The 134,871-nt window shown below is 42.1% G+C and overlaps 2 pseudogenes; one reads left to right on the forward strand and one right to left on the reverse strand.

Annotated features, from left to right (window-relative positions):
* The first annotated feature begins 53,469 nt into the window (after window positions 1-53,469).
* Window positions 53,470-56,265, forward strand: LOC147904344 (putative LRR receptor-like serine/threonine-protein kinase RKF3 pseudogene; annotated as a pseudogene).
* A 19,043-nt stretch (window positions 56,266-75,308) lies between these two features.
* LOC147904345 (uncharacterized) lies at window positions 75,309-115,820 on the reverse strand (annotated as a pseudogene).
* Between the last annotated feature and the right edge of the window lie 19,051 nt (window positions 115,821-134,871).

Consider the following 134,871-nt stretch of genomic DNA (forward strand, 5'->3'; position numbering starts at 1 on the left):
CTAAGGCTAACAAGCGAAAAAACAGAGATCTACGTTCAAATCACATGAATCATTTTCTTCTCTTCTCTCTCTAGCCTTAGCAAACCCCAATTCCCTAGATAGATCTAGATGCCACATGTCATCCATATAGGGCCTTCCTAATGCAACATTTCACCCCTCTCTTGGGATGCATTTAATTCCTTGCCCCTAGGCACAATCTTAGCACTAGGCCCTTGGTCTCAGATCTATCTAGTCTGGTGCTATCAGCCCTCACCTAGGACCTTGACATTAAATCCCTCCCGATCATTTACATGAAGCGCAAACACATATATTACAGAGATAGATCCTATAAGGGAAATGTACTGATTCTTCCGAGGTCATGCTACCTCGGCTAGAGCGTAACAAGTCTTAGGAGAACAAACGGACTGCATTGGAAGTAGTCGCAAAGCCTTTTTGTGAGATTTGCTTTTCCAAAATATCTCCATAGCCTGGGACATATAGGAAGCCAAATGCTTAAAAGACCAGGGAAGAAGAGGCAGATAAAATTGCACATATGCCATGATGATAGACTGTACTATCCGAAGTCAAACGTGTAGAGGCCAAGTGGACAAATGCCAGTATTCCAGCTTCTTGTTTATCTTTTGAAGCACCCATTTGAGCTGTTGTTGAGGGGTGATATTCCAGCCAATGGGATACCCTAAATGCCTCACAATAGTATGGGAAGAGATAATGTGGCCTGGCCAGAGAAGTGCATGCCAATCAGCTTCTTTCAATGCTAGAAGATTTGATTTCTGAAAGTTAATATGCAGTCCAGCAGCTATGCCAAAATCATTCAGAGTATGCATCAAATGAGAGAGATCATTTTGAGAATTCCTGGGCATAAAATATGAATCATCAGCATATGCCTGTGCAAGAAACTGCTGTGCCCCTGGAATTTGCAAGCCATGAAGCTGCCCTGTATCTGCAAGATGGTCCATATGCAACAATAACGGATGAGTAGCAATGGCATAGAGTAATGAACTAAGAGGGCAACCCTGTCTCATCGAGCGGGTCATAGTCCATGTTCTTGACAACCCACCACCAAGCAAACACTGCGCGGTGGCATGAGAATAGAACCAGTAAATAATATGGACTAGCCGAGGGCCAAATCCCAATTTATGCATAGTCTGAGAAATAAAATCCCAATGGACAGTATCAAATGCTTTCACAATGTCCACTTGCAGAATGAGAACATCTTGCTTGGAATATTTGGCATACTCAATTGCAAGCAAAGCATTGGAGATGTTGTCAGTAATCTGTCTTCTGGGAACAAACCCATATTGCCTGGGATGAAGTCCTGCTTGCAAGATAAATCGGACCCTGAGGACAATCATTTTGGCAATGAGTTTGTAAATGACTGGCATAAGAGATATGGGCCGCCAATCAGCCATTGTCTCACACAACCTTTTTTTGGGGATCAATTTGACAAGGCCATGTTTCCAAGAAGGAAGAGATTGTTCTGCCCAAGCATGATTGATCATAAGAAGCAGAGTGTTTTTGAGTTCGCCCCAAAATGCACGGAAAAATTCAACAGTCAATCCATCCCAACCAGGAGAGCTGCCTCTACGTAAATGACTCAAAGCATCATCCAGTTCATTAAGCATAAAGGGCTGTTCCTATGCATGAGCCTGTTCCAGAGACAATATAGGCTGAACATGCATAAGAAATTGAGACCTAGCTGCATTCACTTGCATTGAATGATCAGGCTGAGGAGAAAAGAGATGCTGGAAATGACTAGAGCATTGCGATTCCAATTCTGATTTGGAGGTGGTCCAGGTGCCATCATCTTGCTTGATCCTGCAAATATCCTCCTTTCTCCTATCCGCATGCAGGCTTTTAAAGAAGGCTTTGGAGGAACAACCCTTATCCAAAAGGGATTTCATGCGAGCTCGGATTTGCCACTTCTTTAATTTGCGAAGATCATTTTGATGAATGAGATGAACCGCATAAGCACAAGAATCCTGTTCAGAGGAGGTAAGCTGCCTATAAGGGCTGATTATATCCATTTGTTGCTTGTGAGATTGAGCCCATTTCAGCTTAATCCTGAGGTTTCCCATGTAACTCCGTCCATAATCTTGAATAACAGCCTGCAAACGATGGGCAAGACTGATCCAAGCGAAATCCATGTCCTCCTGAGCATGTAAGAGGAGGGGACGGACAGCCACTCTCACCATGTTCTGAAATTGTTGATGAAGCAAATAAGCACTATTGACATGGAGTAAGCGACGACCAAAAAAAGGCATATCATCTGTCAAATGTGCTATAGATAATGTCAAACATATTGGAAAGTGATCAGATAGCAAGAGGGAATGATCAACCCATAGTGCACATGTGAAACTAGCATACTGCTGAGCATGCAGCAAATACCATCTGTCAAGTCAAGCCCAGTAATGAGTAAAGGCATTGTGACAGTATGTATAGCCCATATCTCTGTCCCTTGTTGAGAGCCATAAATCTTCTGCATGCAAGAAAGAAAGCATATCCTCCCAATGTCGAAGCTCAGTGGGGATCATGTGAGAATGATGAGTGGTGTTGTCTTGGATGGCAGGTGAATTATTAAAATCTCCACACAAAAAGGCATTAGACAGCCATGGATATTGTTTGAGGGAGGCCCACATTTGAGCTCTTGTCGCAGAAGTTTGAGAGGCATAAACAGATGCTATTTCATAAAGATCAGCATGATAGATGCATCTGATCACCATCCAGCGACCCTGGGGGTCATTGTAAGCAACCGTGGGCTGCATATCATGTTTCACCAGCATGCATACCCCCGAAAAGGACATTGTACCAGCATAAAATATGTCATAACCAGCAAAGTGGCCTTGTTGGCCAGCCAAGAAGTGTTGGTTGTGTTCCTGTAAAGAAATTACATTGGGGTGCATTCTATGTACATAATGCCAAAAAAGTCTCCACTTATTGACATTACAAAGACCTTGAACATTGTATGTAATACAAGTGATTGAAGTAGACATAGGAGATATGTACAGCCAAACCAAAAAGCATAGTAAAAGTATAAGTTGTCAGGCCTCAACCATGACATCGAGGTCCACCTGGCCTCCTGGATCATTGGCTCTATTATCCTCATCATTGTCACATACAGGGATGCCCTTCTTGAGCACATCAACCCACAGTTGAGAAGTGAGGCTATCAGCATGGGTAGAGGCCTGACCAGGGGTGGAAGTAGAGGCATCCCAATGGCGAGATTGTAACGGTCGTGGCTTGAGCGCAAATACCTTTTTGGGTTGCTGCCAGGCACCTTGGGGAGAGGCAGGAGATTCTGAAATTTTACCCTTTCCTTTATCCTTTTGCTTGGCTGAAATCTGAACCACATTTTCTTTGGGAGGGACAGATTTAGATGCCGCATCACCCAACTTGCTAGGCATAGCTTTAGGCCCCGGACCATAAGTTGGAGGGGAAGTATTTTCTGGAGCAATAGCTGTAGGTGGGAGCTGATGCAGGACTGCAGGGCACTGTGAGGCTAGGTGGCCAAACTTATGACATGTGAAGCAAGCACCCGCAAATACTCCCCATTTCAAATCAAAATATTTTTCTCCCAAGGGAACATCCTCCACCTCTACCGCAATGGAAGGAGGGGTTGGGTGATCTGTATCCCAAAGAACACAAAACCGATTTCGATTACCCGAAGGACGGGGTGGGCATACAACTTGCCCCAAAGTAGCTGCCAGGCTTGGTAACTTAGCCCTCATATAATCCGGAAAGTCCACTACCTCAACCCATACAGGGCAATGATGTCGAATGAGACCATGATAATCCTTATTTGGCGACCATGGCATGACATGCACAAACACACACACACACACACACACACACACACACACACACACACACAGCTTAACACACACACACACACACACACACACACACACACACACACACAGAGCTTAAACTTTATTCTTCCACAAGATGGGGGCAAAACAGGCTCAAAGGTGAGCACAAATAGACATCTAGCAAAAGGGGCTGGGAACAAACATTGCTGGAACTCTCCTGCTACAAACACTTCACTAGTGCGCTGCCTACTGTTGAGGCTTCAGTTCAAGTGAATGAAATGTGTGGAGGCTAGGGGTTTTTATATAGGCTGCCCCAAATAGCCAACTGGTCCTACTGCTGCACCGACTACCCTGCAGATCCCCACTGACTAGACCTGTTGCAAAACCGACCTGCTGTACCTTGGTTTAACTCAGGGTTTGGTCAAAAATGTGGGTGCCTGTTGTCCAAGCTATAAATAGGCCCTAGCAAGCCATCTACCAGGCTGTTTGTGCAGCCATCTACCACGTGACCTGTGTCCTATCTCAGTGCGGCAGATTTAGGGTGATCCATCCTTGCAGCCAGCCATCCGTGCTGATGTCGGCATGTCGGTGTCTTCCAGATTACCTCATCACATGCTGCAATGCAAGCAACTTTGTACTCCACCTCTATAGAAGAAAGAGTGATTGTTGGTTGTCTCTTACCTAGCCATGAAATGACCTCTGAAGCAAGAATAAAGCTATAGCTAGTAGTCAAATGCCAAGTGTCCCAATCACCTGCCAATCTGAGTCACAAAAACCACCCAACTCTATATCCGTGCTGTATGCGATACTGTATGTGCTAAGGGTACCTTAGCTTTCGTAATCTTGCCTTTCAGTGATTCTCTTTGGGTTTCGAAGAAAGTTGACAGATCACACCAACAAAATAAGAAATGTTTGGCTTGGTTTTGGTCAGATAGAGCAAACTGCCTACCGACCTCCAATACCTGTTGGCATCAACCAGTTGAGATGTATCTTGAGCACTTACCCACCTCCATTGGTGTCACTGCCTCCTTGCAGTCCTCCATCTAGAACCACTTCAGTATCTGACAATAATACTTCTCTTGAGAGATGAAGATGGTGCGTTCTTTCTACTCGACTTCTATCCTGAGAAGTAATGAAGAGGACCGAGATCCGTCATCTCCTTCATCAAAAGCTTCTTGACATGTGAGATCCTCTCCTCATGATCACATGTAATTACTAAGTCATCTACATACAAGATTACTACTATTCTTATTTCCCCCTTTGGGAAGAGATTCAGGTTAGCATCCGATTACTTTGATTCAACCTGATTACGGTGAAGAACTCATTTGATGACTTCGATTCCAACAAAGGGTACGCATGGCGAAAGACTGATATAATAGCCTAGGAGCTCACACAGTGTGTGTGGGAGTGGAATCACAAACTTCTTAAACTTATGTGCATCACATAGATGTGCAGACTTATCAATAGACAATGGACCAGCCAGATATAGAAGCTACCAAAATAATATATATTTCCGTCCAAAGCTATGGATACAATACAAAAGAGAGAGATCCAAAGTCCCACCAGAGCGTGGTCTTTTGATCTTACCACAAGATACTTCTACTATCTGCCGGATATCTCTAGACTTGAGCCTGCGTGCTCCACCTCGAGCATATGTAGACTCTTCGTCCTGATCCTTTCCACCTTGCTGTCCGGAAGCCAGCCTAGGTGGGCAGCACCTTGCTGAGCTAGGTCTGCAGCTCTACAGCCCACTTGTCTTCTCCTGGATGGAGGCCCACAAGTGGCTGGTCTGTTGCTCCTGCTGCTCCCTGAAGTGCTGTTTATAGGCCCCAAGGGCTGGAAAACCTACCAACCCAGCAGCCTTAAATGGCTGACTGCTGGTCGGTTCAATTCCCCTCCCTGGCCGACTGGTTGGGCCCCTTCTAGGGCTCCATATCTAGGGCCTTTGGCCCTCATTTCATTGCAGGGGCCTAGCCCCTATGCAGGCCTGCCTGGCCGACCTGGTGGGGCTATAAATATGCCCCCAGAGCCAGTCCCTTGCAGCCCTCATTGCTGCTGCTCCTGGCCACCTGGGTGCCCACTCTCCAGCCCTAATCCAGGGCCTCCAAACAGGCCCAAAACCTGCTCCACATCTGCGCTTATCCATCCTGCACATCCCGCCACGTGGCAGCCCTGTTTCTCTTAGGCAATCAGGTCCTCTCTCCATGTGGACAGTCTCTGGATCTCCTTCTGCCAGATCTGCCCTCCAGGAAGCCCTTCCATTGCCATGTATCTCTTCGTATGTGCTGCCCACGTGACAACCATCATGCTGTCCATGTGGCAGCCCCTTTGTGTCCGAGATTTGAAGAAGCACCCACACTTTTCCTTTTGCCTTCGAAGAAGGCCCATTCCTTCCAATCTCACATTACCGAGACTTATGAAGAGCAGATTCTCTCCACAGCATGCTATAAAGGTTCAAATGAAGAACATCAAGTACATACCAGATCATTGTACTGCTTGTGTGCTTGCTCTGAAAGCAAACCATCACCTCATCGAGGCACATACTAATAACCTGTGTAATCCTATACTATCCCCTTCTGAATTACAGCACTATCTGAACATGAAACCCTAGGGCACTCCATGGAATCCATGACAAAATATGAAGAGGGGAGATGAGGAGAGAGGGCACAGCTAGAGAGCACACCACAAATGACTAACTGTACACTAGATTTAGTTGAAAAATGTAGAATATATACAAACCCATTTAGGGTTAGGGCTTCTAACCCTTTCCTTTTTAGCACTCTAAATGTGTTAGTGCTATGCACATGTAATCACATGATATTGAGCTGATCTCTCAACACCTTCCCTCAAGATCAACATCATGAAGTAGGCCTTCCCTCAAGATCAACATCATGAAGTAGGCCTTCCCTCAAGATGAGCTGCGTGTAGTATGTGTCATTGACTGTAGGCTTTTTTGAATCTTTTGTAAGTTTCAAACTCTGTTCCATGGGAGTGGCTGCAATCTTATAATCTGCCATATGAAACTTCTTCAGGAGACTGTCAATATATTTGAGCTGACTCATAAAGGTGCTGTCTGAATCTCTCTAGAACTCAATACCAAGACAATAGTGCATAAGTCCAAGATCTTTCATGTCGAACTCTGCAGATAAGTCTTGTAATAGTGCATAAGTCCAAGATCTTTCATGTCGAACTCTGCAGATAAGTCTTGTTTTAGCTTTTTGATGAAGCTATCCTTGCTTTTGGTCACAATTAGATCATTTACGTACAAAAGTGCAATAGTAATGTCTTCCCCTTGAACTTTGCAGTAGAGAGTATGATCTGCATCAAATTTCATGTATCCCAGATGAGCAAAATACTTGTCGATTCTACTGTACCAACTTCTGGGTACTTGCTTTAAGCCGTAGAGACTTTTCTTGAGATGGCAAACCTGATTCTCTTTTCCTAGTTCAACATAAGCTATTGGTTGTTGCATGTAGACTTCCTCATTTAGGTAACCATTGAGAAATGCATTCTTGACATCGAGCTAATACACATTTCATCTGCTGAGTGTCGCTAGTGATATCAAGAATCGTATGGAATCCATCTTTGCTACTGGAGCATAAGTCTCATCATAATCTTAACCATATTGTTGTGCAAATCCTTCTGCAACTAGTTTGGCTTTGTATCTTTCAATGCTTTCATTTGGATTGTACTTCACTTTGTATACCCATTTGTTTGCTATGGCCTTCTTTTCTGGTGGAAGGTCGCATAATTCCCAAGTGTTGTTATTGTACAAAGCATCCATTTCTTCGTTTACAGCAGTTTTCCATTCTAGTTTGTCAACTGCGTCTTCGAAGTACAGCCATGATGGTAGTCGTAAGAGCATAGTTAGTGGTTTCAACCTGAATTGCTTTGTCTTTCTGAGCATATGTTAATCTGATTGGAGGTCTGCTTTCCCTAGTAGATCGTCTGAGTTGTGGTGGTTCTTCTCGGGGTGCTTTTGGCAATTCTTGCTCTTCTTCATCAATCTTTTCTGTAGATGACTGTGTAATTGGTACATCTATCTCCTGTGTATTTGAGGTTTTCCATTCTGACTCCTCATTAAAGATTACATCTCTGGAGATATGACTTTTCAGTTGATGGAATTATACAACTTGTATGATTTGTTGTCTTCACTGTAGCCAACCATGATGCATTTGCATGACTTCGCATCCAATTTTTTGCGACGATCGTCATGTATGTGGGCATATGCTATGCAACCAAATATGCGAAGATGCCCAATGCGTGGCTTGTGTCCAGTGAATGCTTCATAAGGTGTCATACCTTCAATTGGTTCGGTCGGAAGCCGATTAAGCAAGTAGTTTGTAGTGGCTATTGCTTCTGCCCAATACTAATTTGGAAGATGCTTCTCACTGAGCATTGCTCTAGCACTGTCTACTAAAGTACCATTCTTCCTTTCAGCTCTTGCATTATGTTGAGGAGTATCTGCACAAGTGAATTGTCTTCGAATGCTGTGACTTCTGCAAAAGTTTATAAATGCTGAAGACATGTATTTACCTCCTCTATCTAATCTCATGAATTTGATCTTTCTGCCTGTCTGGTTTTCTACCATGACTTTGAATTCTTGAAATCTGAAAAACACTTTAGATTTCTCTTTCAGAAAGTAGACCCAACAATATATGCTGTAGTTGTCGATGAAAGTAAAGTAGTAAAGTGAACCATTGATGCTGTAGGTCTGGGCATAACCCCATATATTTGTATGAATCAAATCAAGAATACCTTGTGCTCGAGAGGTACTTCTGCCGAAATTGGCTCGCTTTTGTTTACCGAAGCAGCATGCTTTGCAAACTTCTCCAAGAAACTAGAGTTTTGGGATTCCAATTGCCATATTCTGATTTTTGAGCTCTATCAAGCTTTTGAAATTGACATGTCCATATCTCTTGTGCCATTGTTATATGAGATAATGTACCACTGTTGATGTACTGTGACGCCAAAAATTGATATTTTTTATTTGGCATTGGTATTGTTTTTCTCTATGTTTGATAAGAGTTTGAGTATCAAGTGATAGCCTAGCGAGTCTCACTTATTTCTATTTTCTAAGATATTATATGGGATTGAGAAGATGAGTGAAATGGATCATTATAAATACCATGTATATGAATGATAAATACCTTGGTATGGGGTGAGAGTTATTTGTGTATGGAATATTATGGGGTTTTTAGAAAATAGGAAGAGTGAGCCATATAAAAAGGTGGGCTCATGTCCATGTGTTCCAATAATATAAGAGAGATCACATGCCAAGTGTGTGGAAGGCATGTGAAGGAGTGTGGAGTCAAGAGGAATCCTTCTAGAATTCCTATGTAGAATAAGAAGGATGTGGACATATTAAAAAGAGATATGGACTCCATGTGGGGAGACTCTTGACTTTCTCAATATTTTAAGAGTCTTGAGCATCTTTTGATGGGACACATGGCAAGAGTAGCCAAAAAGGACATGGATGGTGACATACGGGCTTATGTGATTGATGGGAAAGGAATCTACAGGTAGCAATTGTAAATGGGTGAAGGAGGGTGACAAAATCTCTATAAAAGGAGCCTTCCTCTCCCTTGTTCATCATCTCTTCCACCATTAGGTCTCATGTTGCTGTAGCTCTAGTCTCCTTAAGCCTCTTCCACGAGTCTTCTCTCCCTCTTGTAGATATTCTCTTATGTAGACTCTTGAGTCCATCTCTCTCTAGTTCTTTCTCTCTCTATGAGTAGACTTGGAGCTTCCGCTCCCTCTTGTATGTATGAAACCTCTTCTTCTCCCTTGTGTTTGTAGTATTTTGAGTTGCATTGGAGTGGAGCCTCACTCTATTGACAATGAAGATCACTTCGTATTCCCTCTCTTGAGTCTCTCTTCTCTTTTCTTTCTTTCAAAGCCTTAAACGTTCTTTCTATTCGGCTGCTCATTGCACACACATGGTCCATCTATTTCTCGAGCCACTAAGGGAGTTACTTACCCTCTTTTAGGCGACATCTATGAGTGGTGGATCGTTGATGAAGGTGGAGTCTTGAGGGAGCATCTTGCTCAGGCGAAATTAGCATGGGTGGAGGACAGTTTTTATGACAATTTGACCCCCTGTTAGTGTTTTGCTCATAACTTTCTGCTCGGTAGTCCGATTTTGATGAAACTTATATCAACGCGAAGCTCTCTTCAAGGATCATGTCTCTATATGATTACATTTTGAATCAGATACTACAGCAAAAAGTTATGAGTCTCTGTGTCTGACAGTCTGTTTTCATGATAGTTTTTACCCCTGTCTAGTAAACTGTCTATAACTTTCTGGCCGCTGCTTTGTTTCTTATGAAATGTATATCAGCCCATCTCCAGGCGTATCTCTATATGTGTTCCAATCTTTGATATTATGTCTCTATTAACAGTTATAGGCCTCTGTGTCTAATGACAGTTTGCAGAGTGTTTTAAGCTAATTGTATAAGTATGTATAAAGGAGGTGCAATGTTTCCTTGGAACCTACCCATCCGATCCAATCAGCCTCTTCAAACTTCTCGATATATATTAGTTCATGTCATGTTGAGCTGCAAGATCTTCTTTCACCAACGTATCGCTCATCTCTTTGCACAGACCAGCTTGCTGAGATTATGGCCTTTGCTGATTCTTTCCTTCTCCCTATGCTTGACTATAACATCACTTGGGATGTTATCATCTTCATTCTCATCTAAGGGAGGAAAGTATGGTGTGGTATCTTGGCATAAAAGCTTCTTTTTAATGTCTCTTTCTCAGTGATAAATATCTTTGTCATTCAATTCAAAAGTAGTAGGAAGTGAAGAGGTGCGTGAAGTTTATTACCCCCAACTTCATGTCACATCTTTTGGTGGAGATGCCGGATACGTTTGGTATTGGATTCATCCCACCTTACTAAACGGTCTCGGGTCTACTTGATTGCATGTTATGCCTAGTATAGGATGTGTTTTCTGATGTGATAAAGAAGATGCCTGGAAGAACTCCGTTAGAAGAGATTGCAGCCGTTTAAGAGAACTAGAAGATTGTGAAGGTGATGCTCAAGCTATTCGCACGGTCATCATGATCATATTCTTTATGGTTGCACTCTTGAATATGTTGGTGAATCGACAATGCCGGCAGCAAGCACAATGATAGATTGGGGATTGTTTGATGTACTGATGCTTTGAACTTCTTTTGCTATGAAAATGATGAAGAGTACAATATCTTGAAGCTATCATGTGCACTTTCAATTGTGACAAGGGTAATTCATAAATGCATGTATACACAATATTTTCATGGTGCTGGTTGGTCACTTATTTTTTAAGATTTTGTTAAGGATCACATTGTGGAGGGTTTTCAACAAGTGGTTATGCATAATAAGTTGGTCTTGGTATACTAAGGCTCTGTGGGATCTTGTTTGGGATATTATTTGGATCTTAGTGTTTCCTTTTTGTATTTCATCATGGTGAAGATTTCAGTGTTTCGAGGGACCTAAGGGAAAGACCCGGAGTCTTATCTTCGGGATTGTGTTCGAGGATGCCGGCTTTCTGGATGGTCCATGAAGGATCAGGCAGAGATTTTGCCTGATTTTCTTAAAGGTGTAGCCTTAAGTTGGCATGAGGCCTTGTGGGACTCTACTAAGGAGGACTGGGACCAAGTGGTGGCTGCAATGAAGCAGAGATTTGGGACAGTGGAGTCGTCAAATGCTTTGATGTTGCAGCTCGACCGATTCTATCAAGGAGAGGGTGAGATGGTCTCTACGTTGGCAATCTGATATGAAACTTTATGGACAAAGTATGAAAGAGCAGCTTTGCGAGCTATGGCATCTGCATCATCGGCCCCTCAAAGTCTCGTAGGGATGGAGCACTTAAACATGAGCAAATTTGTTATGGCTTTGGAGCCTCGTCTTCACTCAAAAGTAATGAGTAAAGATCCAATAACATACGTGGAAGCACTTTGCATTGCAACCAAGAAAGAAGCTTCTCTAAAGATAGAATCCTCTTTTGTATCTTTAACAGCTTCATTCAAAGGTGGAGGTAATGGGCACTCCTCAGGTACCAAAGTCCTCTGAGTTAGATCATAATACCTCCTAATTGATGGCAGAGTTTGCTGATTTGAAATTGTATTTGGTTAATGCACGACAACCTAGAGCACCAAAGAGTGAAATGGCTGCAAAGTGACTCAAAATGTTATCTTAAGGTCGCCCATCTACTCCTAAGAGGGCTCGAGCAATGGTGCAGCAGGTAGGGAGTATTCTGTAACAGAAAAATGACAAAAAAATGCGCTATTTGGGGAATGGCGACCAGCAGCGACATCTTTTCCTTCAATTCCTTGCAGGTGAAGGTTCACCCATTCGAGAGGTATCTCCAGCAGGAAGGGCTTGGAGAATGGGAGAGAAACGAGGGAGAACAAGCTCTAGAAAGATTTGGGAAGAAAGGGAAGAAATGGTGAAGATGAAGAAGAAGAAGATGGAGAAGAAGAAGATGATGTGGCACAAATGGGCTCAAGGAGGATCAAAGGGCTCTGATACCATGTTGGGGAACTAAAGGGAAAGCATGAAGTGAACACAAAATAAGAATGCTTGCTTTTAGAATGAAGAAAGGTGAGGTTCTTATGTAGGCACCTATTACATGATCATTGACATCACTGATGACCTCTGAGCTCTACAATCATCTCCTCAATCTACTCCTAGATTCTCTCAATCATCCTATGTGGCATCTACCACCACCTAACAGTGCTTATGGGCACCTAACTGTGCCTCTAGCACACACACATAGAAACCAAGGTGTGCCTGGGGCATACACCTTGAGATATCCCATCAAAAGGATGTCTAAATCCTAGCAAGTGTCATTTGGCTCAAACAAAAGTAGTCTTGTTAGGGCATATTGTGTCTGAAAAAGGCCTGCAAATGGATCCTGACAAGATTCAAGTAATCATGGCATTGCCAAGTCCTGAGAGTGTCACTGGTATTCGCAAAATTCTAGGAAAAAGCAAGTATTATCAACGCTTTTGTGATGATTTCACAGAGATAGTGCATCCCATGAACTTGTTGACAAGAAAAGGAGTTTCTTTCCAATGGGGTGTGAAGCAACAAGAGTCTTTTTAGTAACTTAAGGAGGCCATGAGTCCAATATTGAAGCCCCCTAATTGGTCTCAGGACTTTTATGTAAATCCAAGTGTATCTTTGCATTCAATTAGTGCTGTACTGCTACAAAAAGGAGCGACAGGTAGAATGCAACCCATCTATTATGCTAGCCGATAGCTTACAGAGGTGGAAACAAAGTATGAGGAAATGGAGCCGCAAGCTCTCTCTTTGGTGTTTTCAGTCAGAAAGTTTCGCTCCTATTTATTACCTCGACTATTTTTCTTCCTTACCTCTCAGTCTATATTAGCAGATCTAGTTTGAAAGCCTAATCCTAGGGGAAGATTTGCAAAATGGTTGTCAGAGCTTCAAGAGTTCTCTTTCTCTTTTGTCACCGAAAATACCACTAGGTCCACTATGGTAGATTTGCTAAAAGGACGGTAGGATCTAGGAGAAGAAAAGAAATATAAGGAGAACATTAAAGATGAAAGGGATACACCACCAATAGCTTTTGTCTTGTATTTTGATAGGGCTTTTAGTCCTTCATGCCAACAAGGAGCCGAGGGGATGGTCTTGATGAATTCTGAAGGTTAAGAAGTATGGGCTAGAGGACAAGAGCTTCCAGATATCACAACTAACAATGCAGCTGAGTATAATGCTTTGATTCTTGGTTTGGAGGGTTGTCTTCAAAGTCAAGTTAAAGAATTGGAAGTAAGAGGAGATTCTCAGCTTACTATAAAGCAAATGCAAGGGCATTACAAGACAAGTAAGAGGAGATTCTCAGCTTACTATAAAGCAAATGCAAGGGCATTACAAGACAAGAAGTCCTCATTTGAAGGAGCTTAGTCAAAAGGCTATGTCACTATGTAGTCAGTTTGATTTTTCAAGTTTGTTCACATAAACAGAAAAGAAAATCAAAGGGCAGATGAGTTAGCTACTCAAGCCATTGTAGTATAAGACCGGGGGGTGGTTTCTTTAGTAGACACTGGATGGCCAAAACTACAAGATGTTTAGCAATATGTGAAAGAAGGCATGTTTCCTCGAGGGTTAACTCCACAACAGAAGTAAAGATTGGTAAGGAAGGCTTGTCCCTATACTATTGTTGATGACATTCTTTATAAATTGGAAAAAGATAAGGTGCTTCGTCGGGTGGTCCATCCCATAGAGACTATGAGAATCCTAGAAATGTGTCATGAATGCTCCGGTCATTTTGCTTCAGCGAACATAGCTAGGAGAATTTTTAATGCAGGTTACTTTTGGCCACGCCTCCATAAGTATGTATATGAATGGTGTCGAAGTTGTAAAGTATGCCAAAAGTTTGAAAGGCGACAGTTGATTCTTGGGCCCTTGAAGCCTATTCCAGCATATGGACCATTTGAGAGGTGGGAATTGGACTTTGTGGGACCACTCCCTCGCTCATATAAGGGCAAGCATTATTTATTGGTGGCCATAGATTATGCAACTCGATGGGCAGAGACCAAGGCCACAATCAATAGTAAGGCAAGCACAGTTGCAAAATTTCTCTTTGATCAAATTTGTTCACGCTTTAGTTGTCCTTTGGAAATTCTCACTGATGGAGGAACCTCTTTTAGAAATGAACTAATTGAAGATATGGTGCATAAGCTAAAGATAAATCATAGCATGTCCACACCATACTATCCCCAATGTAATGGCTTGGCTGAGAAAACAAATAGATTATTGTGCAATTCAATGGGAAAGCTTGTAGACACCAAGAAAAGGCATTGGGATAGGCACTTGGCAAAATTTTTATCGGCTTACAGAACCACACACAAGCTAGCTATTGGGTTTACACCATTCCAACTAGTGTATGGGATAGAAGCTATTTTGCCCATTGAATTGGAGATACATACTCTTTGCATTGATGTTGCAAGAAAAGAAGGATAGGAGGATGCCTATGCTCAACACTTAGTGCAACTAGAATCCTTGGATGAATGCAAATTACAGGCCTCTCAAAACTTGGAAGCTTCTCAAAAAACGCTCAAGGCCCGTTTGGACATCAAATTACGCAACAAGAAAGATATTGTAGAAGGAGATTTGCTCATGGGATTTGATAGCCGTTTGGACAAGCGGCTAGACAAACAGTTTATCGGCCAATGGGAGGGACCATATCGACTCAAGAAGAAGTTCACCAATGGAACCTATCAGCTGAAGGATGTTGACAGCATGGTGATACCCGGACGCACCAATGAGTATCGCCTTAAATTATTCTATGCTCGACCATCTTGAGGCCAACAGACCCTCTCTGTCACTAGAGAGGATCTGCTAGGGGGAGAAAGATGTGATGCCAAAAATTGATATTTTTTATTTGGCATTAGTATTAATTTTCTCTATGTTTGATAATAGTTTGAGTATCAAGTGATAGCCTAGCGGCTCTCACTTATTTCTATTTTCTAAGATATTGTATAGGATTGAGAAAATGAGTGGAATGGATCATTGTAAATACCATGTGTATGAATGATAAATACCTTGGTATGGGATAAGAGTTACTTGTGTATGGGATATTATGGGATTTTTAGAAAATAGGAAGAGTGAGTCATATAAAGAGGTGGGCTCATGTCCATGTATTCCAATACTATAAGAGAGATCACATGCCAAGCGTGTGGAAGGCATGTAGAGGAGTGTGGAGTTAAGAAGAATCCTTCTAGAATTCCTATGTGGAATAAGGAGGATGTGGACATATGAAAAAGAAAGGGTTCCTATGGACTCCATGTGGGGAGACTCTTGACTTTCCCAATATTTTAAGAGTCTTGAGCATCTTTTGATGGGACACATGGCAAGAATAGCCAAAAAGGACATGGATGGTGACATACGGGCTTATGTGATTGATGGGGAAAGGAATCTACAGGCAGCAATTGTAAATGGGTGAAGGAGGGTAATAAAATCTCTATAAAAGGAGCCCTCCTCTCCCTTTTTCATCATCTCTTCCAGCATTAGGCCTCATGTTGCTGTAGCTCTAGTCTCCTCAAGCCTCTTCCATGAGCCTTCTCTCCTTCTTGTAGATATTCTCTTATGTAGACTCTTGAGTCCACCTCTGTCTAGTTCATTCTCTCTCTATGAGTAGACTTGGAGCTTTCACTCCCTCTTGTACATATGAAACCTCTTCTTCTCCCTTGTGTTTGTAGTATTTTGAGTTGCATTGGAGTGGAGTCTCACTTTTTAGACAATGAAGTCACTTCGTATTCCCTCTTTTGAGTCTCTCTTCCTTTTTCTTTCTTTCAAAGCCTTAAAAGTTCTTTCTATTCAGCCGCTCATTGCACACACATGGTCAATCCATTTCCCGAGCCACTAAGGGAGTTATTTACCCTCTTCTAGACAAAATCTATGAGTGGTGGATTGTTGATGAAGGTGGAGTCTTGAGGGAGCATCCTACTCAGGCGAAATTAGCATGGGTGGAGGACAGTTTTTATGACAGTTTGACCCCATGTTAGTGTTTTGCTCATAACTTTTTGCTCGGTAGTCCGATTTTAATGAAACGTATATAATGCTAAGCTCTCTTCAAGGCACATATCTGTATTGATTAGATCTTAAATGAGATACCACAACAAAAAGTTATGAGTCTCTGTGTCTGACAGTCTATTTTCATGACAGTTTTTACCACTGTCTAGTAAACTACCCATAACTTTCTGGCCGCTTCTTTGTTTCTTACGAAATGTATATCAGCGCGAAGCCCATCTCTAGGCACATTTTGAATCTTTGATATCATGTCTCTATTGAAAGTTATAGGCCTCTGTGTCTAATGACAATTTGTAGTGTTTTGAGCTAATTGTAAAGGTATCTATGAAGGAGGTGCAATGTTTGCTCGAGACCTACCCATCTGACCTAATCAACCCCTTCAAACTCCTCGATATATATCAATTCATCTCATATTGAGTGGCAAGATCTTCTTTCAACAACGTATCACTCTTCTCTTTGGCACAGACCGGCTTGCTAAGATTATGGCCTCTGCTGATCCTTTCCTTCTCCCTATGCTTGAGTACAACATCACTTGGGATGTTACCATCTTCATTTTGATCTAAGAGAGGAAAGTATGGTGTGGTATCTTGGCATAAAAGCTTCTTTTTAATGTCCCTTTCTTAGTGATAAATATCTTTGTCACTCAGTTCAAAAGCAGTAGGAAGTGAAGAGGTGCGTGAAGTTTATTACCCCCAACTTCATGTCATAATACCATGACAAAATATGAAGAGGGGAGAGGAAAAGAGTGGATATGAGGAGAGAGGGCACAACTAGAGAGCACACCACAAATGACTAATTGTACACTAGATTTAGTTAAAAAATATAGAATATATACAAACCCATTTAGGGTTAGGGTTAGGGCATCTAACCCTTTCCTTTTTAGCACTCTATATGTGTTAGTGCTATGCACACGTAATCACATGATGTTGAGCTGATCTCTCAACAATCCACCCTTGTGTTAGTATCAACAGCCACGTACTTGTTGGAAGCTTCCAACCACTTTACATTGTCCTTCACCTTCACGAAGGTTTCTGACTCCTCGTCGACCCACATCTCAATGTTAGACATCTTCACTGTGGCTTCTAGCTCGGCAAATCTAACCTCAGTAACACATGGAGATGTTACCAAGAACAGTTCTTCGATTATCATATTAGCTTTAGATTTTGTGACACCCTCTAAATCTGAGTCGGACTCTTTGTTTTTTCGATCCGCCTTCTTTTTGCAATCCTTTGCAAAATGGTGTGGCATGTCACAATAGAAGCACGTCTTCTGCTTCCTTTTTTGGAAAGTGTCCTTGTCATCAGAGTCATCCTTCTTGGACTTGAATCGTTAGGCTTGCCCTTCCCTTTGCCAATGTAATCCTTTGCCAGCAACGCTTTTTGTTATTGTTATAGAGCTTCCCTTAGGTTATTCTTGGAGCAGTAATGGACCCAACTCCTCAAAAGTTAGAGGTTTGGTCCTCTATCATACTGTCACAGTCGTAATGAAGCTTTTGAAACTCCAAGGTAGCCTCCTCAGTACCATTAAGGCTAACTGGCACGAGTCCACCTTCTGACCAATAGATGCTAGTTGATTACTTACCACCTTGACTTTCGTCAGGTGTTCATGAACCGAATCTCCTTCATCCATATCCAAGTCTCGTACAAAACCTTCAGAATGGCCCACGCCTCTACGTGTGCCATGCCTTGTGTGGGTATTGAGATATCGAGCTCCACTCGTGATATGCTAGGGTGACCGTTGTGCATTTATGTCACCGACTTGTTAGCTGCAGATGCAGTTGGTACACCGCCCACGAATAATAGCTGGATGACACCTATCCTTATGTACTCTAGTTTGTGGCTCAGTTAGTATGCCACCTTTTTAAAACTCTTTTGGTTTGAGACCCACATATAGGGTTATCCTATTTCTTTGTACTTGAGTTCTTTTTGGCTTTCACAACTAAGAAGAGGAAAACTATTTCAGCCTCCACCTTTGTGTGTATTCCCCCATTGTGTATGTGAGAAAGCCGCAAGTGAGACTCCTTCCCTCTCTCCCACTATCTTCATATGGTATCAGAGTCTGGTTCATGGTAAGGAACTCAAGAAAGCAAACCAAGTTCGCGGTGTCCTGGTAAGAGGACTAGTGTTGCTTTCCTTTTTCGAGTTTGGGAGCAAATCTCTGCAGGTAGCACAGCCAGAAAGTGCAAGAGTGCATTGTCTCAGATGAGACGCCCTTTGCAGTGTGGCAAGAGGGCAGTATATGCTGCGGGAAAAGGGCAAAGCCCTAGGTGACTTTATTTTTCTGAATCGAGGCCATTTTGGGGCCCGTTCTGAAGGCAGAAGTTCTTTGTAGGCACTCAAAAAAAGGCCTTGTTTTTGCTGTGCAACCACTGCTCTGCAGGTCGGTGAAAAGTTGCCATAGAAATAGCATCGTATGCCTGTGCGTAGAGATACTGGGAGTTACAGAATCATCCTCTTTGCCTGTTGATGCAAAATCGTCACTAGGCAGTGACTGTGTGGTCAAATACCCCTTTCGTCAGTTTTGCAGATCTGCCCGTGTGAGGCAAAAGCTGTGTTTTTGGTAGTGACAGAATATTTTGCAGTGTTCTGTAATGGTGTCTAATTCTCTTTCACAGATTGTCACTGAAAAGCTTGACAAGAACAACTTCCAGGCATGGAAGTTTAGAATGACGAATTTCCTTATGGGAAAAGGCTATTGGGAGTTCATTACAGGAAATGAAGAAGAACCAGTTCTTCCTAATGTTCCCAATCAACAGGAAATGCAGGAATTTAAAGGATGGCATGAGAGCGAGAAAAGTTATGTACTAGCTGTCTATTAGTATTTCGGATTCTATGATTGTGCATATTCAGGATGCAAGTACGCCAAAGGAGGCATGGGATACTTTGGTAAAAATGTACAGCACAAATATGCAAGCCAGGAAAATGCAGCTCAAGCAGGAGTTGCACAATGTGCAGAGAGAAAATATGAGCATCAATGACTACCTCATGAAGGTGAAGAAAATTGCAGATGCACTTGCTTCCATTGGGTCGCCAGTGGAAGATGATGATCTAGTTTCTGTGACCTTGAATGGTCTAGGAAAGGATTATGCATAGTTCCGGACATCCATTGCCGTCCGTGAAAAATTTCTTGATTTTGAGGAGTTGTTTGCTCTTCTAATTTCTAAAGAGCAGAGAAATGGTGGTGCATCTTCTTCAAGAGAAACTTCAAAAGAAACTGTCTTCTACTCAAATGCTGGAAGAGGTAGAGGCAGAGGTAGAGGAGGCCGATCTGGAGGCTATGGTAGAAATCAGAATATGCAGCAAACTCAAGAAAACTAGTCCTTTGGAGGAGGATGTGGTAACTCTAGAGGCAAGGGGAGCCAAAGAGGTCGTGGTGGATGGCAGAAAGGCCAAAATGCAAACAGCAATGTTGAATGCTACTATTGTGGTAAAATGGGTCATATGGCTAAAGACTGCTACAAAAAGAAGAATGACATTATGAATGAAAAATGGCAGCAAGGCAATTATGCATCCTCTAGTAGACAAGGTGATGACAGAAATGAGCATTTGTTTATAGTGCAGTACATGACCAATTCTGTGACAAGTGCAGAAGAAAGTAATGATGTGTGGTATATTGACTCAGGTGCGTCAAACCACATGATAGGTCATGCAGAATGGATGTAGGATGTAAGGAAAATGGAAAGACCAGGATTTATGGAGACTGGTGATGATATTGCATATCCTATTGTGCAGATTGGTAAAATTCCTTTGTCTATGCAGGATGGGAAAAAGAAATACATGTCTGATGTATTTCATGTCCCAAACATCACCAAGAACCTGGTTTCTGTTGGTCAAATGGTTGAGCAGGGCTTGCAAGTTAGATTTAATCCTCATGGATGCTTGGTTGAGGATATGAAAAATAACGGTCGCTTGATAGTAAAAGGAAAGAAGAAGGGCAGGATGTTTACATTGGATGCGGACATGCCTGAATTGAGTGCAGCAATGTTTGCACATGGGACCGGTGTAGTTGTAAATATTGATATCTGGCATAAACGCATTGGTCATGTTAATGTACAGTGACTTAAATCAATGCAGGCCCAAAATATTATTGTAGGATTGCCTAAATTCAAGGTTGCAGAAATGCATAAGGTATGTGAAGCCTGTCAATTTGGAAAACAGGCAAGGAAACCATTTCCTAGGCATGTTCAAGAGAGTAAGAAGCCATTGGAATTAATCCACTCTGATGTGTGGACTACTAAAGCTGCATCTATTGGAGGTTGTCATTATTTTGTCACTTTTATTGATGACTACAGCAGAAAAGTTTGGGTGTATTTTATGAAAAAGAAAAGTGAAGTGTTTGGGCACTTCAAAGCTTTTAAAGCTATGGTTGAAAAAGAAACAGGCCTACAAATAAAATGCCTAAGGTTAGATGGAGGGGGAGAGTACCTCTCAAATGAGTTTGCAAGGTTCCTGCAGGAGCATGGCATAAAGCAGCAATATTCATGCAGTCATACCCCACAGCAAAATGGGCTTGCAGAAAGGAAAAACAAGCATATTGGAGAGGTATCTCGGGCCATGCTAAATGAAAAAGACCTACCAGATTAATATTGGGCTGAAGCAGTTGCTACTGCAGTTTACATGATGAATAGGACTCCCACTGCAGCAATACATGGCATGACGCCAGAGGAAATGTATACTAGTAGGAAACCAGATATTTCTCATTTGAAAATTTTTGGTTGCATTGCCTATGTTCATATGCCAGATGAGTTGAGGTCCAAGTTGGATCCAAAAGCTGAGAAGTGCATCTTTATTGGTTATTCTCTGCAGCAGAAAGGGTATAGATGCTATAACCCTTCTACTCGTAAGTTTATAGTGAGCAAAGATGTTGTTTTTGATGAGATGAGCAGCTGGTATAAACCAGTAAATGTGATTGATGATGTAGATGCAAAAAATGGTAATGCTACACAGAATTCACAGCAGCAATCACAAAATATTAGTGGACCTACAGTGTCCTCTAGCAGTGGTTCACATACTTTGCCATGGACAGGCTGATTGAGATTAGGAGAATCTCCTCAAAGCAATGCAAATAGTGGTACGCAGTTATCACGAAAAGGAAAAGAGAAGGTAGATCAGCCCATGTTTGATGTGAATGTAGGTCACTCTTATGTGGATGGTGAATCCAGTGGCTCAGAACAGAGCATTGATGATGAGTTGGGTATTCCTTCTATTGTTACACCTGGAGTAAGGAAGACTAGGGATGTTTTGAGAGCACATGAAGTGAGCCTATTTTGCGCAGGTCTACCAGAGCTAGATATCCTGTGGATAGGCTAAAATATGATGGATTTACAACCATTTACTATGCCTATATGGTCAAAGTGATACAGGAACCAGAACCCACTTCTTTTGAGCAAGCCATGGGAAAAGAAAAATGGGAGAAAGCCATGGATGAAGAAATGGATGCCTTGGAAGCAAATGCTATATGGGAATTGGTGCCTTTGCCTAAAGACAAGAATGCAATTGGCTGTAAGTGGGTTTATAAGGTGAAGCACAATGCAGATGGTTCTATGAACAGATACAAGGCAAGATTAGTTGTCAAGGGGTATGCACAGACATATGGCATTGATTATGAGGAAACATTCAGTCCGGTTGCAAGGATGGCAACCGTAAGAGCAGTCATTGCTATGGCTGCATCAAAGGGATGGTCTTTACATCAGATGGATGTAAAGAATGCCTTCTTGCATGGTGATTTGCAAGAAGAGGTCTTTATGGAGCAACCACTAGGTTATGTTCATGCTGTTCATCTTGAGTTTGTCTGTAGGTTGAAGAAAGCCTTGTATGGCTTAAAGCAAGCACCTAGAGCATGGTCTGACAAGATAGGACATCATCTTGTCACTATTGGCTTTCAGATTTCCAAGGCAGATTTCTCACTTTATGTGAGAAAAACAGAGAAAGGTATTATGTTGCTTGTCATTTATGTTGATGATTTGATCATCACAGGTGATAGTGATGAAGATATCCTTCATGTGAAAATGCTATTTAAGTAGAAGTTTGAGATGAAGGATTTGGGAGAGCTGCGCTATTTCTTGGGCATTGAGGTGATTAGATCACCAAGTGGGATACAGCTCTTGTAGAGGCAGTATGGATTGGACATGCTATCCAAATATGGGATGACAAGCTGTAAGCCTATTTCAGTTCCTTTGGAGCAGAATGTGAAGCTGAGCGCAGATGCAGGTGAGCTTCTGGAAGACCCTACTATGTACAGACGCATAGTAGGAAGTTTGATTTATATGACTATTACCAGGCCAAATTTGAGCTATGCTATCGCAGGCTCCAAGGAAACCGCATTTGGATGCGGCTAGATGCATACTCAGGTATGTGAAGTCCACATTGCACTATGGACTATTTTATGAGGCTGGGGTTCAGAGACAGTTGCATGGATACACTGATGCTGATTGGGCTAGTAGTATTTCTGATAGACGATCTACCAGTGGATATGTGTTCTCTTTTGGGAGTGCTGCAGTCACTTGGAGCAGCAAGAAACAACCTACAGCTGCCTTGTCGAGCACAGAGGCTGAGTACAGGGGTGCAGCAATGGCTGCATGTGAGGTAGCTTGGTTGCATAAGCTACTCTATGATATGCATCAGTCTACAAATGGGCCAGTTATCATTTATTGTGACAACATGAGCAGTATATACTTGGCAAATAACCCAGTCTATCATGCTAGAACAAAGCACATTGAGGTGCATTATCACTATGTGCGGGAGAAGGTTTTACTAGCTCTTATTCATCTAGTTTCTGTCAGCACAGAGGATCAGGTAGCTGACATATTCACGAAGGCATTGGGCATAGAGAAGCTGCGCAAGTTCAGAGACCTGCTTGGTGTACAGGAATTGGGATTGAGCTCGAGGGGGAGTGTTGAGATATCGAGCTCCACTTGTGATATGCCAGGGTGACCATTGTGCATTTATGTCACCGACTTATTAGCTGCAGATGCGGTTGGTACACCGCCCATGAATAATAGCTGGATGATAGCTATCCTTATGTACTCTAGTTTGTGGCTCAGTTAGTATGCCACCTTAGTTAGCATAGTTTGGTTTGAGACCCACATATAGGGTTCTCCTATTTCTTTGTACTTGAGTTTTTTTTGGCTTTCACAGCTAAGAAGAGGAAAACTATTTTCAGCCTCCACCTTTGTGTGTATTCCCTCATTGTGTATGTGAGAAGATCGCAAGTGAGACTCCTTCCCTCTCTCCCTCTATCTTCACAGTGGGTGACACCCTTTGTTTTTGGTTATGCAATGTGTTTGTCTAACATTGCTCTTTTGCTAGTTGTCCTTAGGTTGTGATCTATGATAGTTTATCTACAATAGTAGTTTATCTTTGTGAACGATTTCTTCTTCATCTCCCCTGTTTTTTATCAAGAGGGGGATTGTTGGCAGTGTGAACTCTATAGGTGAGTATGCATGGTATCTTGGTTGTGAAGACTTAAAAATCATTGTACTCTGATTGGCTCATGTAATTTGGTGAAGGTCTATTGGTCACTTAACATGGTGATGGTCTCATGGAAGTGGGAGAATTTGTATGGATTCCATGAGGCAAAATAGCTCCCAGCATGGCTTCTACATAGCTTTGGGCAACAACTCAATCCTTCTTTTTGTCCATGTTTGCTTTGATGAGAGTCGTATACAATTTGTCCTGCTCATGGTAGCACAATGTTAAGAATTTGTTCTTGTGTCTTGTTTGTAGGGGTCCATAGTTTAGAGCAAGGTCTTGTAGCATCATGTTAAGAGTCATATACAATCTGTCCTACTCATGGTAGCACAATGTTAAGAAGTTGTTCATGCATCTTGTTTGTAGGGGTCCATATTTAGAGCAAGGTCTTGTAGTCGAAACAAAGCTTGTTAGCATGAGCTGCAATCCAGAGAGTCCATGTTTGTCTCAATATTTCCTTAGTCTCAAAGAAATACATGTTGAATTGAAAGAGTTATGTGAAGATGATTATAGTAGAATTTTCATGATGATTTATGTAAGATTGCAATTCGGGATGAGATTGGGGTTATTTTAGAGGAACTCATCTTCTTCTTTATCATCCAACCAATCGATCATGTTGACGCCCTCAGCACGGCTTGTTGTGTTTAACAAGAATTTTGGGCCCCAATTGTAGGCAATTGCTAAAGGCCAAAACCACTTTAAGCTGGGGCCTCATTTATGTACGCAAAAAATGTTAGACACTTAATAAAGTGATGTTTCCCTTCATGCCCTCCACAACATACTTTAATTTTGGTGGCCCCATAAGTGCTTTCTCATAATTACTAGAAGGCTCAGGAGTGTGAGCATCACCTGACCATGCATAGCTCGGCCTTGGAGGACATAAGTTAGGGAAGAGTGACCAAGCTAATTGTAGAGCTTGGCCTTGGAGGATATAAGTTAGGGAAGAGTGACCAAGCTAATTGTAGAGCTTGACATGCTCTGCATTGCATTCGCTACCTTGATAGAGACTCATGAGAAACTATAGGCAGACGATGATGTAGTTCAAAATGGAGATTCTCATAAAGATGGTGTATACACACAACTTTTTGTTTCAAAATAGGGTCAAAATACACCATTTAAGTAAATCAAATTCATACTTAGGAAGGATGAAATATATATATATGTAGTTTGTGTTAAACCATACACCATTTAAATTTATTATTTATGTTGAATTTCTTACTCTTTGTTTTTTATTTATGATATTTCTAAATAACGCTTGTACAAGAGGATTTTTCCATATAGTATTTTGTATTTTTAACATCATCTTAAATGGACTCATTGGTCCCTTTTCAATCATTTTGACTACAAATATGGCCACATTCAAGATTTCTAGTAAAAGTTATGAGAAAGAGAAGGAAGGTAGACCTCCAATTTATTGTGTGCGCAATAGGTGGGCATCCCCCCCACCTGTTGCACACGCAATATGTGGAGGGGCTGGTTTAAGGTTTGGAGGGTGGAGTAAGGCACCTATTGCATATTGGGGGGGACTAATAGTAGGGGGGAGTGAATTAAGCATGGCAATAGAGGGGTGGGCAGGGGGTGAGAGAGGGCCAAATGGTGGGTACAAGGTGGGAGCTAGGCGAGGAAGGGGTGGGAGAGGGGGGCCCAGGTGCAGGGCGAGGGTGAGGGGACAAGGAGGTATTGCAAGCATAACACCTCCTGTGGGGGCTTTAGGGGGTATGGATGGGAGACAGAGGCCTACTGAGGTGGAAGTGGGTATGGGTAGAGTGACGAGGTTGAGGGTGGATGGAGGGGGATGTGGCCATAGGAGGGAAGGCATCGGGCGAGGTGGTTGAATATGGGAAAGGGGGATCAAGGGGTGGGAGAGGGGGTGGGAGAAGGGGGGAAAGGGTGGACTTATAGGTAGGGTAAGGGGGGAGGGGTGGGAGGGGGGAGGAGGGTGGAGGCAGAGGAGGGGGAGGGGAGTAGGCGAGGGGGAGGGGTAGGGTGGGAGAGGGGAGGGGCGAGTGAAGGCGAAGTGTGAGGGGGCAAGGAGGTGTTGCGAGCCTCCCCAATGGAGGTTTAGGAGTGAGGGATGGGAGGGGAAGAGGTGGGAGAGGGGACATCGATGAACGAGGAGTATGAGGGGGCAGTGTTGCAAGCCTCCCCATGGAGGGGGGTTAGGAGGGAAGGATGGGAGAGAGGAGTTGACTGAGGGGTAGGAGGGAAAGGGGGCCAAGGGAGGGGGAAGGAAGGGGGGATATACTTCTACGTGTTGGCTCATGTGAGTGTCGGAGGCAGCAGGTGTACTCCATGATAACAATAATATGATCCCTATCTGCACGAGGAAAAAAGATGGATTTGAGAATTACAGAGCCAAAAAACTTATGGAATGGTATGTTAATAATACACGGCTTACTCTCACACACTGGAGTATGCACATGGCATAAGAAGCTATATGTGTACTCTCCATTTTTCCTTAGAGGAAAATGTCCCAGCCCATATGTTTTCCATACCCCCAAAAGCACACAGACATGGCAATGTAGTGTTGGGTACCTTTGCAGACCATTATTTTGAAATTCAATTCTTGAAGCAAGAGGAGCCATCTGGTTATTCTTCATGTTGTACACATATGGTTCACAAGATAAAGCAATGCTTGATGGTCGATGTATAAGACAAAATCATTTGCCAATACATAGTGTCAAATTTTCTTAAGAATATACACCGTTGCTAGGGCTTCTCTTTCTGTGGTGGTATAGTTGATCTCTGCATCATTGAGTTGTCGAATAGAAAAGTAGAATGGGTATTCTTTCTTATGTTCACCAGGTTGGCAAAGCACACTCCCAATTGCATACTTGGAGCCATCAGTATGGACATGAAAATCAATATTCCAATTCAGGATGGGTGCAGGTGGGAAGGGGGGGCAATGGGAAAATGAAAGGGGAGCCAAGTGAGGGGGGAGGGGGTGGGGTCTGGGTGAGGCAGAGTGTATGTCTCAACGGTGATACACGTGTTGTGGGGATGTTGAAGAGATGCCAATGTTCTTGAAATGATTGCAAGTCGGGGCACCATGACATTTTTTGGCGAGGAGGAAGGAGGAGCAGGCAGAGCCTCGTCATCTACAATTGGCATGGGTTTTGGCTTTGTTGTGTCTATTGGCATTGTCTCTTCGGCCACCTAGAAAAATTTGGCTTCTTTGAGTAGCGTGTTGAATGCCTCGTCAAGAAGGTCGACCGGAGTTGTAGAGGAGATGGACGGGAAGGTCTCGAGCTATGTGGTGGTGGTGTTAGAGGCATTGGAAGAATGCTCATGCAACGTTGTCTGAGGGAGGGGAGGTTGGGTGGTGTGCTAGGTGGGTTGGGCGGGATCTAGAGGAGGTGGTGGTGCTACATGTATTGTTTCAAAATTGCTCACCAAGGACTCGAGTGAGTCTTGGAGATCTTGTTGCGCCTGATTAAAGAGGATTATTATGCCGAGAAGGCTATAAGTATTGGACTAGAATGCCACAAGATGCCCTTGAGATTGGATTGCAGATGCTCCGCTGTAGGTCTACATCCAATCAATGTCTGCTCACAAACTTTTGGGGGTGCAGACCCATTGGGTGAGTTCCTTGGGCTTTGCGATTTGCAACACTTCATCGTCCATTGTATAATTAGTGGACTCCGTGATGATGATGTAGCACCGGGCTTGGAAATTTAGAAAGATAGGATGGGCGGCTAGAGTTTGGAGGTCTAAGGGGTTGAGGAGAGAGAGCCAAGTGGGTTGGAGATCTAAAGAAAAATACGGCATGGCTAGGATAGGAAAACAGTCAATGGTCGAGGTTATGATCGACGGAGGATTGTATGGAGGGCATTAGGAGGGAGTGGAGCTATGAGGTCTAGGTGGAAGATGAGATTTTATCCACGGAGTGCATCAAAGTGCATCTGTAGTGTTGGGGGATGGTGTGTGGTGCGATTGTGTAAGTGCCGAGCTGTGCGGAGACCTCCCTGTACATCCTACACTCTCTTGTTACTCCCGGTCTTCCAAGCTTGAGTTTTATGATTGACTTGGGGCACACTGTCATTCGTTCTCTTCTTGAAGGGACACTATTAGTGCCCATTCTTGTGCCATGAGATCCTATAGGGATTGGATCTAGCACTCCTAGATCTCCTATGTCCTGGCGTGTTGTGCCTCTACTTGTGCCCTTTGCTCCAATGTTGTTCAGAAGGCCAGACTCTGCCTTGTCGGCCTGGTCCATGAGAGTTTGGGCTAGGGGTTCGCTTGTGGTGCACTCATCCTTGAGCCTTGTCAGTGCTAGCTCTCGAGCTCTTCAACTTTTGTGCGGTACACCTCTACTCTACCTATGGCCGCTTGGCCTATAGCTTGTGTAGCAACCATGAGTGTGTGGCTATCGTGTGTGGAGAGCTGTGCCTGGAGGAGATTTGTTGAGAGCTATGAGTCCTGTTCTTGCCTCCTTTGAAAAATTGTTTGTGCAACCTGTGGAAGCTGTGCCATGGCTTTGAATAGGTTTTGTTCCATCAAGTCTGCACGCAAAAGCTGCTCAGCTGGCATGTGGCTATAGCCACCAGGTGCAGGATACCTGGGGCATGCTAAAAAATTGCAATGCCTCTACTAGGCTTGCTCATGGAGAGGAGGAGGTGCTGGTGACTTGCGGCATGGCTTTGCTCTTGGGTGGAGGCCAATGGTGACCATTTTGTCACAGACTAGCAAGAGCCATGCAATGGCTAATGCAAGTAAAGCACATGGACCACCATCAGTCCATCGTGCCCAATATCTTGCTGCAGTTGGTGGATCCCCAGGTTACAAATTGGGCAAACTATTTCTACAGCTAGATGAGAGACGAACTCAAAATGCACAGAGAAGTCATCGGCAACCCAATGCTCTATATGCCGATTCTATACTACCTACTATAGTAGCATTCACTATGGGTTGGCCAAAAAGTCCGCCATGAGATAGGCTCAGACACAGACAGAAGAAGTAGAGGTCAAGCCCAAGCGAGCAAGGACAGCAGAGCCCAATGCCACTCCTGCCAGCTGCCTTGTGCATCCAGACCCAAGCTAGTTGCTCGCTCAATACGAGGACTGCCAGATGCAAGAATTCATGAGCCGACAACTACGACTCCAGCAACAAGTGGATCCTTAGGACAAGGGCAAAAGGGTTTATAGCCGGAGCCCATAGTAATCGAGGACCTCCCTTCCACCTCTATCTTGTGAATGGTGACGATGAAGTGGATTTGATTTTTGCTATTCTGTCGGTTGTAGTGGCAAACTGTGTTGAGGGCCTCTAGCTTCTTCCTCATTGCGTACTTTTCGTCGATGACCGGTAGATCGAAGGCGGTGCATAAGGTGGTAGGTGTGAGGAGTGCATGTTGCATCTCGCAGGATGCCCCCATTGGTGTTGCTGTTGTACACCTGGAAGAACTCTCCTAAGAGTTTCATGTCCAAGCGGCACGGAAGGCGTTTTGCCACTCTATTGAGGCCTGCAATTCTTAGTGCATCTTGCACCTCTGGCTCCTGAAGTGCCGCATAGGCTTCCATGGTGTGGTAATGGAGGGTCTAGTCATTGTGACCCTCATAGGCAAAGCACGAGTGAATGGCGCATGCATCTAATTCCTAGACCCAAGCTTCTCTGAGCGATGAGTGCATTTGGGAAAACATGACCTTGTATTCACCTTCTGTTGGGGCCGGGGTGCACTTTCTTGATTTCAAGGGGGGCATGTCTGCAATAGCTATCGCACCCTCCTCGATGGTTTGTCTCTTGGACACTTCCTCCTCCCCTTGCAAATCTTTGATGGGAAATTCGAAGGGCATGTAGATTGTTGCCAAAGGCATGCTTTGAGAATCGGAGGGGCCAGTGGCTTGTGGAATAGGGTGCAGGTGGAGTCCTAGTTCCGTTTTGAATTTGAAAAATTCGTTTTCGTGATCCATAGGGAAGAGTAAGGGTAACTGAGTAACGAGGGAATTGGTAGTGGAAGAGGAAGAGTGGGAGGACATAAATAGAGTGTTGAGATATCGAGCTCCACTCGCGATATGCCAGGGTGACTGTTGTGCATTTATGTCACCGACTTGTTAGCTGGAGATGCGGTTGGTACACCGCCCACGAATTAATAGCTGGATGACAGCTATCCTTATCTACACTAGTTTGTGGCTCAGTTAGTATGCCACCTTAGTTAGTTGAGTTTGGTTTGAGACCCACATATAGGTTTCTTCTATTTCTTTGTACTAGAGTTCTTTTGGCTTTCACAACTAAGAAGAGGAAAACTGTTTTCAGCCTCCACCTATGTGTGTATTCCCCCATTGTGCATGTGAGAAAGCTGCAAGTGAGACTCCTTCCCTCTCTCCCACAATCTTCACATGGTATCAGAGTCTGGTTCATGGTAAGGAACTCAAGAAAGCAAACCAAGTTCGCGGTGTCCTGGTAAGAGGACCAGTGTTGCTTTCCTATTTCGAGTTTGGGAGCAAATCTCTGCAGGTAGCACAGCCAGAAGTGCAGGAGTGCACTGTTTCAGATTGAGACGCCCTTCACGGTGTGGCGAAAGCGCAGTATATGCTGCGGGGCCCGTTTTGAAGGCGGAAGTTCTTCTCAGGCACTCAGAAAAAGGCCCTGTTTTTTGCTGTGCGACCACTGCGCGGCTAGTCCGTGGAAAGGTGCCGCAGAAATTGCATCGTATGCCTATGTGCATAGATATTGGGAGTTGCAGATTCATGCCTGTTGCCTGTTGATGCAAAATCGTCACTAGGAAGTGACTGTGTGGTGAAATACCACTTTCGTCAGTTTTGCAGATCTGCCCGTGTGAGGCAAAAGCTGTGTTTTTTGCAGTGACAGAACATTTTGCAGTGTTCTGTAATGGCATCTGATCCTCTTTCACAGATTTTCACTGAAAAGCTTGACAAGAACAACTTCCAGGCATGGAAGTTTAGAATGACGAATTTCTTGATGGGAAAAGGCTATTGGGAATTCATTATAGGAAATAAAGAAGAACCTGTTCTTCCTAATGTTCCCAGTCAACAGGAAATGCAGGCATTTAAAGGATGGCATGAGAGAGCCAGGAAAGTTATGTACTGGCTATCTATCAGTATTTCGGACTCCATGATTGTGCATACTCAGGATGCAAATACGCCAAAGGAGGCATGGGATACTTTGGCAAAAATGTATAGCACAAATACGCAAGCCAGGAAAATGCAACTCAAACAGGAGTTGCACAATGTGCAGAGAGAAAATTTGAGCATAAATGACTACCACATGAAAGTGAAGAAAATTGCAGATGCACTTGCTTCCATTGGTTCGCCAGTGGATGATGACGATTTGGTCTCTGTGACCTTGAATGGTCTAGGAAAGGATTATGCACAGTGAAAAATTTCCTGATTTTGAGGAGTTGATTGCTCTTCTAATTTCCAAAGAGCAGAGAAATGGTGGTGCATCTTCTTCAGCAGGAACTTCAAAAGAAACTGTCTTCTACTCAAATGCTGGCAAAGGTAGAGACAGAGGTAGAGGAGGCCGATCCTGCAGGTCGTGGTAGAAATCAGAATATGCAGCAAACGCAAGAAAACCAGTCCTATGCAGGAGGACATGGTAACTCTAGAGGCAGGGGGAGCCAAAGAGGCCGTGGTGGATGGCAGAGAGGCCAAAATGCAAACAGCAATGTTGAATGCTACTATTGTGGCAAAATGGGTCATATGGCTAAGGATTGCTATAAAAAGCAGAATGACATTATGAATGGAAAATTGCAGCAAGGCAATTATGCATCTTCTAGCAGGCAGGGTGATGACAGAAATGAGCATCTATTTATGGTGCAGCATATGACCAATTCTGTGACAAGTGCAGAAGACCAAAATGATGTGTGGTATGTTGACTCAGGTGCGTCAAACCACATGACAGGTCATGCAGAATGGATGCAAGATGCAAGGAAAATGGAAAAGCCAGGATTTGTGGAGACTGGTGATGATACTGCACATCCTATTGTGCAGCTTGGCAAAATTCCTTTGTCTATGCAGGATGGGAAAAAGAAATACTTGTTTGATGTATTTCATGTCCCGAACATCACCAAGAACCTGGTTTCTGTTGGTCAGATGGTTGAGCAGGGCTTGCAGGTCAGATTTAATCCTCATGGATGCTTTGTTGAGGTTATGAAAAATAATGGTCGCTTGATAGCAAAAGGAAAGAAGAAGGGCAGGATGTTTACGTTGGATGCAGACATGCCTGAATTGAGTGCAACAATGTTTGCACATGGGACCGGTGTAGTTGCAGATATTGATATCTGGCACAAACGCATTGGTCATGTAAATATACAGTGACTTAAATCAATACAAGCCCAAAATATTGTTGCAGGATTGCCTAAATTCAAGGTTGCAGAAATGCACAAGGTTTGTGAAGCCTGTCAATTTGGGAAACAGGCAAGGAAACCTTTTCCTAAGCATGTTCAAGAGAGTAAAAAACCATTGGAATTAATCCACTCTGATGTGTGGACTACAAAAGCTGCATCTATTGGAGGCTGTCACTATTTTGTCACATTTATTGATGACTTCAGCAGAAAACTGTGGGTGTATTTTATGAAAAAGAAAAGTGAAGTGTTTGGGCACTTCAAAGCTTTCAAAGCTATGGTTGGAAAAGAAATAGGCCTGCAAATAAAATGCCTAAGGTCAGATGGAGGGAGAGAGTACCTCTCAAATGAGTTTGCAAGGTTCTTGCAGGACCATGGTATAAAGCAGCAATATTCATGCAGTCATACCCCACAGCAAAATGGAATTGCAGAAAGAAAAAACAGGCATATTGGAGAGGTATCTCGGGCTAAGCTAAATGAAAAAGAAATGAACAGGACTCCCACTGCAGCAATACATGGCATGACGCCAAAGGAGATGTATACTGGTAGGAAACCATATATTTCTCATTTGAAGATTTTTGGTTGCATTGCCTATGTCCATGTGCCAGATGAGTTGAGGTCCAAGTTGGATCCAAAAGCTGAGAAGTGCGTCTTTATTGGTTATTCTCTGCAGCAAAAAGGGTATAGATGCTATAACCCTTCTACACGTAAGTTCACAGTGAGAAGAGATGTTGTTTTTGATGAGATGAGCAGCTGGTATAAACCAGCAAATGTGATGATTGATGTAGATGCACAAAATGGTAATGCTGCACAGAATGCACAGCAGCAATCACAAAATATCAGTGGGCCTGGAGTGTCCTCTACCAGTGGTTCACATACTTCACCATGGACAGGCAGATTGAGATCAGGAGAATCCCCTCAAAGCAATGCAGAGAGTGGTACGCATGTATCACGAAAAGGAAAAGAGAAGGTAGATCAGCCCATGTTTGATGTGAATGCAGGTCACTCTTGTGTGGATGGTGAATCTAGTGGCTCAGAACAGAGCATTGATGATGAGTTGGGTATTCCTTCTGTTGTTACACCTAGAGTAAGGAAGACCAGGGATGTTTTGAGAGCACCTGGAAGTGAGCCTATTTTGCGCAGGTCTACCAGGGTCAGGTATCCTGTGGATAGGCTGAAATATGATGGATTTACAGCCATTCACTATGCCTATATGGTCAAAGTGATACAGGAACCAGAACCCACTTCTTTTGAGCAAGCCATGGGAAATGAAAAATGGGAGAAAGCCATGGATGAAGAAATGGATGCCTTGGATGCAAATGCTACATGGGAATTGGTGCCTTTGCCTAAAGGCAAGAATGCAATTGGTTGTAAGTGGGTTTATAAGATCAAGCACAATGCAGATGGTTCTATGAATAGATACAAGGCAAGATTAGTTGTCAAGGGGTATGCACAGACATATGGCATTGATTATGAAGAAACTTTCAGCCCGGTTGCAAGGATGGCAACCGTAAGAGTAGCCATTGCTATGGCTGCATCAAAGGGATGGTCTTTACATCAGATGAATGTAAAGAATGCCTTCTTGCATGGTGATTTGCAAGAAGAGGTCTTTATGGAGCAGCCAGCAGGTTATGTTCATGCTATTCATCCTGAGTTTGTTTGTAGGTTGAAGAAAGCCTTGTATGGCTTGAAGCAAGCACCTAGAGCATGGTCTGACAAGATAGGACATCATCTTGTCACTATTGGCTTTTAGATTTCCAAGGCAGATTTCTCACTTTATGTGAGAAAAACATAGAAAGGTATTATGTTGCTTGTCATTTATGTTGATAGTTTGATCATCACAGGTGATAGTGATGAAGATATCATTCATGTGAAAATGCTATTTAAGTAGAAGTTTGAGATGAAGGATTTGGGAGAGCTGCGCTATTTCTTGGGCATTGAGGTGATTAGATCACCAACTGGGATACAGCTCTTGCAGAGGCAGTATGGATTGGACATGCTGTCCAAATATGGGATGACAAGCTGTAAGCCTATTTCAGTTCCTTTGGAGCAGAATGTGAAGTTGAGCGCAGATGCAGGTGAGCTTCTGGAAGACCCTACTATGTACAGACGCATAGTAGGAAGTTTGATTTATATGACTATTATCAGGCCAAATTTGAGCTATGCTATTGGATTGGTAAGTCAGTTTATGCAGGCTCCAAGGAAACCGCATTTTGATGCGGCTAGACGCATACTCAGGTATGTGAAGTCCACATTGCACTATGGACTATTTTATGAGGCTGGGGTTCAAAGACAATTGCATGGATACACTGATGCTGATTGGGCTAGTAGTATTTCTGATAGACGATCTACCAGTGGATATGTGTTCTCTTTTGGGAGTGCTGCAGTCACTTGGAGCAGCAAGAAACAACCTACAGCTACCTTGTCGAGCACAGAGGCTGAGTACAGGGGTGCAACAATGGCTGCATGTGAGGTAGCTTGGTTGCATAAGCTACTCTATGATATGCATCAGTCTACAGATGGGCCAGTTATCATTTATTGTGAGAACATGAGCAGTATATACTTGGCAAATAACCCAGTCTATCATGCTAGAACAAAGCACATTGAGGTGCATTATCACTATGTGCGAGAGAAGGTTTTACTAGCTCTTATTGATCTAGTTTATGTCAGCACAGAGGATCAGGTAGCTGACATATTCACGAAAGCATTGGGCGTAGAGAAGCTGCACAAGTTCAGAGACCTGCTTGGTGTGCAGGATTTGGAATTGAGCTCGAGGGGGAGTGTTGAGATATCGAGCTCCACTCGCGATATGCCAGGGTGACTGTTGTGCATTTATGTCACCGACTTGTTAGCTGGAGATGCGGTTGGTACACCGCCCACGAATAATAGCTGGATGATAGCTATCCTTATCTACACTAGTTCGTGGCTCAGTTAGTATGCCACCTTAGTTAGTTGAGTTTGGTTTGAGACCCACATATAGGGTTCTTCTATTTCTTTGTACTAGAGTTCTTTTGGCTTTCACAACTTAGAAGAGGAAAACTGTTTTCAGCCTCCACCTGTGTGTGTATTCCCCCATTGTGCATGTGAGAAAGCCGCAAGTGAGACTCCTTCCCTCTCTCCCACAATCTTCACATAGAGTATGTTGGATGGTAGTGGAAGAGGGCAGGGGGTTGTGAGAATTCTGAGGAAATTTTGCAAGAGTCTGAGGGAAACTGCTATGATGATGACCTGATGGGATAGGGTCTATTATATAGATTTTGTATCCCCATAGTCAACGGGATTTTCAGACGGCGACAATCGATGAGATTCTTCGATGGCCGATGATCGGTGTGATATGAGGACGATGGCGACGGTCGGGTGAGATGCCTACCATATTGACTCACCTAGACCTAGACTCAATGATTATGAGGAATGCATTGTGGGCAGACGCCATGCTGCCGCATAGCATGTTAAAAGCCACGTAGAGTAAGTGTCCAGCTTGTGTTTTACCTTGGATGCCAGAGGCACATTTGTGTTGTGACTAGTTGTCATGAAATGGTCCGTTGTTGTGGGGGGAGTGGGTTCTTGTGTAACTGCCCTTGGCACAAACCCTTGCTTTCGTGAGTAGGATGATACCATCAGAGATGGTACATTTGCAATTAACCTCGAGGGTTTGCCTTCGGATTTGGAGGGAGGTTCTTGTGTAACACCCCGTAGTGTAGGGGTCGGTTCTTGGGCTGCTCCCTTGCTACCTTTGGTGACCTTCGTGTTGAGTTGGACTATTCATGGTAATAGAGCGTGTTTAGGACTTTGGGGCTAGTTTTTTGCATTTGGTTCGTCAGTAGGTTCTTGTGGTTCTGCATCTCAGGTCCACACAGGTTCTTGTGTTGCTACCTTTGGAACCTTTGCGGTTTGTACATTCATCTTTGGCACCCAGGCAACCTTCTTGCCTTGGTCCCCCAAGTGCTTGGTGGGGACATAGCGGTTGGGAGGATGTTGCAGTGGAGGAGGTGGATTGGAGCTTGGAGTTCGAAGCATGGGATGGCAGCATGTTCTTCTTTTGAGCATGGATGCCTTTGGGAGAGATGTCTTTGGAGGAATTAGGGTCTTGTGTGTTGCTTGGACCCTCTCTGGATGTTGGCTCTGGTTGAAGTAGCATTTTGAGCACAGAGGATAGCCGCTTGTACTTGATGTTCCCGACTAATTGGAGGATGGCAATGGTGGCAAAATGGGCAATGGCATCGGGTTGCCACTGCGGCTGGCCTTCTTCTCCCTTCGAGATTGGACTCTTGTCAGGGGGTTGGAGTTGGATGGGGCTTTCGGTCCGCCTTCTTGTGTAACTTTGTTGTCGTGGGCTGATGAGGGTTGACCTGAAGGAGCAGGACTTGGTCCACAAAAGTGGGACTATCACCGTTCTACCACCATTTGTGAGCAAATCGGTTTGGCTGTGCTAGTCCATTTGATAGTTCAAGGCGTAGCGCCAAGTTCTTCCCAATATGATCTGTTTGTCAGTTGCTTCTATGGGGAGAACATAAAAGCATATTTCTATTGCCTGTACTTAAATTCACAAAACCCAAGGTTTGTATGAGTTGGCCATTGATAGCTCTTACTGAAGTGACGGTGAGGGTAGGGGTACCTGTAGTTTTTCCCATACCTCTCGGGAGAAGAAGTTGTGGCTTGCTCTCAGATCCATGAGTGCCCTGATGTGCATGCATGGGACTTGCATTTGAACAAGCAACCTAGATGGTTCTACTATTAGCTCATCTGTTAGTTCCATCCGTTTAGTCGTTGCCTTAAGTAGTGTCATTTGCTTATGCTGTTTGAGTTTAGCGTTATGGGCTCTGGCTTTCTTCGATGGCCTGGCGTTTCATCCTGGCTACCTCAGCCTTGAGTTTTTTTTCCTTATGGATGGCTTGAAGGGTAGACAATGTGAGTGGTCCATAGTATCTTTTTAATTTGCTCCCATTAAGGTAGCCATCCATTTCTCTCCCATCAAGGGTGGCTATTCGGGACACCCTTGTGGAGTGCACATGGTAGGGACCCATACCTTAGTACTTGAGCTTGCGCTTGGTATTGCGGACATTGTAGAGGAGTGCTAAATCCCCCTCTGCCAGGTCTTTGTTCTTGAGGTTGCGATCGAACCACTTTTGCATCGAGACTTTTCTACCCAGAGAGAGTAGGATGCACACAACCTTGTCTCTTCTAACCTTTCAAGGTCAACTACTCATTCTACTAATGCATTCTCTATAAGTCTTTTCTTGATGGTAAGGCAGAGACTAGGCACTACATATTCCATTGGCATCATCGCCTCCACCTTGAAGGCTAGGCTAAAGGGTTATAGTGCATGGCCACTTTGTAGGACGTTCTATAGGCCCATAATGCTGCTATGAGCTTATGCTCCTAGTCGGTACAACTGGCATCTACTACACAAAATATGATCTTACAGCAAGTTTTATTGAAGCTCTCAGCTAAGCCATTTTCCCTAGGGTAATACGGCGTTGACTTCCTATGTATGATCATAAACTCACTAGTCAAGATTGCTATTGCTTCATTGGGAAAATGAGTTCCTAGATCACTGACTAACTCCAAGGGACATCCAAACTGTGTGATGACTTGTTCAGATAAGAATTTGGTGGTGGATCTCACGTTTGTCTTCATGGTGGCTCTCCCTTCTACCCACTTGGTGAAGTAATCGGTGGCCAAGATGACGTATTTGGCCCTAGTTCCCTTAGCTATTGAGCTTATGGGTCCAATAAAATCTATGCCCCATTTCTTGAAGGGTTGATCGATCAAGATTCCAATCAAGGGCATCATGTCCACATTGTGTGGGATTTGGATACACTGGCAAGGGTTGCACTACTTGATGAATTTGGCCGCATCTCCAAAGAGAGTTGGCCACTAAAGGCCAGCTTGGAGCACCTTACGTGCTGTAACATCAGTGGAAAAATGACCTCCTGTGATTACCAAGTGGGCTTCCTCAAGCACATCGATGTATTCATGCTTGCACACACATCTTTGCAGGATGCCATCCTTGCCCTTGTGGTATAGTTGGCCTACTATTAACTAGTATGGCATTGCATCCTTAATGAGTTTGAGGGCTCTATCCTTCTTAAGGGCCTAGCCAAGGGGTAGGATGTTGGCCAAGTAGTGACCGATCTTGATAGGCCATTCAAAGACAATGTCAAGGAAGAAGAGAGAAGCGTCAGGGAGGTCATCTTCGACTCCCATTGGGGCTTCACGGTTTGGGATTCTCAACAGGTGGTCGGCCAAGACATGGGTTTTCCCTTTACATACACCGACTGTGAAGTGGAACTCCAAGAGGATTAGCATCCACCAGGTGATGCGTCTAGTCATGCAGGGCTTGTTGACCAAGTATAACAATGCTTGGTGGTCCACGAAGAAGACAAACTTGTTAGCTAACAAGTTGTACTTCAACTTCTTGACTGCATAGACCATGGCCAGACCTTCCCTCTTGATTGTGTAGTTAATTGTGTAGTTAACCTCAGTCTCATTTAGTTGGCAGCTCGCAAAGTATACCGGGTAGTCCAGGTAATGCTCCCCTGGTTGGGCTAACACACACCTGATAGAAAAAAAGTTGGAGGCATCGATATGGACATGGAATAGTATATTCCAATCGGGTGATCTTAGCATTGGTACAGTGGCTAGAGCTAGTTTGAGGGTTTCAAAACATTTTTGGCATTCCTCGGTCCACTCAAAGGATACTAGTAGTTCGTATAAGGGGCAGGCTATGTTCGTGTAGAACAAGATGAACCTCCTATAATAGCCCGTGTGACTAGTAAATCGTTGGACTCCCTTGGCGTTGGCATGGAATCCTCTTTTCGAATCTGGTATAAGTGTACATTCCATAGCATGTTTCCATCTAATTAAAATTGAGTCATAAGAGATGAGGCTTTCGAGTGAAGTCCATGACTACAAACCTAATAGGGTACGTGAATTCGAATACCTTAATGTTTATGCTAGTAAGCACTCCCAAGGGCTCTACACTTTTGCCATCGGCTAACTTTACTACCAAATGGCTTTTCTTGAGTGCGGACTTTCCCCACTTTTCCTAGCGTTCCTTGGTACAGACACTTTTACTCCCGATCCCCCATCCAGGATGGCATCAACCTTTTGGTGTTAATAGATTATGGGAATAGTGCCATTCGTGTCACAAAGTACTGGCCTAGCTTGTTGATGGGAACCTTGAGTAGGTTCTACCCCTTTTTCAGCGATGATTGGTTGGGCTTAGGGCTTGCAGGGCCCAAGGGTAAGACTGGTCTATTCATCCAATTGGATAGATCGCACCACAGGATGGGATTTCCTCTTAGCAGGGAGGCGATCGGCATTTTTAACTCTATTGATAGGAAGGCAACCAACCCAGCACTATTGTAGGGTTCTTGTGAAGACTCTCCTTCCATGGATAATAGGTCCTCGAAACCATAAAGGTCTCCTTCCTCCCATAGGTTTTGTAGCACTGGGTCTTTTTGGAACATTTTTTGCATCAAATCTGGAGCTTCTAAGTGATCAAAGCTGAAATGTTCCTCTTCCTCCACCTTTTCTGGCACCTTGAGTGATTTCACCCCTTGGTGGCCCATTAGGTGAGTTGGATGGATAGTATCCAACCCTCTATGGTATTTGAGTCGATGCTTGAACTTCTCTTGTTGGCAGTCCCGTACCAAGTTCTTAGCATCTATTACATATTGCTTTTCTAGGACCGGGTCAGGATAGGTCTCCTTATAGGAGGGCGAGGGCTAGGCCTTGGGCTAGCACTGGCTTTTTTACTTATGGACTAAGAGGTACCTCAGGGTCACCCTGGGTGGATGCACATTTAGAAGCAAAGGAGGTGGCGAGAGTGGTTGTCTCCTCATCAGAACCATCCTGGATAAGCACCTGGTCAGACCCATCACCTACCCGTATGGCCTTCTTGGACTGGGGGTCAGGGATGTTGAGGGATCTCAGGGCCATGTAGTAGGGACCCTTTATCTTCCCTTGCCAGTTTCCTCATTTCCTTGCCTAATGCCTTGGCGTGCATCCTAGTGATGACTTTTAAGGGCACTGCAGCCACCTAACCTTGTTCAATATGCTAAGCAGATTAAGGTTGGTGCTCTTTGGTGGGATGATCGGGGTTGTCGGTCTTCTCACAGGAATAGATGCTTGATCCCACACCCCACACACAAGGGTGTGGGGTTGGTCATGGGTGGAGTGGTGGGGCTATGATCCCTATAGGGACAGTCCTTCAAGAAATGTGGCCCCTGGCACTTGAAGCAGGACACCAAAGGGTTTGAAGTACCTTGGTAGGAGATTCACTTGCTCTATGGGGGCCCTGGCAGGTGTAACATTGGAGCGGGGACCTTCAAGCAATTGAGTTTAGGTCTCTCACCCTTGAGTTCAAGGGAGCAGTTTGGAACACAGGGACCTGCTAATCCTCTGGCTCCTCCCAGTCATTGGGCACTTCCTCTACCAACACTTGATTGATCAGAGCTATACGAGGTAGTGGAGGTTGAGGGCATGGTGGTAACGGAGCTAGCTGAGCTCTGTATTGGCTTGAACTGGCCAAAGGACCACCTTACAGAGGGCTAGGCAAAGCCATTAGGGCTAATGGGGATCTCATTTGATACATGAGTTGGGAAGGGACCTCAAAAATTGACAATGGGAGGTATCGTGGTTTCCCCACCTATGGCAGGTGCGAAGTAGAGTGCCAGCCTTGCCCTCAGGCACAGACACTCATTGGAGGGATGGTTGCCATTGCATACCCCACACCAAATGTTGTCTCTAAAAGCTTCGCAAATTTGCTCAAATCGCTCCACGTGGGAGACTAGGTCTCCTTCTCCAAGGTATTTGGTCATTAACTTGGAGATAGCTATGGGTCGGCTCCTCGAGGGATTTGCAACCCCTGAGGGAAACACTGGGGTGGGTGGAGGTGGTGTGGCCCCCCTTCCTAGGGCATTCGCCAAGATGTGCATTGCCTCATCAGTTAACACTAGTTGAGCAGCTGGTGGGGGTAGTGTCGCTGTGGGCATAACGGGACATAGGGTTGGTGGCTAGCCCTAGTGGTGGTATCCACGTAGTTGCCAGTACTGGCATTGGAATGGATGTGCCAAGGCCTACATTCATTAGTGCAATAGGTATGGATGGAAATAGATGTACTCCTGGAGGAGGTGGAACCTGGGGCATGGGAAGGTTCCATGCAATGGGCGATAAGGTGGAAAATGTGGAGCCCCATAGTTGACGAAAGTTGGTGGCACATGGGCTGTTGGGGGTTCATAAGGCACCCCTCCTTGGAAGCCTCTTGCATCCCCTCGAGTGGCATCTTGCCCTTGGAACTCCCTCATCCATGGATCTTCATCATCCATGCGTTCCCATTATGGAGGTCTTGCAAAGGAGGAGCGTCCTAGGTCTGTGAAGGTGATTTTTGTCTCGGACTGTGGTTCAAGAGCTAGATGTTGCTGCCCTTCCCTTCCTATAGACATGCCGGCAAAGGGATTCTCCCTGTCTACTGACTCTATTTGGCCTAAACATCTGTACATGTTGGAGAATGTACCTCTTAGCCTGGATGCAACTAAAGGTGCGGGAGAGTTGGGAGAGGCTACACTAGTGAATGGGACTTCAGAAGCCCTTGGGCCCAAGGGGTCTTGCATTACCTCGTCCAAGCTCTCCATCTCGTCGGAGCTAGATAGATCTTCCTATCGGGGGCCTATTACCAAGTGGAGGCTAGGAATCGAGCTTTCAGATCCCCATCTAGGGTGAAAGGTGGGCTGAGCGTAGCTCAAAGCACTATCTTCCGATACAAGATCCTTGGACAAAATTCTCCTGGACCTCAAGTGCATGTATGAGACTTCTAACTAGACACACTTAGGTTGAACTGTATTTCTAGAATTTTTATATTTTGGACTACCCCATAGTTATCCCAATGGTCATAGGGATGGCTCTATGGCGATGGGCGTAGGGATCGATTATCGCACTAGGCAGTGGGATACCAGTAGAGCGATGGGTAGAGCGATGGAATGTGAGAGGACTGAAGGGCCACAGATTTACCTCAGATGCAGATGGTCGTAGATTGGGAGTTCGTAGATTGCAATTACTTAGGGACTCCCTTCAGTTTATTTCCTCAGGGTCCCCTTCAGACATTGTGCTTATCGAAGAGAATAAGCTCTCCCAGGACAGGATTGATAGATGCATATCCTTACTCAGAGGACAGAGCCAGACATATTGGAGCCCAGCGGATGGCATGAGGGGAGGAGTTTGCATTTCAGTTTCAGCCAGGTGGGCCTCAGAGATCACCCAAGAGGGTACACTAGTGGAGAGCAGGGCATGTTATGTTATTCTTCAGATTGAGAGCACAGCAGTTGGTGTTCTCAATGTGTATGCTCCCATGGCTCCAGCCCACAGACGTGCTTTTTGGAGATAGCTCAGAGAGTCCCTTCCTCAGGCAGACACCTAGATTGTTGGAGGAGATTTCAACATGGTTGAATTCTCTGAAGACAAGTCGGGCCAGACAGAGGGTGGCCTTTCTGATAGGGAGAGAGTGGAGTGGGATAGTTTTGTTTTGCATGCTGGACTTCACGATGCAGCTCGATTGGACGACTTTCGTCACTTGGCTGATAGTCTTCAATTCTCTTGATCCGGGGTTTTCCATGGCTCTCTTTCTTTGGTCAGACTTGATAGGTTTTATATTGGCCAATGGGGCCAGGCTAGAGGAGGACCGCCTGGGTTATGTTTTATCTAACCATGCTCCAGTCCTATTGAAGATTCTTCCTACCTCTTGATTGGAGAGCACAGGGTCTGTGAGAGTTCCCGACTTTGTTTTTCAGGACACAGAGTTCATGGAACAGTTGAGAGAGGCTTGGTTGTCAGAGGACACTCCTGTGGATCAGGGCTGGTTGATGTGGGTAGAGGGGGCTTTGGCTAGAGTCAGCATGGCCTGCCAATTGAGGGCAAAAGAGGAGAAGGAAAAGCTTAGAATCAGAGATCGGAACGCAAGAGCGGAGGTATCCAGACTTCAGAGATTGATTTAGAGTTTTCCTCATTCTCTTTTCATCAGAGGGCAGCTTTCAGAGGCTCAGGAGAGACTAGAGGAGATTCAGGGCAGGAGGGCCTTACTCCCAGTAGACTTTCTGGATCCAGAAGGGGGATAGATGCTCTGGAGAGTTCTTCAGGGCAGTGGGTCAAAGATACTCTTCAGACAGCCTTCGTAGACTTGTGGATGAGGCTGGGTCTCTTCAGACAGACCCTCACCATCTTGTTGAGATCACTTCCGATTTCTATTCCACTCTTTACATTGCCGATCCAGTCACCAAGGGGATGATCAGAGCCAGAGAGGAGATTTGGAGTCATGTCCCCTAGATGGTCTCACACAGGATGAGTCATGTTTTGGATAGCCCACTATCACTCCTGGAGATTACAAATGCATTACATGAGCTGCCCAGAGACAGATGCCCAGGGGAGGACGGTTTGTCGCCACTTCTTTTCAGAGATCTTTGGGATACGATTGGGCCTCATCTATTCTCTTCCTTTTCAGAGGCTCTCGATACAGGATCTTTAGGCGAGACATTATGCACAGGTATGATTTGTCTCATCTCGAAAGGGGGAGACAAGACAGTCCTATGCAATTGGAGACCCATTACACTTCTAGGGATAGCCTACAAGATCCTAGCGAAGACCTTGGCTCTTCGCTTAAAGCCTATGCTGCCAGATATCATTAGAGCTACTCAGATAGGATTTGTCCAAGATCGGAGTATCTTGGATAACATCACTTTTTGGGAGGCCACTCACTGGGCGCTGGAGAGTCAGCAAGAGATTGCAGTTTTTCTTCTCGATTTTGAGAAGGCTTATGACAGGGTGGACTGGGGTTTCTTGGAGGGCACTATGAGGAGGCTAGGCTTCAGTGATAGATGGATTTCATGGGTCTCCTCACTTTACTCTCACTCTTCTAGCAGGATGGTGGTCTGCAGAGGTAGAGGACCGGCTTTTCAGCTATCCAGATCGGTACGACAGGGATGCCTGCTTGCACCTTACCTTTTCCTTTTCGTAGTGGAGGCTATGGGATACTTTATGCAGGCTACTAGTCATGGCACTTTGGGCCTTCATCTGCCTATCCGGCAGGAGCAGGAGCTTCTGGACACTGAGTTTGCTGATGACACGTAACTGACAGTCAGAGGAGATGCATATAGTCTCGCTACTGCTACGGATTAAATTGACAAGTTCTACCTAGCCTCAGGGGGACTCGTCAATTGGAACAAATCAAAAGGCATCTCAACAGGATACCCTAGCATGTGGAGGAGACAGAGGCTTTGTATGGATACCCAGAGGCACCTCCACGAGATATCTAGGCTTCCAGGTTGGCATTGAGGTGTCCCCAATGCAACAGTTTGCCCCAGTTCTTGAGAGTATCCGGAGAAAGCTAGCCTACTGGAGTATGACTAGACTTTCTTTGGCCGGAAGAGCACTGGTACTACTCAACCAGGTTCTACTAGCGACTATGTGGTACATTGCGTCATGTTGGTGCTTTCATGCTGACTCGATCCGTCAGGTGAGGAGATTGCTTCGAAACTTTCTGTGGAGTGGTGGTGATGGTTCTGAGGACACTAGGGCCAGAGTTTCATGGGATACTATCACTTTACCCTCCTCACAGGGAGGACTTGGGGTTCTTGATCCGCAGATGCAGAGCAGAGCAGAGCCCTTTTAGTCAAACTTCTTGTTAGAGGTTTGACTCCAGGAGATTAGCCATGGAAGCAGTTCCTACTGCATGGGATTCACCAGTGCACCCCCAGAGTAGTAGGCCAGTGGGCAGGTAGAGTCAGTTGGATCTTCCTAACGGACCAGCATTCTCAGCCTTCCTCACCACTTGTGAAAAGGCTTATTCAGGTCTGGGATCATTTTTGACAGCACTCATTAGAGCAGTTCCCTCCTCCAGAGAGGAAATTGCCCGACAGCCACTTTACCATAACCCCCTGGTTCGGTATTAGGGATCTTCCCCTGGTACAAAACTTAGGACTTCCTTGGCCCGATGGCATGCTCAGGGGGTTCAAACAGTAGGAGATTGGTTTAGGGGAGGTGTGGAGATGTCAGAGGAGGTAGACACGGGCCACTTAGACAGATTGCTGCCACCAGATTACTGATCATGAGAGCTATTCCTCAGTAGTGGAGGGATATACTTACAGATCCAGCCTATGTTCACCCCATCTCCACTTGGTTAGGTTGTTTTAGTGAGGCTGGGCTATGCATTGGAGTTCGTTTAGGACCGGCACTGTTTATTTATTTTGAGACGAACTCCTCTCACAGATTGTATCCCACTCAGCCCCTAGATCAACCCCTAGATCAACAGGAGCTCCTTTGGCAGAGAGTCAGGGTCATTGGTTGCCTGGGTAAGGAATGGTGGGCCACAGATCCTTCCAGGTTGACCATTGCAGAGGATACTAGATGGAGACTTTGGATTTTTCAGGGTCGACCTCTTGCGGAGCTTGACTGGAACCCAGGTGAGTGGGCATGGCCTGCTCCCGGTGGTAGGCGATCGTCCTCTTTCCTTTTTCCAGTACTCGACGAGGGCAGGTTATAGGCTTCAGCAGAGAGACTCTCATCACCTACCATCTACCTCCCAACATTGGCACGCACAGGGACTTACTGCAGAGCTCTTGCTGAGCTACTGGACTCACTTTTGGGGCATCAGTAGAGCCAAGAAAGTCTCCTATTTTCTTTGGCTCACTATACATAGGGGCATACCTGTGGGCACTTGGCTTCAGCAGATGGGTAGACCCTCCTTGTGTATGCATTGTCAGCTTGCTGAGGAATCTAGCAAGCATTGTTTATGGAGCTGCCCCAGCTCTAGAGTGGTCTGGACAGGTATCTTCAGGTTATTCTCACATGTTACATCCGAGTCCTTTCTGATGACATGGGGTGGTACTCTTTGGGGGAGAGGATCTGGAGCCTTTACTCTCTTTGAGTTAGAGCCAGGAGACCACGGTTTCTTCATGCAGCATCGCCAGAGATGGGGTCCCACAGAGCCCAGCATCATGGAGCCGCAGGATTTGCTTTTGGTACCTGTACTAGCTCAAGATTCCCTGCCTACTTCAGCTGCAGGGTCAGCCTAGGAGGTGATTTCTAGCATTACCCTATGGTGGATATGGTGTTCGCGATGTTCTTTTGTCCTTGGGGGCCATTTGTGCACAAAGGCTAACACTCTCGCTTCCATTTGGGCGGATATTATCTTCACTCTCAGGAGTCAGTGAGAGCAGTGTACATACACCTCTTTGGCAGCTCGTGGGAGACTTATATCCTTCATGAGGACATGGGACTACTCATTATTTTTTCGTTTGACCCCTTTTGGGATGTCGTGGCATTTTAGACCACCACCATGGCTTTTTTACCACATTGTTGAGGCTAGGGATAGAGTACTTTCTCTCCCACCTGTTGTATGATTCGTTTTGAATGGAATATATCACTCTTTTATTTAAATTATGTATAGAAAACTAACTACAAATTTAGTGAATGATGCAAATAACAAATAGTTTTGTGTCACTTTTGGTGAATTATAAATTATATTATTAATTAAAGTGCATGCATAAAAGAATACACATTTAAGAAGAATGAGGTTCATATTAGGCATGGATATGGGAGGAGCCCTATGGCTCAAAATTATTGATAGAGTTGAAACCATAAAATAACAATTTCCATGTCATCCATGGATATTGCTTAACTATGACTAATTGATATTCTTTAAGACTACATATTCTTGGCACAAGATTATCTCTCATATCTAACTACTATAGAATGGTATAGGGTCTAATAATAGATAATAGATACTCTTGCTATTTTAGTTAACAAAACTATCTTAGGATGAGGAAGATGTTTAATTTGTCTTCATGATTCTGAATATCTTTATACTCATTCAAAGCATTTTCACCATTTCATTTTATGCTTGCCTCATTCACAAGTTAATCTCCTTATGTTATGCTTGGCTGGTCTCATAAGTTAATTCATTGTATGGACCTTTATCTAACTCTCTTCAAGAAGATATCTTTAGTTCTTTAAAATTCATCTTGAATTTTAGAATCCTTAACATTCTACTCATATATATATATAATAATCATGGGCATGGCAAAGTTATTAATATATGAAAAGTGTGAAGAATTCCCATTGCCAAGTTCATTTTTATTTACTTTATTATTATTATTATTTTTTAATAAACAAGCCCACTTGCATTAAAGGGCAGGTCAGACCCAAAGATGACCCAAGATACAAAACTTGGCCTAAAAAATGGGACAGATCCCTAGGCCTACGCTAAGAGCAGATGATGATCATTCTTTCTTTTCTAACATCAGAATCCTTTGGCAACATCTGGCAAAGGAGAGCTCACTACATGGTCATGAGACGCCAAGATCTTAGAGATATCTAAGATACAAAATCTGAGATGCCCAACGAGAGTATCATTTCTATACCCAACCTTCACCTTGGGGCCAAAGACTTGCTGATTCCTAAGATACCAGATGGCAAACAATGCTACAGAATGCAAGTAAGGCCAGCAAGACTGAACAATGGATGACAACTTGGTAGCATCCCCTAATAACCCCATCCTCTAGCTAGAACCCAACTAGAATTTAGACATCAGCCCACTCCTCCTAACAGCAACCTCTATTTTAGACCAAACACTGCGAACCACCTGACACTGCCAAAGAAGATGTACTACAAATTCAGTACACTTGTTACACAGTGGCCAGACAGGATTTACAGCAAAAATCTTGGCAAGCTTTGCCCGAACTCAAAGCCATTGGTAAAGCAATTTCCGTGCCAAGAAATTTAGCTTTCCCAAATGACATCCCACCCAAATTTCTTTCAACCTTTTTTACCACCACCTCGATGAGTGCCACAGTCCCCACCTTCTGTTGAGCTTCTAGAATAATGACGGGGGATTGTAGAGATTCCTATATAATACTGGGATAATACTTTTGCAAGTATTTTTTCCAAACATGTTTTTTTCAAAAACCATTGTGACAGCCTCTGAGTCTTGCAAAGCCAATCCTCTAGAAGATTGCGATGAAGTATTATAAAAAGAAAAACTGACTCCTGAACTAACAGTGAATACACACATCATATGTCTCCAATTGACATCTAAACTCTTGTGGTGGGCACCCAAATCTGAGACCAATATCTTAGACCTTTTTTATAGATACTGTGTGCCTTTGAGATATCAAGTCTTGCCAATGATTGACCATTCACTCTAATAGAATTACTCCACCAAATTGATTCACTTAAGCTTGCATCTCCTCTCAAGCCCCCCTTACCTTTCCAAGCCAACTTAGTAACACAATGTTTCCATAACACCACAAGCCCTTGCATCAAATCTAAACCTGAGACTCTCAGAGGAAACTCTGAAAAAATCCTTTCATACCAAGGCAGCTCATTCCACTTGCCAACTTTCACGCCTTTTCCATGTTCAATGAACCTGCGAGCCAACACAGCCCATGGGGTACTATTGAAAAAGAGATAAGGAAGCCATTTACCAACTAGTGATACATTCTTATATGAGATATCCGGTAAGCCCACCCCACCTAACAACTTGGGAGCTTTAAGGGCATCCCATGGAATGCAATGCATGTGTTTCCTACCACTATCTTTAGCCCATAAAAGGCTTTGAATAACTTTTCCACCTCATACCAATGAGACTGTTTGAATTTCCACACTGTGGCAACATATGTTACTGAGGTAGACATTATATGTTTAATGAAAAGGAACCTTGCATTCCAACCCAAAGCCATACCACTCCACACCCAAAGTTTGGCCTTAATTCTATCTTTAAACCATTGGAATCATTGCTTGATGGTAACATCTACACCAATCGGAGCTCCCAGGTATCTTACAACCTCCCCTTTCCAGATCCAATGCATGGGGAGATCATTCAACCATTCCGAGGCACTTTCCTTAGCCAATCTGATTCCATATCATTTGCTCTAGCTGCACAGTGAGCCCGATGCTTGACAGAACATAGAGATAGCCTGCATAAGACTTCCGCAGACTCTTTACCCTCCAAACAGAAAGCCACCATTAAGTCATCGGCAAAGAGCTGGGATAGAATTTGATCCCCTGTCGGGAGCATCAACCCTTGCAGCCTACCTTCATTCATGTATAAGCCTCCTTTCGCCAAACGAGTGAGTTTTTGCTTGAGGTCATCCATATCCAATTTGCAGGCCACAGCACGCTTCCTCCCTATTTCAAACCAAGGCTTGTTGACCACTTCATGTGCTCATCTATCTTCCTCTGCACAGAGAAGCTTCCTTACAACATCATCTTCCAACTTTGAGAAAACTCCTTCCAACCTTTGAGCCAGCTTATCAGTGTAATAAGGAACAGGATGAGTACCACCATCAAAGCACTGACCCTTAGTCTCAGCTTCACTCCTAGCATCATTTCCAAGAGCAGAACCTGGCGTGTCGCTCTTGCTTGTTTCTTTGTTGTCACACATTATGCTTTCCTCGAAGTCCTCCTCCGTAGCATCTCCCCATCTAGGGTGCTTCACTCCAAGCCTTGACCTACCTGACGGAAGTGATAGGATGGACATGCTTGGGGTTCTCGCCTCAACTCTCTAGCTCTCCCTCGCCTTTGATCTCTCCATTGCCAAGTTTATTAAAGGTAGTGTCTATGATATTATTATGATAACTATCACCCTTGAACTATGAACCCTAAACCCTAGATCCAAAACCCTAAATCTCAACCCCAAATTATAAACCATAAACCCTAGACCCAAATCCTAAACCTCTAGACCCTAGACCCTAGACAAAGACCCTAGACAATAAACTCTAGATCCTAAAAGATCTATATCCTAAACCCTAAAAATCCCAAGTACTTGAAACCATACCTAAACCCTAAAATCCCTAAATCAAAACCTAGGAAGCCAACACAACTGCTTTGCTCAAATCAAGATAATTTTATTGATTTAAACAATAACTTCTATTTTAATCCAAGGTATTACTTGAGCAGCAACAGGTGCATACTGTAACACTACATAGAGATAACCTGTGTACCAACCTATAGGTTGTTTCTAATGCATCTTTTTGCTCAAACGACACCTTAGAGCGAAACACAAGTTCTGCTTAAATCACCAAAATTTCTTAATTTGAGCAAGAGTTTTTCTTGCACACAAACACAATAGGTTGTTTCTATGTTGTGTTACATGCAACCTATTTCTCAAGAAACACCTTAAGAGTGAAACGAAACTTATTGCTTAAATCAACAAACTCTCTTGAATTGAGCATGGTATTGTGTTTCTAATTCAGCCTATTGCTCAAGCTATCAACTGATTGGTTGTGTCTATGTTGTGTTGCATGTAATCTATTGCTCGAGCAACACCTTAGAGTGAAATACAATGTGTTGCTTAAATCAACAAAATCTCTTGACTCAAGCAAGAGGTTATGTTGCACCCCAACCTATTGCTCAAGCAACATGTCATCTCTAGCTTTTGTTGTGTTGCTCAAGCAACACCTTGGAGGGAAACACAACATGTTGCTCGAATCAACAAAATCTCTTGATCTAAGCAAGGGGTTGCATTGCACCCCAAGCTGGTGAAAGACCCAACTTATAGCTTAAGCAACAAGTTGGGTGCAACATAACCTCTTGCTCAAATTTGATAATTTTTAAAATTATGTTAAGAACTTCAGAACATGTTGCAAGATGTGTTTCTTTTTCCTAATTTAATACAAAAATTGAGGCCTTCTATGCTTTAGGATAACAAGTTGGAGATTTGATAGATTTTATTTTTTTCCAATTGTGTTGAAAATAGGTATTCACTTTAAAAGAGGTTTTATTATATTAGAGCAATGAAGTGGTAGCATTTGAGCAATACATAGTCTTGATCCTAGCAATGTGTGCCATTTGCAACATTGTGATGAGAGATAGAAGATGTATAGTGATAATCACTGATGTCATTTTCCTCTAAGTGCAATTAATATATCCCTCACTATATCCACGTCGAGGCTTTGAAACATTAAGTGATTTTTTACAATGTGATTTGCCTCATTCTAAACAAAAAGTGTATCTTTACATCACTTAATATGTGTTCCAAGCAAATGATACATCTTTACAACACCTATATGTTGAATTCAAGAAACCCTTTAATTACTTTATTGAAGTCATGATTGTAACTCTATGCATAAGCTCTCATATTTTAACTATCAAAAACTAAATAAAGATGTAGAGGTGAGTGGCATAGCATTATAAATGAATGAAATTTTGGAGTTTAGTAGATCATTATTGAGTGAAGGTCACCAATTTACATTGTTGCTAAGTTTTAAAATCTATTAGGCCATATTTGTGTGGAGTCAACCTATGTAGTGTTGCAAATTTGCCAATTGGAGGTGACCATGCTAGAAAAAAGTCCAGGAAGCAAGAATATTGAATAGTGTGTTTGCAACTTGTCCTTGGGAGAAATTTCTCAACAAGAATCTAGCATATTATTATAATCAACAATGTAACATAACAACTCAAGGGTAACCATATGACATGGGTTCAACAAAAGGGCTTTTTAAATCCACATGTTTTTTATGTAAAAAAGAAATAAATATTTTAACACAAAAGGAATGTCAGATCGCATCTGCAAGTATGGGTTTAATTATTACCCCTTGAACGCACATTGTATGCAAGGTTTTCTAGTAGTCCCGAGGGGGTCACTATGTAAAAATCCCATATAGCCTAGTGCGATCAAGGGGTATTTAAAAAAACCCCTACCTATGGATTTTTATTACCTATATACACGCCTTTTATAAATTTTGAGATGATTAAAGTATCCCTTATGTATGGAAATTTCCACTTTTTGAATTAAAAAACCCCTTGTGTATGTATATTTTTTGAACTCCATAAAAAAATTAAATATCTTCCATTGAGTGCACACACTATCTTACATATTGCTTAGTGCGCCCCCCCCCCCCCCCCCCCCGAGCTAGTAGTGCACCTATTGGGGACTAGTACCTCCATCAAAATTTTAGTAGAATTCTTGACATGGAGAATCATTAGTGATGTAAAGGGCAATTCATGAAATAGTATTAAGCTTTGGGAAATCTTGTCAACTCGAAGAAAATCTAGGCTATCATATTGAGAGATAAGTAAGGGATTAGAATACCTGAAATATACTGAGAATTGAAAACAATCAACATTATTTTATCATGAAGGTGAAATGACTCAAATCAAGAGATGTTGGAAGTATTAATTATGGTGGTCCCTTAGGTTAAAAGATTCTTGGGGATCATAATCCTCTAGTGACTTTTATGCTACTTTTATGACACATGTGGAAATGAATAATAAAAGAGGATCAATATCAAGCAAGGAATGAAGAAATAGGAAAGGAGATATTGAAGTTGGTTGTGAGGGCTGGTTTACGAGGCAAGTGAAAGATGGGAAACTATACTTTGGGAGCCAAATTCTAATAGCAAATAGTTGACTTACTGTGCTTGTCAATCGGCAAGGCCGATCAAGAGCTAGGACTACTCGTGTTTGTGGACATAATATTTGTGCTAGTCATGGTTGTCTAGAAACGAGTGCCTTATAGGTAAGACACTTAAGACACGCATGTTTAAACACTTGCCATCGTAGGGTCTTTTAAAAAATGGACAAGTAATAACTTTTTCAAAATTAAATATGTGCTAGTTTTTAAAAACCGTATATTTTAGTCTTCATGTGTCAACTATCACTCGTCATGGCTCTCTTGGCTTGTGACTTGAAACTTTCATTTTAGCTATGATCATGTCTTTTATGATGCATCAAACTTTAATTATGATGCCTATGATGATTGATCTATCATAGATTTTCAGACTTTGATATTTTGTGTTTCTTTTGTGTTTCAAAGGTCTTTTAAGTACCTGTATGTGTATTTTCTGTAATTCCACAAGAAAATAAAACCCCTTCCGTTGTACTCGAGTGCTATCTTACATATTGTGTGGTGAACTCCTCAGGACACGCACGCGTGCATGCGCGCACACACAATTTAATGTCCCTCCATGTGTCATTGTTACTTTAATGTCCCTCCATGTGTCATTGTTACCACCATGTAGTCCACACCCTAGCCTACTTTCTCCCCTAGCTTTTCTTCTCTCTTCGTTCTATTTCACATCTATATTCCCTTTCATGTTATGCCAATATTCAAGATCAATGAGGGAATAACGTACTGAGAGCTAGTGCCATTCCTTATGTTATTCCTTCTAAGGCATTGGGGGGTGGGCAGATGTAAAGCATCAATGTAAAGGATAGGGAGGCACAACAAAAGTGCAGGATAGAGTACCTAGGAGAGGGGTTGCCATTTGAGTTAGGAGTGAGGGGCAAAAGAAAAAGTTAAAAAGTGCTTGAAGAAAAGCAAAACAATTATTAAAGCACCACAAGCAAGTGTTATGAAATGTTGGCCACATGCTTCATTTCTCTGCTGCTCTTTTGCTCCACTCCATAGATTCCCACGCAACCTCCTTTGATTGGAAGCAGCAATCGCTACAACTCTAGGATCTCTTAAAGCCACCATCTGCGCTCAAACATTTTTGAGAGATTTTTGAGCAGTCATCAAGTCGATGCTGGGAGTTAGTTAAGCTGAGAGCTTGTTGCAGTATAGCTTTGGAAAATCCTGTAACCTTACTGTAATATAGCTATGGAAGATACGTAGCCTTGCTAGTGTAACCTTGCCGTAAGATAGCTGTGGAAGATCCTGTAATCTTGCTGTAATAGAGCTATAGAAGATACGTAACCTTGCTGCAATAGCCGCAATATAGCTATGGAAGATAAGTTGTCGTAACATAGCTATGGATCAAGATACTGTAACCTTGCCGTAATATAGCTATGGAAGATACATAAATTTGCTTTCTGTAAAGCTATGGAGCTTGGAGACGATGCTGCAAACGTATTCTACTAGCAGCTCTCTAGAAAGCTATGGATTCGCAGCTCCAATGGACGATCCTGTGAGGTGCTCAATAAGAGCTTACACCTCAATAGCTGTGGAGCTTTGCTTCCGCGCAGCAGGTGGAGGAAACGTCCTCACCTTCTGCGATCTATGGCTATGGCGACTCCTTTTCTTCATCCTCATCGCCTCCTCTCTCAACTTTGCCGCTGCACATCGTGCTCCTCCTCCTTCTTCCTCCTCCTCTTGCCCCTTGAACTTCGACCTCCTTCGTCCCCTCGATTACGTCGGCCAAAATGTCAGGAGCTCCCCCAGCTCTGCTTCAGCTCGCTGCATCAGTTTCATCCAAGCTCTGCAGTTCGTGCTGGTCGACTATGTTGCCCAGTCTGGCTTTTTCCTCGTCCCCAATGCGTCCGCCGAGGCTTGCTGGAACGCCTTTGACCAGCTGCTTAACTCTCTGGGCTCCCCCGTGAACGTCAGATCGCAGTGCAATCTCACCACTTCCTCAATAGCAGGAGGATCGAAAAGCTGCCAAAACATTACTTCACTCCGAAGATTGGAGCTGATGGTACCCGCATCGGTTCGATCAGACATGTCCAGCAAATGCGTCAATACTTCCTTGGAACAACTGAGCAGCTGCTCCGTCTGCTACGCCGCTGTGGTGCAAGCTGCCAATACTTTCCTGTTTGGCACCGTAAATAGCGTCCAAAGTTGTCTTAACGTTGTGTCGCTCTATGTTGCTGCGACGGTGCCCAACGCATCGAGGGCTGGCGCTGCTTCCTGCTTGTTTAGCATCCCGCTCCAAAACGACCAGCAACCCGATTACTTGAAGTACCTCTTCGGGTCAGTGGGAGCTTCAATTACCTTTCTTGCAATCTTGGGCTTGCTCTTGGCGGTCTACATTCGACACAGGAAGCTGAAAGTTGCAGAGAACAAGCGTGAGGTCCAGGCGAGCAAAGAAAAGATGGCCAGATCCAACAGCAATCTCGTATGGTACACCATGGATGAAATCAAGGCATCCACGAACAATTTCTCCACAGAAAACATCGTCGGAGCGGGCGGGTTTGGAACTGTGTACAAAGGCACACTTCCAAACGGAGCAGAGATCGCAGTGAAGAGATTCAAGAACTGCTCGTCTGCGGGTGACAACGAATTTTTCCATGAGGTAGAGGTGATCAGCACTGTAAAACACCGGAACCTGGTGCCTCTGAGGGGCTGCTGTGTGGACAAGACAGATGCAGCAGGCCATCAGCGCATAATAATATATGACTTCATGCCCAACGGCAGTTTACATGATCATCTCTTCACCAAAAAGACACTACTAGATTGGCCCAGACGGAGGAAGATAGCTCTGGGAATCGTGAGAGGTTTGGCTTACCTTCACCAGGGAGTGCAACCCGCGATCATCCACAGAGACATCAAAGCCAGCAACATCCTGCTGGATGCCGATTGGAATGCTCGAGTAGCAGATTTTGGGCTAGCAAAGTTCACGCCAGAGGGAGCAACGCATGTGAGCACGCGAGTAGCTGGCACGCCAGGCTATCTAGCACCAGAGTACGTGCTATATGGACAGCTGACCGAGAAGAGCGATGTGTACAGCTGCGGAATAGTGCTGCTGGAGCTTTTCACAGGGAAGAAGGTTTTCAATGTAATATCGCAGTGCGAGGGGTGCATCCTCATCACAGACTGGGCATGGTCCTTGGTAAAAATGGGAAGGATTGGAGATGCTGTGGATCCAAACATGGAGAATTTGGGGCCTACGAAGGTGGTGGAGAGATTTCTGCTTATAGCTCTTTTGTGCTCTCATCCACAGGTGCATTGCAGGCCTACTATAGATCTAGTCCTGAAAATCATGGAGAATGATCGACCTCTACCTGTCATACCTGAGCGTCCCATTCCCTATACTCTCGGAGTTCATGACATCGAGAAGGCTTCGAGTTCTTCGGGGGGTTTGTCCAGTGGCTCTGGTTTTCAGCCGTTCGCTTCTCAGGTCAGCATGGCCAGATAGATGATCATAGAATGTATCGATCATGAGCTTTACTGTCCAAAAAGTCTAATTGTATAAAAGATATAGCTTACTGCATAATTCATATCTCACCAGTCATCCATCTTGATCACAGTAGTATATGCTCATACACTCATGAGCTTTACATCAACAAAGCAAAAAGTCCAGCTCATGATTGGACTATTCGTATCCCTCCAGTCATCTTGATCAATTTAGAATTTTAGTTCTAGTTTCCACAGGAAGGGCTGCAAGCTTCTGTGTACATTGTTGAGTGACGTGGAGGCTGGACCGTGAAGCTTCTGTAATTTTGGCAAAGGAATGTATGTATTAGAAGCTTTGGAGGATGTTAAATGCAATCGAACTTCTTGCATGTTGCAAAATACCAACGCTCCTCCACTTTTATAAATTCAACAATTTTGTATTGTTCACTTAAAGCTCACCTCCACCATCGTCAGCCATGATGATCTTGGCAATATTGCATTTCTGGAGGGTTTTACATCCTATAATGTTCGGGAGCCACCCATGAGTCTATGATGTCGTCAATGGGTCAGCGGCTACCAGGGCAATCGAAGATTTTCCAACATTCCCATCGATTTTCTTGGTCGCAACAAGATCGACATAACATCGACCGTACGAAGACGGAATGGATGTGCTAGATGACATATAAACCTTCCCATCCACGACCCTCCCACATGAGTTCGAATTTCGCATGTATATGTCTATCTAAAGCAGTGAACTTGGAATCCACATGTTCATGATTCAAATCCATTATCATTCAAATTCAACATCGAGTATAAAATTTCATAAATATACAACTACCTTTAAATTCAAATCAATACGCATAATTCAAAATGAAATCTTAAGCATAGTGGGATGGTGGATGGAGGTTTTTGGAATTAGCATAGATTTAGATGTCCATGGATAAAGGTGTTTAGATTAGATTCAAAGTAGACTCATGGCTATCTCAATTTATCTCATTCTATACCTACCCCAATGGATGTCCAATTTAGAATGAACCTAGAGAGAAGGGTAACCATGGTAAATTATGGGTTGGCTACAACAATGGTTGTAAGGAACCAAAGCAAGGGCCAATGCTCTAGACCTTGTAAAAAAGAGGAGGAAAAGAGAGAAATACTCACATTAACTCCCTTTGTCGATAAATTCATACGGGAGTCCACACTACATTCTTACACAATACATGGATCTCATACATAGGTTTCACTAAGTAACTTAGAAACCAACTGAATTGTGCACATTTATGTAATCCCCATTTCTTTTTACTATGTTGCTTTCACATTTTGATCAAATAAAAGGCCATATTAGGAAAGTGGGAATATCCCAAATCCCACTTTTTTAGGGCTCACCATTTTAGTCCAAAAATGATAAATTTTGAAACGTCTTTTCTCGTATTGAACTCAATGCTATATGGAAACACTACATTTGTGAGTACATATTGAAGTTGGTACAACTGATAGGAACTGCATATTACCAACAATCTATTTTAACTCTTTTGTCATTGCCCACATGTTCAACTTGATGCACTCGAATTCAATTATATTGCTTGTTTTGTAGATATTGCATTGAATTTTCTCTCTCTCCAGGTGCTTGCACATAATAACATAATCATTGCAACTGAAATTATGAAAGTTCATAGATTGTATTTATATTGACAATGATCTATTTTCAAATGCTATACATTCATTTTTTCATTATTTTGTATTCAATCAGGTCATTAAAACTTCTAAAATAGGAAGTTTTAGACTAATGGGATATATGAACAAAAAATAAAACTAACAAATTTCTAGCAATAATAGACCAATGATATTACATTATAGAGTTAACATGAACAGGCCTAGAATCATATTCAATGAATAACTCATCTCTTGGAGCTATAATTTTTGTTGTAGTTATTATGTATAGTGTATGCGACTCATCTAATGTGGCACCTATATCATATTGATTCCATGGTTGCAAGCATAGAATGTAGTTCCAACATGCATTTGTCATTTTTATACAATATTTGGAGCTATTGTAAGGAGCTACATTATAATTTTCGTGCTCATCTCCTAAAATCATTACCCTCTCAGTCTCTAGTTGTACTTGGTGATCCTTACAAATCATGTTATGCATTGCCCCAAAGATTTCCATACACAAAAGTGCAATTGTGCTCCAATGTATGGAAACAAATTCACACCCGGTTGCATGCCGGAATGGATAAATAATCCTTTTCCTACACTTGGATTTGTAGAGTCTTGGATGAGTATACTATATGTCTATTGAACACGAATGGCATTTCAATAAGTAGTGGAAGCTTCAGTGGCTAAATTTACAAAGATATCCGATCATTGTTGTCCTGTCCTTTGGCAAAAATTTTGCTCATCCCATTCTACCCATCCCCCATTTAAGAACTAGGCTGACAACATGATGTCACATCACTAATATATTAACGTGATCCAACAAAAAAAGAGCAAAAAGTTGTTTATATATATTGATAATAAAACATTTTAACATTGTGGATCCGTATTTCATCAACCTCCGATAGAGGTGTGTCAGCAAAAAATAAAGTTTTGAGCACCCTAGTGAGTCACAAGCATGAAAGCTTTTACAAGCAAAAAATTGGGAGTACCAAGTGAAAACAATTTCTGTATCATTTAGATTTAGTCCTCTTGCACCATGTCTCTCAACCAAGTTCTTTGCTATATACCAAGGAAGTTCCCCCTTTCCATTGGATAGAACCAAACCAGAGCTCTATTCTTCCACTTAACCAAATCTGCAACTTGATTGGAGAGGTTTAATTCCCTCCTTACTTCGACCAAGTTTTCCATTTGAACTAGTCCCTAATGCCAAAGTTGCCCCTAGCACTCTAATACTAGCTACTGTGATGAAGTCTCCATCATCAAGAAGTGCACTCTTGTGTATCATAGACACCTAGATGGAGTCCACACTAATGAGTGCACCTTGCCTTGATAGAATTAGCTAACTTTTGATTGATTTAAAGGCATTCTAAATTGATTTCCAAAGTGCACTATGTTTAGTATAGTGGGGCTCAGGAGGACAAACAATAAAGAGAATAGGGTATTTTTTCCACTTCTGCACTCTTATGGGTGTGATCAGTGAGAAGTTCCTGCTCAAAAGTTGGGCACAATCTAGGTCTACGTTCAAATGGTCATAATAATCCAAGTAGCTACAAGCTTAGCAGTAGCGTGTTAATATCAAAGACCCCTAATCCCCGTTCCCACTTCAGTCTAGTATAGAAACTCCATTTAAGCTTAGAGATTTTCTAATTCCCTCCCCACAAAATCTAGACCTTCATCTATTGATGATTCATAGATAAATTGACTTAAGACCATTTTCCTACCAGCTAAGTTTACTTGGGAGCCTCTCCATCTGTTCAGCTTTTTATTGAACCTTTCCATAACCCAATTCCATCTGTCCTTTAGGGAAATGTCAAAACCCATAGGTATACCTAAAAGTCTAAAAATATACCATTGGGTATCCTTTTGTAGCCTAGCTACTCAAGGAACAATTTGCTCCCACCACTAAATGTGGAGCACCTAGACTTTGTATGATTGATCAAAGGACCAGAGGCTTTGCAAAAGATATCAAGATGCTATATAACCCCTTTAACGTCTTGTTGAGTGTTTTCAGGGGTGAGGTTTGTGTCATCTACAAATTTTTTATTGACCAATTCTTTCCAGAGGGAAGTTCAATTCCTTTTAATCTACCTCCCTACAATCTTCCTTGGAGGAGCCATCCCAGAGCATCACCTACAACAACAGAAAGCAGGGGAGCTATGGGGTAACCCGTCTAATGGATCTTTCCAAAGAAAAGGGCTATGTCATCTCGCCATTGATATAGAATATTGTTAAAGCATCAAAATCCTAATGTAACAAACAAATACTAGTCCTAGTCCCATGTCCTAAAGGGCTTGTAGAAGAAACTCCCATTCTAGCTATCATAAGCCTTATTAAAATATATCTCCACTTTGAAGGGGTCAGTTCTCTACCAGTTAACACATGAGTAACACATATATTGATGTGAGTAAATAAATTGGCTTGATTATCTTTTGTTTTTGTGCCCCTTCTTTAACCTAGTATTGAGGCTTCTCACTGGAGTTGCTCTTTGAATAGGAAAGTCTCCTCTTCTTTTGAATTACTACCAAAGCCTTACTTTGAATAGTAAATTCTTTCTCAACTATTTGTGTGCTTGGGATCTCTTCCTTCCTCATTACCTTTTGTGACATGGCATCATCATTATTTATCTCATCCTCGAACTCCTTGGACCATGCTTGTTCCACCTCTTTGTTCTAATTCTCTTATATCCAAGCCTCTATTTCTTGATCTTCCCCCAGAGTTCCAAAGGTGTTCTTTGATATGAATAACACCGAATGATACTAGTGCTAGCCTCAACTTCTTGCCCAATTCCTTGTCCTCTCTATTTAGAGGGAGTGCTAACAAGAGGCTTGTTGACCTTAAGAACCGCTTCATCTTTGAGACCATAGGAGGGGGCTAAGTTATCAACAATAGGCTTGATTTTTTCCTTCTTCTAAGGATAATTTTTCACTGTGTGGCTGGAAAGACCATACAAGAAGCAAGAGTTGGGGAGATTTTTATATAGTAATTATTGTTCCTTATAAATCTCACCCCTTCTAAGGATGAGTAAAGTGTTGGAAAGTTCCTCAATGAGATCCAATTGCACACATACTTGGGGGTTCCCCCTCAGGTTTATGAATTGTTCCTTCTCTAATATTACCACCTCTCCTAGACACTAGAGAGAGAAGTGGCTTGGTTGTAGAGAGACAATGGCAGGTCCAATAGCTCCACCTAGACTGGTGCGATGGGAAACGCTCGCGGAACCTGCAAATCCTTGAAAAACATAGCAACACTCTTTGAAAATATGCACAAACTCTCAAAACTCACAAACGGAAGAGACAGAACAAGCGTGCTTGGTACAATCTCCCCCCATAGGAGTGGTGCTCTCCTTCTACCTCCTATGTATTTATGTATATTTCCCCAAAAAGCTTTCGAGCAAAAAATCATACAAAAGCCTCCTGTGCTTTCCTCCATGCACCCTTTTACAAAAAGCCCATCCACCTTCTAGAATAGCTAGATTTTTCTAAAAATAAAGCTTTTTCTAACTTTAGTTTATACACTTAGCCAAGCCACTAATATTCCAAAATTCAAATATGTACATAAGCTTTTGTAATATCAAAAATTAGGCATAAGCCTTATTCATCCCTGCATCACTGGAGTTGTGCCTACGCACCCAAAATATGGCGGATCATGCTTGCCAGATGCCATTGCCCGATCAATTACTCTTACCTTGGATTCACACGATCAATAGTAATGAAATATTTCAAGCATAAGATAACCTTGGAATTAATCACCACAATCAATCAACCTTTCAGTATTATAGCAATGCGAAATCAATAAATCACAGATGAATGGTGCACACATGTGACACATACCATCTCATGGTGCACCTGATGCTACACATGAATAAAATCGTACGGATGGTGCACACATGCTACACATACCGTCATCACGTAAGTGGTGCACACAATGCTACACACTCATATAGCCGCAGCTATATATCCAGCCATATAGGAGCACACATGCATCACTATGAAATAGCGAGCACACATGCATCAGCTGCGCGACAAAAATGCTGTCCAGATCTCACTAAACTAAATACTGAAGGATTAAATTAATGGGATAATTCCAATTCTCGTAACATCCCTCTTGCTTGAAATCGCATTTGCCCTCAATTGCGCAACAAAAAAGTAGTCAATAAATTAGGGTATTGGCAAAAATATCGCTTGGGCATCCACTCAGCATCCACTTGGCATCCTCAATGGGGTGGTTCTTAACTGTAAAAAGATAAATAGGATATGAGTTTCCACGTCTCGTTTGAGTGATTTGTTGATCAATGATCTGGTCTGGCTCTAAGATCTGGGTCTCTCCTTGAAGCAATGGTGCATCGTCTAAAATAGCTCGAACTGGTGGGTCTCCATGGAAAGGTTTCAGGAGGTGCACATGAAAAGAATTATGAATTTTCCAATTGGGTGGTAATTTGAGCCGATAGGCATTGTCATTAATGCACTCCAAAACTTTAAAGGGACCATAGGATTTAGGGGCAAACTTAACTACAGGATGTGTCTCAATACTCTTAAGTCTGCGCTTCTCAATACGTAACATAACTAGGTCACCTTCAGCAAATACAACTTTCTTTCTACCCTTGTTTGCATGTGCAATATACACAGCTTGAGCATGCTCGATATTCTTTTGACAGTAGCCGAAATGCTAGAGAAATCTTCAGTAAATCGATTAGCAGCCTCTACTTGGTGCTTAAGGCAGGTCAATGGAGTAGGAATGGTCTTTCCATTGACAATTTGGAATGGAGATTTGCTTGTAGTAGAGTGCTTATGTTGTTGTAGGCAAATTATAATATGTGTATAAATTTGTCCCAGTTGCTTGGCTAACCAGACACGTAAGCACGTAACATGTCACAAATAGTTTTTTGTGTGACCTCGGTTTGGCCATTAGACTCGAGATGAAAAGCAGTGGAAAAATCTAACTTTGTACCAAGATTATCAAAGAGTGCGGGTCCAGAAGTTACTACAAAATTTACTATCCCGGTCTGACACGATTACTTTTGGAAGGCCATGGTGTATAAAGATGTGCTTGATGAAAAAATGATCAACCTGAGGTGTGGTCAAGGTCTTCTTACAAGGAATAACGTAAGCCTGCTTGCTAAATCTATCAATGATAGTCCAAATCATATCAAAACCTGAGCTAGTTGTAGGAAATCTAGTAATAAAGTCCATAGAAATCTGCTCCCATGGGCCATCAGGAATTGGTAAAGGCATAAGTAAACCTTGATATTTGCCCTTGTAGCTCTTGACTTTTTGATAAATAAGACATTGTGCAACAAAAGTTGCAACATCAACTTTAAGATAAGGCCAGAAAAAATCTTGAATTACAATCTGATACATAGCAGCGATGCCTCTATGTCCCATGTAGGATGGCTGATGTACCTTCTAGTACCAAGCATCGAAATGGTGCAGTGACACACAAGCGCTTTTTGTAGAATAGATAGTCATTATGAATGGAACACGAGGCCATAGGGGTGCTATTAGCTTGCTTAATCTTATGCCAAATTTTTGAAAAGTCTCGAACAGTAGGATAGTTTGCCTTCATAGGCTCAAAAGTGTCTCCCTTGATGACTGAGATATTATTTATGCTAGGTCGACGGCTCAGTGCATCAAAAACTACATTGTCTTTTCCTGGTTGATATTGGATCATTGGTTTAAAGCTGTCAATAAAGGCAGCCCATTTAATGTGCCGATCCAAGATCACCAGCTGAGTAAGGAGATGTCTAAGACTCGGGTGATCAGTCTTAATGAGTAACTCAGAACCCATAAGATAGTGTTTCCAGAGTTTAAGGACATGCACCACAGCGGCTAATTCTTTATCATACGTGGAATAGTTTAGTTCTGCTAGTTTTAATTTACGTGACTCGAATGCAATTGGATGGTTATCTTGCATGAGCATAGCCCTAAAACCCTATCCACTAGCATCAGTAACCATGACAAAGAAGGGTCTCGTAAAGTCCGACATGGTCAAAACTGGTGTGTGCATCATTGCACCCTTAAGTCATTGAAAGGCTAAAGTGTGCTACTCACCCCAAGAGAAAGCACGAGTCTTACGCAGTAGTTCGGTCAATGGATGTTCCTTGTGTGCAAATTTTCTAACAAATTTACAATAGAAACTACACAGACCTAGAAAAGATCGTAACTCATGGATATCTTTAGGCTATGGCCAGTTTACTATCACTTCTACCTTCTTGGGATCTACTTGAATGCCTTCAGTTGAAACAATGTGTCCAAGATATTCAATTTCAAGCTGGAAAAAAGAACTTTTCTTCGGATTGGCATACAGTTGGTTCTCACGTAAGAGAGAGAAAACAAGATCCAAGTGTTTCTCATGTTCCTCTCGACTCTTGCTATAAATCATGATATCATCAAGGAAAACTACCACAAAGTCTTGATAGGGTAGGAAGATACGATTCATCATTCGACTAAATGTGGCAGGTGCATTGGTCAATCCAAAAGGCATAACAAGAAATTCATAGTGACCAGTTTGGGTTCTAAAAGCAATCTTGAAAATATCGGGCTCGATCACTCTCACTTGATGACATCTTGACTTAAGATTGATCTTGCTAAAGATTGTGGATCCTTTCAACTTGTCGAGTAGATCATCAACTCTTGGAATGGGGTATCGATTTTTCACAGTGATTTTATTTAAGGCACGATAATCAATGCACATTCGGAAAGTTCCATTTTTCTTCTTGACAAGGAGAACGGGTGCCCCAAATGGTGAGCTACTAGGTCGAATTAGGCCTCTAGCCAAAAGATCTTTTATTTGGAATTGAATCTCTTGCTACTCAATAGGATTGTGTCTATATGGTGATTCACACGGTGGTGCACTACCTGGAATAAGGTCAATCTTATGATCCTCAGGTCTAGATTGAGGTAGGCCAAGGGGTAAGTCTTCCATAAAGCAGTCATCATAGGTAGCTAGAAAAGGATCCAAAGGCTCTTGCTTAGTTTTCTTAGTCTCAGGAATAGCCTCAATCTTATTGACCATAACCAGATATGTCTTCTCACATTTGCACAAAACTCTTTTAGCTTGGGTATGTGACAATATAGGCCAAGAGGGAAGATTCTTGTCTCATTCTAGAGTCATAGTCTCAGTGCCTTAAGTCACAGTAATGGTGCATTCCAGATAACAGGTTTGGCATTATGATCAATGCACCAGGGCATCCCTAGAATGAGATCTTGCTCACGCAAAGGAGCGACTAAGAAATCACGGATCCCAACTAATGGCCCTAAAGTCATCTCAAGATCCTTAACCATTTGCAAACAATTATAATTCAATCCTTGAAAAGCTGATTTGACTTTATATTTTGTTTTGATGGTTGCGAGCCCTAACTTTTCAACTAAACGTTGCGAAATGAAATCATGGGTGCTTCCATTATCAAATAAGACACTATGTTCTTTTTTGTGCAATAGTGCAGTCATATGTAACAAAGAAGTACGAAAATAAGATGCACTTTTACCTGAATAACACTTACCTAAAGGGATGTAGTCGGCATCTTCAGTGTCATCATCCTCATCCTCGCCCTCTTGCTTGAAAGATTTATCATGGGATCCATCATCAATGTAGTTGATCCGTGCGGAGTTGTTGCGCTGACTATTACTATTGGTATGTCCATTGGTTCTCCCTCCATTGCCTCCGTTGTTGTTGGTAGCATTCTTTGCTTGGGTACCTGTCTTGTGTGTAGCAAGTGGATTCTTTGGACATTCATAAGAGTAGTGTCCCTTCTCTTTGCATTCATAACATGTGACAAGTTCTTTGGTTCTTCGATTAATACGTGACTTAGCAGGTTTCCAATTAGACTTACCATCATATCTACCAACTTTACCTCTTACACCCTCCTGCTTGAAGTACGAAGTATGCTTCTTTGCTCGAGGGGTGCGAGTAGCAAAGCTTCTTCCTTGCTTTCTTTCTGACTCTAATGCCAAATCCATAGCATCAGAAGCTGTAGATGGTCGAAGCATACGTACATCAGCACGAATAGTAGGACGTAAACCCTCAACAAAGGTATGACATTGCTCCTTTCGGGACACTTTCTCAATGGTTTGCAATTGAAGTAGAGAGGAAAGATATTTCTTGGTGTATGCATCCACACTCTCATTATCCAACTACCTCAATCTTCGCCATTGCCTGCGAGTATCCTCTTCAAACTGTGTAGGTAGGAAGCGCTTCTTGATTTTATCTTTGAATGCTTCCCATGTCTTTGGAACATGAGTGCTTTTGGCAACCACACTCCACCATGATTGTGCATTGCTTGTCATGTGACTTGCATCAAGTTTTACCTTCTCGATCTCTTCGTACCATTCTCCCAAAAAGTATTGATTGAAAGGACTAATCCACGCAAGTAAAGCTTGTCCATCTCTTTTACCATCATATTTTGGAAAAGAAAAAGTTTTACGATTAATCTTACCAGACTTCTTCTTATCACGAAGCTTGAGTGCTTTCAAGATGGCCTTTCCCACGTTGTCTTCACCGTTGGACTCATGTGAGGAGTAGTGTCATGATGTCATCATAGTGAAGTCTTCACATGTCGCTTCTCCTTCCTTTGATGTCTCGTCTTGCTTCTTCCACGCTCACTATCACTGGTGTCTGATGATTTGCTTCTTTCACTTTTTTCATCATCTCTGTCCTTGATACGCTTCTTTGTGACTTCAGTCATCTCTTTTAACACTCGATTTACGCATTCTTTGTTGGCTTTATGCGTGTCGCACATGTTGCACATGTACTCAAGTTTCGGCTCAAGGTCCCGTGCATGATGTTTCCATGCATCTAGGGAATCTGATGCATGCATAGGTTCCTCATCCTCAATCGATATAGGTGGCTTCCAAGTTGTCGTCACTTGGCATAGAGCATCTTCAATTTCTTGACGTTGTTGCTTCTCATGCTGATAGCGTTCTCGCCATTCTTCCTCAGTAAGTGTCATCGGTGTTGAACTTGTTCTTGATCGATGGTGATCATTTTCCACATCCTCAGCATGATGTAGATCTTCATAACCTATCTCTGATGGAATACGCCTTCCAGACATAGTTAAGTATGTGCACGGTGCAAAGAAGAAATCACTATGAAAGGAAATACACACAAACACAAGACTTATCTCAATTCAGTTTCCAAGCTTTGAAAGCGGCTATTTGTCGAATAGTATCTCTGTGGGCTCTCAAACTCACACGATTCCAACAAGTGAATCCATGTTGATTGACTTGGGGGGCATATAGGCCACCCTTTGTATTTTCTTTTTATCCATTTGAGCAGTACTACGTTTTGCTCCATCTTGTTGTTTGCTTCCCGCACTCCACTCCCGTTCCATTGCTTCCTGCACCCAACAGTGGTATTAGAGCAGGTTCTCTTGCTCCTACCTGCCTTCCCTCTTGCTCTCCCATTGCTCCTACCTGCCATTTTGCTCCAGCTCAGTCCGGTGCCTCATTTCATCGCCAGAAACCTGTTTTTTGAGCAAAAAAACAGTCTAGCAACTGTTTTTTGACTTTTTGAGATCCGATTTCAGCATTTTTTGAAAATTTTGAGCTGCCCGCATATAAGCGACCCTGCCGATAGCACTTGTAGAGACTGCCTCTTGCTCTTGTGAACACTTGCTTTTGAGATTCTCCTCTTCCAAAATCCATTGGGTTGCTCCCTTGTTTGCACTTTTGCCTTGAAGGATACCTTTATGACTAGGAACTTCAAAGAATAGAGCAACAAAGTGACTTGATCTAGTGGATAGTCACCAATTGTTAAGCAGACTTGAGCTAGAATAGTACCAAGATGGGGGACCTCTCAGGAAGTTTTAAGAGCAATCTCCCAAGGCTTCCTCGCATGCAGCCAATGGTGCCTTTAGTGCCAGGTATGCCAAGGACTATGCCTTGGTCGCCACCTTGGTCACCGCCTTGGACGAGCTAAGGCATGAGTGTGCGTTCATAAGCTTCAACCTGTCTACATATGACCGACTTCTTTTGCTACGATTTTTTTTTCACCGCACGTTTTCCTGCCTACAAGCCGTTCTGCATTGTTCGCTTCCGCTGCTTCAACTTCGTTGCACTTGTACGTGGTGTCCGCAATCTGATGCGTGATGCGGTTTCTTATTCGAGGACGTAGGGTGCATGTGCTTCTCGTGCTATGGATGACGAAGCCTTGGCTCTGATACCACTACGATGGGAAACGCTCGTGAAACCTACAAATCCTTGAAAAACACAGCAGCACTCTTCGAAAATATGCACAAACTCTCAAAACTCACAAACGGAAGAGACAAAACAAGCGTGCTGGGTACAATCTCCCCCCATAGGAGTGGTGCTCTCCTTCCACCTCCTATGTATTTATGTATATTTCCCCAAAAAGCTTCCAAGCAAAAAATCATACAAAAGCCTCCTGTCCTTTCCTCCATGCACCCTTTTACAAAAAGCCCATCCACCTTCTAGAATAGCTAGCTTTTTCTAAAAATAAAGCTTTTTCGAACTTTAGTTTATACACTTAGCCAAGCCACTAATATTCCAAAATTCAAATATGTACATAAGCTTTTGTAATATCAAAAATTAGGCATAAGCCTTATTCATCCCCGCATCACTACAGTTGCAGATCATGCTTGCCAGATGCCATTGCCCAATCAATTACTCTTCCCTTGGAATATACACGATCAATAGTAATGAAATATTTCATGCATAAGATAACCTTAGAATTAATCACCACAATCAATCAACCTTTTAGTATTATAGCAATGCGAAATCAATAAATCATAGATGAATGGTGCACACATGCGACACATACCATCTCATGGTGCACTTGATGCTACACATGAATAAAATCGTACGGATGGTGCACACATGCTACACATACCATCATCGCATAAGTGGTGCACACAATGCTACACACTCATACAGCCGCAGCCGTATATCCAGCCATGTAGGAGCACACATGCATCACTATGAAACAGCGAGCACACATGCATCAGCTACGCGACAAAAATGCTGGATCTCACTAAACTAAATACTGAAGGATTACATTAATGGGATAATTCCAATTCTGGTAACAACTGGAAATTTAGTGAAATATTGGTTATAAGGAATAGATTTTGGAGTCCACCTCTCACAATACAAGGGCTGATTTTGGATAGTCCATGGCTCCTAATGTAGGACCCTAGTAGCCATATTTGCCTTGGGAAACATTAGTTACAAGGAATAGAATTTGGAGTCCACCTCTCACAATACAAGTACTGATTTTGGATAGTCCAAGGCCCCTAATGCACGACCCAAGCAGCCATATTTGCCCTTGTGATAAGGAAACGAAATAACCCCTCCTTAAAAATCTAACATTGGTAACCAGGAGCAGAACCTGCAAATCCTTGAAAAACACAGCAATACTCTTCGAAAATACACACAAACTCTCAAAACTCACAAACGGAAGAGATAGAACAAGCGTGCTGGGTACAATCTCCCCCCATAGGAGTGGTGCTCTCCTTCCACCTCCTATGTATTTATGTATATTTCCCCAAAAAGCTTCCGAGCAAAAAATCATACAAAAGCCTCGTGCTTTCCTCCATGCACCTTTTTACAAAAAGCCCATCCACCTTCTAGAATAGTTGGTTTTTTCTAAAAATAAAGCTTTTTCTAACTTTAGTTTATACACTTAGCCAAGCCACTAATATTCCAAAATTCAAATATGTACATAAGCTTTTGTAATATCAAAAATTAGGCATAAGCCTTATTCATCCCTGCATCATTGGAGTTGCGCCTACGTGCCCAAAATATGGCGGATCATGCTTGCCAGATGCCATTGCCCGATCAATTACTCTTCCCCTGGATTCACACGATCAATAGTAATGAAATATTTCAAGCATAAGAGGGAGGTAGCAAGCTAAGGGTGTCCACTTCCGGACCACTTGTGGAGGAGTGTGACACCCCCTCGAGTGAAAATACAAAGGTTTTGCTTCAGTGTGAAATACCTTGATCGAGGTATCATCTCCAATGAAATTGGCACACACAAACATCCAAACCAAGCAAATACCTCCATCGAGGTCTTCCATTTTAATCCACCGAACCGAGCCTATACCTCGATCGAGGTATCGTGGCAAGACAACTATACCTCGATCGAGGTATCGTGGATCAATGACATGGCTCATGTCAAATACCACGATTGAGGTATGTGGCATCCGACATGGCAGCTGACATACCTCGATCGAGGTATCGTGGCAAGTCCACATACCTCGATCGTGGTATGCTCGATCAATGACATGGCGGCATGTCAAATACCACGATCGAGGTATGTGGCATCCGACATGTTATTCAGCGTAATGTGCTGGCAGCTGACATACCTCGATCAACGTATCGTGGCATGTCCACATACCTCGATCATGGTATGCTTGACCGATGAGGTATGTGCATGTCAAATACCACGATCGAGGTATGTCGCATGTCATATACCATGATCGAGGTATGTGGTATGCTGGACCGATGAGGTATGTGGCATGTCAAATACCACGATCGAGGTACGTGGCATCGGCATACCTCGATCGTGGTATTTTGAAGCTCTAAATTTTTGTATTTAAAGAGAGGGACCCCCTCATTCTTCAAACCTCGATCGAGCTCCTCTTCATCGAAATCGACGAAATTGCTAGAGCGATGGAGAAGGACCGACGGAGATTGACGAAGCGACGGAGATCGACGGAGCGACGGAGATGGACGAAGCGGGAGATTCCAGGTAAGCTTTATTTTTTTTAATTATATTTTTGCAAAATTTAAATTTTTTTATATTTTTGTAAAAATTTATTACAATTTTAGTTTATAGGAATATCTAATTTAATTATAAAATATTTAAAATTTTAAAATGCGTGTTAAAGTTTTTTTAAATTATTGAAGTTTTTATTTAAATGTCAAAACGTATATATTTTATTTTTTAAAATCATCTATTTAAAAAAATTAAGTAGTTTTTATGTTATTTTTTAAATTAATAAATTTTTTTAAAAATATAAAAAAATTTAAATTTTGTTTTTAAAAATCATGTATTTAAAAAAAAGAAAATAAGAGTTTAAAGTAGCTTGTATATTATTTTTCAAGTTAGTGAAGTTTTTATTTAAATGTCAAAACGTATATATTTTGTTATCTATTAAAAAAAAAAGAGATTAAAGTAGTCTTTATGGTATTTTTCAAATTAGTGAATTTTTTATTTAAATAAAAAAACGTTTAAATTTTGTTTTTAAAAATCATCTTTAAAAAAAGAAAATAAGAGTTGAAAGTAGCTTGTATATTATTTTTCAAGTTAGTGAAGTTTTTATTTAAATGTCAAAATGTATATATTTTATTTTTTAAAATCATCTATTAAAAAAAAGAGAGATTAAAGTAGTTTTTATGTTATTTTTTAAATTAGTGAAGTTTTTAATTAAATATAAAAACATTTAAATTTTATTTTTAGAAATCATCTATAAAAAAAAAGAAAACAAGAGTTTAAAGTAGTTTTTATCTTATTTTTACAGCTAGTGAAATTTTAAATTAAATGTCAAAACGTATATATTTTGTATTTTAAAATCATCTTTTAAAAAAAAAAAAGAGATTAACGTAGTTTTTATGTTATTTTTCAAATTAGTGAATTTTTTATTTAAATATAAAAACATTTTATTTTTATTTTTAAAAATCAACTTTTAAAAAAAAGAAAACAAGAGTTGAAAGTAGTTTTTATATTATTTTTCAAATTAGTAAATTTTTTATTTAAAATGTGAAAACGTATATATTTTATTTTTTAAAATCATCTATTTAAAAAAAAGAGATTAAAGTAGTTTTTACGTTATTTTTTAAATTAGTGAATTTTTTATTTAAATAAAAAATATTTAAAATTTATTTTTAAAAATCATCTTTTTTAAAAAAAGAAAATAAGAGTTTAAAGTAGCTTTTATATTATTTAAGTTAGTGAAGTTTTTATTTAAATGTCAAAACATATATATTTTATTTTTTAAAATCATCTATTTAAAAAAAAGAGATTAAAGAAGTTTTTATGTTATTTTTTAAGTTAGTGAAGTTTTTAATTAAATATAAAAACGTTTAAATTTTGTTTTTAGAAATCATCTATAAAAAAAAAGAAAATAAGAGTTTAAAGTAGCTTTTATATTATTTTTCAAGTTAATGAAGTTTTTATTTAAATGTCAAAACGTATATATTTTATTTTTTAAAATCATCTATTTTTTTAATTTTAAAAAAGAGATTAAAGTAGTTTTTATATTATTTTTCAAATTAGGGAAGTGTAGCATCTTTAACACAAAGTTTGAAATTTCTTTGAAAATGAAATAAGACCAAGGATGTACATCTAAATTCCTTTTTCAATAACACCATTAAATAACTATTGTGTGTGCATCTTCCATTGAAGAGTGGAGCAACTTAGAGCATGCAAGGAGTGCATGTGTTGCATTTGCAACATAGCACTGTTGTAGGCATAGCCACACATTTAGCCCATCTACCGTTAGGTGCATAGGATGATCCCAACGACATCCTACCTCATCAAGGAGTACGTGACTAAGTGTAATCAATCAAACAAATAGGATGATTTGAACAACACATTCGCCTACACATTATTGTCAAAGCATATGGTACGAGACGTTGATGCAAGGAGAGGGTAGATCATGTGGCTAGCAATCTCTTTAGGTGGCACGTCAAACTATAGAAATAGGGAACTAGGGAAGGTTGTAGATCTATGTATGGATATAGTTACATAGACAAATACAAAGACTTATGTGATTCCATGAAACCTTGTCATGAGCTTTTGCAAAAATTCAATCAAAATTGGCTAGCTAAAAGTTCTCATTACTATTATGGATAAATTTGACCAAAGTAAAAGGCATAAATATGTGTGTGTGCTTGTATGTGTGGCAATAGTATAATAAAATATGGTGTGCATAAGGCCCAGGGTTGAGGTGGTAGGGCATGACCATGTGCCACCCTTCCATGTAAGAGGACCCATAAGGTGTGTTGTACATAATCCATGGTAGTAATAATATAAAATGATAAGGTGGCATGGGTCCTCCATGCACCACCCCTCCACCTAGGCGGTCCCATGCCTGCATTTAGTGAGATATGGCCCAAGGACCATGGGGGAAGTAATACAAAATAGGTGGAGATGGATATTATATTGGATTATTCCCTCCATGTAGGATAGGCCCATGTGGGGGGGGTGTAGAAAGTCCAAGAATGCAAGTTAAATAATGGGAAAGTAGGATGAGGTGGCAAGATTCATTGTGCCAACCCTCCACTTGTCCTCCTAGATGTTTGAACATATTATAAAATTGGGAAGAGACCAAGGGAGTATCTTAAACTTGGGATATTGGGGTTGATGTATGTGGAAAAATGAGGCAAAGGGTTGTTGCACACAATTGAGAGTGTGTAATTGCCTAGCCCACATGGGACACTCTTCCACACACACCATGCATGTGGGAGGATGCATTTATTGGGAGAGACCCCCTCTCTTGGCTATAAAAGGAGGGGGCTATTCCTTGATGGAACATTCTCATTCTTGTAAAGCCACCTAGCTAGTACTTTGATTTCCCCCTCCCACCATCTCTCCAATCCCTCTCCCTTCCCCCTTGTGGCATAGTCCCTCTCTTCATTCCCATCCCTCTCAACCCTTTTTCCCCACCTATGTTAATGCTTCTTCCCTCATGTTCCCTTTTCCTCTATGGCCCTCGAGCATTGCCATGCCTTGCGTCTAGCATCATGCCTCGAATTCTTTTCTAGTTAATAGAATTGGTGTGGCTGCTAGGATCGAAATCTCCACGCCAAGTGGTGTAAAATTCGTTACTTCTACGACTGGGTGTAGTTTTGCAACACCTTTCGTGTGTGGTTCTTTGCTTCTGTGCCTCCAATTTGCATATCTTCTGCTTGTAGTTCTCCGTCTCTACGGCTGCAGAACTTCTCAATTTCTATGCCTTTAGCCTACGGTTCCTGTGCAGTGCCACGCATCTTCTAGTCGACCCCACCTACAAAACTGCTCATGCGCATCTGCAACACCCGCACGCCCCCTAGTTGCAGCTAGCACATCTGCGCGTCACGGACAGTCAATTCCTGTGTCTTCTGGCACATCTATGCGTCGCGGACAAATCATGACTGTTTTCCTAGGTTCTTGCATCTTCTGGCGCACCTGCGCGTCGCGGATAAACTTTTCGGGCTCCTACAAAAGATGTCGCACCCCTATCCTCTTCCTCTTCTCCTTCTCTTCTCCTCTCCTCTCCTCTCTTTTTATTAAGGAGTGGGAATTGGACCCAAGACCTCCCCATTCACAAAAGGAAGACTTACCAATGGGCCAGCAAATAGGAAGTGATGAAAGTGTAAAGATATTGCTTATATGGTGAAATCTCATGAACTGTAACTCTCTAAACGTAGGGAGTTTCCTCTTGTTGTAAAAAGCAAAAGTACTTCATTTGACGTGCTCTATTCATATCTGATACTAGATCGTAGATTCTGAACTTTGTCAAGTTCACTTCTTGGACGCACGCCACACGAGGAGGGTGGATATTTATGTCACTTCTCGACGAGTTCAAGGATTTGGTGCTTGGTCCTCCGCTCATTACGGCTACCAATTGGTGAGATCTGTTTCTTGATCTTCATGTTTATCTTCAACAACTGATTGTACAATGCATTGTTCAAGGAGACGACGGGTGGGATGATACACCATGGATGATCCAAGGTGAAGAATTAATGATACACTAGGAGGACTTTGATTTCAATTCTACTCATTGTGTGGTGATCGAGCTACTTGCTGCATCAGAGGTAATTAAAAGGGTGACATTCTTCAAAGGGTGGGATGCTCCCCAAGCTTGGGGGGAGATTTGGCGCATCTGCTTATTAATTCATGTGGATAAGCTCGTCTTGAATGATTTCTTCTCGATCTCATTACAAAGGTTTCTAGGGCTCGGCTATGGTTGGTAATGTTTCAACCAAGGAATCCCTTTGTACCTAATCAACCTTTTGTGCAGAGTTATTCTTTCTCTTATTTGTAGTGTATATAACATGTAGCATTAGTATAACATGAATTCAAATCAAGAATCAAGGGTACTTTCTTACAAGGGTTTAAAGATAGCATATGGAAAATCAGTAAAATGAACAAAGATCGAGACCTTATCACTTGTAAAAACCATAAACTTTCCATTATGAATAATTCATGTACAAAATTTTCATATAGGATAAAAATATTAGTTTGCATTACTATTTTTTACAACTAAAGGAGGAATGTTACAACTCAAAGTATGTATACAATTTTAGAGCTAGACTAGTAGCATTACTTCTCTAATATGTTTTCCCAATAATTGAGAGTACAGAGCTAGACTAGTAGCAGAGGTTCTCTAGTTGCTTCTCCAATAGCTCAAGAAGAGATGACGATGAGATGTTGAAGCAGGCGTTAGAGGAGCAAATGGTACACGAGGAGTTGGTGCACGAGGAGAAGATAGAGGATTGTTGTTCAGGTGCATCACATGCTCTAGCTACATCGTTCCTCTCGAGGAGTGTTTAGGTATAGCGGAAGCTGAAAGTCTCTACCGCCACCAGCAATAAAAATTGCATTTAGAACAAGAACCAGAAAAGCAGTAGCCTACAAATGAGAATTAGCCTTCTCTGTGAGTTGACCGTGGAAGATATCTACACATGTACAGAATCACTAAGATCAGTGTGGTTGTTGGTCACTAAGTCATTGAGAAGTACTATACATCTACAAAAATCATGCAAAATCCTATACATTATTATTGAGAAGTAATATAAATAGTCTCTCCAGCAATGCTTTTGCATTGTATTGTCCTCTCCCTCCTACGCAATTACTGTTGTATGTTTTGTTAGTAACAAATGAAGACAATGAGTGAATCATGTAAATATAACAAATGAAGATACTAAAGAACCAATTTGTAAACATTCTATGCACCTTTTCGTTGTTGATAATGAATGAGAATTCTTTCAAAATATTGTCCTCTGTCTCCACATGAATGTCATGATGCAATTGGGCTAGTGTACAACACTGTTCTATTGAGATTACACTTACCAATATTCCATCTTCATAGACCTTGATCTCCAATACCTTGTTTTGAGGGCCAAACAAGTTAAGGTCTTGGTCCATTGGAACTAATTTATATGCAATGAACCTACTACGTTTGTAGTAAAAAGAAAATATAAAATTATGGCTTGCAATCATATACTTAATGGTAACCATACTTGGCACCACCTCACAGTAGACATTGATTTATCCCAACCATCTGACAAAACTAGAGTGCCTCAGGATCGATGGAGCACTCTAAGGTGGACGGAACCTATGTGGAGACATGATGAAGAGAGTGCTCATGACATGTACCTCAAGTCAATTAGGTTCCAAGATAGATTAGCTTGGATTCATAAACAGAATCTTGAGTGGATGTGCATTTCTCACTCTTCAACAATACATGATAGGCCTCTTATATAGAGAGTGCCCTTTGAATAGTTAACACATCTGTGATCCTCTCATCCACATCTCTCCTTGTGGATATCCTCAACCCACATCTCCACATCATGTAGTCCACATCTTAGGGTGGCTACTTTAATACATTCCTTATCACATACCTTTGCCTCTAATTCATGTGCACATGGCACCATATCTCAACACCTCCAGTTGGTGCCATGATCCATTGGTTATCGCAAGGTGGTCAGATGTGAGTTTACATTCCATCACCTCCCCTTAGTGCATGCATTGCTACTTAAGGTGGTCAAGTGTAGCTTTGAGATATCAATACCTCCCCTTGTTGCTTTCATAGCTACTCTCATGTGGTCAGGCTTGATTTACAAACGTATGGGCTGAAGGTGGCAAGGATGTTGCTTCTCAATACATGTTCTTCTTGTCATTCTACTCATGGCTTGATGTAGCTTAACGCATGATTATTTGTTCTTCCATGTGCCTTAATGCTTTTTGTGTTGATGCCATGTTCTCTACAGAGTCTAATTGATATATGCAGAGAACATGCCTATATGTGTGTGGATGCCATGTTCTCTGCATATTGCCATGTTCTTTGTCTTCCATTTCTTTTAATATTGGCAGTGTCTAATTGCATATAATGATTATGATCTGACAAGCATGTAGAGCTCAAAAAAGGCGATCAGTTTTTCTTTTTGGAGCGTGTGCAAATTCCTCTTGGATTGCAAGTTAAGGCTTGTCGAAGCTTTTATGAAGACATGGCCCTTGATGATGTGGCACAGGAATTCACATGCAAAATTCAAACTGTGCTTATCAAGGGGACTATGTGCTTAAGTGGCACCATGCCACATGGCAATCTTTTAACCAATTGGAGTTAACCCAAGGTTAAACAAACATAACTATGGCTATATCCAATCTTGACACGTGTCATGGATGATGTGGCAACTGAGGGTGAGTTAACTGAACCAACACATAACCATGGTCAACCTCAATCCTGCCATGTGTCTTTGTGGAGAACCTTAGAAGAAAGCTTTGATGATTTTATTCTACGCTATGGCGTCTCTTTGCGTGGAGGATGATGCTGAGCGTGCTGCTTCTTCTCTTGCTTGTCATCGTTTCCCAGAGGGAGGAGAAAGCTTACAACTTCTGAAGCGATCCATGTGGTGGCTTCAGTCGTCATTCGTGGAGATTGGCGTCTGTGCGGCTGTGTCACTTAGAGCCAGTGGGAGCTCTTGGGTCATTTCGTCCGCCTTATGGAGGCTAGTGTTGTGTAGTTCACCTCTTGATGCATGTTGCTTGCCAATGGAGCTTGTGGTTGTAGAGACTGTAGACGGAATGCAAATGGTCATTTGGTGTCGGGCTAGTCCGTGATTGTTGTAGAGGCCATTGTGAGGCTCAATCACTTGGAGTCGGCTCATTTGGCTCATTTGGCCATCGGATGTGAGGCATGAGGTGCGCCTTGTTGGAACAAGGTAGCCATCATCGTTAGTGGTTCACAACAGTAGGTGGTTGTGCATCATGTGCGTTTTTGTGTGCGCTGTTGTGTGCTGCTATAGGGTTCTACCTATGCCATTGTGGTGGTGAATGTGATCCCACAATCAGTAACCCGAGTAGCTATAGGGAGAGCAGAGGGCATGAGAGAAAGTTCATGGAGGTGCATCTGAAGGCAGTGTTAGGGGAAGCGGAGGCATGCATTTATTGATCATGAAGGACACAAAGACACATGGTTGGTGGACATCAGCACTGGTGAGCTAAATATGCAATGTGAAAGAAGGCATTTAGAGCTATGGCGAAGGAGCTTTCTACTGTGGAGGTTGAAGGTAGTCGATGCAAAGGGTCTGTTTGCTATGTTGGAGCCTTTGCTGAAGGAGTAAAGCCACCTTTGCTGAAGGAGGTCCTTGGAGTTGAAGGTCGAAGCTTTCGTTGTGGCATGGAGCTTGTTGGCCGCTTTGCTTGTAGCACTGCTACTTTGTGCTACTTTGCTTGACTTTGCTTGAGTACTTGTTGCAGGTTCTCTTGAAGGCTTCTCACTGAAACCCAAGCATTCAAACACTCTACCCCTCACTTAGTAGCTTGAACAAGAAATAGGGACACACCTAGGAAAGCCTCTCTTAGCATCTTTGGCACAGATTTCACAATGTGAGTGCCATGGGAAGGAGCTCAAACACACAATTCGTTCCCAAAATAGTATGTTTCTCTGATTTCAAAAATCTCACTCAGAATAAATCTCTCTAAATGAACTCTCGAGATCTAAAACTAATCTTACATTCTAAAACTAATCTAGGAATGGGAACAATCCTAGTGAACTACTAATGAGCTAATCTAGGAGAGCTAAACCTATGCTCTGATACCATGACAAAACTGGAGTGCCTTAGGATCAATGGAGCACTCTAAGGTGGATGGAACCTATGTGGAGACATGATGAAGAGAGTGCTCATGACATGTACCTCAAGTCAATTAGGTTCCAAGATAGATTAGCTTGGACTCATAAATAGAATCTTGAGTGGATGTGCATTTCTCACTCTTCAACAATACATGATAGGCCTCTTATATAGAGAGTGCCCTTTGAATAGTCAACACATATGTGATCCTCTCATCCACATCTCTCCTTGTGGATATCCTCAATCCACATCTCCACATCATGTAGTACAAATCTTAGGGTGGCTACTTTAATACATTCCTTATCAAATACCTTTGCCTCTAATTCATGTGCACATGGCACCATATCTCAACACCATCATCCAAGAAGTCAAGGTTCTCTTCATTTCTAGTTGCTTTGTAGGTGATCATTGTTTTGCATACCTTGGATGGATACTTGTTGTTAAATAGGTCAACAAAAACCGTGATTGGCATGCATACATCGATTTTTACAATTCTTGTAGCAATGCTTGGATGTAAAGATCATTGAACTTATGTGAATATCTTAGCCATGTATGTCTCTGTCACTCTACTAGGGGGCACTCGCCAGTCTATCGTATTCCATGGCAGAAGATCTTGTTTCCTCAACACACCGTGAGTGTTTGCCCAACAATTCATAAAAAGTCATAGAAGAAGACACCTGTTTGTGCTAATTGAGTTGCACATCTACCTTCATATTGTAATTCTCCTATTGCTCCATGCAAGACATCCAAGAATCCCAAAATGCCCTCCACCAGCTGCCACTCTTCATATGATGATGGATACAAATCTAAAAACCAAAACACGTTTTAGTTTATTCTAAAAATAGAAATGTTTAAAACTACCATTCCGAAACTGAAAGGGCTAAAAACTCACAATCGGGCTTGTGCCGTGGAAGATGTCACGTAGCACAAGTTCATTGTGCATATATACATGCTCAACTAGTATTTCCTTAATACCTTTCTTACCATCTATTGTTCTGAAATCTTTGACCTTGCCTTTCCAAGAGGCCAGAAATATATTATTCGATCGTGGCTACATTAGCACCCAACTTCCTTTTGACACAACCATCTTTTGCCAGTGACCATCTGCATTCACCCTATTGGCAACCTCTATAGATGATATGCATGTTGTAGGTCGTTGAGAAACAATGCTCACCTCTATGTCTTAGTCTTCTGCATTCTAAGCTACACACCTCTCCGCATTATGATGCCTTGGGGGTTTCCTATTGCCATGGATGATTCGTTAAAGAACCAAACTTTCAAATGGGTAAAATGCTAGCAAGAGAAGTAGGACATAAAGTAGGAATGCAAGCAAGAAAGACCCCTTGGGATGCCTATTGCCATGGATGGAAAGTGTGAGCATGAGAATTGGGGGGGAAAAACATGCCCAATCTTAGACTCAAGAAGCACATTTGAATCTTTGATTCATACAAGCAGGAAAACTTGTGTAGGAGGGAAATCATATTTGAGTCCGTGATCTTTTTTGAAAATTACTCCTTGTTAGGTTTATACAATTGTACATCCATAAAGTTTTGTCTCTTTCTCTTAGTATGTGAAACTATTTTGTATTTTCTCTATTTTCTCAACGTTATGTTGGCCCTCTTGTGATTGGTGGAGAGCAATTTGGCCAAAAGGCCCCAAAATGAGTTTCCCTTTTTCCTAATGGGTTCATCTTGCAGATTTAGAAGGCGCTGTGTTCTCAGAGTTGTACAATGGAAGAAAAGTAAATCCATACCAAGCAGTGAGTTCTTCACACAAATAGAACTTGGAACCAGGCGACTCACTTGACAATGCCTTGGTGAAGATAACATGCCCGCTAGTTATTTGGTCATGGTGGTGCAAATGCATTGTGTTTTGCCACGTGTCAAGATTAATGTTGAAGGCTTATTAATGCAAAATCATCATGTTGAAGCAAGGGAGGCTCATGCAACCATTGATTTGACTGGAACCATAGTTGTAGATTCGAATTGACTACATTTGGCCAGGAACTCTATTGCTCAACCTCACTTGTAGATTTAGTATACCCCTTCATCATTGTCATCTTCATCGTCTTCAAAAGTCTTCTCTATGATCTTGCTTGCCATAGCTCTCAAGTTTCCATTATCCTTTCTGAGCCCTCTACATCTATTGCACCAATCTACCCTCATTACATAGCCTTTTCATTAGCCATCTTCCTCCTCTTTTATCATCTACGTTATGTTTGTTGTCATGGAGGGAGCAGATGCCCAATCCAATAGATGCGCAAAAGGAGCTCTCGTGTTTCACCCGTGCATCTGATTAAATACTTTTCTAGTGATGTTCTCACAGGCATTCTAGAGGCCAATCACTTGTTGAAGCTCACACAGCTACTATGGAAGGAGGTCTACTATGAGGAGCTTGTGGAAGACATCCCCAATCCTATGATGAGGACAACCACAACCTCATCATCAACGAGACCCATGTCAACATCACTTTAAGAGGGCCTTTCCACTAAAGCAATGCTCTACCCCTACAATGTTGGTGGATGCTAGGTGGTGTGATGCCTACTTTGAAGATGGAAGTTACTCATCTTCACAGGGGTACCTGATCAGTAAGGCCGGCGATGAGAGTTTGAGGACCACCTGCTAATTCCTATCCGAGTTCATCAGATTGAAGAAGAGTGCAAGGTATGTGTCAAGGCAGTATGAGGCTCATTGCAGTGGAGGACCACGTTATGGTAGATTGGTTCAACATCTTTGAGAAAGCGTTTGAGAACTAGCTCTGCCAGACCCACTGCAAACTTGGTACACATCTTTGCATGTTGCACCACTGAGCACTAGTATCAGGACGGGTGCCTTGGCTAGGAATGTTGCCTCTTTCAGGTGGAGTAGGGCCATTGGGAGCATAGCATGACAAACAGGGGTGATCAAGAAGAACGGGTTGACTAGGAAATCGAGCAGGAGGTACCAAAGTAATTGCCAAGGATCCGATGATCAGGAAGAATGGGCTGACTAGCAAACCAAGCAGAAGGTACTTAAGTAACATGCCAGGGATGAGCAAGAGCAGGTCATCGGGCAGCATGAAGGAGAAAAGGCTCAAGTGTCAGAGAGGAAGAGTGCTGAAGGAACCTCCGAGCCAAAAAAGAACAACTTCGAGGGAAACAACATTGAGGGCACCTTCGAGGGGACCAAAGCAGGATAATCCAGAGGGGAATAGTCAGAAGGGCACCTATGAGGACAAGCAAATGGAGGAGGGTGAGAGGGTAGTAGAACAAGATAGTAAAGTCATGCCCCGAGAGCAGAGGGAAGTCCAAGCAAGTGATGTCGAGCCTTCACAAAAGGCCATAGGGAGGTGGCCCGTCACTAGACCTACTTACTCTGCCTCCACTTCCTTTGCCTCTTCAAAGCCTTTCCCATATGGAGCCATTTTCCCTAGACCCCCTCCTCACAAAGAATGATCACCAAGATCGGGAAACCACCACTGAGAGCCAGTGGCAAGTGCTTAGGGAGAACATGGTGCATGCAATGCACACCCTAAATTTTTCGGCCAATAATTGGATACCTCCCAAGGTACTCGAGCACAACCTATTCTTACAAATAAAGTACCAGGAAGAGGTAACTATATTTTTTGAGGAGTAGACTACCAATCTATGCTGAACCAAGGAGGATCTATCAGCAGAGTGCAAGTCATTACAGGAGCAACTTGAGGGCAAAACTGTGGTGTATGATGAGTTGATTGAATCCCACTCGCAACTACAACAGGCTCACAATGAGTTGAAGATGGACTTTGGTAACCTACAATGCGTAGCGGATAGGCTGAATGCAATATGAAGCAAAGCCTAGGAAAATGTCATAACCATTGCCAGGAAGAATGTGAAGCTGTAGCATGCCCTATAGTGATTGCAAAAGCAGGTCTCAGAGAATGTGACAGTAACAACAGGTACCTTGAGCTCAACTCGAGGCTCTTGAGCAAGAGAATGTGCACCTAAGGGAGGCTATCATGGAGAGCCAAGCACTAAAGGAGGAGAATGCACGACTATAGGCCAAGGCTAAAGAGGTACAATCAGCTCCAACACTTAATTCTTCTCCTTCAAGTACATGATGAGCACCTAGAAAACCTACCTCACTAAAAGCCACCAGACAATGATGGCCCAGATGGCTAGACTAGTGTGGGTAACTCTTACACTCTGAATGAGTAGGTGGCACCTTGAGACAACACTCCACTGAAGGGGGAGGTGTGTTAAAGATAGTGTAAATTGCACTATCCACATAGGGCATAGGGGAAAACCCTAACCCTAACCCTAACCCTAAGGGGTTCACATGTATATCATCATGTTCATTGTCAATATTTAACCATGGTCAGTGGCCAAATTTAACCATGGTTCAATTCACTATGTGTTAGGAGGGTTGGTTAATATTCTACCACATGGCATCCTTATCCCTAAGTGCCATGTCATTAGCCACGTGGCAATAACATGTCATCAGTGCCTCTTGGGCAGAGTTGCCTCTATACAGGCACACTTTGTATTCTACATATGACACGTAGTGTCTAGTCATCATGCACAGTCATCAGCTGCCCAGTCAATACCACAATCAGCAGTGCCATCGCAGCACACAGTGCTTTACAGGCACACCTTGTAAGTAGTATGTGACCACCATTGCCATGTTACACTGCCACATCACCATAGGCCAGATCATCAATTTGGACCCCCTCCTTGAATAAAAATTTGGCCATCTTCCGAGAGCCATAACTTTTGATCCAGGGGGAATTTGGAGGCGATCCAAAAAGCAAAAATGCTCACCAGATGGTGCTCTATGCACTGAGCACCTCAGATCTTCTATCCAAGATTTCCGCAAGCCAGCATAATTGATTCCTCATCATCGGAACCACCTCCTAATCCATTACAGCGCACCCAACACTTAAAATAAATAAGATAAAATTCATTTGCTGCATTTTGCGATTCGATGTGTAGTCTAGCTATAGACTAGCACCGCCATAGAGGAGATCCAACTCCACCAAGCCAAGTAAGCCATTGCCACATTACCCGATTAGTTCCCACCGACGTCAGTCCATGCGGTTCTATCATCGGTGTACACATTCACATATCTGACACTCGTTCAGTTCTCTTGGCATTTGGCACTTCATCACTCAGTGTGACACTTGGCAGAGTTATCGCTCTCTCAGATTCAGGAGTGTTGCATTCTTCTTGCACGCACACATGCCACCCATGTACATTCACATTCGTTGACTATTTTTGGCATTGGTTTTCGCACACATACATCAGCCTTGTACAGCCTGTTGGCTACACCCGGCACGCAGTTATCATCATTCTACTATAGGCTTAATCCTTGGCACATAGCAGTTCTCACATGACTTGGTTCTGACAGTTTAGCGTAAGCCCCCTAGCGATAGCTCATTTACAATGTTCTTATGGGGGTAGACACTCTCGCTCTGGTACACTGGTAAGCCTCTTGCACAGAGCACTAGACCTCTAGCATGGAGTTATCCATCTCACACAGTTGATGATACACCAGTCATGACTCCGAACGAGATCTGTGAGTGGAAAGAGAACCTTCTTCAACGATTTATTGCCACAGGGTATGTACCAGTCTATGATGCAGACTCGAGCCTCATTGGCCTTGACAGATCAGATGCAGTTGCAGATCTTCAGATGTTAGCATGGATCAGCCCACAATTTTAGCCCACAGTTTTTGATCATGAGGCACACTTCTCGATAAGCGCTCAGCATGAGGCACACTTCTTGGTAAGCCCTCAGCACGAGGCACATTTGATAGTAAGTCCTCAGTATGAGGTAGTCCCATTGACATCATCTCAGATTGATTCTTGTGATGCACAGCCATCACTCTCATGCATGGATCTGACTCAATCCTTTGCCATAGATGTAGATACTTAGCAGGAGTTCACCAGTAATCATGCAGTTATTTAGCAGGTAAGTCCTCAGTACGAGGCACTCACATCTTCTACTGAATGCAGAGATATATGCCCCCGCACATCCAACTCTTGAGGTGATTCCATTCCAGCATCCATCTTTGATGCTTTCACCTTTGACACAAAGCATACCTTGGGCATAGTTCCCTTCAATAGTACAGATCAACACATTACTCTACATGACATTCTAGCATCGACTCAGTCATGCCACATTGCACCACCCTCAGATCCAGTTATCACCACCACTTTCGATCAGCAAATCATTCCACGAGGATACTTATGCATCAGTGCGGTCCTTCTCCAATGCAGTAGACATCATCAGGTTCAGCCATAGCGCAACCTAGGGAGACTTAGTGTTTCATCATGCACTTATGGATGTCGTATACAGTCCATACTTGATGCATATCAGTGGTTGGCCAGGATTATAGATTAGTCCCTTCATCAGCATTCGCACCACATATGCCTCAGGGACATCTTATGATTTTTTAGTTGTATTTCAGGTTTCTAGGCCTTTATACTATCAGCTCCTTCTTGACGAGCCTATGATAGATGCTACGTCCCATGCTGATGGATGTTTAGCCATGCATACTTCAGACGATGACCTTCAGCTCATGATAGTTCAGCACACAAGTTTGACAAGTTGCCATACCTTGTCAATTCTATGGGCCTCTTATTCAGCAAAGCAGTGTATCATACTTGCACCTTTGGCCCGAGATTTTCAACCCCTGGATCACTGTGTCCACATTGACTATGCGGCCTTCTTCGACCCTGCATCATTCAATAGAGATTATACCTCTACTATAGCATACCTCACACATTGCTGTCAGTTCTTTTGGGTTGGTGACACTCTTGTATGTCACAACCTACCGGATTCTTTCTCCATCGCTACATCGACTAGCCTCACATCCAAATGCCTTAGAGTAGCTACATAGTCCATGGTGACTTATGACATGTTTAGCCTTGACATGTTCAGCATGCAGCCATACATGCAGTCATCTTTTGATAGAGCAGTCTTTGATCCAGATGGACTTGACTTTCTCCATATTTCCTTCCTCTTCCCTTCAGCCTATCCTCTGGGTTTCATTCCCAAAGGCGAAGGATGATCCACAACTTAAGATGGGGAAATCCACATCTTGTATAGGACCACATAAGTTGTACTCATTGTACATGCTTCCGCTACATAGTCACTGTGCTCACATATGCACATACTATGATTTCTTTTTCAGTTTTCTTTTCAGTTTTGGATCCTAGCATATGCACCAAATGAAATCCACAAAAAGGTCTTGTACATGCACCCTCTACTTACCCAATGCAATTTAAGAGGGGGTGTTAAAGATAGTGTAAATTGCACTATCCACATAGGACATAGGAGCAAACCCTAACCCTAACCCTAACCCTAAGGGGTTCACATATATATCTTCATGTTCATTGTCAATACACTTAGTGTACAAGTAGCTATATTGTGTGCACTCCTCTCTCTCTCTCCCTCTCTCACTTCCACTATCAAGGTGCATTGCAAACAAGGGTAGCAGAAGGGATTTTGGCACAAGCACTCCTAATGCTACAATTAACAAACCGAGTAGAGAGCACCAAGTGGGCTACCTAGACTGATTGCAGTTTGAAGATGCAATAGTGCAGGTCCAATTTTGGTAGAGACAATAGATATAGGGGTGTAGGGGTGCATCAATTTTACAAGCAAAAGCCTATGAGCAGGTTTATCCAAGCATGTTTTTCAAGAGATTTAAAAAATTGTATTTCCTTAGGAAACATGGTTTTTACACTTTTATTTTCACTAGAACTAGATCCCTTTATCATAAAAATGTACGGAATTGTCACTCATTCAATTTTACATAACATAAATTTTCTTGTTCATAGACATACTTTGTACCCCTGTTATTACCTTTTAAAAAGTGTTGAAAAATAATTCATTTAAGGAACATCCCTCATAATCACTCTCAATGTAGTAATATTATACATATATAATCATTTATTAAACACATTTATATCAATATGGTAAGAGCTTTCTAGTGTTTTAATAGCATAAATAACAAGATATTTATGGATATGTTTCTAAAGAAGTTTAAATTACTATAAATAAGTATTAACTTGGACTTATATATCACTCTTATAATAAAGACTTAATATTGAATACTATATATGCAATATTTTCCAAAATATAACCCCATAGATGTTCTCAAATGGGGTTTTTTTATCAATTTGAGTGGCTGAATGACTATATTTGGACATTCGATGTGAAAGTCATGCCACTTTTAAAAGTGTTGTCCATGGTAGTTTTGCTAGTGAAACTACCTTGGAAGACCTACTTCAAAGGGCTTTCGCTGGCGAAACTACCTTGATGGCTTGCTTCAATGAGGTTTCTTTGGATAAATCCTTTCATGAGGGGGGTTTTCAATGTCACCCCCTATTAAGTAAAAGTTATAAGAAGAATCATAAGGGAATTTTCATAGAGAAGTCTACTCTACATGTGGGTTTCTTCAAAAGTCATCCCATTATGTTACTCACGATTCCCAAAGATTCATGTTAAGATTTTTGTATAAAATGGGCATTGCTATAATACTTTGCATATTTCTACTCAACCATTTTGTAGAGGAATGTGCTCAATGACGTTATAACATTTTCAAGACCACGAGCATAGTTTGATTCTCGCTAGAGTACGCCAACTGTCAAAACCAACTATGACCGAGTTATCCATTTACTACAGCAATCTTTTGCGAGAGCTTAAGAAGTTAATAAGTACCCATGTAATAGAATCCAAGTCTATGCATGACAATATACATGGCTTATGTAAAGATTTTGGCATGAAGTGGCAAGAGCAGGTTAGCCAGGTCTAGCAATACAAGACCAATTTTGCAATGGCACTAGACATTGATGAACCATTTGAAGACCCAGTAGCCAAAGCCTAGACAATGGATTGGCTCACCAACCCCAAGATGCCTCCTATTGATATTAGCAAAATCTATCCTTGGCCACTTAGGGGGCATCATTTTGATGCTAAACCACCACGTTCCTTGCCCCACACTTCTACTGTAGGTAAGGTTGGTTAATCCCCCGACAACCATCTACATTCATCAGGAATAAGGATGAGGAGCTTACATAGCATCAACTTGATCTCAACGTGATAAGGGTAGCATACAAGTTGCCAGTTATCGGCATGGAGTACAAAAGTATTTGTAAGATTCTACCATGTAGCCATATGGAGAGAGAGTGGAAAGAAGACTAGAGAATGTATAAAAGGCTGAAAGTTTGGCTTTAGTCTTCATTGTTGTATGCACAAGTTTGGAAATAGATATCTCTCTTTCTCTTAAAGATGTTTGAGTCTTCTCTTGCTTCCATTGTAGTGCCCTTGTGTTTGCCACTCCATCCCCCTTCATTCCACTCTTCTCTTCCTTCCTCCCCTCTCTTCTTCCATATCCCCTCCCCCTTTTCTCTCTTGTGGAAGCACATTGCAACAATGTGGGAGTCTCAAGTGTGACCATTGAGGATGGTTCATGCTTGCATTACTCCCAAAAGGAGTAGTAGTAGGAGAGTTTACCTTGGCATTCCTTCAAGATCCCCATGACACATGTCACCGCCGGACTACACAAGTGGTGTCAAAAGTTTGTAACCTTATCGAGGGAAAGTGTCTTGGTGAAGATATCTATGATGTATCCTTGTGCCAAATGGTGAACCAAGTCAATATCTTCAATGAGAACTGTCTCACAAATGAATTGATAATGCAATTCCATGTGCTTTTTTTTGGCATGAAATAGAAGGTTCTTTTCCACTTGGATGTTGCTCATATTATTAGAATGGAGTATTAAAGGATATCTAGAAAGTATTTCAATCTCTAAAAGAAATATTTTAGCCAAAATACCTCGCAAGCAATATTGATGGATGCTTTGTACTCTGCTTTGGAAGTATAAGTTGCTTCTTGCTCCTTTGTACTCTACTTTGGTGGAAGACAAGACTAGTATAAGTTTCTTCTTGCTTTTCCATGACAAAGTTGTGGAACCAAGACTGAAGTTGGTGGATCTTTTGGCATTTACAATTCTACCCAATTGGCATACATTATCCATGGAAGTGTAAGTTAGATGAATTGGCATCATGTAGTCCAAATCCCATGTATTGTGGAGGTATATGTGTAGAAGGAGTTGATTTTTCTTGGTATTTTTGATGAGTTGATGGAGCACACCAATCATATAGGATATGTCAAGCCTATTGATAGTTAGATATATCAAGCTACCAATGAGCTATTTGCACTACAGAGGATCCAAATGTAGATAATTATCAAGTGCTAACAATGTGATGTTACATTCCATAGGAGTAGGGAGTGGCTTGCAAACTATGTGAGTATCGACTCACTGTCTTGACTATGTATAGGAAACTACGTGAGTATCAACTCACTGTCTTGACTATGGTCATCTTTGAAAATAGTGCAAATGTCCCTTCATAATCCACTTTGTACTCTTAGGCATATCCCTTTGCTACCAGCTGGGCTTTGTATTTGTCAATCTCACCATATGAGTTGAGATTGGCTCTATAGACCCATCTTCATTCTATGGGATTCTTCTTTGTAGGGAGATTTGTGAAAGTCCAAGTCTAGTTTTAAAAAAAATCAATATACTCTTCATTGATTGCATTTTTCCACTTGGAGACTTGTAGTTCTTTTTGGAAGGATGTTGGTTCTCAAATTTCATCATTTTCTACATAAATGCAAAGTTGTTTTTCTAGGTCCACCTCCTGGGTGACTTCTGACCACATGTACATCTTTGAAATTGGAGATAGAACTCTCTAGGATGTTAGGGATGATTGTGGTATGGTTGTGTCCATTATATTAGAATGAATAGTCTAAAGGACATCTATATTTTGACACCCAGAAGTTGGAAAGGGTTGTCTATGTTTTTGTCCCATGCAACAAGGTTGACAAACATCTTTTTGGAAAATACACCTATGGAAGTTTTAGTAGCATATATTGCCTCTTTAAGATACAAGGATAAGGGAAAAGAGAGGAGGAGACTGCATTACATTCCTTGGGAGGTCCTGAAGGTCCCTAAAAGTCAAAGTATGGCTTGGGTTCCTTAACATCTATTTGAGGAACACTTCCTTGCTAAGTTAGTGGTGGCTGCGAAAGATGTTTGAGAGTCTTGCACCTTGGGTTGAGATTACTAAATGGTTCATTAAAAGAGACAAGAGATGTTTGGAAACATTTAAATTGGTATGATAGGTTGATCTCTTCTTTTCATTGATGATTGTCTTCCTAAGATGAGGATAGGGATCCATCTAAGTCTTCAAAGCTCCATGGACAACAACAAATAAGTAATATAATGAAGAAACTTGTGCCAAGGAAATTGGCTAAGAAATAACATGATCTATTATGACCAATGCATATGATGGATTCAATGATTGATATGGAGGGGTTCAACAGCTTGGGTTCTCCCATTAATGTATAATGGGTAGGCTTCCAAGGACTTACCTTTGTACATTTGCAAAATTGGCAAAGACAACATAGTACCTTAGAGAACTAGTAAGCAAACAATTTTCAAACTCAATTACCAGTTTTATTCTATACTAGTCATGCTACTTTATAAAATTTTATTATATCATTCTCAATCACATGGTTTGGATGATACAAATGAACTTTGCTGGATCAACTAGTACCAACAATTAGGAGAAGGAGCGGATGGAGGATGAATCAAACAAGATAGCCCATTTTCTCCCTCCTCTCCCCCACTTAGCATGCATGCCTAGACCTAAGCAAGTTAGGATCTCAAAGATAGGGACAAGAACTTGATGTGACCACTATGGTGGCTTTTGAGCCTCCTAGCTCTTGCAACTTTCTATAGAGCCTTTGTCCTGGGAGTAGGAGTTGAGGAACCTCACTACTTTCCCTTTGCTCCATGACAAAACCCTGATGCCTTCTTTTGAGCATCTCTAATAGGCCTCAAAAAGGTTTGCCCCTTCTACATCAAATAGATCCACAACTGTCTCTATTAAAATCCACGCCCAAGGAGAAACTATGGAGATGATCATGGACCTATCCATGGCAAGGGACTAGATGAACATGCAAGAGAACCTACTCCAATTGGAAGCAAAGATGCTCAGTCAGCTATTGCCCTGTCGAAGGGAGAATTATTCAATACAGCTATTGCCCTGTCGAAGGGAGAATTATTCAATACACCTATCCTTAAAGGAAATCCTTTTAGTCATTGTGTACCACAAGAGGTGCAAGCGATGAAATGTGAAGCGAATGGTTAGATGTAAAAGAAAGTGAATGGTTCATAGGTAGATATGAACCCCTCAAAGCCAAGACGTAGAGCTTTAACTCTCCAAGAATGCTGAATCCTATTGGATCAAGTAAGTTGATCTTTGCAATAATCATCGAGAAACTCCATAATGACTCTATCGTTTAATTACATTCACATACACATTGGTCAAGTTTCTACTGAAGGCATGCCCTCCTACTGCATTTGTAGAATCCTGGGCTTGAAATAATTATTAATTAGGTGAGGAAAAGGCTCCTGGTTACCAATGTTAGATTTTTAAGGAGGGTTTATTTCGTTTTCCTTATCACAAGGGCAAATATGGCTACTTGGGTCCTGCATTAGGGGCCCTGGACTCTATCCAAAATCAATACTTGTATTGTGAGAGGTGGACTCCAAATTTTATTCCTTGTAACCAATGTTTCCCAAGGGCAAATATGGCTACTAGGGTCCTACATTAGGAGCCATGGACTATCCAAAATCAGCCCTTGTATTGTAAGAGGTGGACTCCAAAATTTAATCCTTATAACCAATGTTTCACTAAATTTCCAGTTGCTACGAGAATTGGAATTATCCCATTAATTTAATCCTTCAGTATTTAGTTTAGTGAGATCCAGCATTTTTGTCGTGCAACTGATGCATGTGTGCTCGCTATTCCATAGTGATGCATGTGTGCTCCTACATGGCTGGATATACGGCTGCAGCTGTATGAGTGTGTAGCATTGTGTGCACCACTTACGCGATGATGGTATGTGTAGCATGTGTGCACCATCCGTATAATTTTATTCATGTGTAGCATCAAGTGCACCATGAGATGGTATGTGTCGCATGTGTGCACCATTCATTTGTGATTTATTGATTTCGCGTTGCTATAATACTAAAAGGTTGATTGATTGTGGTGATTAATTCCAAGGTTATCTTATGCTTGAAATATTTCATTACTATTGATCGTGTGAATCCAGGGGAAGAGTGATTGATTGGGCAATGGCATCTGGCAAGCATGATCCGCCATATTTTGGGTGCGTAGGCGCAACTCTAGTGATGCGGGGATGAATAAGGCTTATGCCTAATTTTTGATATTACAAAAGCTTATGTACATATTTGAATTTTGGAATATTAGTGGCTTGGCTAAGTGTATAAACTAAAGTAAAAAAAAGCTTTATTTTTAGAAAAAGCCAGCTATTCTAGAAGGTGGATGGGCTTTTTGTAAATACATAGGAGGTGGAAGGAGAGCACCACTCCTATGGGGGGAGATTGTACCCAGCACGCTTGTTCTGTCTCTTCCATTTGTGAGTTTTGAGAGTTTGTGCATATTTTTGAAGAGTGTTGCTATGTTTTTCAAGGATTTGCAGGTTCCGCTCCTGGTTACCAATGTTAGATTTTTAAGGAGGGGTTATTTCGTTTCCCTTATCACAAGGGCAAATATGGCTGCTTGGGTCCTGCATTAGGGGCCCTAGACTATCCAAAATCAGTACTTGTATTATGAGAGGTGGACTCCAAATTTTATTCCTTGTAACCAATGTTTTCCAAGGGCAAGTATGGCTACTAGGGTCCTGCATTAGGAGCCATGGACTATCCAAAATCAGCCCTTGTATTGTGAGAGGTGGACTCCATAATTTATTCCTTATAACCAATGTTTCAATTATCCCATTAATTTAATCCTTAAGTATTTAGTTTAGTGAGATCGAGCATTTTTGTCATGCAGCTAATGCATGTGTGCTTGCTTTTCCATAGTGATGCATGTGTGCTCCTACATGGCTGGATATACGGTTGTGGCTGTATGAGTGTGTAGCATTGTGTGCACCACTTATGTGATGACGGTATGTGTAGCATGTGTGTACCATCCGTACGATTTTATTCATGTGTAGCATCAAGTGCACCATGAGATGGTATGTGTCGCATGTGTGCACCATTCATCTATGATTTAATGATTTCACGTTGCTATAATTCTAAAAGGTTGATTGATTGTGGTGATTAATTCCAAGGTTATCTTGGGAAGTAGCAAGCTAAGGGTGTCCACTTTTTGTTCACTCCCCAATGCTTAGGAGGTGGAAAAATAAGCTTTTTAGCACACGGAAATGCAAATCTCACCTACTTCCCTATGGATCTAGTCTTTGAAGTCTTTAGACACAACATCACACATGGTATTGTGCACACAATGGTATAGTCTGATCAAAAATTTGATGCACACACAAAAAATTTCTTTGTGTCACATGACATGGTTCCAGGGCGGTCACACCTTTGTCACAAACAGAGTGTCATATTAAATTCTGAATTTCTCTCATTTTAGATTAAATGTTATTGAAACTTTGTAGCTAGTCTCTTTACATTATGTAGAGCGTAACTTGATTTATTGGTAATTATTTAAATGATTTATCTAATTATAAATAATTATTTATAATAAATAAAGTCATAAAATACATGCATTTTAGTAGCACACCACAATTTTTTAGTATTTTGAATAATTAAGCAAATCCAATTCGATGGAAGGTTAGTAGGCACATAAGGGTGTGTGGTTCAATCATCAAATCCCAAATCCAATGGTTAGATTTAGGAAGATTGAAGTTTAATTTTTACTTTTACTCCTAAGAGGATCAACAAAGAATATTAAAAATAAATCTAGTAATTCTCAAACATGACCAAACATTTCAAAAATGTCAATATTTTTAGTCCTCTGCATGATGAATAAGAGGAAAAAAATTTGGTTAAATTTGAGTAAGGGAAAGGAACAATATGGCCTCCACAAGTGAAATCTCCCTTTTGTGGGGGAAAAAGGGCCACCCAAGCCTAATACCAAAACAAGGTAGGCTTGGTATTAGGCTTGGTGAGGTAGGCTAGGAGCATCACTGACCTAGTGGCAAGCCTTTGGAGTGTGCATGCTGCCGATGTTGAAGACTGAGTCATCTATTTTTGCCTTGCCACCATGCCACGTTGTTAAACCGCATGGTGCCATGTCATCAAGGAGATGTGACATCACTCGTTGCCATGTCACCTTAGATTGCCACATGTGTCACCTCATCATTCCACATCATAGGAACTCTTAGAACCATATCATCACACCTTGCCACCTTAGCATACCTCGTCAACATTGCCATGTCACCAATCCCTCCACCTCAATTTGCCATGTCAATCTACCACCTCATGAATGCCAACTCATCATGCCACATCACATTTCTACATCATGGAAGAGCCTCATATATTCCACACCATATTGCCACATCATCACCATGCATGGTGCCACATAAGCCACATGTATACACATCATGATGATGGCGAGCCACATCATCAACATGCATGGTAAGTTATACATGCATGTGATTTGAGTGCGTGAGGCATAGAGTACCACGATCGAGGTTTATGACCACGATTGAGGTATTTGGAAGTGGCAAAATAATCAAATCATCATGGTTTATGACCACGATCGAGGTATTTGGAGGTATCCAAAAGTGGCAAAATAATCAAATTGTCATGGTTTATGACCACGATCGAGGTATTTGGAAGTGGAAAAATAATCAAATTATCATGGTTTATCACATAGGTTATTCTCAAATTGCATTAACAAAAATATTAATCAAGATAGGCACATATGTTATGTCAATATTAAACTGAAATAAAATTAAACGATGCAAGTATTCAAAATTAACATTGGATTTCATGTATTAATCTGATTAAAATCAACTTATTTGAGTAGGCCACAAAAATTAGTTTCAAAACAAAATCAAATGGAATTTTAGTAGCCAATTATTTTCAATCTTAGCACCTTCTCCACCAATAATAATCAAGAGCAATCTAGTGGATGAGTTCAGGCTCTCTATAAGACACCACATTTTGGTTCATTTCACCCGTTCTTAACCATTCTTGCCTCCCCATCACTTTGTCACACCTCCATCCTACTTTCATTGAGAATGGGTTCTCAAAGTCATAGAGCTAGTAAACGTGAAAGATGTAGGAATCCCCCCCAAATCTCATTGACGAGGAGCGCAAGCAGAAGGCTCGAGAGCACAAGAGAGCCTCTAGAGCTAGAGGTCGTGCCGCCACCACCGATCCACCTCCACCTCTACATCCCACCTCCACCTCCACCCCCACCCCCACCCCCACCTCCATTGTCCCCCCCTCCACATCCTCATCTGCTCCCCTACCTTTAGCCTCTACCCTTCCCCTAGCCACCTACATTTTGCCCTCCACCTCTACCTCTTCCCCCTCCACCCTCCCCCCTCCCCTCCCCCTCCCTCCCTTCCCCCCTCCACCCTACCATCTCCCATTGATCCCCTTGCCCCACCTTGCAATAGCAGTGTTGCTTCACGACTTGACTTGCTGAAGTCCACTATCCGTCGTCGTACTAGCAAGATTGTGCAGTCTTTTTTTAGTGACCTTATGCCAGCTTCGCAGTTTGCTCTTCTCACATCCCTGATTGATCATCCTGACTTGGTAGAGTGTAGGAGGCTTGCTAGTCTTGGTGCACGTAGAGATAGGGTTGTATGTAGCGAGGTCCTTAGCAGTGTTCGACGTTCCTATGCTTCTATTAAGCATAGGAACTCCAGTGATGCCTTGGCAGCATGTCGTGCTATCGTGGCTGCCATTAGTAGACCTCATATGATAGGCCATGTGCGTACCGCTTCACGTCTTCTTCACATTGCACCACGCACATTGCGAGCAGGCATGATTAGGAGGCAGAGTCTAGAGGATAGTGAGACTGATGCTCTTTGGGCTTCGAGTGGTCGTGCACCTCACAACGATCGATTGTTGGATGATTCCACCTCGATTCCACTAGGTCCTTCATACAACAGTTTTGGGAGGAGCATTGCAGAGCATCCCTGGTGTTCAAGAAGGCATTGCGGAAGAGGGTGTCACGTGGTGTGTACATTGAGCATGGTGCATGTTTTTTGGAGTGTACCCAAACTGAGTTGTACAACACTGAGTTTGTAGAGGCACACCCGGAGTTCAAGATTGGGCAGAGGTCATTTGAGCAATGCAGGCCATGGTTTGTGCGATGCTCTCAGGAGTGTAACACGTGCTGTTGTCGCTACCATGTGGATTTTGGATTGATGTATGACGTATTCCGTTCCCTTGATGGTCATAAGGGAGTGGTTCATACTAGCCCTCATGACTTCATTCATTCCTTATTGTGTACACGAGATGGCGATGCTTTATTCCACTCCCTTGATTGTGTGGAAGGTAGGTGTACTTTGTGTGGTGACTTTGCTAGAGTGCCACGAGTTGCACTAGATACTTGTGACATGCAGATGGTTCGTTGGCAGTAGTATGAGTACAGTACCCTGACATTAGATGGTGGTGCACAGTCGAGGACGCTGCAGCTTGTGGGGAAGGAGACACCGCGTGCTGTATTCATTGACAGTTTTTGAGGGAAGCTGTACCGCTACATACGCCACTCGCACACTGCGAAGTGGGAGGATCGTCAGTTCCGTGCATGTTTGAGGACATTTCCTATAGGGGTGGTTGTCTCAGTGGTGGACTTTGTGGAGAATTATACCTTTGCACCATAGCATGAGATCCAATCAGAGTATTATTTCTCTGAACAAGTGACGTGTGATTGAGTTATTGGTTTTTTTATGGCCTCATTATATTGAATTATTTCAATAGTCATATTTTTTTTCAATGCCATATTGCAGGTTGCTATATTTCTGCACATTAGCTATCGTCATTCATAGGCTCATGTGGATGGCATTGATAGCACCATGGACTCACGCGTCATTGTGTGAGAGTATCACTTCTACATTAGTGATGATCGATCGCATGATGCCCATTTCTGTGGTGGTCAGTTCAAATCTGCTAGACAGTTTTATTGGTTTTGCAGATGGCACCGTGAGACAGGCATTCCAATCATATGGAGCTACTTCGAGACAAGGCACGGTAAGGGAGAGCACGATGGTGCAGGTGCTTGCGTGAAGCATGCTTGGCATCGATACCAGTTGCGATCATAGTGCTAATCGCTTCAAGGATGCACATGATGTGGTGCGGTGGTGCAGCCAGCACTTATCCACTAGTGCTATCTCCTCATTTCAATCGCGTGATGATAGGGTGGTGAGCCGATATTTTTGGTGCATGGACATTGGGAGTCTTGATCGGCGGTCTAGGCCTTTTAATTGTTGTTCACTGTCTGGCACTCTTGATTTCCATTCCATCAGGAGCATAGGTGAGTCTCACCCCGCGATCTTTTCTCGACAGTTTGCATGTTTTTGCTCCGCATGCATTGATGATGATTGGGGAGATTGCTCCATGATACCATGGGCCGATCCATGGGCACGATGAGTGCTTTCTCCCTTCTAGCCTTGGGAGGAGGTACATGATGATCAGGATGCAGGATTCAGTTCCTCTAGAGATTATGACTAGCTTACATATATGTTGTGTATTGGTGATATCATAGCATGATCATAGGTGGCCACTATTTTCAGCAGATACAGAGGCGTGGTCGTTATATTGAGTTCCAGGAGTACATGGCAGATCAGGAGGCATACAAGTATTCTCATCTTGTTGTTGCGATCAAGATTACTTTGAGTCGTGTTTGCACTCGCAACGCGACGTCCACTCCACGATGGCGCTTTGCAGTGGAGGATCACGAGAGCATACTTGCAACTATTGGCATGAGAGCCAATCCTAAAGAGTAGCACATTACATATCATAGTTTTGGGATCATCAGTTGATCAAATAGATTTTTATTGGGTATCACTAGTTGATTACATATTTTTGTATTCGATATGTATAGGCTCAATGTGTGACCGTACCATTGTAATTTTCATGGACTCATATTTTGTATTTCACTATGATGGTTTTATACATGTTCATACACATCATTGTATTAGATTCTATTTTATACATGATGTCCGTTGTCTTCTCAATGGGATTTGTTGTTTCTGTAAAACAAAAAATTGTTTATTAGTAGTTATGTTGTAATTGTGTTTTGTGCTTTAGGACATTTTAAAAAAATGACTAAGAAAATTCGTGCACGTACTAACCAAATACGCATGTGGACTTATCTGTTGGGGATGAAACTCTGCACGGCTCTTAGGCTACCCTAGACCTACATCCATGCAAGATTTGGTATGTGCCACATGGAAGGTATAATGCGTACATTTTTGCAATCACTCGCTACTAGTGACTATGTATGGAAAATGGTGCACGTACCAACCAAATACGCATATGGACTTATCTGTTGGGGATGAAACTTTGCATGGCTCTTAGGCTACTCTAGACCTACATCCATGCAAGATTTGGTCTCCAACTGATTTGGTATGTGCCATGTGGAAGGTATAATGCATACATTTTTACAATCCCTACTAGTGACTATGTATGAAAAATGGCGCACGTACTAACCAAATACGCATGTGGACTTATCTGTTAGGGATGAAACTTTGCATAGCTCTTAGATACCCTAGACCTACATCCATGCAAGATTTGGTCTCCAAATGATTTGGCATGTGCCACGTGGAAGGTATAATATGTACATTTTTGCATGCACTCCCTACTAGTGACTACGTATGGAAAATGGCGCACGTACTAACCAAATACACATGTGGACTTATCTGTTGGGGATGAAACTTTGCATGGATCTTAGGCTATCCTAGACCTACATCCATGAAAGATTTGGTCTCCAACTGATTTGGTATGTGCCACGTGGAAGGTATAATGTGTACATTTTTACAATCCCTACTAGTGACTACGTATGAAAAATGGCGCACGTACTAACCAAATATGCATGTGGACTTATCTGTTGGGGATGAAACTTTGCATAACCTAGACCTACATCCATGCAAGATTTGGTCTCTAAATGATTTGGTATGTGCCACGTGGAAGGTATAATGCGTACATTTTTACAATCCCTACTAGTGACTACATATGAAAAATGGTGCATGTACAAACCAAATACGCATGTGGGCTTATCTATAGGGGATGAAACTTTGCACGGCTCTTAGGCTACCCTAGACCTACATCCATGCAAGATTTGGTCTCCAATTGATTTGGTATGTGCCACATGGAAGGTATAATGCATACATTTTTGCATGCACTCCCTACTAGTGACTACGTATGGAAAATGGTGCATGTACTAACCAAATACGCATGTGGACTTATCTGTTGGGGATGAAACTTTGCACGGCTCTTAGGCTACCCTAGACCTACATCCATGCAATATTTGGTCTCCAACTAATTTGGTATGTGCCACGTGGAAGGTATGATGCGTACATTTTTACAATCCCTACTAGTGACTACGTATGAAAAATGGTGCACATACTAACCAAATATGCATGTGGAATTATCTGTTGGGGATGAAACTTTGCCCGGCTCTTAGGCTACCCTAGACCTACATCCATGCAAAATTTGGTCTCCAACTGATTTGGTATGTACCACGTGGAAGGTGTAATGCATACATTTTTACAATCCCTACTAGTGACTATGTATGAAAAATGGCGCACGTACTAACCAAATACACATGTGGATTTATCTGTTGGGGATGAAACTTTGCACGGCTCTTAGGCTACCCTAGACCTACATCCATGCAAGATTTGGTCTCCAAATGATTTGGTATGTGCCAGCAGGTGGAAGGTATAATGCGTACATTTTTGCATGCACTCCCTACTAGTGACTACCTATGAAAAATGGCGCACGTACTAACCAAATATGCATGTGGACTTATCTGTTGGGGATGAAACTTTGCACAGCTTTTAGGCTACCCTAGACCTACATCCATGCAAGATTTGGTCTCCAACTGATTTGGTATGTGCCACATGGAAGGTATAATGCGTACATTTTTACAATCCCTAACTACTAGTAATGACTACGTATTAAAAATGGTGCACGTACTAACCAAATACGCATGTGGACTTATCTATTGGGGATGAAACTTTGTATGGCTCTTAGGCTACCCTAGACATACATCCATGCAAGATTTGGTTGCCAATCGATTTTGTATGTGCCGCGTGGAAGGTATAATGCATACATTTTTACATGCACTCCCTACTAGTGACTACGTATGAAAAATGGCGAACATACTAACCAAATACGCCAGTGGACTTATTTGTTGGGCATAAAACTTTGCACAGCTCTTAGGCTACCCTAGACATACATCCATGCAAGATTTGGTCTCCAACTGATTTGGTATGTGCCAGGTAGAAGGTATAATGCGTACATTTTTGTATGCACTCACTACTAGTGACTACCTATGAAAATTTATATATATATTATATGATTTTGGACCAATCGTACATAATCATGTATTAATGTTTGACAGATGTTACTACCATTGAGCACCATTCCATGCTAAACATTGACATTTTTTTCTTAATCTACAATTTACAAAAATTAGTGACAATATTAGTGTAATATTGCAAGCATTGATATATACAAAATTCAATATGATATTCAAAATGATAAAGTTCATAGCACAAGAGAGAGATCGAGAGAGAGAGACCTTATACTTGAACAACTTTTCAATGCTTAATGTTTACAATTACTTCACACGGCATTATTTTTAGAATACCTTATGTATTAGATGTGTGAATTGAGATATATGAAATTCAAAATGATACTCCTAATTTTAAATGTTTATGTTAATTTGAGCAAACTATAAACTGAGATAAACAAAGTAAGAACAACATCATGAAAGTACCAAAATGCTCATACAATATAAAAGTAAGAACAACATCATGAAAGTACCAAAATGAATGTGTACATCATCAGCATCATCGTGTAGAAGTGCATCATCATCATCGTGCAGTAGGAAGCCTGGCTATGACTGGTGCATCTATGGGTGTCCTAGTCGGCACATCTACAAGAGGGGCGGGGTACAGGGCCACACTGGATCCTATGGCGAGATGGATCACGACTAATATGTCTCAACTGCAAAATATAGTGCTCCACTCGATGGTAGGCTATGCGTGTCCGAATCCTCTGCTCCTCCAAATCTGCCTCCAACTGTCGTACATGAGACTCCATATCTGTGGGGGTTAAAGGTCACTGTGCCTTAACCCCAGTTATGTACAATACTCAAACACATATATAAATGAATGAAAAAGAAGATTAGGGTGGTTCTGCACCCACCAAAACTTGTGTGGCTCTCTGTCTCTCTCTCTCGCTCTCTCTCCTTCTTCCATTCTTGCTTCCGTTGAGAGCACTCTCAACTGGTATCAGAGCCCGGGTGATCTAGCTAAGCGTGCGTGAATGCTTGAAGCTCAGCAGCTCTGTGGGAGGAAGGAGAAGCTTTGTGGGAAGCTTTGTGGGTGACTTTACTTGCATCCGAGTATGCAGAGACCTTGGAGGAACCTTTGGAAAAGTCACTTTGGCTTTACGAAGTGGTTTTGAGAGCCTGTTAAGAGCTTTCAAAGAAAAAGTCGTTTTTTGAGCTTTTTCCTGTTCCGTTCGATGACAGAGACTCCGTATTGACTTGTAGAGGCAACTATTGCTTGCTTTTGGTGTCCACATTACTTCAAGAGCTTGGAAACACCTTCATTCTTGAATCTGAGATCATTTCAATGGATTTCTGTCTCACTGTGTCAATTCCTGCGTTTTTTGCCCGGGTGTTGGAACTCAAGTTTGGAGCAACCATTTGCAGATCTGTCAGTTCCGGTGGACTCAGGAGGTCCTAAAACTTCTATGTTGCTCATCATTCGCACTCCGGTGGAGTTTACAGATAGCTCTGTTTCCAAAAACGTTTTTCAGTCCGTGTGTTGGACCCAGTGATTGAGGCCACGGTTTCCAAAACCGTCTGTCCCATTGCATTCCGGATGCCCAAAAACCCCTACCTACCAGTTCTTGCGTGATTCGGTGGAGGATTTTCAGAGTTATAAATCTCTGTGTATTCGATTTCGTCTCTCTGTTATGCATTTTTCATACTAAGGTTTTGAAACCTTAGATTTATGCCACATGGCAGTGGATAAGTGTTGACTCCCATTTCTCACTCATCGGTTGGGATTTTGGGAGGATTTTGGAGTTCTGGCAGAAGAGAGATATTTGCAGATTTTCTTGCTGAGTCCGATTATGCAATGGCGCCCATGTTTTGAAGCATCTCAGGTTCTATTTTCAGTAGCGCTCATTACCGTGGGACTATGATTTCTTGAGCATACCTTATGCAGATCACTCTGGTTGCAGTTTGAGCAGTGTGCGCTCATTCGTGGTATGCATTGGGTTGCAGTGGATGATTTATAGGCCATTTGGATGCATTGCGGTCCTTGTTGGATGCGCTGATAGGCCCAAATTGCCTTGTGGGATGCTATTTTTTATGGATGCTTTGCACATGGATGATATTTTAAGCTGAGGGACAACTTTGACACATTGCAGGTGATGCACTGATAGTGCTATGCTCTCTTGGATGAGACATTATTGATGCATATGCCAGTGGACAGTGTTTATGCTTGAGTCATTTGGCACTTATTGGCATTTTCTTTTGGGCCAGATTTGCTCATATGGATGCATAGTATATGCACATGAGTCAGATGCATCTTTTGATGCTTTGAGCTTTGAATTTTGGTGATATTTCACTCTATTGTGGCATACACATTTGGGTGCACCTGGTATTTGTTGTGATTCTCTCTTGCAGGTACTAGCATTTGGGATTTTGCTTTATTTGCATCATGGCATCCTCTTCCATGCCTGAAAAGGAGTTTTTCAGCATTAAAAAGTTTGATGGGACAAACTTTTCTTTGTGGAAAGAACAGATAAGGGATGTGCTTATTCAAAAGAAGCAGATTAAACCCTTGGCAGGGATTGAAGCTAAGCCTGCAAATATGTCTGAGGATGATTGGAATGAGTTGGATGCATTAGCAAAGTCTACTATTAGACTTCATCTTGCAGAGTCAGTTTATTTCACAGTAGTAAATGAGCAGACTACAGAAGATTTGTGGAAGAAACTATGTGCCACTTATGAAAAGGAAACTGCCTCTAATAAAGTTTACCTCATGAAGAGGTTGTTTGAGCTGCAGATGAAGGAAGGGGTCTCCATTGCTTCTCACTTGAATGAATTCAATATTATTTTCAGCCAGCTTCAGGCTCAGAAAATGAATTTTGATGCGGAGACTAAGGCAATATTTCTCTTATGTTCATTGCCATCCTCATGGGATACCTTCCGTACAGCTGTCAGTAACTCTGCACCTGGTGGAGTACTGAAATTTGATGATGTTGTGGGTAGCTTGTTGGCCGAGGAAATTAGACGGAAGTCTATGGATGGCAACAAGCAGGATGCAGCCTTAAATGTGCAAAGGGGTAGATCACAGTTCAGGGGGAAGTCCCAAGAAAGAGGGAAGTCTCGTAGCAAATCCAGGGCACGGAACATTGAGTGTTACCATTGTGGCAAGAAGGGCCATATGAAAAAGGATTGCTACAAGCTGAAAAGAGAGCAAAAGGATAAGAAAAAGAATGCAAATTGGGGTGCAAATCAAAAGGAAGAGAGTCCAAGGGAGGACAAAGGAAAAGTGAAGATCGAGGAGATCAATGCAGTCACACATGATAGTGACAATGATGTTCTCTTCATGTCTAGTTTATCTGCAGAGTTGCTTACCACTTCAGATGATGCATATTCCCAGGATTGGATTTTGGATTCTGGTGCTTCATTCCATGTTACTCCCCATAGGGAATGGTTCTCCACTTATGATAGTGGAAAGACAGGTTTTGTGCATCTTGGAAATGACTATGCATGTGACATAGTGGGAGCAGGTGACATAAAGTTTTCTTTTGCCAATGGGTCTGCATTTGTTTTGAAACATGTGAGACATGTGCCTAAGTTGACCAAGAGTCTTATTTCAGTGGGTCAGCTAGATGATGCTGGTTTTCACACCACTTTTGGCTTTCAGAGTTGGAAAATTCAGAAGGGCTCTATGCTTTTGGCCAGGGGTGCCAAGTGTGGGACTTTGTATCCCTTACATGTATCAGGGGTATTTGATCATGTTGTTGCAATAACCGAGCAGCCAAGCACTTCTTTGTGGCATTGCAGGTTGGGGCACATGAGCCAGAATGGAATGAAACTCTTATGCCGTTTGGGTTATGTACCGCATTTGAGTTTCTCTGATTTTGAATTTTGTGAGCACTGTCTCTATGGGAAGCAGACTAAATCAGCCCATAAAAGAAGGGGAAAGAAAGAGTTTGAAAAGCTTGATTTGGTGCATTCAGATGTATGCGGTCCCATGCCTACACGGTCATTAGGCGGGGCTGAATACTATGTGACATTCATTGATGATGCAACTAGGAAAGTGTGGGCTTATGCTATAGCTCGGAAGAGTGATGTGTTCCAGGTATTTCAGAAATGGCTGGCCTTGGTTGAGAATCAGTCAGGTAGAACGCTTAAATGCCTACGGACTGACAATGGTGGAGAGTATCTCTCTCATGACTTACAGCATTTCTGTGATACACGTGGGATTAAGAGGGAGCTCACATCCCCTCGTACTCCAGAGCAAAATCCAGTTGCAGAAAAGATGAACCGTACCATTCAAGAAAGGTTGCAATGCATGCTTTCCAATGCAAGTCTTTCTGGTGGTTTTTGGGCTGAGGCAATGAAGACTGCAGTGCATGTGATCAATAGATCACCTAGTAAGAGTTTGGATGGTGGTATTCCTGAAGAGGCATGGAGTGGCAAGAAGCCCTCTTACTCTCATTTGCGTATATTTGGGTGTGAGGCATATGCACATGTGCCAAAAGAGCTTCGAAAGAAGCTAGATCCTAAGTCTAGGAAACGCATCTTTCTAGGTTATGGTGAAAGTGGAGAGATGGGCTATCGTCTCTGGGATCCAGAAGCAAAGAAGATCATACACAGCCATGATGTGGTCTTCAATGAGAAGAAGATGCATAAGGCACCCATGAGGGATGTGGAAATGAGGAGAATCACTTTCCAGGATGTGAATCCACCTGCATATGTTGATAGACAGCAAGCTGTCCATGCACCAAATGTGCAAGAAATGGTACAACCAAGTACTCCCACAGGTATACAATCAAGGGTAGATGATGGATCATCTATTGGTGGAAATGATGAGCCAAATGTGGCTGATATGCAAGTGGGACAGCAAGCTGAAATGCCATTGAGAAGATCATCTAGAGTGTCTAGACCGCCTGATAGGTTTGTTCCAGGGGTAGACTATGTGATGCTTACTGATTGCGGGGAGCCTTCTTGCTATAGAGAGGCTATGATGCGTGAGGATCAACGTAAGTGGGAGTATGCTATGCAATCAGAGATGAGTTCACTTATGAAGAATAAGACTTGGGACTTGGTTTCTTTGCCACATGGAAAGAAAGCATTGCCATGTAAATGGGTCTACAAAATGAAGGTCACAGGTGATGATGTGCCTAGGTACAAGGCCCATTTGGTTGCTAAAGGGTTCAAGCAAGAGAAGGGTGTGGACTTTGATGAGATATTCTCTCCGGTTGTGAAGATGACCACACTTAGATGCATGCTTGGACTAGTGGCAGTAGAGGATATGGAGCTTATGCAAATGGATGTCAAGACAGCTTTCTTGCATGGGGATTTGCATGAGGACATCTACATGGTGCAGCCGGAAGGCTTTGAAGAAAAGGGCAAAGAGCATTTAGTTGCAAGCTGAAAAAGAGTCTCTATGGTCTTAAGCAAGCACCTAGAGAATGGTATCAGAAGTTTGATGCTTTCATTCGGTCCCAGGGTTTCAGAAGGAGTGAAATTGATCATTGCCTCTACACTAAAAGGGCTAAGGATAATAGCCTGATAATCCTGGCACTATATGTGGATGATATACTATTGGCTAGCAAGAATACTTATGAGCTAGATGCATTAAAGGCCAAGTTGCATGAGGCCTTTGATATGAAGGATTTGGGACTTGCAGGTCATATTCTTGGTATGCGCATCACGCGTGATCAGAGTAGGAAACTCCTTTGGCTTTCACAAAAAGAGTATGTTACAAAAGTATTACAACGTTTCAATATGGAGGGGGGGAAGGCAGTGAGTACTCCATTGCCTCCATATGTGAAACTGAGTCATACAGATAGTCCCAAATCAGATGAGGAGAGGGCCATGATGGCCAAGGTTCCTTATGCATCAGCAGTTAGGAGTCTTATGTATGCTATGATAGCTACTAGACCAGACATTGCATTTGCAGTGGGAGTTGTTAGCCAGTATATGGCTAATCCAGGAAAGAGGCATTGGGAGGCAGTTAAGTGCATCATGAGGTACATGAAGGGTACCAAGGAGATGTGCATTTGCTTTGGTAAAGGAGACATGCGTGTACTTGGGTACACAGATTCAGACTATGCAGGGCATGTGGATAGTAGGAGATCCACTTCTGGTTATGTGTTCACCTTTGCAGGTGGTGCAGTGTCATGGATGTCTCGTGCACAGAAGTGCGTGGCTTTGTCTACCACAGAGGCTGAGTATGTTGTAGCCACAGAGGGTTGCAAGGAGGCTATATGGCTTGATCGGCTAGTGGGAGATTTGGGGATTCATACAGGTGTACCGACATTGCATAGTGATTCCATGAGTGCTATTCAGCTAGCACGGAATCCGATCTTTCATGCAAAGACCAAACACATTGAGGTCAGGTACCATTTCATCAGGGAGGTACTTGAGGACAAGCGCATAGAGCTTGTCAAGGTTCATACAGATGATAACCCTGCAGATATGCTGATGAAGAGTCTACCTAGTCAGCGGTTTGAGTATTGTCGTGTATTGATGGGCATTGGATAGTATGCTCACTGGTTGTTCTCACTTAAAGGCACATTGACCTTTAAGTGGGAGGTTGTGGGGGTTAAAGGTCACTGTGCCTTAACCCCAGTTATGTACAATACTCAAACACATATATAAATGAATGAAAAAGAAGATTAGAGTGGTTCTGCACCCACCAAAACTTGTGTGGCTCTCTGTCTCTCTCTCTCTCGCTCTCTCTCCTTCTTCCATTCTTGCTTCCGTTGAGAGCACTCTCAATATCCTGTTGCAATAGATGTGCCTGCCAAGCAAACATGTCGCGTACATGGTGAGAATGAACCAAAAAACTTCAGTTCAAAACACGCAATAAAAAAATAAACTAAAATAATTAGAATAACTAACCTCGACAGCCAACAATGCCTCCAACTCTGCAATCCGTGCGTCTCGAGTATCCAACTCATGCCGAGGTGGTGTAGATGTGGGAGGTGGTGTAGATGTGGGAGGCTCCATAGATGTGGGAGGTGGAATCAAAAGTGATCTCGATAGGGCAGAGACCATGTCGTGCAAGGATGAGGCCACTGAATGAACATCCCCCCTAATTCATCCTCTAATAGCTCGCAATGCCGGTGCAAGGATAGTGTGCAGCTTTGATGCCTCGCGTCGACACCAAACACCTATAGTCTGATGCTCCTGACGCCCCATCCTACCATGTCCTGCTCCTGATCCTGGATGGGTACTAAGGTAGTCTACTTGATGACCAAGCACAAACTCGGCGTATAGCTGCATGGAAAATGACATGGCTATCTGATGGTTGTGAGGCAATCGACCACCATTCGTAGCGAGATATCTCAGATAAATGTGCACTGCTATGACGGGGTGCCTACAACGTAAAATATAAAAGGGCTACCCTGATCATGGTCGCATCGCCTCAATGTGACCATCCCAAAACATATCCTCTAAGGCCTACCTGTGAGGTGACTCATGCTCAAACAACTCTCGAATGGCTCTCTAATCCAAGCCATGACCACCGATCTCTGCCTCAGCCTGTGCCTAAAAGGTATCCAAAACATCCTCAACTGTGTCTAATCGACCTAAAGCATCAATGACTGAGTCGAGACTCGCGACCAAGTGAGCGGGTGCCCCAACATCCTATAGTGCCCTCATCCCAGCTCTCAAAATCACTATCTGCATATGAACAGTGGTGCCAGAGCCTATGCACTGGCTGGCGCATGTACAAAAAAACACATGGAAATTGATATTCTATTCAATGGGACTTAATATTATATTTGGGTAATATTAACTAGAAAAGAATTCGAGGCATGATGCTAGATGCAAGGCATGGCGATTCTCAAGGGCCATAGAGGAAAAGGGAACATGAGGGAAGAAGCATTAACATAGGTGGGGACAAAGGATTAAGAGGGGTGGGAATAAAGAGAGGGACTATGCCACAAGGGGGAAGGGAGAGGGGGAAGAGGAGCATGTACATGATGGGAGGTGGAATGTAGAGATGGAGACATCAAGGGAAGAGAGTCGTGCTTTATTGGAGAGATGGGAGGGGGAAATCAAAGTACTAGCTAGGTGGCTTTACAAGAATGAGAATGTTCCATCAAGGAATAGCCCCCTCCTTTTATAGCCAAGAGAGGGGGTCTCTCCCAATAAATGCATCCTCCCACATGCATGGTGTGTGTGGAAGAGTGTCCCATGTGGGCTAGGCGGCTACGCACACTCAATTGTGTGCGACAACCCTTTGCCTCATTTTTCCACATACATCAACCCCCATATCCCAAGTCTAAGATACTCCCTTGGTCTCTTCCCAATTTTATAATACGTTCAAACATCTAGGAGGATAAGTGGAATGTTGGCACAAGGAATCTTGCCACCTCATCCTACTTTCCCATTATTTAACTTGCATTCTTGGACTTTCTACACCCCCCCACATGGGCCTATCCTACATGGAGGGAATAATCCAATATAATATCCGTCTCCACCTATTTTATATTACTTCTCCCATGGTCCTTGGGCCATATCTCACTAAATGTAGGCGTGGGACCACCTAGGTGGAGGGGTGGTGCATGGAGGACCCATGCCACCTTATCATTTTATATTATTACTACCATGGATTATGTACAACACACCTTATGGGTCCTCTTACATGGAAGGGTGGCACATGGTCATGCCCTGCCACCTCAACCCTGGGCCTTATGCACACCATATTTTATTATACTATTGGCACACATACAAGCACACACACATATTTATGCCTTTTACTTTGGTCAAATTTATCCATAACAGTTCCCCCCCCAGGCAGGGAACGCATAGCATTTCCATGCCTGGGACCATCACGCACAAAGAAGGGCTTGAGACAACGCTTGTTGATCACCTTCTTGCCATATGGCTCATGCAGCTCCTAAACTTGTACAGACCCATTGCTATGTTCCTCGATGACTTTGTATGGACCAGTCCACAGTGGCAGGAACTTCTTATCCATTTGGTGGTCCAATTTGTTATCAAAGCATAGCACAACATCCCCCTCAACAAAGTGTCTTTCCCATCCCTTGCGAATTTTAGCATCCAAGCAGGCCTTTTGTCGATTCTTTTGGATCTCTGTTTGATGTAGTGCAAGGCGTCGGGTTTCATCTAACTTCTCAAGTTGTACCAACCTGGCCTCTACATGTTCATCTTCTATCATTCTCTGTTCTCGTGCCAATCTCAAGGCCGAAATCTCACTTAGTACCGTACACCAACTCAAAAGGAGTGTGACCTATAGACGTTTTATGAGTGATGTTGTAAGCCCACACAACTTCAGTGACCTTCTGATCCCACTGGCTCCTGTTCCCTATGGCCATTTTGCCCATGGATTTACAAAGGAGGCCATTGGTCCACTCCGTTTGTCCCATGGATGCTAGATGATAGATGCTAGAAGTGCGGTGATCAATACCCATGTGATCCATGAGCAATTCCACTGCTTCATTTAAGAATGGACTCCCATGGTCAGATACTATTTCCATGGGTGTCCCAAACCTTGTACAGATACGTTCAAATATGAAATTTGAAAGTGCCTTACCATTTGCAGCGGGGATGGCGATAGCTTCAGCCCACTTAGTGACATACTGAGTGGCTACCAAAAGATACTTCTTTTTGCGGGTAGTCATGGGTAGGGGCCCAACAAAATCTATTCCCCACTTCTGAAACGGATGGATGGACATCACTGGGTGATGTTGCCCAGGACGGAAATCCTTCCTACCAAAGAATTGGCATGGTTCAGAAGTTTTGCAATACATAATGACATCCTTGAACAAGGTCGTCCAATAGTACCCAGCATGTAAAATCTTCTTAGCTGTATAGTCACCGGCATAGTGGCCTCCACAAAATCCATCATGATAATGCTTCAATACCTTAGGTACTTCATTTGCATCAATGGCCCACCGTCTTAGTACCCCATCCAGGCCTTGATGGTATAACACCCCATCAAAGAGAGTTTAGCGCCTACTATCTCTATAGATTTTCTTTCTCTCATAGCTAGTACTTTCTGGAGGAAAGGAGAAAGCGGTCAAAAACCTGTAGATTCCACCATACCATGGATCCCCAACTTCTATGGCTACTACAAGGGTTACATTGAGGCACTCCTCTAAATCAATCAAAGCATTCTTCAAGTTGGAACAACCCCCTTTTACAATTTTGAAAGAAAAATCATATTCTTGTAAAATTGCCAACCATTTGGCCAACCGGCCCATGGGATTTGGTGATTGAAGAACCTGCTTTGCAAGACCATTGCTACAGATTATAATGAAGGACATTCCAGCAACATAATGCTTAAATTTCTCAATGCAGAACACCAAAGACAAAGCATGCTTGTCAACCTCAGAGTAGCGTCGTTCAGTTTCGAAGCAATTGTCGAGAAGCAAATTGAACGGGATACATGAACCAATCCTCCCTTTGCTGGAGAATAATACCCGCCAGAGTGTGCTCACCAAACCCAGGATCGATATACAAAGTCTTTGACCAATCAAGATTGTGTAGAATGGGTTCTGAAGCCAGAGCACTCTTGATTTGTACAAACCCATGATCACAATCCTCATCCCAAGAGAAATCAACTCCATCTTTTAATAGCATAGTCATGGGTCGCGTCAAAGCAGCATATTGATCAATGAAGCGGCAATAGTATCCTGCTAGATTGACAAATGAGCATACCTGATGTTTGGTTGTTGGCAGGGAGAGATTGAGGATAGCTTCTACCTTCTCGGGGTCAGGCTTGACGCCCTCAGATGAGACAATATGTCCCAGTAACCTCCCTTGATGGCTCCAATGGTGCATTTATCACGGTTGAGGCTGCCATTCGCATCATTGACCCTTTGGAAGGCCAACCTAACCTTCATGACATGCTCCTTATGTGTCGAGAATATACAAAAATCATCTAAAAACACCTCCAAGAAAACCCCCAAATAAGGAGCAAATACCATCTGCATAAATCTTTGAAAGGTAGCAGGAGCATTGGTGAGGCCAAATGGCATTACTTTGAATGCAAATGTCCCCCAAGGTGTGGCAAATGTGGTTTTAAGCACATCCTCCTCAGCAATTCTGATTTGATAAAACCCGGAGTAAACCATCACAGAAAGTATACATCTCATGACCACTTACCTTCTCAAGAATGAGTTCTTGAAAGGGAAGAGGATGATGGTCCCTCTTGGTGGCTGCATTGAGTTTCTTATAGTCGATGTAGACCCGCCACTTGTTGTTTTTCTTTGGGGTGACTACCACTGGTGAAACCCATTCAGTATTGTGAACCGGAACAATAAACCCAACTTCTACAAGTTTCTGCAACTCTGAGCGCAAAGCATCGGTTTGTAGGGGCCCTAATCTCCGATACTTCTGAGCCACAGGCTTCGCATTAGGTTTCAGCTCTATCTTGTCTCTATGGCAATCACATGGCAAAGGTGGCGGTAGCTAGTTGCGAAGAGGTCAGGGAAATCTTTGAACATCTCTAGGAACTCGTCTTTCTCACTTGGAGTGAGGTCTGGGGAAAGCATAGATTCAAGCTGTTGAGGGCTAGCTGTTACCTTTTCTGCAGGTGGAGGGGTCAGAGACACCCTCATCTAAACTTCCTCCTCTGAGAACTCCTCCCCCCCATCTGATTCTTCCATTGATTCAGACATCGAGGATGAGAGAGTATCATTGTCTTGCTCCTCTTCTTCTTCTGGTTCCGTGGCACCTGGTTGCACCAGGATCTTCTCCTTAGAAGCACCAAAAGACATGTGTCCTATCTTCCAATAGCTAACTGCATCACTCTTTCTCAACCATGGTCTTCTGAGTATGACTGGGTAAGTCCTGCCTGTATCTTTGATGTCCTCTACATAGAAATTGATGGTGGTGGTCAACCCATTGACAGTGATGGGCAAATCCTCAATGACTCACAGGGTTGTGAGTCGTCGACGCGATCTGCTACCTTGATTCGAGTGGAGGAACGCCTTGTGCATTTCAAATTCAATTTCTTCATGATTCAGGGCACCATGATATTACATGTAGCTCCCCCCATGGCAATTATGTATGATGACATCTACTGTATGTGGGTGCCGATCAATTTCTTCAGAGATAGAAGAGACCTCTCGTACCTTTCCCTTTTTCTTGCTCCTCCTTGTTGAGAGCCCTTGCTATGGTTCACACTCACCTTAGGGCTTAATGCTATTAGTTGAGGGAGCGTGATGCTCAAAGACCGATGAGCAAGGTCCTGAATGACTGAATAGTCCTCTTGCCTCGAGCCGATGGGAAAATCTGAGGGCGACCACTTACTCCTGTGATATCTTTTAGTCTTCTCTGTTGGTGGGTCTGCCATCTCAGCATCTGAGGGCTTTGAGAAGGACACCTTCTTCCTAGGGCGGCCCAGTCCATGGTTTGGAGAGGGCTCCGAGGTGGTATGACTTCTTTTCCCAAGGTCAAGGATCTCTATGTCAGAATCCTCAGTGCTGCCTGATTCACTTAGAAGATTCACCCTTGGAATATTGGGACATTCTGTGCGATAATGACCCTTCTGGTGGCACTCGTAGCACACAACATTAGCACGTTCTCTTGGAGGGAGATTGGCTTGATTTCTAATGCCCACCATCTCAAGCCGAAGATCATTCAGGGCCTTGGCTAGGTCATTGACTCCGGGTTCTTTAGCAGGAGGGGGCGGGGGAGTAGGAAAGAGGGGGGCTTGTGGGCAAGGCTGGGGAAATCTTCCAGGTGGAGGTTGAGGATATACTCCTTGTTGAGGGTAAGGATCTAAGGGAGGACCATACATTTGAGGTGGAGGCAGTGGATACATCCCTGATGAGGGGTGGGGGTATGCCCCTGAGTTAGACCCCCCAGGTTGTTGTTGCAAGAATTGAGGGGGTTGCAGAGGGACAATCGTCTTCTTTGAAGCGGGGTCAGACTGAACTTTATCAAACTTTTGAGCAATCTCATGTGCTAGCACCATAGTTTCTAGATTCTCCCATTTAAGCTTGAGGCGGAATTCATCACTTGCTCCTGCTATAAGGTAGCCCAACACATGCTGAGTCATTCTGGCTCGAAATCCAGCATTGTCCTCCTGCATGGCAATTAAACGGTCCAGGAGCACGGCCGCTCGATCCACATATCGACGCGCTGTCTCGCCTTCTGACTGTTTCAAGTTTGCCACCTGTAGGTACACATTCTCTGGCTCCTCTTCTTTGTCGAAATACTCAATCATCGCTGCTGTTAACCTTGGCCAACTTTGGGAACGTCGTCGACTTGCTTCTCATACCACACTTGAAACCCTCTAGAAATGTGGGAAGAACCAACAGCCATCTATCTTCAGTAAGAAAGTTGAGAGAAACACAATGGCGCTTGAAGGCCACAAGATACTCATTTGGATTTTCTTCAACCCGTCCATAGAACATGGGAATGTCAGCCATGCTTAGAAAATGGAAAAGAGAGAGACGAAATGAGGCTTATCTATTGGCAAACAATGGAAAGAGGTAGCTTGAATTGAAAATTAGGCGAAGATACATCCACAAAGCACACATAGGTAGGGTAGGGTGTGATTGGTGTATTGTGAAATACTACACGGGAAGAATCTTCAGCATAGAATAGCTCATAGACAATTTTAAAAGGACCAACCCTCATGATATCACATCCATCTTTACAAGCGAGGGTTAGAGACACAACAGTTGGAGAGCTTGCACATCACCTTCAGCTTCTTCCCATTCTTGTAATCGCCATGCTATTTCTTCAAGGGGTGTGCGTTCTGGCATCCTTCTTTTGAGCAATGTCCTTGAGGACCTTTCTGATGATCTTCTGAAGTCGGTAAACTCGTATCAAATATGTCCAACACTTAGTTTCATGATAACCACAACCTTTGCATTCCTTATAAATGATAACCCTCCTTTGTGGCTTGCAGCTTTGTTGGGGCGATGCTTCCACTCGCTTCATGCGTGATTGAAGTACAAGCTTCACGTGCCAAGAAATTAGCAACTATATTTTGAGCTCGAGGGATATGCTAAATTTTATCCTCTTCAAATTGTTGACAAAGTTCCAATGCTTGTTGATGTCATGGAACCAAGCCTTTGCTCCGCACCTTCCACCTTCCACTAACTTGTTCACACACGAGTTGAGAATCTCCTTGCACCTAAAGTTGCTTGATGCGATGTTCTTGCACCTTTTGTAGCCCAAAAATGAGTGCCGAGTACTCAGCTTGGTTGCAAGTACTTGTTGGTGCAGACTTGCTATAACAATATACCTCACCCCCTGGTGAAGTGAGCTTCACACCCACACCAGCAGCCTTGGTCCAAGGTTTGTATGTGCCATCAAATTGGAGGAGCCAAGATGTCATCACACCAAGACTAAAATCCGGACATCCCAAGTTTCTCGGTAGTCCAAGATAGGTAGAAGGAGAGGGTGGGGAGAATTCAATACTTGAGCAAGACATTCAGCACCAAATAAACTTGCAATCCTTTGTTGATAGTTTATTTTTAGAGCAAAAAGAATTACAACTTGAAGCTCAAAATGATTGAGAGAAATCAAAACTCATATTACATGCCAATTGTATCAATACAAAAATCAGTGATACAAAGATATCCCAAGTGGCATTGTTGAGATAAATAAAAACTCATATTATAGGTATTGTATCAATACAATGAGTGAGTCATAATCAAAATCTAAAGTAGTTGCAACTATGATGACAATATGTAGCCTTCATCTGCTATTGAAGGAGGCTATTGATCAAGCTGAGGCTGCTCTCATCAAGCTGAAGGAGGCTGTTGATTAGGCTAAAGCTGCTCATTAGGCTATTGATCAGGTTGCGGGGCTGGTCATTAGGCTGTTGTGAAGGCTGAGGTTGCTTATCAGGCTGTTGTGAAGACTGAGGCTACTCATCAGGCTAATGTGGATCCTCACTGGAAAGCTTCTCTCCCACTTTGGTTTTGTCCTCAGCCCGCTGCTCCTTCTCTTCAGCAACAGTAGTCTCCTTGCTTCCTGAAGCACTAGCCCTAGATCTCACTCTGTGTCTCCCTTGGGATACTTTATGAGCATAAGTTAATAGCTTTGTTATGACCATGGATCTATATCCATCGACATAGACGGATGTAAAGCTATCCTGTAAAGCCTGCAATTACTAAAAATAATAAGAAAGATTAGATTATATTTTGTTCACAATGGCATTTGTACAAGAGTCATTATGAATATATAGATTTATATACTTACCCTGTCTGGTGTGGCAGATCTGCAAAGTAAGTATCTAACAAATAACTGGCATGGATCATTGTCCTCCACCCACTTGAATTGGGATCATCCTGTTGTGGCACTTGCACAAACTTAACAACCTTAGGATATGGTTTATATAATTGAGGAGGCCAAAAACATCATTGAACATCCACAAATGTCCTTACCTTTAAGTCAAAAATCTCAACACTATCAAGCAGGTCCACATTTGGAGGACAATGATCCAAGACATCCAATAACCTTTTTATGCCTCTGCAAGATAAAATCCTATTGTTAGCAATGGTGAAGTAACAACTTAGAGCACTATTTATATAGGGCTATATTAAAGAAAGGAAACATACAGATCAAGGTCCTTATGTGCTCCGTAAAGAGAATTCATACGAAAGGCTTGTTTTTGTTGAAGAGCAATACACAATAGGCTGGACCTATGGTTGCTGCAAAAAAAAGATAGATACATAAGTCAACATTACAACAACGAATGATAGAAGAAATTAAGTAAAATGTATTATTCACTTACTCAAAGTGATAAGGTAATAGGATGAGAGTAATCAAGGTCAAGTCACAGTGTTTGAACCACTTGACAAGATCACTTGTAGGAACCTTTGGATTTCTTAGTAATTGAGATATGCAGGGATCAAGTACATGAACCTCAAGTTGTTGCCACTCTTTTAACCCTCCTCTATACATGCTGGTAAATATATTGTTATCAGTGCATTGTAGAAGAAACTGAGTCCATATCATCAATTAATCAAGAAACTCAACCATATTCATCACCTAAGCATGTAGATCAATTACCTGAGAACAAGAAAAAGAATTGTATCAGTCACCCATTCTCCTCGTGACATCAAAGCTCCCAAACAGTCTTGGGTCAGTGTTATATCTCTCACAAAAGTGGCATCTTGAAACTTGAGGATAATATTTGATCCCAACTGCATTATCCTTTGATTATTTTTAATGTCCTGTAGGGTAGTCTCTTGGATGAATTGCCTATTGGTAGCATCCCTCAACTCTATCGTGGCCTCCTCATAAGCTGCCTTGCCCCTTGTGTGTGTTACCTCCACTATATTTATACCAACATCCTTTGGTTTCCTTGCTGGTGGCATAGGTAGAATATCCCCCATTTTGAGGTCGACCCAATCACAAGGATGAAGAGGTTTGTCATATCTATAACGAACTCTCTTAATTGTCTCGACATCCTTCACCATCAAGGTGATCCTACAACTATGTGCAGCAACAATCATGCAATCCTGCAAGAGTTCTAACTCCAATATTTAGCTGCCTCTTGGAGGGCCAACAATGCATACCTATGCCATCTATAATCTAATTGATTGTCATTACATATCTCCCTCACAAGCCTTTAAAAGGGAGCCTTTGGTATTGCATATCCCATGGCCTTTTGTGCCTTCTTTATCTCAGCACTGACACCTTTTGAGAAACCCTCCTCTTCTTTGCCTGTTTGAGGATAAGCATGGACTTCCCTCTTCTCTTATGAGGTCCTTCGACACTGACACTAGAAACAGGGGCAGTGGTAGCTTGAGCAATAGGAGGCCCCTTACCAACCACCCTGGCTATCTGCTTTGTCCTTGCCATGATAGTCTTCTAGCCTACAGCCAAGAGCTTCATTAGAGAAGTAGTACCTATTGGCCCTGAGCAAGATAAAACCTATAACAAGTGGATATGCACAAATGTGCTTAAGAAAGCGATTTGGAGGGTTGGGAATTGTCCAACAAGCCAAATCGCTTTCTTAAGCACATTAATGAAAAACTCTAGCAAACAACCTGTTTCTCTCTCACATTCCACCAAATTGATCCAATGTCCAACCCATATGTGAGATAACAAACAAGCAATGCAGAAATCAAAAGTAGTCCCTATTGGCCCTCCCTATTGGCCCTGTAGAGGAAGAAGACCAACACAAAATATGCAACCAAAAACATATGCAAAAATGTGCTTAAGAAAGCGATTTGGAGGGTTGAGAGTTGTCCAACCGACCAAATCGTTTTCTTAGGCGCATGACTGAAATTCTATCCCACACAATCTATTTATCTCTCACATTCCACTAAATTGATATAAATGCCAACACAGCAATGTATAAAATCAAAAGTATCAAAAAGGGTTTGGTGTTAGAATTTGGAGTCATATGTGTGCGTGTTCCCATTATGTGTACCTGTGTGACCATGTATGTATGTGGATTGTGGATATGATTTTGTTTCTTGGTGTGTGAACAGTCAAGTGACCCTTGGCTCTAGAAAGGGTCAAGATTAGATTCAATGTGATACCATTAGTGTTGTAGTTGTGTGCTAAAGATAAAGCTACCCTATCTTATAAAATTGGGCGTTTGTAATTTTCTTAGATAACATCAATCAAACTAGTCCTCATTGCCTCAATCTGTCTTCATTATGTAATCTCTTCCCCCATTTTCAATATTGTACTTGCTATCTTTTTTATTTTTGAGCTAATTCATATTGTACTATTGCACCTTTGTTGGAGAATGACATCCAAAAAATTTGGAGGATTTAATGCTCACAGCACAAGAATTGCTACAATCGATTGCTTCACTGTTTGTTGCTTGTCCTAAAATTTTGCACGTTCCTAGAGTGATTCCTTGGGGGGGTCACTTAGTGTATATATCTGTATCACGTGCATTCAAGGATTCTTTTTTAAATCCCTATGTAGCCTATTTTTAGCATTTCCTTATGCTCCCTCTGTAAATTTTCTCAAATTTTATAAATCTCATAATGTAATTATATTATTTTTCCTAGAGGAATTTTTAATGTCCTTATGTGCAAGGTACTGTTTACTAATTTTGGAGTCATTTTGGAGGCAATTTGAGAGAATCTGATATATATTGTGTCATGCATGTTATTTGAGTCTATACACATGAAAGAGAGATACTACAGTGCAACAACAGACAACATGCAAGTTTCAACCCCGATGGCAGTGCCAAAAGACTAAGAGAAACAAAGAGTAAACAAGCCAAAGCATGTATACCAAAAGTAAGAGAAACAAACAGCAAAGAAGCTAAAGCATGTGTACCATAGAGAGGACATACACACCAAGTTCAATGACTAAAGAGCTCGTGCAAGCCAAAAGAAACAACATTATAGAAACTCTTCATCAAAGATTGGAAACTTTTATAAATGACATTTATGCTTCAAAATGTTACAACACCCATATGTCTGGATTAGTCAAATTGACAAAATATTTTATGATAATACATAACAATTATTTCTTGCCAAATACAAACAACTAGAGCCTTACTATGCCAAATATTGAGAACTTTATGAATTGTATATATCCCAAACTTATATTTCTTTTGATTTCCATTAAACTAGCTTACCAATGTGAACTTGAAGAGAGTATTACCATCAATGGTAACAATTGGGTTCACTACTTCTTGTTCATCTAGGAATCAATCTACCAAATGTTTGATTTGACTTATAGACACATCATTGTCATTGTGCTCTTTTTTTGACACATGATCTACTTATTGGTCTTCTTCTTTGGAATCAGATTCTTGTGCATATGCCTCTGCAAATCTAGCTGACCAAGGTTCTAGCCACCACTTCATGTCCTCACCCATTGGCTTCATTTGTAAATGTTCACACATTTCATGAGTGCTTTTAGCCCTTTCTTCAAAGCTTCAATGATATTGTATTCAATTTTTGAGACACAATTATAGTCTCCTAGATTAACTTCTGGCATTTTCTCTTTGAAATTCCCTTCCAGACATGTCCTCGCTTCTTGTGTTCCCTTGTAATAAATAAAGGACTACTCTCTTTACATTCAAAGTGTGCAAGCATGTTCATACTACCAGCACTATGTAGCATATCCGTCAAGTTATAAGCACGTTCTTGTCCCACCATGCTTCCAATCTTAGTGAAGAAGATTTCAGTTGCATTTGATCTTGTAAGACGTAAAGGGCACATAAGGCTTGGACAAAATTCTCTAAATTACTTTATCGATAAGACCAAAAAATGGCATGAGAGTTGTACATCTAAGAAAGCCTCCTTAGTTATTATGAAGTTTCTATTCAATGTATAGTTGTATGATGAACAATCCAAGACCTCCAAATCTGGAAGAAAAAGGAAACTTTGCCTACCAGATGGACTTAGTCCACAAGGCTCAAGTGTGGCGACAAGAAGATGTCAATGTAGTATCCGGAAATTTCAAGATAAGCTTGTGTTCCCAACATGGTCCTCTCTTTTCTATGCATTCCATTGTTTGCCAATTCTCCCAAACACCATTGCACTTGTCTACTACATATCCTTTAAGCTCCAGCCCAATTTTGGCGATCATCTCACCTAACATCTCCCTCCCTTAAAATACGCTTGTCAATGGAAAAAGCATCATACAAAATAATAACATGATTTAAGGTTATCCAAACATTTCCAATAGCCAATTGCCACTTAGGCTAAATAAGAACATTGACTAATTTTTTCTCATTATGTAAAAATTCTTGATCATCTAGCCCATAAACTTCATTTTCTAAAAAATTTGCTGAGAGTGGCCATCCCCATCCCATTTGATCCTAAATCTACTATCTTTTTTATCTATATAATTATTTTTTTATACAACATTAATGTCCTCATCAACAATTTTGGTGATAATCCAACCAAGGGCAAAGATGTCAGATTGTGCACTATATCTCCTTGTTCTACAAAAACTTGTAACTCTGGTGCAGGCCAATGTTTTTTGGCATGGTCTTGGTCATGATGGTGAATCCGTTGTGTCCAATCTTGATCACTCTCATACTGTAGCCTCTTCATTTTCTTAAAGGCATTTCTATGGTCCTTTAAAATGTCTTGTGCCATTCATGGGAAAGATGTGATCCAATGTAGATTGATAGATTGTTGTTAGTGTGTTGATAGCTTGAATTCAAGAGTGTCGTCAAAGAGTGTTGGTGAGAATGTTGCATGGATGTGTCATGTTTTAGTTGTTGATGTTGAATTCTCTGGCAATGAGCAAGGGGTTCCCACTGTCTATCAGTCTTAGTTGACTTTCAGATTGTTGTGAAATCATTGATGTGTGTTTCACGTGATTTTTATAATCCAATCACACGCTTTTTTTGGGAATCTTTGGTTCTTGAAGGTGGCACTTATTATTTCTATGCCTTTGTTTGCTCTTCTTGTGCTTGTGTGATTAGATGCTGTCTTCCTCTACATATGAGTGAAAGCCACCAAGAAGATGCCATCAAATCAAGAAAGGCTATTAAATTTTGGCAAAGGGGATGTGTTGCTTGGTTGTTTCTTGTCTCTTGCAAGCATAAAATGTCAGCAACAAACATGAGGTTGTTATCTACTACCAATATGTCTTCTTTGTGCGCATTGAATGAGACAGTACTGAGTAACTCAATATTATGTGAGAATTCTGGTATGTTTGGATTTGCTTTTGAAGGAATTCCCATCTTGTTGATGTTCGTAGGGACAATATTTCCTTGAGAACATTGCTATTAACTTTTATGTGTGTGTTTTCTAGTTTGTTGAGTAGGAATATATAATCTGTGGATGCAATTTGTGAAAGAGTTATATTTGTTGTGAGGCCGTGGATTCAAATGTCTTGTGGCTCAAATGCTACATTTGTCATTGTTAGTCCTTGCAATCTATATATTGTTCTTGCATTGGCTGGTTGTATTGGGAACTACTTTTGTGTGATAGTGTTTAGGGAATATTTTTTTTAGTGATTTGTTGTAGCAATGTCCATGTTGGTGGTTTTTCCTAATTGTAAATATGTCAATTTTCATATCAAGCTTTTGAACCTATGTTGGTGTTTGGGAAGTCAATCCAGACTATTGGCCATCATTCGCTCATGCTCAGAGTTAGAAGTTTCCATCAACACCATTTCTAACGATGCCATCAAGAATGTTTGTATTTCCTGTGCATATTGCCACTATCATTCCTTCCTTTAGTGCTAATGAGGCATGTATTCCAGCTGTTGCTTGTGCATTCTTAGGTGCCTTGATTGGTCTATTTCATGTTTTGTGTTTTGTGTCAACTGCTTATAGTATGTGAGGTGCTTCTAATAGCTTGTTGACAATATATTGATTGTGGCTTTCCTTCTATGCATTAGTGTAGAAGAGTTGTGCAACTACTGTGTCTAGATTTTATTTTCTATGCAATGTATCATTGATGTAGCTTAGATATTCATTGGTTTGCTAGCCAATTTGAATTGTGTTAAGGACTTCTATGAGCTTGTTGTCCTTCTAATGCATTGTCACCATCAATTCATAGCATCAAAGGTGTTTTTCCTAGTATGACTCCTCCATGAGGGTGGTTGTGCTGAGAGTTCACGCTCAACATCTTGTGATCATGTGTGCATAGCACCATCACGTGATCATATGTGCATAGCACTAACCCAATAGAGTGCTATAAAGGAAAGGGTTAGATGCCCTAACCCTAACCCTTAATGGGTTTGTATATATTCTACATTTTTAACTAAATCTAGTGTACAGTTGGTCATTTGTGGTGTGCTCTCTAGCTATGCCCTCTCTCCTCATCTCCACTCTTCTCCTCTCCCCTCTTCATATTTTGTCATGGTATCAAAGTATCCTTTCCTTCCGTTGAGGCACTGTGATCTGCATGCGAGAGTATGAGAGTGTGATTGATTGAGAGATCGAGAGATCTTTCACTTCCGTTGAGTGATGGAGAAAATTCAGTTCATTTTGGAAGAAATTCCGTCCACTTCCGTTCATTGAGAGTCCATTCCTTTGAAAGATTTTCATTGCGAAAGTGTAGAGACATTCAGCTGAGTTTGTGAGAAAGATAGGGAGAGTTCTTCATTGAGAGATATCCAGTCTTATAAGCAAGAGAGATTGCATTAAAATGCTTCTTCTAGAAGAATTCTTGTTCCTTCCATGCTTTGATTCATTTCCTTGAGAAAGAGATAGATCTCTCGTATGAAAAGATGACACTATAGGGCTTCTTATGCTGTCAAGATTTGGTGCTTGGAGAAGTGGCAGAAGGAGGCAACTATAGCACCGCTCATGCACAGTTAGCCCACCGAGCTCCTAGCCACAACTCAAGAACAAGCACCTTGACTACATGCCTACAAACCCAGCACTTAAAAAGAACAAAAGAAAAGGAATTATTTGCTGTTCTTTCATCAATCAATGGTTGGTTTAGATCTAGATCAGAGTAGACTAGATTGCCATAGAGGGGATGCTTTGAATTTCCCCAAGTTGCCAATCTAAGCTATGCCCGAAATTCCCGACTAGTACCTACTCGGAGTCAGTCCATACGCTCACATACGGTTTCACATCATTACGTTACCTGAAACCTTACGTTCATCAGTTCAATGAGCAGACTTCAGAGTTCAGAGGCATTGTAGATTGATTCAGTGGGCAGATAGCATTTGATTTCACACACACATGCCACCATTGTAAAGCCTATTCGACTATCTCACGGCATCATGCACATCATTTCAGCCTTGTAAAGCCTCTTGGCTATTCCCGGCATCATTGCCACAAGCCTTGTAATACAGATCAGATTTTGTATACTGCAGTTCTATATTCACCGACGGTACAGAGATTTCACTTGGCATATTCAGTGTATTTGCAGTTGATTCATACAGAGATTTTCACGACACTTTTGAGTACATTTCTTACACCATGTCGACTAGCAACCTCAATCTAGAGGCATCTACTAAGTTAGACAACTCCAATTACGGTACATGGAAATACTGAATGGAAACCATTCTTGTACTTCAGGACAAATGGGAGTATGTCGATGGGTCTACACCTAGACCATTGGCCGATCCAACTACCAGTAGCTCTACTCCATCTGTTGTCACAGCACTAGCAATGGAATCTACAACGGGATCTACATCTACACAAACAGTTTTTGCACCAGCAGTAGATCATGCCATTGCCTGAGCTCAAGCAAAATGGGATAAGAAAGACAAGTATGCCTATCACCTGATCAAGCAAAATGTGCAAGATGTCATGCTAGGACATCTCAACACAGTCAAGACATCAAAAGAAGCATGGGATATGTTCGCAACTCTCTACGAGTCCAAGAACACATCCAGGATTCTCACTCTAAGAAACCAGATCATCCAGAGTTTCCGCAACAGCAATGAGACCGATCTGACAAAAACATGCGTGCCTCAGGATCTATGGAGCACTCTAAGGTGGATGGAACCTATGTGGAAACATGATGAAGAGAGTGCTCATGACATGTATCTCAAGTCAATTAGGTTCCAAGATAGATTAGCTTGGACTCATAAAGAGAATCTTGAGATAGTGCAAAGTGCTTGATTGATATTCCTTCAAATGAACCTCCCTTTTATAGGTGAGGGTACTTACATCCATTTGCTTGCTCACATGTGGGATATCTCCTCCATGCCATGTGGCAGCTTACCCTTTGCTCATACCTTTGCTCTCTACAAGTGCTCATGGCACCACAACTCTCAACACCTCCCCTTGGTGCCATGATCCTTTGGCTACTGCAAGGTGGTCAGATGTGAGTTACATTCCATCACCTCCCCTTAGTGCATGCATGCTACTTAAGGTGGTCAAGTGTGGCTTTTACATGTCAATACCTCCCCTGGGTGCTTTCATAGCTACTCTCAGGTGGTCAGGTTTGATTTACAAACATATAGGCAAGGTTGGCAAGGTTTTTGCTTTTCAATACATGTTATTTCTGTCATTCTGCTCATGGCTTGATGATGACTGATGACGGCATTCTCTTCTTTGCTTGGTGTAGCTTCATGCATGATGCTTTGTTCTTCCATGTGTCTTGATGCTTTTGTGTGGATGCCATGCTTTCTGCTATGGTCATCTCATGCACTTGTGCTTTTGGCATACTTATGACGACGAAGTGTGCATTCATGCTTTGATTTGTCATTTGTTGCAAAGGTCTTACCAATTGATTTCTTTCAATATTAGCAGTGTCTAATTGCATACAATGAATTTGACTTGATAGACGCGTAGAGCTCGAAAAGACAATCACTTTTCCTTTTTGGAGCGTGTCCAAATTCTTCCTGGATTGCAAGTTACGCCTTGTTGAAGGTTTTGTGAAGAGGAAAGGCCTTTGATGATGTAGCACAGGGATTCACATGCTGAATTCCATACTGTGCTTAGCAAGAGACTCTGTGCTTAGGTGGCACTGTAGTGACTTTTAAACCAGCTTATTTAACCCAAGGTTACTTTAACTGTACTATGGTTCAACTAACCTAGACAAAACCTAACCATAGTTAATTTTTGACTACCTTATCTGCCATGTGGCAAACAATTAACTATTCCCAAACCCAAGTTTAACTAACCTAACCCGGGTAAGATTCTATCTTGCCACGTGTCTTTGTTGAGAAGCTTAGGCAATCTTTGAGGCTGCAGAGAATTTGCAGCGACGACGGCGATTGGAGCTCGTTGGGTATGCAGTTGGAGCGACCAGGTGCTGAGCCAAATCCGTGGAAGATCAGCCTATGTGTGGCGTGAAGCTTGTGGATAGAGCGGCTTTTGTAGTAAGCTCAAGGATGGAGCTTTTGGACTCCTATTGCAGGCCACTCAGGAAGCAATCGTATATCCGCCTCATTGTCTACTCAGAGTATCTTGAATTCAAGGAAATGCTTGTTCATGAGCGGACCAAAGATCCATATGTCCTAGAGCTACTATCGTGAACGGGTTGCCATTTTGGATCATAGGAGCTTGGTTGGAGCGCCACTTTGATGGAGAAGGCCGTTGGAAGCTTTGGTTGAGGTGCCTCTGCTGTGAGATAAAGCATGGGCGTCGATGGAGCTCGTCTCAGGAGGTTGGCTCGTCGTCGGATTTGGAGAGGCGTCGAGGATGGCTGGCCCGTAGCACGTTGTTTGCTGGAGCAGGCCAGTGAGCCGTGCAGTTGACTATTTGCTTCTGTGCTGCTTAATTTGCTGCTGTTGCAAAGCTTGGGCAGAGCGCTCTTGTAGATGAAGCCTTGTCTCTAAGCTGTGCTGCACCTTAGGAGGTCGCCCGTGAGGATGTTGCGCTGTCCGTGGCGTCTGCCGTGGAGCCTTGCAAGAGGACGTCTTTCATTGGCGAGGCTTCTTACTGCAGGGAAGAGTCATTGAGCCACTGCAACTTCAAGGCGTTGATGGAGCTTGCAGCCAAAATAGACTCTCGAATCCTCTCTCTCTCTCAAAAAAACTGATCTTTCTGTGAGCTCTCTCAGACTTAGATTGATCCGTTACTCTATTTCACAAATTTTTCAATCTATCTATCTCTTTGGAAGAATGAGCAACTCACTCACAATAAAGAAACAAGATCTCTCTATGTCATAGAGATGAATGGAATGGACGGAAATTTTCTTACAAGAAGAATGAATCTAGATCTCTCTCACTACTCAAGAAACACTCTAAAGAACTCTCTGGGTCTAAAACTAATCTTACATTCTGAAACTAATCTAGGAATGGGAGCAATCCTAGTGAACTACTAATGAGCTAAACTAGGAGAGCTAAACCTATGCTCTGATACCATGACAAAAACATGTGTGCCTCAGGATCTATGGAGCACTCTAAGGTGGATGGAACCTATGTGGAAACATGATGAAGAGAGTGCTCATGACATGTATCTCAAGTCAATTAGGTTCCAAGATAGATTAGCTTGGACTCATAAAGAGAATCTTGAGATAGTGCAAAGTGCTTGATTGATATTCCTTCAAATGAACCTCCCTTTTATAGGTGAGGGTACTTACATCCATTTGCTTGCTCACATGTGGGATATCTCCTCCATGCCATGTGGCAGCTTACCCTTTGCTCATACCTTTGCTCTCTACAAGTGCTCATGGCACCACAACTCTCAACACGGTCATGCTTATGTACTCCGCATAAAAGACCAACAATCAACTTGCAGCAGCAGGAGAGACTATGAACCCCGTAGAAATGGTTCAAGTAATCCTGAATGGACTAGGAGAGGGATACGAGAATCTAGTCCAGAGTATTGCCATCCAATGGTAAATTCTGACATTGGAAGAACTTCAGTTAGTTCTACTTGGTGAAGAACTCGGGACTCAGGCCATTCAAGCACGTAAAGGTCATTCTAATGATCAGGCATTCACAGCTTTAGACAGAAGTAGAGGCAAAGGCAAAGGCAGAGGTAGATCATACCAAAAAAGTGGTCATCATCAACAAAATCAAAGTCAGAATCAGCAACATCAGAATCAACAAAGAGGAAATCATTCCAATCAAGGAAGATTTCAAGGATGAGGGAATGCATCCACCAATGTGTCAAATATTTAGTGCAACTACTATCACAAGTTTGGACACTATGAAAGAGATTGCCACAAGAAGCAGTACGATCAAGGTGGTCAATCTAGCAGTAATCGAGGGAATTCCCGAGGCAGAGGAAATCATTGTGGTGGACATTCTAGTCACAGTCATTTTGCAAATGAACATGGAAATATGTTTCTTGCAAGCGAGAAATTGCATCAGACTGATACAGTGTACCTAGACACTGATTTCAATCCCAAAGAGGATTTCAGCTATCAAGTCGACCAAGTGGAACAGGATCCTTGGTATATCAATAGCAGTGCATCATCTCATATGACAAATCATCAAGAATGATTCACAGAAATGAAGCCATTAGGACACAAAAATGTCGTCTACATAGCAGACAATACACCGAATCCAGTTCAAGGGACAGGTGTTATCCCTATGAACAATTTCACTGGTACAAAAGGATTAGTGAAAGATGTGCTCTATGTTCCAAAGCTCAGCAAGAACCTTTTGTCAGTAGGTCAAATGATGGAACATAATTACAAAGTCATCTTCGACGGTGATGAATGCACTATCAAAGATAAATCCAAAAGATGTCAACTAGTAGCAAAACGTGTCAAGGAAGGATGCTTATACAGAATACTAGCTACAGTACCAGATAAGCATGTCAGCTCAACCACAATAGATGCCACTATTTGCAAAATGGCACAAGAGATATGGTCATGTCAACTTCAAGTACTTGTTAGATCTCAGGAATCAGAATATGGCAATTGGGATTCCGAAGCTACAGTTTCTTGGAAAAGTTTGTGAAGCATGCTGCTTCTGCAAACAAAAGCGAACCAACTTTGTTAGAAGTACATCTCGTGCATGAGGTATTCTTGATTTGATACATACAGATGTATGGGGTTATGCCCAGTCCCGCAGCATCAATGGTTCACTTTATACTTGACCTTCATCGACGACTATAGCAAATATTGTTGGGTCTACTTTCTGAAAGAGAAATCTAAAGTGTTTTCCAGATTTCAAGAATTCAAAGCCATGGTAGAGAACCAAACAGGCAGAAAGATCAAGGTCATGAGATCAGACAAAGGAGGTGAATACATGTCTTCAGCATTCATGAACTTTTGCAAAAATCACGGCATTCGAAGACAATTCACATGTGCAGATACTCCTCAGCAGAATGCAAGAGCTGAAAGGAAGAATGGGACTTTAGCAGACACAGTGCTAGAGCAATGCTTAGTGAAAAGCATCTTCTGAATCAGTATTGGGCAGAAGCAATAGCTACAGCAAACTACTTGCTTAATCGGCTTCCTACCAAACCGATACAGGGTATGACTGCTTATGAAGCATTCACTGGACACAAGCCACACATTGGGCATCTCCGCATATTTGGTTGCATAGCATATGCCCACATACATGATGATCATCGCAGGAAATTGGATGCGAAGTCACGCTAATGCATCATGGTTGGCTACAGTGAAGAAAGCAAAGCATACAAATTGTGTGATCCCATCAACCACAAGGTCATTATCTCCAGAGATGTAATTTTTTATGAGGAACCAAAATGGAAAACCTCACCTACACAGGAGATAGAAGCATCGACTTCACAGTCATCTATAGAACAGGTTGATGAAGAAGAGCAACAATTGCCAGCAACACCCCATGCAGAGCCACAACAGCTCAGATGGTCTACTAGGGAAAGCAGACCACCAACTAGATTGACATATGCTCAGAAAGGAAAAGCAATTTAGGTGGAAACCACCAACTATGCTCTTATGACTACCATCATGGCTACAGAAGAGCCAGTGTACTTCGAAGACGCAGTAGACAAGCCAGAATGGAAAACTACTATGAATGAAGAAATGGATGCTTTGTATAAAAATAACACTTGGGAATTATGTGACCTTCCACCAGGAAAGAAGGCCATAGCAAACAAATGGGTATACAAAGTGAAGTACAATCTAGATGGAAGTATTCAGAGATACAAAGCCAGATTAGTTGCAAAAGGATTTAACAACAATATGGTCAAGACTATGATGAGACTTATGCTCCAATAGCAAAGATGGATTCCATATGATTCTTGATATCACTAGCAACACTCAGCAAATGGAATGTGTAGCAGCTCGATGTCAAGAATGCATTTCTCAATGGTTATCTAGACGAGGAAGTCTACATGCAACAACCAGCAGGTTATGTTGAACCAGGAAAGGAGAATAAGGTTTGCCATCTCAAGAAAAGTCTCTACGGCTTAAAATAAGCCCTCAGAAGTTAGTACAGCAGAATCGACAAGTATTTTGCTGATCTGGGATACATGAAGTCCAATGTAGATCATACTCTTTACTACAAAGTTCAAGGGGAAGACATTACTATTACACTTTTATACGTAGATGATCTGATTGTGATAGGAAGCAAGGATAGCTTCATCAAAAAATTAAAACAAGACTTATCTGCAGAGTTCGACATGGAATCAGCTCAAGTATGTTGACAGTCTCCTGAAGAAGTTTCATATGGCAGATTGCAAGATTGCAGCCACTCCCATGGAATAGAGTTTGAAACTTACTAAAGATTCAAAAAAGCCTACAGTCAATGATAGATACTACAGGCATCTCATCGGATCTCTTATATATATGACAATCACACGGCCAGATATTTGTTATGCAGTAAGCTCACTAGCACAGTTTATGGCAAATCCAAAACAGTCTCACTGGAATGCAGCCAAAAGAGTCTTGAGATACATCAGAGGTACAAGACAGTTTGGGATAGAATACTGAGGAAGTCATCCACGGTTGCATGGATACTATGACAGTGACTATGCTGGAGATCATGAGACCAGGAGATTAACATAGGGATATGCATTTTTCCTTGGTCAAGGTGCTATATCATGGTTGTCAAACAAACAGCCAACTGTTTCTTTGTCTTCGACTGAAGCAAAATATAGAGCACTCACTACAGGTACATGTGAGGCTATATGGCTCAGAAGGCTATTGTCAGAAACAAATTACTTTGATGAGTCAAAGCCAACAACAATATACTGTGATAATCAATCGACTCAAGCATTGGCCAAAAATCCAGTATATCACTCCAGGACAAAGCGCATTGATGTCAGAGAGCACTTCATCAGAGAAAGAGTGTTACTTGGTGACATCACACTGTAGCATTGTGATAGCAAAGAGAATGTTGTAGACATCTTTACCAAACCACTCGGTAAAGAGCTATTCGAGAAACACCGATTAGCTCTTGGTTTGATGCAGAGGAAGGACATTCCCATTAAAGGGGTGTGATGGAATGTAATGCTCAGTCCTTCTTCGATTCCCCAGAATCATCATCTTGAGGGAAGGCCTACTTCATGATATTGATCTTGAGGGAAGGTGTTGAGAGTTCACGCTCAACATCATGTGATCATGTGTGCATAGCACCATCACGTGATCATATGTGCATAGCACTAACCTTATAGAGTGCTATAAAGGAAAGGGTTAGATCCCCTAGCCCTAACCCTAAAAGGGTTTGTATATATTCTATTTTTTCAACTAAATCTAGTGTACAGTTAGTCATTTGTGGTGTGCTCTCTAGCTATGCCCTCTCTCCTCATCTCCACTCTTCTCCTCTCCCCTCTTCATATTTTGTCAGGACCAAGGTACAAAATGTGCGCAAAACTGTGTGTTTATCAAAATGATGTAGACTAGAATATAACTTTTGCAAGTTTTTCATGGGTACGGCAAACCATTGACAGGACCTTGCTCTTTGAGAAGCTTTGTTAATCAAAATATCGAGGAGCAAGGTACAACAACGAGCTCTTTGTTTTTTTAATCTCTCTTTTTTGAGATTTAAGATGTGAAAGTGTTAAGTTGGATAATATTCTTTTAGTTTTTGGTGAACAAGAGTGTATTTATAAAGATGCTACAGAATGGAATGTAACTTTTGAAAGTTTTCCATGGTCTTAGTTTTTCAAGAAGCATTGTTGATCATAATATTGAAGTGCAAGGTACAAAAATGATATCATTGCTTTGTCAATCTCTCTGCTTGATAATATTCTTAAGTTTTGAATAAGAAGATCGTGCTTATTCAAGACTAGAGTCTAATGCGTGCTCTTTGATATGTCCACTAAGTTTCAGGTTTTCAAGTAAAAGTTTGGATACTACTTTCCTAAACCTCAATGTCTTTATTTTTATTTTCAGATATATATCCTTCATTTTATGAGCAGTGGCAACCTACCCAATGCATTTTAGGATTCATGGATGTGTGACATGGGTCCATAGGAGAGTTGCAATATCAAGGTAGATCGGCAGCAGAGTTAGTTCAATCAAGAGTCTTTTTCTATGATCATTTTTATCAACTATTAGATAAAGCCAACACCCATGGTGTGTTAAAGAAACTAGCTCTTCCAGCATGGAATACCGTTGATTGGCCAATTACTCATGGTGATGTAACATAGTCATGTAGAGCCAGGTTGTTTTTAGAAGTACAACAATCCTTATGGCTAGGGATTGCTAGTAGATTCAACAAAATAACCATTTGCATGCTAATAACAGTCTTTATAGATCTATTCAATAAATTTTCTATCAAGATTTGCAAGACGATGCTCTCTTTCTCTACAAATGGTGCTGAAAGAATTCCTGACTTCTTGGATTATGGTCGGGACATGATAACATCCAACCAAGTATACTGTGAGGTTGTGCACAACTCCATTAAACTGAAGTACATGATTGCCACTCAAATTTTCATATTAACATTTTACTATAAACATAGTAGAATGATTGGAACCAATTGGTTCCAATGGATCAAGATTTGAACTCTTTTGGTCCTGAGAATGAAGCATCAGATATCACCATTAACGAGAATGACAATTTATTGGGAATTATATCACTCAGACAATGATGCACACTCGCTCAATTATGCCAAGACATTCAGGTGCAGACAGAGGATAGTGTTGCAAAAAGATTCTCATTCATTCTGAATAACAAGAAGGTAAACAAAGAGTTTATGTGACTCAATGTTTTTTATTTATTATTGAATGAATCATTGATTTACACTACATGTTGATAGGTATTGGAGCAAAGGGAATGGAGAATTCTGTGTAGAGATATCCCAAATGGAATTATTGAGATAATTCAAAATTCATGATTATAGGTACGAAATGATTATTTTCATAGTATACAATTGTGAGGCGACAAATAAACATTATACATTATATTGTTAAACAAACTGATGATTCTCAGACAATCAGTGCCGTTGAGGCGATGGTGGATGCTATGACTCGAAGACAATCAGTGCCGTTCAGGCGATAATGGATGATCCTATGAAGAAGGTTTGACCAAGGAGCTTCTATTGTGCCTTTTCCTCGTACACCACCTTCTCTTCCATGTTCTGATCTCTCCTTCGCTCTAGTAGTTGAGCCTTTCTAGGCTCATATTGTTGGAATCAGAGAAGTTCTACTATAGTTTTGGCTCTCAAGTTATAGCCATAATCAGCATTGTAACTATATTTTTTATTATTTCCAAAAAACAATGGAGAATCAGTTTCTGTGCTCTTGTAACAATTTTTCATTCAAAGTTTGTAATACATACATCCATATTCATGAGTCTCTCTCTCTCTCTCTCTCTCTCTCTCTCTCTCTCTCTCTCTCTCTCTCTCTCTCTCTCTCTCTCTCTCTCTCTCTCTCTCTCTCTCTCTCTCTATCTATCTATCTATCTATCTCTCTCTCGTGCTCTCGCTCTTGCTTTATGGATTACAAACTAGAGACTCGAATATAGATGAATTTAATTAAACGTCATTATGCATTACAAACTTGCAAGAGTACAATTTGCCTCAACTCAACTAGGAGGCTCCAATGTTTGTAAAGGATTCTCAGGTCCAACATCAGTAAATGGATGGGGAAGGGGCTCACGATCCTCAGGTCCAGGCTCAGTAGTTTGAGGGGATGGATGAGGGACCTCATGTCCAATTTCATGTCCAAGTTCGATGGAGGCATCTGAGGTTGGGCCTCATGGTCCTTTAGTCCTGTCAAAGGAGCCTCATCCTGCTCTAGAGTGAGGTCCTCCATCACTTTTGAGCTCTGTCCCTCGTCTAATTTCTTAGAGCTTTCCTCCTCGGTGCTTTTCTCTTATGGTAACGAGGACGTATATTTAAGGAGATCTACAATCATCCTAGCTCTGAAGTTTAACACAAATTGATCATCATAGCTTTGTTCTATCATCTGCAGAAATGCAAACAAATCTTTAGTTTCAAGTTCTGTGTTATATTATGTTATGTATAAATTTTAAATGCATCAATAATGTACTTGCCTCCACTGTATCTCCTGACAAAAAAGCCTCCAAAATGTACTTGCTGTTTATAAGGACCCTCCATCCACAAGAGTGGGCATCATACTGTTGTGGTGTCTGTGAACCATCCAGTCGCTTGTAAGCATAAAATTATTCTAATTAATTTTAAAAAAGTACTGAGAGGGCAAAGGATTTTATGTCTTACGCCCAAATGCAGTGGTTCAATTGCTCCCGCCTTAAATGAATTTTTTTCCATAGAAATCGATTGCAAAAGATACTCTCTTCAGACCACTGCAAGTTGCATATGCGAGTGTGAACAACTTTCTACAAAATAAATAATTTGCTTTTTAAAAAATTTATGATACTTATTTTATGCATTTAAAAATTCACTTACAGATCGATCTCTAGATGAGTATCTGTAACTAAATTGAAGCAGAAGGAAGATGGATACAAGCTAAGCTCCAATGTTGACTTCATTTGACAAATGCGGTAAAGATTAGCATTTGTGGATTAAAAATAACAATCTAGCTCCTTATGCAATGTACTTACTAAATCACTTACTTTGAATGGTAAGGGATGATAATTAGGGTCACAAATTCAAAATTGCAATATGTGAACCACTTCGCAAGCTGGTCCACCGGCTCCCCGGGATCCCTCATCTTGAAGGAGATAGCTGGGTCCACAATATTAACCATACCTTGAATCTTCTTATGTAACTTTTTTTTGAGTAAGTTGCAAATCAACAAAGGAATTCAGAATAGTGTTCAAAATAAGTGGTTGTCTAAATCAATATCTAAAAAGAAATACCTACCTGAGTCCTACAATGATAACTGTATCGGTAGCTTGTCCTGCTCTGTCTATGATTGCTTTGAGACAATCTTCTGTTAGGATAAACTCTTTGATTGACTTTGCATCTACAAAACTTATCCTTACAGCAGGTCCCAGTGTATGTAGATGCTCGAGAGCATGTAGCTCTAGCTTTGCAGTATCTAGATTAGTGGACGAATTTTCACCCTATGGCTGTGGGCTACAAGAAGAAATGTATCGTGGAAAAACTCTATGAAAAAGTCCTCGGCAGCTACCTACAATGCCCAAATAGCTATTCTTTGCCACCAGTATCCAAGGCCTATAAAGTTCATATCATCACAAACTTCCCTAACAAGCCTTTGAAAAGGAGCCTTGGGAATGTGCAATCCCATGGCTTTTTGGGCCCTTCTTATCTCCATTAAAGTATTGACCTTCTATGTAAATCTTCTCTTTTTTGCTTGTTGGAGAAGATGCATTGGCTTTCCTTTTCTTGGATGTGAATCCCATCCTCTAGATGTTGCCAATTTTGCTATTGCGGGACCCTTGTCCGTCTTCCTGGCAATAGCCTTCGTCCTTGCCATTGGAATTTATGCTAAACTGCACCTAAGATCATAAAACATAAGTCCTAAGTTCTCTCTCTCTCTCTCTCTCTCTCTCTCTCTCTCTCTCCTCTCTCTCTCTCTCTCTCTCTCTCTCTCTCTTCAACCTCTTATGCAACTATCCGTGTGTGTGTGTGTGTGTGTGTGTGTGTGTGTGTGTGTGTGTGTGTGTGTGTGTGTGTGTGTGTGTGTGTGTGTGTGTGTGTGTGTGTGTGTGTGTGTGTGTGTGTGTGTGTGTGAATTATCCCTCTCTAGTTCATATATCTATCCCTCACTTATGTCTATCTGCATGTCTGCCTGTGTGTGTGTGTGTGTGTGTGTGTGTGTGTGTGTGTGTGTGTCCCTAAATTCTCTCTCTCTCTCTCTCTCTCTCTCTCTCTCTCTCTCTCTCCCTCTCTCTCTCTCTCTCAGTTCTCCCCCCTCTCTCTCTCTTTGTCAGTTCTCTCTCTCTCTCTCTCTCTCTCTCTCTCTCTCTCTCTCTCTGTGTGTCAATTATCCCCTCTCTAATTTATATGTCTGCCCCTCACTTCTATCTGTCTGCATGTCTGCCTCTCTCTCTCTCTCTCTCTCTCTCTCTCTCTCTCTCTCTGTGTCAGTCCCTAAATTCTCTCTCTCTCTCTCTCATTTCTTTGTCAATTCTCCCCCCCTCTCTCTCTCTGTCAATTCTGTGTGTGTGTGTGTGTGTGTGAATTATCCCTCTCTAATTTATATGTCTGCCCCTCACTTCTATCTGTCCGCCTCTCTCTCTCTCTCTCTCTCTCTCTCTCTCTCTCTCTCTCTCTCTGTGTCAGTCCCTAAATTCTCCCTCTCTCTCTCATTTCTCTATCAGTTCCCCCCCCCCCTCTCTCTCTCTCTCTCTCTCTCTCTCTCTCTCTCTCTCTCTCTCTGTCAGTCCCTAAATTCTCCCTCTCTCTCTCATTTCTCTATCAGTTCCCCCCCCCCTCTCTCTCTCTCTCTCTCTCTCTCTGTCAGTCCCTAACATCTCTCTATCTCTCATTTCTCTGTTAGTTCTCCCCCCCCCTTGTTGAGATATCAAGCTCTACCCCCGATATATCTCCTGGGTGACTATCATTTATGTCACCGCCTATGTTAGTTGTACTCGTGGTGTAGTTAGACTACCACGTATGTTTTTGGTTTGA

This window comes from Dipteris shenzhenensis, chromosome 2 (assembly GCF_047967505.1).
Source record: "Dipteris shenzhenensis isolate YYH24624 ecotype China chromosome 2, Dip_SZ_1.0, whole genome shotgun sequence".
Classification (NCBI taxonomy): domain Eukaryota; kingdom Viridiplantae; phylum Streptophyta; class Polypodiopsida; order Gleicheniales; family Dipteridaceae; genus Dipteris; species Dipteris shenzhenensis.